At 46.9% G+C, this 114,134-nt stretch overlaps 5 protein-coding genes across 10 annotated transcripts; 2 read left to right on the top strand and 3 right to left on the bottom strand.

The window, feature by feature from the left end:
- Window positions 1–6,815: 6,815 nt before the first annotated feature.
- On the top strand, window positions 6,816–33,485 carry RHBDL1 (rhomboid like 1). Of its 2 annotated transcripts, none has more exons than XM_081966108.1 (8): window positions 6,816–6,991; window positions 18,990–19,148; window positions 20,435–20,659; window positions 22,881–23,029; window positions 29,700–29,812; window positions 31,886–31,986; window positions 32,413–32,473; window positions 33,122–33,485. In XM_081966108.1, the coding sequence occupies exons 1-8, from the start codon at window positions 6,953–6,955 to the stop codon at window positions 33,391–33,393; spliced, it is 1,119 nt and encodes a 372-aa protein (XP_081822234.1). In that variant the 5' UTR covers window positions 6,816–6,952; the 3' UTR covers window positions 33,394–33,485. The 2 variants fall into 2 exon arrangements, with proteins under 2 accessions (XP_081822234.1, XP_081822233.1); XM_081966107.1 differs by having other exon boundaries at window positions 18,990–19,157.
- A 17,023-nt stretch (window positions 33,486–50,508) lies between these two features.
- LOC309398859 (uncharacterized protein) lies at window positions 50,509–59,529 on the bottom strand. 3 transcript variants are annotated; one of them, XM_081966113.1, is made up of 6 exons: window positions 59,421–59,524; window positions 56,021–56,167; window positions 55,448–55,541; window positions 54,361–54,520; window positions 53,373–53,525; window positions 50,509–52,017 (listed from the first exon to the last, which is right to left on the bottom strand). In XM_081966113.1, exons 2-6 carry the CDS (start codon window positions 56,146–56,148, stop codon window positions 51,848–51,850), a joined length of 705 nt encoding a protein of 234 aa, XP_081822239.1. In that variant the 5' UTR covers window positions 56,149–56,167; window positions 59,421–59,524; the 3' UTR covers window positions 50,509–51,847. The 3 variants fall into 3 exon arrangements, with proteins under 3 accessions (XP_081822239.1, XP_081822240.1, XP_081822241.1); XM_081966114.1 differs by lacking the exon at window positions 59,421–59,524 and adding an exon at window positions 59,336–59,381; XM_081966115.1 differs by lacking the exon at window positions 50,509–52,017 and adding an exon at window positions 52,979–53,034 and having other exon boundaries at window positions 59,421–59,529.
- A 282-nt stretch (window positions 59,530–59,811) lies between these two features.
- On the top strand, window positions 59,812–76,076 carry STUB1 (STIP1 homology and U-box containing protein 1). The gene is made up of 7 exons (XM_081966112.1): window positions 59,812–60,045; window positions 65,468–65,666; window positions 69,981–70,146; window positions 70,230–70,320; window positions 71,748–71,804; window positions 72,374–72,490; window positions 75,198–76,076. Exons 1-7 carry the CDS (start codon window positions 59,827–59,829, stop codon window positions 75,321–75,323), a joined length of 975 nt encoding a protein of 324 aa, XP_081822238.1. The 5' UTR covers window positions 59,812–59,826; the 3' UTR covers window positions 75,324–76,076.
- A 3,342-nt stretch (window positions 76,077–79,418) lies between these two features.
- JMJD8 (jumonji domain containing 8) lies at window positions 79,419–99,960 on the bottom strand. 3 transcript variants are annotated; one of them, XM_081966042.1, is made up of 11 exons: window positions 99,886–99,960; window positions 97,173–97,244; window positions 95,806–96,017; window positions 95,040–95,132; window positions 93,215–93,263; window positions 90,470–90,566; window positions 88,855–88,923; window positions 86,813–86,932; window positions 85,701–85,768; window positions 83,501–83,635; window positions 79,419–81,584 (listed from the first exon to the last, which is right to left on the bottom strand). In XM_081966042.1, exons 3-11 carry the CDS (start codon window positions 95,898–95,900, stop codon window positions 81,504–81,506), a joined length of 807 nt encoding a protein of 268 aa, XP_081822168.1. In that variant the 5' UTR covers window positions 95,901–96,017; window positions 97,173–97,244; window positions 99,886–99,960; the 3' UTR covers window positions 79,419–81,503. The 3 variants fall into 3 exon arrangements, with proteins under 3 accessions (XP_081822168.1, XP_081822170.1, XP_081822169.1); XM_081966044.1 differs by lacking the exon at window positions 83,501–83,635; XM_081966043.1 differs by lacking the exon at window positions 86,813–86,932.
- Window positions 99,961–101,634: 1,674 nt separating this feature from the next.
- On the bottom strand, window positions 101,635–108,196 carry KLHL10 (kelch like family member 10). The gene is made up of 4 exons (XM_081966160.1): window positions 107,708–108,196; window positions 105,386–106,003; window positions 104,387–104,536; window positions 101,635–102,032 (listed from the first exon to the last, which is right to left on the bottom strand). The coding sequence occupies exons 1-4, from the start codon at window positions 108,125–108,127 to the stop codon at window positions 101,658–101,660; spliced, it is 1,563 nt and encodes a 520-aa protein (XP_081822286.1). The 5' UTR covers window positions 108,128–108,196; the 3' UTR covers window positions 101,635–101,657.
- Window positions 108,197–114,134: the final 5,938 nt, after the last annotated feature.

Here is a 114,134-nt window from a genome sequence, read left to right as displayed (position 1 = left end):
GGCCGTTTATCGTCCACCTGTGTCTTTATTCCTGAGTTGGCCCCTGTTCCTTAGTTGTTCCCTTCGTCTGGCAACTCTGCAAATGCGCATAATAGGAACAGCTGTGCTCCTGCCCTACTGATCTCGGACTCCGAAGGCAGCTGATAACTGTCGGACTGCCCTGGCCCCCTCTCTGCCTCCGATGCAGAGTCTTCATCGGAGCCTTCCACAGACTCCAGGACTGGCCCGTGCTCCTCCCCAACCTCCTCACTGTCCGACAGCTGCCAGCTCTGCTGGCTGCCTGCAGGCCACAACAAATGGATTCATATATATATGACGGTTGCCGCGTCCTAAGCCACAATGGCTACTTTTGCAGACTACGCTTCACTAGCTTGACAAGTTTTGTAAAGAATCAAAGCAAAAGCTCTCTCTGCCATCCTTAATCCCATTGAAATGCAATTCAAAGGACCTGAATGAAAGCACCGGCTGTGTTCTCGCTCCCTCTCCTTCGTTCTCCCCTCGTGTTGCATGGTGGGATTCAGGAGTGACTCTCGGAGAGGTTTTGAAGGCCTCGTCCAAGGCTTTGGAGCCTGGTGCGTCTTCCATCCCCTCCGGAGAAGATGGGGCTTATTTGCGGAAGAAGCAGAGAATGTTTCCGTATCGGCACAAGGACATCATTTCAAGTTGGAAAAAATAAGGAAAGACCCAGGTTCTTTGCTGCCCACTGCAGCTTTCTTCTCCCACCCATGCAGGGATTCCTCACTGGAATAGAATAGAATAGAATAGAATAGAATAGAATAGAATAGAATAGAATAGAATAGAATAGAATAGAATAGAATAGAAGAATAGAATAGAATAGGAATAGGATTAGAGCAGAACAGAATAGAATATAGAGAATAGAGCAGGATAGGTTGGGATAGGATAGGATAGGATAGGATAGAAGAATATGAATAGGATAGAAAATTAGAATAGAATGGTGTAGAATAGAACAGAACAACAAAACAGACTAGAATATAGAGAATAGAATAGAGCAGGATAGGACAGGATAGGCTAGAATAGAATAATTTTTAGCAAAATCTTTCAGGTGCTGAACCAGTAGTAATGCCAGCAGGAACCCACCCCTGGAGAGGAGCAACCTAGAACTAAGGAGGCATTTCCTGAAAGTTAGAACAATTAACCAGTGGAACAACTTGCCTCCAGAATATAGGTGATATTCAGCAGGTTCTGACCAGTTCTGGAGAACCGGTAGCGGAAATTTTGAATAGTTCGGAGAACCGGCAAATGCCGCCTCTGACTGGCCCCGCCCCCAATCTATTCAATGCCTCCAGAGTCCCAGCTGATCAGGAGATTTTGAATATTCTTTCCCTGCCACGCCCACCAAGCCACACCCACAGAACCGGTAGTAAAAAAAAAGTTGCATCCCACCACTGCTCCAGAAGTTGTAAATTCTCCAACACTGGAAGTTTTTAAGAAGAGATTGGACAACCATTTGTCTGAAGTGGTGCAGGGCTTCCTCCCTAGGCAAGGGGTTGGACTAGAAGACCTCCAAGGTCCCTTCCAACTCTGTTATTTTATCCTACCCTCTCCTGGGCTAAATGGAGTCAGGATAATAATACGACCTAGAAGAGAAAGAACTGGGGGGGGGACACAAAATGGAAACGCCTGCAAATAATAGTAGAAGGACTGCGGCAAAAGAAAACAAAGATAGTCTCAATAGTAATAGGCGCCCTGGGAGCGATCCTAAAACAACTGGAGCAGCCCTTGAGCACCATCTGAATTGGCAACATTCCCATCCATCACTTGCAAAAGGCAGCTTTGCTTGGAACAGTTTACATTTGACACTGAAGCATTTAACACCCTCAAGCAACATCTGTCTAGCTTAGGTCCTTGGGAAGAACTCGATAAGTGGAGTAGAATGCCAGATCCAGTCTAAACATCTGGCTGACTATGCAACCAACAACAACAATAATAGAATTGGAACGACGATAACATTCCAACCCCTGGGTTACATCTCAATGGACTTGTGGTCAGCTGTGTGATAAGAAGCAAACCACCACTAATGAGCATAATTTAAAATCGAGCAAGTGATTGCATCTTTTGTAATACCTGTTGTAAAGAAAACAGCATCTCCGGGTGTTTATATCGTTTTTAATATTGTTAGCTGCCCAGAGTCAATGTACTTGAGTACGAATGGCCAGATAAATAGGATGTATAGAAGATGAAGCCAGTTAGATGAGCCAAGCTGTCACGTTAAGCCGTTAACATGGGTTCTTTCTCAGGTTGTCATAGATTATATCCGATCCCATAAATTATGCTTGCTAAAGTAGCCTTAAAATGGAATGTGCTGTGTGATGCCAGAGTTTGTATCATGTCTTCATCCTTTGGTCCCCATTATAATGGCTGCTTTTCTCATAGCTCAAGATCAAGGATATCCAGAAACTGGTGGTATCAAGCTTCATGACCAGATAGGATCCTTCATTGGGGCCTCAACAGTCCATCCCACTAAGTCCTATGAAAGTGTTGTGCAATGCTGTTCTGATCTAGGCTTTCCAAGAGCATGAAGCCGACTCCTCGTCCTGATAAAACCCCTTTTATTTAAGGTAAAGGGAATTCCTCTCCAGCAAAGTCCCGGCAAACAGTCTTTCATGAGACTTCACAGCTACAGACCTTGATCAGGCTTGGAGACCTGCCAGGCCGATATCTTCCAAACGCCACGCTGTAGCAACAATTACTTGGTAAGAAATCAGGCACAGATCTTCAATCTAATGAATTAAACTAATTGTCTCCTGCAAACTCCACTCCTCTTTAGCTCCTCTTTGTTCCCTGTGGGAGAAGCCATTCACCATCCACCTGTGGCTTTATTCCTGAGTCAGCCCTTGTTCCTTAGCTGTTCCCTTCATCTGGCAACTCTTCGCATGCGCACACTGGGAACAGGCTCCAGCTGTTCTTCTGCCCCACTGATCTCCAACTCCGAAGGCAGATGATAACTGTCAGACGTCCCTGGCCCCATCTCTGCCTCGGTCGCAAAGTCCTCATCAGAGCCTTCCCCAGACTCCAGGACTGGCCCATCTTCCTCCCCAACCTCCTTATTGTCTGAATCTGCCATCAGCTCGGCTGGCCGCTGATGGGCCACAACATCCAGGGATCCAGAAACTTTGGGGAGCCTTTTTCCACCAACATCTGTAAAGTGACAGGCAAGACCAGAGGGAGCAGTACTCTTAAAGAAATCTAACCAAATTAACCTTTCGGACCAGATTATGACAGCTTTGCAGCAGCTCCAGCTCAAGAAATGAGGTTGCGTCCCTTGAACTTGAATGCCTACAGAAGAGGTGTGGTCTCTCTCCAAGGTCCTGAATCTGCCCTCAGTCGGTTCTTATCTGAGCCCTTGTTGGTCTGGATAATGGCAGAGTCATGGAACATGGTAATTATAACTATACTAGGTGATAACCCTGCATTGCCCAGGTGTTTATTTATAGGTGGAGCACTCACAGCTTCTGAAGGCAAGCATTTCCACTGGTTAATTATTCTGTTAGGAAGTTTCTCCTTAGTTCTAGGAAGACGACTCTCACTTAGAAATTTATTATGCATACGCTTGCAAACTCCAGGCCCTTTTATTGCCTCCTCCGTGTGTTTGCGTTCTTCCAGAAGGAAAATGACAACAGGATTTCTCTTCTCCGCCAACACCCCACTTCCCAAATTGCTAAATTTCCTGGAGCATGTAAATATGCACGGAGTATGAATGTGAATATTCAGAGTCAGCTTTTCCAGCCTTTGGAATCAGCTGCCACCGTCTCTCCTATCTTCATTTCACAGACGAGTGTTAACCAGCGAGGACCCATCCATCGCCCTCTGCTAAAAATGAGCTGCTCCACAGCCCAGTAAACTCCTGCCAAGTCTGCCTTTCACAGATATAATAAGCAGGTTAGACAGCGGTGATCCCAGAACCGCCGAAGGGACCAAATCAAGCCAAGTTTGAATTTGCTAAAAGAAGTATCCCACGAGAGAGTTAGCACCATGCACTAAACTGGGGATTCGAACCTTTGGGGGCACTGCAGTGATACAGAGTGTCTGTGAAGGCTTGAAGAAATGTTATTATCTAACTGTTGTGGCCTGCCAGTTGCCGGTGGAGCTGGCAGCAGACTCGGACGATGAGGTGGGGAAGGAACTTGGGCCGTGCTGGAGTCTGGGGAAGGCTCTGATGGATATACTCTGCGTCGGACACAGAGATAGAGCCAGGGCCATCTGACATTTCCCACCCACCGGAAAGGTTGATATGAGTGAGGAGGAAGAACAGCAGGGGCCTGTTCCAGATGCACGTGTGTGCAGAGCTGTTAGGAGAGGAGAGCAATGGAGGACAAGGAGTCGGCTCGGGAAGCAAAGCACACATGGATGCTGAATGGCCCTTCCCTGGGGAATAAATAGAAGGAAAGGGGAATGGTGGTCGTAGGAGACAACAGTTCGTATTTCTGAAGATCTTGTTCATTGTGTTTCGTGCCTCAGAGACCGCTTGTCAGAACTTACTTTGCAGCCTTTCAGCTGGGAGTTCACGTCCTTGCAATTATCGCAAGGAATTGACAAGATCTGTTGCTGCAGTTAACCCTTTGAAGGACTATTGCCTGGACTTTTTGGTAGGTGAATGCAATTAATTCACAAGAGGTAAATAAAGAGGGGCTTTTCGTGAAAAGGAGTTTGTTTCTTGCTTCTGCCAAGGCTGGGTTAGAACACTAAACCTTGACTGATGTCTTGGTTGCCTGTGGCCATGGTCCGTAGCCACAAAAGATATTGAAAGGGGGTCCGTGGTGAAGAACAGGTTGAGAATCACGGCAGTAAAACCATCATCAGGCAAAAGCCAACACCGCATTGTGTTTCATGCAGAACGCAAGCTAGCCATGGTGGTTAGCAAGCCATTGTGGTTGGATGAGTGGCATCAACTTCTTTTAATGGTGGTTTATTTGGCACCCCTTGGTTAAATCCACTGCAAGCCACATTCAAGCATATCAGGTAGGATGGGGGAAGTGAGAAACCATCAAGGGACTAGCAATTGCCAAAGAGTTTTCTGAGCTTCTGGAGCAGTGTTTTTCAAGGTTGGCCATTTGAAAAAGGGGTGGACTTCAACTTCCAGAATTCCCCAGCCAGCATGCATCCTTCACCTTTGACTCCTGCCACCAGGAGCATGCTGGCTGGGGAATTCTGGGAGTCGAAGTCCACCTATCTTCAAGCAGCCAAGACTCTGTTCTGGGAGGATGTTGCTGGAGATTGGCCGTTAAAGGTCTCCTTTGGAAGATCTGACTGGCAATGGAAGCAGAAGGCATCTCAACAGATAAATGGCTTGGATTCCAACCTTGAAAAGACCTTCCAAATTCAAAAGGGAGTCTTCCCCCCCCCCTTCCTCCCAGATCTCAGGAGGCTTGATCCAAGGAAGTGAATAATATACCTCTTGCATGGAGACAAGACTTGGCAGTTCGGCGGTTCGAATCCCTAGCGCCGCGTAACGGAGGGAGCTCCCATTACTTGTCCCAGCTTCTGCCAACCTAGCAGTTCAAAAGCATGTAAAAATGCAAGAAGAAATAAGAACCACCTTTGGTAGGAAGATCACAGCGCTCCGTGCGCTTTCGGTGTTGAGTCATGCCGGCCACATGACCACGGAGACGTCTTTGGATAGCGCTGGCTCTTTGGCTTTGAAACGGAGATGAGCACCGCCCCCTAGAGTTGGGAACGACTAGCACTTATATGCGAGGGGAACCTTTAATCCCCTTGGGTGTATATACCAAGCAGAAGCATCGTACTCCCCAGTTGTGCCAGGAGATCCTGAGCACTACTAGGCAGATCCCTGCCTGGGGAGTTTAGCAGAAAAGCTCTTTGGGTTTTGCAGGGGGTCTCAGGTGAGGGAGGAAGACCATTCCTCCAATCAGACTGGGTGGACAACCTGAACCTCTCTAGTCAGAAAGTCCAGTTGAAGGAATAGAAGGTAAAGAATCTGGCTGACTGCATCTTGGCTGGGAGGAAAAGCAGACCTGGTTTATATTTGGATGAGAGACCACGAAGAAATCCCACCCCAGGGGAAAACTTGAACAGCCTCCTTATGGACTGGCAGGCCATTTCACACTCCTAGTACATCGAATTCTGCCCCAATTCCCAGCAGCCTCTTCATATTTCAAACCCTGCCACGCTGACAGGGCTCCACTGGGCTGAGACTGAATCAGTTGATGGGCCCCTTCCTCTTCTTCCTCTTCCTCCTCCCCCCTCCTCCGCCTCCTCCTTCCTCCTCTGCTCCCCCCTCCTCTGCTCTTCCCTCCACTCCTCCCTCTCCTCCTCCACCCCTCCTCTGCTCCTCCTTCCTTCTCCCCTCTCCTCCTCCCTCCTCTGCTCCTCCCTCCTCTGCTCCTCCATCCTCCCAACTGCTCTGCTCCTCCTCTCCTCCCCTCTCCTCCTCCTCCCGCGTCCTCTGCTCCTCCCTCCTCCCCCCCCTCCTCCCAGGAACAGCGGATGCAACAAGCTCTGAAGGCTTTATAAAAGAGACGGACAAGCGATTTGTCTGAAATGGTGCAGGGTCTCCTGCTTGAGCAGGCGGGTCGGACTAGAAGACCTCCCAGGTCCCTTCCACCTCTTGTTATTTTATCATTCACTTGAAGTCCCCTCTCCCGCCCCGTCCGGCCGGCTCGGGGGAGGAGCCCAGGGCTCCCCCCCCCTTTCCCTGCGCAACGCCCTCCTCGGCCCCGCCCGCCGGCTGTCGTAGCCTCTCCTCCCCTCCCCTCCCCTCCCTTTCCCTCTCTCCGTCCCCTCCCGCTCGGCTGCCACTCACGTTGGAGCCCCGGCCGCCGCTGCTGCTGCTGCTAGCTCTGGCTCTGGATCACCTGCCCGGCGGCAGCGGCGGCGGCGGGGAAGAGGAAGGTGCTTCCTCCTGGGCTCTCCGCCGGTGGTGCCTTCCTCTTCCTCCTCTTCCTCGGCCGCCAGCGCCGCCAGCCGCGGGTATATGGAGAGGAGCTCGTTGCGGCAGCTCGTCCAGGAGCAGGTGAGCCCGCGCAACGGGGACCGGGGTTGCGTAGCCATCGGGGATCGGGGTGGGCTGGGGGCTGAGTCCAGGCGCGACCCCCCCCCTCAGGTGCGGCTCTCCATCCGATGCTAAAATGCGTGCCAAGCTTCCTCCGGAGGGGAGGAGGGGGCTCCGGCTCTCCTGCCCGGCTGCGCGCATCCCTTCTTGGATACGCTCAGTCCGGAGCAGGGTAGTCGGAAGACCCTCCCCATCCCCAAATCCGGGTGTAGGGTTGGTCGCGGCACGCGTCGCGCAGCGCAAGTCGGGCGACTGGATCGGGCGCAGGGCGTTTGCTCTGCATTCATCAGATAGAGGTGTTGTGGGGGGGGGCATGCATAGGCTTATCCTTGTTCCGGTGGTAGGGTTTTTTTGGGGGGGGGTTTCCCTCTGAACCTGGGCAACTGGTGCCAAGGGAGAGGCGCGCCGGCTGCTGCAACAGGATCGGGCTTGGAGGAGCAACGTGCAGCACGACAGTACCTTGCCCATCGCTGGCAGCCCTGGCATGCTCAGCCTGCATCCAAAATAACAGACGCATGAGTTTGAGGGAGGGGGGAAACCCGGGCTTGGGGGGGGGTTGATGCCACCGGCTTCTAAGAATGGACTTAGGGGTCCCCAGTAATGCATTCACTGAGTGTCCCCCAGCGTCCCTTGCACAATCAGACCGCCAGGTTGGGCTGCCTTCACTCGGAGCGGTTGAGAGATTCCTCTGGATTTGGCACCGACCAGGAAGGAGAATTTGCCCCATCCTGGGATTGCCAGCCTGGGGGGGAGAGGGGGGAGAGAGTTTTGGTTGAACCCTGGCACCCTTTTCCCTCTTGAAACTGGCACCTAACGGAAGATATCTGGATGAAAGCCGATTTTTCAGAATTTCAGGGGTCTGCGAGGAAGAAAATTATCATGGTCTCAGGTCCAATTTTATTTCTTCCGGGCTCCTTTGAGGCAATCTTGGACCACCCTGTTCTTAACTGGGCATAATCATGTCAGCCTGCTTTGCAGGGCTGTGGTGCAGATACTGCGGCCTAGAGGTGGAGCTCTCGCCTCACAATCGGGAGGTTGTGAGTTCGATCCTAGGTAGAGGCGGATGTAGGGTCTCCCACCTGGGCAGAGGGTTGGACTAGATGACCTGCAAGGTCCCTTCCAACGATGTTAAATCTGTTAAAATTGATGTAGCCCCCCCACCCACCCCCATCTCACGAATGTGACTGGGCAGCACAGAATACAGGTAGTTCTCGGCTTACAACAGTTTCATTTAGTGACGGTTCAAAGTTACAACAGTACTGAAAAAAGTTATAACCGTTTTTCACACTTATGACCATCGCGGCATCCCCGTGGCCATGTGATCAAAATTCAGGTGCTTGGCAACTGACTCACCTTTATGACGATTGCGGTGGTCATATAATTCCCCTTTTGCTACCTTCTGGCCAGCAGAGTCGAGGGGGGCGGGGAACCAAACTCATTTAACGACCGTGTTGCTAACTTAACCGCTGCCGCGATTCGCTCAACGACTGTGGCAAGAAAGGTTGTAAAAGGGGGCAAAAACTCACTTAACGAATATTTCACTTAGCGGCATAAATGTTGGGCTCAGTTGCGGTCGTAACTCGAGGACTACCTGTACTACAAAACGAGCAAAACCACATCTTCAATAGCTGTTAAAAACGATGAAATTGTAAACAAAATCACGAGAGAGTGTTTGGAAGGCTCACCTATTGTGAAAGCATCTTGTAGGCTCCTCTTTTTTGAAGTCTGCTGGAAAAACCAAATTTTGAGAGTTTTCCAAAAGGTCCATAGGATTCCTGCCGAACTGTAAGAAATCCTTGAAGCTCTTTCTTAGTTGTTGTTGTTGTTGTTAGTTGCAAAGTCTTGTCCGACCCATCGCGACCCCATGGGCAACCTTCCTCCAAGCCTTCCTGTCCTCTACCATCCTCTGGAGTCCATTTAAGCTCACACCGACTGCTTCAGTGACTCCATCCAGCCACCTCATTCTCTGTCGTCCCCTTCTTCTTTTGCCCTCAGTCTTTCACAGCATGAGGCTCTTCTCCAGGGAGTCCTTCCTTCTCATTAGGTGGCCAAAGTCTTTGAGTTTCCTCTTCAGGATCTGGCCTTCTAAAGAGCAGTCAGGGTGGATCTCCTCTAGGACTCACCGGTTGGATGGTCTTGCAGTCCAAGGGACTCAATGCAGGAGTCTTCTCCAGCACCAGAGTTCAAAGGCCTCCATTCTTTGGCGCTCAGCCTTTCTTGTGGTCCAACTTTCACATCCAGTTGCTTAGTTAGCAACCGAGGTTTTGGGCTGAGGCTCAAATGGAGGTACAGCTTTGAGTGTGGCAGCTGAATCCCTACCACACATTTACTCCAGTGTTTCTCAACCATGGCAACTTTTAAGATGTGGCTTGGAGTTGGTCCTGCCGTCTTAAAAAACCCAAAGGTGCTTTTTCACAAGGCTTCGTTTTATTCTTGAAGACGTCACACTTCTCATCCAAGAAGCTTCTTCAGTTCTTCTTCAGAAGGACGTTTGAGACAACTCTTTCCTAACTTGAAATTCTCCATAGACCAGGGTTGGCAAACTCAAGGCCCCCGGGTTGGAGCTGGCCTCTGGACCTGGCCTGGAAATGCCAAAGGACCATCGAGCGGTGCTTCTGCCAGCCAAACGGGCTGCATGTGCCCCCCCCCCCGGCCCTTTTGACCGGCAGAGTGCTGCTGGAGGCCTGGAAGGTCGAAAATGGGTGTGCCCCCTTCCCCATGCCCCATACTGCAGGAGGCATCCATCCTGTCTCCTCCTCCCACTCCCCTCTGCCCATGGAGGAGAACTACAATGCTGATTTGGCCCTCAATTAAATCCAGTTTGACACCCCTGCCATAGACACACATTTTAAAAGTTGCCATGGTTGAGAAACACTGCATTAATCTAACCAACATTGGAGAGGCATTGGTTGTAGGTCAGCCTGTTCCTTTATCGTGGTATATTGTATGAATCCGGATGTCTTGGATAATTTCTAACTTTGTGTGTGTGTGTGTGTGTGTGTTGCATTTGTGCTGATAAATAAATAAAGGGAGACTAGTATAGATCTATTTCAAGCTATTTAGCTCTCATCAGCTAGCCATACCCTTACTGGGAATCAAAGGGTAAGGATATGGCTAGCTGATGAGAGCTAAATAGCTTGAAATAGATCTATACTAGTCTCCCTTTATTTATTTATCAGCACAAATGCAACACAAATGTAACAAAGACAACATTAAAAAATGGCTTTCTGCCTGGATGGCTCCTAGGGTGAGCCGAAAGACAGAAAAGGGAAGCAGTATGCTCCCTCCATATTTGGGTATATTTGGGCATACCAGGGGTTGTGACACAATATATGTTTGTGTGTGTGTGTGTGTGTGTGTGTTTTAATTTTAAATACAAATAATACATAGTACATATAAACACCAAAAAAAGGGAAAAAATACAAATATTACAGTACACCCCCCAGACCATATATATATAACAACTAAAAGGTATACAATATGTTCCAATTGTGTCCTTGTCCCCTCCAAAACAACCTGTATTCTTGAGTAGCTTTATTCCCTTTGTCTTCCACCAACACCGTTTTTATAAAATCCCCCCATATTTCCTTACCCTTGTTTGCTTTAATCATCCCTCTGTGAAAATTTAATTCCTGTTGTTAATGTATCATCTCTTGCCATACTCTAATTTCTAACTTTAAACTGGGTGATGGTAGCGCTTGTATTCTGTTAAGCGGGGACCAGAGGTTGGTGTGAACCCAGCCATGAGGGTCTGACTCTGATCGCTAGAGAGCATTCTTGATGCCTTCAGCGCATATCTGTGAAAAGTGGGCAGGTTCAACAGGCCTCAGTCCAAAACTTGGAAGAAGTTTGAGAGGTGACATCTCAATTCTTCCCTGGTTTTTGCTGCAGTCCTGTTTATACTCAGCGGCGGACTTCTCCTCTGGATAGTTGATAAAGTGAGCAAACCTGTTTGCCTTTACTCAGAAATTAATCCCTCCAGGCTTCGTTGAGTTTCCTCTCTTGTAAGCGTACTCAACTTCACAGATTGGACGTGTAGCTTTTAGGAAGTCCATAAGGCAGTGAGGGCAAACCTTTTAGATGCCGAGCGCCCAAACTGCGTGTGCGGGCATGCCCAAACTGAAAGGTGCACACATGCACAAGCCTGTCCATGTGCTGACTTGCGTGCATGCGCAGCAGAGAGCTGAAGAGACAACTGGCCAGCGGGAGGTGGGGCATCTAACACCTTCAGTGTGGCACGAGGTAAGATCTTTTTTCTTTTGTGAGCTTCTGTTTCGTCCTGTTTCGTCCTGGTGCCATAGGCTGACCATTGCCGCCGTGGGGCGTGTCAGTCTTTACATTCCCTTCTGTGAAATGGGGAGAGGAGTAACATTTGTCTTGAGTCAAGACAGCCTCCTGGAGTTCAAAATTCAGCTGGCCGGGTTGATTTGTGTATTGTGGAAATACACATTTGCTCATAAGCTAGCTCAGCTGGTCAGAACCGTAACCTACCAGGTGAGCCCATCATGCAGCTTGGCTCTCTTGCTAGAGACACCTGCCACGAATGGGATTCTTTGGTGGGGCTGCCTGCTGCGTGCTACTTTTTTGACGAGAAGCTTCGATTGGCGCTGAAGGGGGGGGGAAACTGAAGGGGGCGGGCATTTTTCTCCTTATATATAATGCAACTGGATCTTGGCCGTTTTATTGCGCGCGTGAGAACAGAAGTGTGTGCACTGTGTCAGGTTTTTGCACATGTAAAAAGCAGAGGGTGCAACAAACGCCTGCTTCGTGTTGTTGCTAGGGGAGCAACCGATACTATACTTTCCGATGCTTATGTGTAGACGTAAACGTAAGAAATGAGTTGGTAAGGTGGGTTGGCTCCCTGGCTGGGAAGACCTGAGAGATCAGTATAGATCCCGCGCTCTCAAAAAGAATAGCTGCTGTGGCCCACCACAGTGGAGCTGGCAGCAGATTCGGAGAGTGAGGAGGTTGGGGAGGAACCTGGGCCAGTCCTGGAGTCTGGAGAAGGCTCTGATGAGGGCTCTGCGTCGGAGGCAGAGAGGGGGCCAGGGCTGTATGCCAGTTGTGGGGAAAATAAGACTAGGAAGAAATCTTAGGTATGTTCACCACTTTGAATTATTTATTTAAACTATAAAAGCTGGATCAAAATGGAATAAATAAATTTCACCCCAGCTGAGATTTGCAGCTGGGCTGGTGAGAAGAGTTCAAGAAATGCATCGGACCATAAATGCATCCGTAATGCTTTGGCGCATGTGAGACCACAGATCACCCTTCCCAAAAGAGTTTCTCCCCCCCCCCTCCTGCTGCAGTGGCTAAGATGCTGAGCTTGTCGATCAGAAAGGTCGGCAGTTTGGTGGTTCGAATCCCTAGCGCCGCGTAACGGAGTGAGTTCCCATTACTTGTCTCAGCTTCTGCCAACCTAACAGTTCAAAAGCACATAAAAAATGCAAGTAGAAAAATAGGAACCACCTTCGTTGGGAAGGTAACAGCGTTCCATGCGCCTTTGGCGTTGAGTCATGCCGGCCACATGACTACGGAGACGTCTTCGGACAATGTTGGCTTTTGGGCTTTGAAACAGAGATGAGCACTGCCCCCTAGAATTGGGAATGACTAGTACATGTGTGTGAGGGGAACCTTTACCTTTTACCTCTGTGTTCATTGGACTGTTTGAGAGAGGTAGGACTAGGTTGGACAGAACAGGTATCCTCTTGGTTTCCAACTCTGGCTTCATCTATCGCTCATTTTGGTCTTGCATTCTCTACAGCTTTTAAATGATTTTTTTCCACCAAGCAGAATAACATAGTTAGAAGGGACCTTGGAGGTCTTCTAGTCCATCCCTCTGCTCAAGAAAGAGTGCTTATACCATTTCAGAAAAATGGCTATCCCATCTCTTCTTTAAAACCTCCAGGGATGGAGCACCCACAACTACTGAATCCAGTTTTGGTCACCACACTATAAAAAAGATGTTGAGACTCTAGAAAGAGTGCAGAGAAGAGCAACTGGGAGGATTAGGGGACTGTAGGCTAAAACATATGATGACTGGTTGCAGGAACTGGGCATGGCAAGTCTAGTGAAGAGAAGGACCAGGGAGACAGGAGAGAAGGACCAGGGAGACAGGAGAGCAGTCTTCAAATATTTGAGGGTCTGCCACAGAGAGGAGGGGGTCAAGCTATTTTCCAAAGCACCCAAAGGGCAGACAAGGAATAATGGATGGAAACTGATCAAGGAGAGATTCAACCTGGAAATAAGGAGGAATTTTCTGACAGTGAGAACAATCAACCCATGGAACAGAAGTTGCCTCCAGAAGCTGTGAATGTTCCAACACTGGAGACTTTCAAGAAGAGACTGGGTGGCCATTTGTCAGAAATGGTGTGTAGAGTCTTCTGCTTGGATGGGGTGATTGGAGTAGATGACCTCCAAGGTCTCTTCCAACTCTGTTAACATGTGTTAGTAGATGAAGAGAAGCCAGGCTTCTGAAGCCAAGCCATACCTATGATGAATTAGAATAGAATAGAATAGAATAGAATAGAATAGAATAGAATAGAATAGAATAGAATAGAATAGAATAGAATAGAATAGAATAGAATAGAATAGAATAGAATAACATAGTTGGAAGGGAGGTCTTCTAGTCCAACCCCCTGCCTAGGCAGGAAACCCTACACCACTTCAGAAAAATGGTTATCCAAGCTCTTCTTAAAAACCTCCAGTGTTGGAGCATTCACAATTTCTGGAGGCAAGTTGTTCAACTAATTAATTGTTCTAACTGTCAGGAAGTTTCTCCTCAGTTCTAAGTTGCTTCTCTCCTTGATTACTTTCCACCCATTGCTTCTTGTTTTGCCCTCAGGTGCTTTGGAGAATAACTTGACTCTCTCTTCTTTGGGGCAGCCCCTGAGATATTGGAAGACTGCTATCATGTCTCCCCTAGTCCTTCTTTTCATCAAACTAGACATACCCAGTTCCAGCAACCGTTCTTCAATTGTTCTCACTGTCAGGAAATTTCTCCTTCATTCTGAGTTGCTTCTCTCCCAAGCGATGCAGCCCAGAATAGAAAACCCAGTTCTCCCATTATTTCCCGTGTCAGGTGCCGAGCATCTGTGCTGGTAAACGGGTTGCCTTTTCCTCTCCTTCCCCTGCCTGGTCCTTGATGTGTGTTTGAGGCTGTGCCAGTGTTGGGCAAGAATTCACCAAAGAATCTACTCCTGTAAATGCGCGACCTAAATAATCCACGGGAAAAGCTTTGCTTTCTCTCCCACCGCCGTGCGAAGGGAGAGATAAAGAGCAGCTGTGCGGAGACGTGAAGCTTTAATTGTAATCCTTCTGGTATTTACAAAGGGAGGGTGGCGCCAAAACACCCAAGTTTGGGGGTTTTCACTTCTTTCCTAAATTGGGATCTATGAAGTCTGGAGCCACCCAATGTGGCACGTTTTATACTGCGATACAGGGGTGGTCCACAACAAGCGGCCACAACTGAGCTCAGAATATAGGCTCACTTGCTAAGCAAGACCCTTGTTGAGATTTGCCCCATTTTGCAACCTTTCTTTCTGGCCACAGGTGTTCAGAGAATCCCTGCCGTGGTTAAATTAGTAACTTCGGTTGTTATGTGAATCTGACCCTCCCCTTTTCTTCGTCAGAAGGTCGCAAAAGGGGATCACGTGATCCTCGGGACATCGCAACCCGTCATAAATAGGAGGCAGTTGTCAACTGTCTGAATTTTAACCACATGATCCTGGGGGAATGCTGCAACGGTCGTCAGGGTGAAAAACGGTCACAAGTCCCTTTTTTTCAGTGATGTCGTAACTTGGAACGGCCACTAAATGAAATGTTGTAAGTCGAGGATTTCCAGGATGTCTCCTCTGTTCCCGCTAGCCCAGCTTCACAGCTTCAACTTTACACAGCTTCAGCCTTAAACTGTCTACTGTGGACCTCACCCAGGGGTGAAAATCCAGCAGGCTCTGACAGGTTCTGGAGAACCAGTAGCAGAGATTTTGAGTAGTTCGGAGAACCTGTAGTGGAAATTTTGTGTAGTTCAGAGAACCGGTAGTAGAAATTTTGAGTAGTTCGGAGAACTGGTAGCAGAGATTTTGAGTAGTTCGGAGAACTGGCAAATACCATCTCTGGCTGTCCCCAGAGTGGGGTGAGAATGGAGACTTTGCAGTATCATTCCTCTGCCATGCCCACCAAGCCACGCACAGCAAGCCACACCACGCCCATTAAGCCACGCCCACAGACCCAGTAGTAAAAAAAAATTAAATTTCACCACTCACCTCACCCCATTCCTAATGGGGTCCATAAAGGGGGCGTGCATAAGCGCACCAGCGTGCCTACCATCCCTCATTTCTTTCGTTCATGCCCATGTTTATATTTATACCTGCTATCTTGTACCTGTTTTACAAACTAATAAGTATAAACACAATAAAATATAACCTATGGCAATTTTAGAACCTGTGGACTTCAATTCCCAGAATGCTGCTGGTTCAGGAATTCTGGGAGTTGAAGTCCCCAGGATGCAAAGCTGCCATAGTTCCCAATTCCTGCTCTAGCCTACTAATTCCCTTAAGACCATGTTCCTCAATCTTGGCCCCTGGAAGGTGGGTGAACTTCCAACTCTCACAATTCTCCAGTCCACTCAGAATCCACAAGGATTGAAGGTGTGTGTGTGTGGATAAACTTCATGCATACTTAATTCCAGCCCTTCAACCTTGGTAAGTTGGAAATACCTGGACTTCAACTCCCAGAGTCCATGATGGCCAGGGGATTCTGGGAGTTGAAGTCTAGACACCGTAACGTTGCTTGGGTTGAGAAACTAGTTGGAAAATGTGTGTTTTGTTCAGCCGTACCTTATTTTATTGCCTTTCTCTTTATTATGTTTAGTTATTTTTACGAGACCCTCCACCGGCGAAATGATTACGACTCGTTGAAGGCTCCAGCGAGGCTTAGCGCTTTTTAACAATAAAGTATTTTTCACTTAAGACAGGCCCGCTTTTTTTAAACGCACAATGCTATTGCACGCTTTAATAGACTACAGTATAGCATGCCCGTCATTTTTATACACACAGCAAAATCAAAACATTTGTCTATCTCACTTTATTGCAATATTTGCTTTACTGCATTGGTCCCTAACCGAACCAGTAAGATCTTTGACACAGGCCTGTAATTCTTGTCCTTGTTCCAATTGTAGGATTAATGCTAGACAGGATGAGCTGTTCGCTTGGTCCAGCTCTTACGTCCTTAAATACTAGGATAATACAACTGAAGAAGGAATGCTGCCAATAAGATAATAAGAACACATGTGGAAGGGGGTGGGTTTTTTTAATTTAAAAAAATTGAAGGTTTACAATGCTGTCTTTACTCAGGGTCAGCTTGGCATAAAAAACAATGTTGAGACTCTAGAAAGAGTACAGAGAAGAGCACCAAAGATGGTTAGGGATCTGCAGGCTAAAACATACGATGAACAGTTGCAGGAATTGGGTATGTCTAATCTAGTGAAAAGGGACGTGGTAGCTCAGTGGCTAAGAAACTGAGCTTGTCAATCGGCAGTTTGGTGGTTCGAATCCCTAGCACTGGGTAACGGAGTAGCTCCCGTTACTTGTCCCAGCTTCTGCCAACCTAGCAGTTCGAAAGCATGTAAAAATGAAAGTAGAAAAATAGGAACCACCTTTGGTGGGAAGGTAAGAGCGTTCCGTGCGCCTTTTGCGTTGAGTCATGCCAGCCATATGACCACGGAGACATCTTCGGACAGCGCTGGCTCTTCGGCTTAGAGGTTAATACATCTACCCTAATGTACAAGTAGCCCAGGTTCAAATCCTAGAAAGGGTATGGCTAGCTGACGAGAGCTAAATAGCTTGAAATAGATCTATACTAAGTCTCCTTTTATTTCTTTGTCGGTAAATATAAATTCATTATAAAACCAGCAGCCTGCACAGCTTGGCATAACCTGGATCGCTTTACAGGCCCCGCCACCAAACCTGGACATCTTCCCAAGGTTTCCAACTTGCAGAAAGCGTGCTCAAACATTGCACCTCCCCCCAGCTCTCCGATCTGCAGATTCAACCCCTAGAAGAGAAAAATTATCCTGTGCATGAAGGGATGGCTGTGGCTGTTGTAGGCCCATCGCTGAAGTCTTCCAACGCCCAAGTAACTATCTGTGCGTCAAGATTTGCTCTGGAGTGAGTGAGCTCCGGGAGCTGGTGGGCGAGACGAAGCGATAAGTTCGCCTGCAGCTGGGGATGACTTTTGTTGGGCGTGTTTCTCTTTCTCACCAGCCTTCCAAAGCCTCCTTTGCTCTCCCTGTTCTAAACATTGTGACATTTTCTTCCCCGGAGATAAGGGGTAGGAGCAAGGGAAGGTTCCTGCCACTTCTAACCTCTTCTATAGAAGAGGTTCCACAAATCTACAGTGCCGTTTAGAACCGGTTCTAGATCCCTCCCCCCGCCCGTCCGCACATCATCAAGATGAAGAGCGAGAGGAGGAATTCTGGGAGTTGAAGTCCACAAGTCTTAAAGCTGTCAAGTTTGAACACCCCTGGGGGTTTTTTCTAAAGGGTTAGGGGTGCAAGGGTCTTGTAACTTGACAGCTTTAAGACTTGCACGCTTCAATGCCTGAGTTCCTGAGCCAACATTTTGGTTGTTAAGCAAGAGCATTGTTAAGTAATTTTCACCATGTTTTACAAGTTGGCCACGCCCACCCAGTCACATGGCCGGCAAGCCACTCCGACACAGTCACATGGCCGGCAACCCATTCCCACATGGTCACATGACCAGCAAGCCACTCCCACAAAGCAGACAACAATTACAGAAGAGGTTCTAAAAAATTTTGAAACCCACCACTGGTGTGTGTGTGTGTGTGTGTATGTATGTATGTGTGTGTGTGTGTAAACATACTATTTCTGCCACATCTAGAAATCTTTGGCTCTTGGGTGCCCTCAGCTAAGTGTTGGTGATCCTTTTAGGGCATTGAACCTTGACAATGCACAAACACAGAGCATGTTTATCAAGGCAAAAGTGCTACTCTTCATCAAACATTCATCAAAGCGCCTCGCTTTCCTATTTCACTGCATGGCCCGGCTGTTCTCTAAAATAAAAATAAAAACGGATTTCCTCAACCTTCACCGTTGCTTGCTACCTCTGTTTAGCCGAGAGAGATTGGGGGGGGGGCGCTACTGGATGGCCCCATAGATGTGGGGAAACTCAGAGACTATTCAGCAAAAACTGAGATTCCGGTAGGAAACAGATGTTGAGGAAAACATCTGTTTTGGGTTCCTACAGGGAAAAAAGAAAGCATGATTGAGAACAAGTATAATATAAGGTCTTCTGGCTTGGGCAGGGGTTGGACAAGAAGACCTCCAAAGTCCCTTTCAGCCCTGTGATTCTATTCTACTCTACTCTACTCTACTCTACTCTACTCTACTCTACTCTACTCTACTCTACTCTACTCTACTCTACTCTACTCTACTCTATTCTACTCTATTCCTGATTCTCTATTCTGTTCTATTCTATTCCTGATTCTACTCTATTCTACTCTACCTGATTCTCTATTCTATTCCATTCCTGATTCTACTCTACTCTGGAGGGGTGTGACTGGGAGGAATCTCCAGTTGGGATGGTGCCTGATTGGACCATGTGATGGACATGAGGGTGCTAGGCAGGGGCTTGGACTTTCATTTGGGTGGGGAAAACCTGGAAGCTTTCAGATTTGGGGTTTCCCAGATGTGCCAATAGGACATCTCTAATAACATCTCTAACAGCGCGGTGGCTATGTGGCTAAGACACTGAGCTTGTCGATCAGAAAAGTTAGCAGTTTGGCGGCTCGAATCCCTTGCGCTGTGTAATGGAGTGAGCTCCTGTTGCTTGTCCCAGCTTCTGACAACCTAGCAGTTCGAAAGCACGTAAAAAAATGCAAGTAGAAAAATAGGGACCCCTTGGTGGCCCCATTGCTGATTCTACCCCCACTCTTTTGACAGCTTGATCCCAAAAACACTGGTTTTGTTGGAGTGGAGACCTTCTCCAGCCTGGTCCACAGCCATGAACTCCCTCTGGATCCTGCAAAACTGGAGATGTTGGTGGCCTTGGCACAGAGCAATGACGAGGGTCAGATCTGCTATCAGGAGCTGGTAGATCTGGTCAGTGGCGTGAGTACCCGCAGCTGTGGGTGGCTGGGCCAGAGTCTCTTGAGCATGGATGGCCTGCGTTTTCTGACCCAGCCTTAGCAGAAACAAGAAACAGACTCCTTGTCCCCAAACCCCCTCTTGTGAATTAATTGCATTCACACACCGAAAAGTCCAAGCAATAGTCCTTCAAAGGGTTGACTGTAGTAACCGCCCTTCTTATCAGTTCCTTGCAATAATTGCAAGGCTGTGAGCTCCCAGCCGAAAGGCTGCAATTTAAGTTCTGGCATGTAGTCTCTGTGGCACAAAACACAATGAGCAAAGTCTTCAGAAATCCGAACTGTTATCTCCTACAACCACCACTCCCCTTTCCTTCTATTTATTCCCCAGCCAGGGAGAGGCCACTCAGCGTCCACGTGTGCTTTGCTTCCCCAGTCGACTCCTTATCCTCCATTGTTCTCTTCTCCTAACTGCTCTGTGCATACATACATCTGGAACAGGCCCCAGCTGTTCTTCCTCCTGACTCATAGCAGCCTCCAAGGGCAGCTGCCTCCCCAGTGGCTGAGAAATATCAGACGGTCCTGGCTCTATCTCTGTGTCCGATGCTGAGCATCTACTAGAGCCTTCCCCAGGCCCCAGAACTGGCCCAAGTTCTTCTCCAACCTCCTCAGCATCCGAGTCTGCCCCCAGCTCTGCTGGCAGCTGGCAAGCCATAACACTACATTTTCCACTTCTGTAGACCAACATTTCTCAACCTCAGCAGCTGCACGACATGTCGACCAATTCTCAGTGTTCCACACTTATCTTAAAGCTGCTATGGTTGAAAAATGCTATTTAGGTGGTTTGCTTTCTTACAGACGTTTCATTACCTAACTACGGATCATCACTGCCAGAACCACTGCTAAACCCTTTTCTAGCGCTGATGATGTTACCTAGTTGGGTAATGAAATGCCTGAAATATCAATCAAGGTTGGCTAGGAGCTGCTACTTGTGGAGACAATTCTGGAGATGTAGTATCCACTTTTCTACAGTTGGTCAAGAACAGATATTTCAGGACCTGGGAGAGCTCCCAGGGAGGCAGGGCTTGGCTTTTCTTGCAATGCAATGATTCCAAACAGATGACATGCTTAAGCCCACCTTCCAGCTCAGCCTGATGTTCCCCTGTACATATCCTGCCATGGAGATATTTTTGGCTCAAAGGCAGGGTTGGGAATTGTTGGGGAGGGTCTCTAGGAAGCAGTTCATGATGAAAGACGTGGTGGTGATTTTCCTGCTGTTGGGGTCACTGTTTCTCCTTGCAGATCAGCAGCAAACGTTCCAGCAGCTTCAAGCGGGCCATCGCCAATGGACAGAGGGCCCTGCCTCAGGATGGCCTCCTGGATGAGACCGGGCTGGGCTTCTACAAACGCTTTGTGCGCTACGTGGCGTACGAGATCCTCCCGTGTGAGATGCACCGACGGTGGTACTTCTACCAGCACCGTGCCTGTCCTCCACCTGTCTTCATGGCTGTGGTCACACTCACCCAGGTGTGCACAGGAGCTATTTGCCAAGGGTTGGAGTGCACAGCACACTCAGGGGGGTGGGGGGGAAGGGAAAGGAGTTCCTTAAAACCAGACGTGTCCGTTTTCCAGCTCTTGGACTTGTGAATCTTGATTTCTAGGTCAGAAGCATCAGCACAATCTGATGCTTTGGTCAAGGTGGTAAAAGTGTGTGTGTGTGTGTGTGTGTGTGTGTGTGTGTGTGTGTGTGTGTTAGAATTTTTAAATATAGTCTTCAACATATGATCACAATTGCAACCAGTATTTGCATTGCTAAGCAAGGCAGGAGAGGAGCAGAACAGAAGGGAAACTTATCAAATTTGCAGATGATACTAAGCTGGCAGGAAAGCTAACACCCTACAAGATAGGTTCAAGATCCAGATGGATCTTGACCAACTTGAGCATTGGGCACCTATCTAAGATAATGAAATTCAATGTAGAGAAAAGTAAAGTCCTACACCTAGGTAAGAAAAACCAAACATACAGATATAATCCAGGTGAAACCAGGCTTAATAGTAGTGACTGTAAGAGGGATCTTGGAGTCTTAGTGGACAATTAGCTAAATATGAGCCAGCCATGTGCAGCAGCCTCCAGAAAAGACAATGCAATCCTAAGTTACATTAACAGAGGGATACAATCAAGATCAAGGGAGGCACTAATACCACTCTATAAAGCCTTAGTAAGACCACACCTAGAGTACTGCATCCACTTTTGGTCACCGCACTATAAAAAAGATGTTGAGACTCTAGAAAGAGTGCAGAGAGGAGCAACAAAGATGATTAGGGGACTGGAGGCTAAAACATACGATGAACGGTTGCGGGAACTGGGTATGTCTAGTCTAGCGAAGAGAAGGACCAGGGGAGACAGGATAGCAGTCTTCCAATATTTGTGGGGCTGCCACAGAGAGGAAAGGGGTCAAACTATTTCCTAAAGCAACTGAAGACAAGGAATAATGAATGGAAACTGAACAAGGAGAGATTCAACCTAGAAATAAGGAGGAATTTCCTGACAGTGAGAACAATCAACCCATAGAACAGAAATTGCCTTCAGAAGTTGTGAGAGCTTCATCCCTGGAAGCTTTCAAGAAGAGAGTGAACTGCCCTTTGTCAGAAATGCTGTAGGGTCTCCTGCTTGTGTGTGTGGGGGTGTGTGTGGACTAAATGACATATAAAGTCCCTTCCAACTCTGTTAATCTCTAATAACAACGTTCCATGCACCTCAACATGCCAGCCACATGAGCACAGCTGCATCTTCAGACAACACTGGCTCCCTTGGCTAAGAAACAGAGATGAACCTCATCTTCTAGAGTCGGATATACAACAGGACAGGAGAAACAGGGGGAAACCATTGTTAAATGATTCTGCAGCCGATTCTGCCACCTTTTTGCCCCCGTTGTTAAGCCAATCACTGCAATTGTTAAGTGAATCCCATGGTCATTAGGCGAGACAGACTTCCCCAACTGATTTTTGCTTGCTGGTCTCCTGTAGAATTGCCTCTGGGCCAAAATCCAGAGATTCTGCAGCAAACAAAGGTCTTAGACTTTCAGCACTACTAACTGTTCTGAGCGAGGCTTCCCAAGAGCATGAAGCAAACTCCTGGTCCCGACAAAAAACCCTTTGATTAATCTACTGTGAATTCTGCTCATTCACATCCAGCAACATCTTTCAAGGGAGGATTTACAGTCACCGACCTTATCTGGCTTGGAGAGCTGCCAGGCCGATATCTGCAGAACTTGGCAAGGAGTCTCGGAGAGTCACGAACCAATGAAGCGAACTGATTGTCTCCTGCAAGCTCCACTCCTCTTTTGTTCCTCTTTTATTTCCTCTGGGAGGGGCCATTCACTGTCCACCTGTGGCCTTACTCCCAAGTCGACCCCTGTTCTTTAGTTGTCCCCTTCCTCTGGCAACTCTGCGCATGCGCACACTGGGAATAGGCTCCAGCTGTTCATCTGCCTCACTGATGTCTGACTCTGAAGGTAGCTGATAACTGGCATACGGCTCTGGCCCCCTCTCTGCCTCGGACACAGAGTCCTCCTCAGAGCCTTCCCCAGACTCCAGGACTGGCCCAGGTTCCTCCCCAACCTCCTCACTGTCCGAATCTGCTGCCAGCTCCACTGACCACAACACTAACAGGACCTTTGGTCCAAGGTGCTTGAAGGACATCAACTTATAGAAGACCATCCTAGTATATTTTTTCTCCTTTCTACTAGATTATCGTTTTCCTTTGCTATGGAGCACGGCTGAACAAGTGGGTGTTACAGACCTACCATCCAGAGTACATGAAAAGCCCTTTGGTCTACCATCCTGGACATCGCGCCCGGGCCTGGAGGTTTCTCACATACATGTTCATGCATGTAGGGTAAGTGTCTACAATGTCTTCTCCGGCTCCTTTCCCGTTTATTAGTAAAGCAGGATCGGAGGAAGCTGGTTTGCCGGCCACACCTGGTGGATCGTGCCTGGCCTCTCGGTGCCTCGACACACATCGGCCTCGTGTTTCGCCTTGTGTTACAGCTTGTGTGACTTCCTCCCGTTTCTGGGTGGAATTGGGAATCGCAAAACATCTGCAGTCTAAAAAGTGACCTGCTTTACTTTTGAAGCTCCACAGGTCTGCAAATTCAGGTCACTGGTGATGTTATCTAGTTTGGGTCTGCAAGAAAACAAGCAAGCATCAGAGAGCATCAAGGACCCCATAGTCATTGTCCATCTCTTCCTCCTCCTCCTCTCGCTCTTCCACTCCACAAAGCCCACTCCCTTCTAGCATTGATGTCACTATCTAGTTAGGTAATGAAACGTCTACAAGAAAACAAGCACCAAGGACCCCACATTCCTCCTCCTCCTTTCTCCACAAACCCCATTCCCTTCTAGCACTGATGATGCCCACTAGTTGGGTAGTAAAACATCTGTAGGAAAACCACCAAGTTCAGAGAGCATCGACACCCTACAGTCCCTTTCCTCCCCTCCCCCTCCTCCCTTCTCCTCCACAAAGCCCACTCCCTCCTAGAGCACTGATGATGTTACCTAGTTAGGTAATGAAACATCTACAAGAAAACAAGCAAGCTCAGAAAGCACCAAGGACCCCACATTCCCCCCCTCCGCCTTTCTCTTCCACTACACAAAGCCCACTCCCTTCTAGAGCACTGAACATGTTACCTAGTTAGGTAATGAAACATCTACAAGAAAACAAGCAAACTCAGAGAGCACCAAGGACCCCACATTCCCCCCCTCCTCCTTTCTCTTCCACTATACAAAGCCCACTCCCTCCTAGAGCACTGATGATGTTACCCAGCTTGGGTAACGCAACGTCTTCAAGAAAACCACCAAGCTCAGAGAGCACCAAGGGTCCCTCACTTAACCCTGAGTTACAAATACCCTCCTTTATTAGTCCAGATCTTGGCACTCCTCAGCAGGAGTGCAAAGCAAGTGTCTTTGGGACAGGGGTGTGCAAGCACACGGATGTGGCTCCGTGTCCTGGAAATTGAGCTTTTGCTGGTGGTTATAGAGGCTCGCGTCTAGTAACAGGAGGATGTGACTCTTCTCCAAGACTTGGTGGGACAAATCCAGCACGAATGGTGAAGTTTTAGCTGGCCGTTAGGATAGGATTGGCAGGAGTGTGTTATTTTTTTCACAACTCTATTTTCGCTTGCCTGGAGTAGGGAATTAGAGGCAATCTTTTTATATGTCATAATGTTGGAGAAGCGGATGTAGATTTTTATGACTTGCTGACGAGTGACATCTGGCCCATGTTGCAGCCAGCTGTTAAGTTTGTTTCTTTGCTATCTGTGATACTATGCAATGTTTTTATCTCTCTCTCTCTCTCTCTCTCCACTGTACAAAGCTCTTTATGTACATTTTTCCTCCCATCCCGAAATAAAACAGATCTGTTGCTGGAGTGGTTGAAAGCAGCTCACTGGAATGGAATTGAATCCTCAGATTTTATTGCGTTTCGTAGGGGGGGAAAAACAATGAGAAATTTCTGAGCATGCTAGACCGAAACCCAGAACTGTGGGAAAGCTGGAAAGCAAATCCTGGATATTTACTAAATATTTGCAGAAAACACGACTTCAGCAACAGAGTGGTCAGTGCCTGTAATGCTCTACCTGACTCTGTTGTTACATCCCCAAACCCCCATAATTTTAACCATAGCCTGTCTACTGTTGACTTCACCCCATTCCTAAGAAGTCCATAAAGCGCATAAGTGCAGTGTGCAGCAGCTGCCAAAAAAGCCAACACAGTTCTAGGCTGCATCAACAGAGGGATAGAATCAAGATCATGTGAAGGGTTAATACCACTTTATAAGGCCTTGGTAAGGCCATACTTGGAATACTGCATCCAGTTTTGGTCACCACGATGTAAAAAAGATGTGGAGACTCTAGAAAGAGTACAGAGAAGAGCAACAAAGATGATTAGGGGACTGGAGACTAAAACATATGAAGAACGGTTGCAGGAACTGGGAATGTCTAGCTTAAGAGAAAGAAGGACTGGGGCAGACATGATAGCATTGTTCCAATATCTCAGGGGTTGCCACAAAGAAGAGGGAGTCAAACTATTCTCCAAGGCACCTGAGGGTAGAACAAGAAGCAATGGGTGGAAACTAATCAAGGAGAGAAGCAACTTAGAACTGAGGAAAAAACTCTTGACAGTTGGAACAATTAATCAGTGGAACAACTTGCCTCCAGAAGTTGTGAATGCCCCAACACTGGAAGTCTTTAAGAAGATGTTGGATAGCCATCTGTCTGAAACGGTATAGGGTTTCCTGCCTAGGCAGGGGGTTGGACTAGAAGACCTCCAAGGTCCCTTCCAACTCTACTATTGTATTGTATTGTATTGCATAAGCGCACCAGCCTGTCTTCTGTCCCTGTCCTAACAGCCGCATTTATTTGTACTCATTTACTGTGTTCATGTCCATGTTTATACTTATACCTGATATTTTTTACATGTTTGACAAACTAAAATAACTAACTTACTAACTAACTAACTAACTAACTAACTAACTAACTAAATAAATAAATAAATAAATAAATAAATAAATAAATAAATATATAAATAAATAGTGGAGGAGATTCTATTTAGAATCCAGGGAGTCCTCGATTTACAGCCATAACTGAGCCCAACATTTCCGTTGCGAAGCAAAAGGTTTGCTAAGTGAATTTGTTCCGTTTTACGACTCTTCGTGATGCGGTTGTTAAGTCAATCACTGCAGTTTTTAATCACCTGGTTGTGAAATGAATGTGGGCTTTTCCCCCGTCGGCTTTGCTTATAAGAAGGTGGCAAAAGGGTATCACGTCACCACGCAACCGTCATAAATGCGAGTCGAGTTGCCAAGCGTCTGGATTTCGATCCCGTGACCCCGGGGATGCTGCGACGGTCGTACGTGTGAAAATCGGTCATAAGTCACTTTTTTCGCCGCAGCTGTAACTTCGAACAGCCACTAAGTGAACTGTCGTAAGTCGAGAACCATCGTTCTTTCCCTTACAAACATTCATTTAGTAACTGTTTGGAATTATGGCGGAGCTGAAAAATGTGACTTACACTGGTGCTCACATTTACGACCGTTGCAGCATCAACCCTCAGCCCCTGCTATGTAGTTATGACGGTGGCAGTATTCTGGGGTCCTGTGATCACCGTTTGCGACCTTTCCCAGATGGCTTTGGACAAGCGAAGTTAATGGGGGAAGCCAGATTCATTTAATGACCTCATGATCCAGCTGAACAACTGCAGCGATTCGCTTAGCAATTGCCCCTCGTAAAATGGAGAACTTTTCTAGAGAAAAATAGCTTTGCAATTCTGGGAACAATGTCTATGGAGATTCTCAGCCACCCATAAAGGTGCTTTTTCAGGAGGCAAGTGGACTTTCTTGTTGTTTCTTTTTCTTTGAAGACGTTTCGCTTCTCATCCGAGAAGCTTCTTCAGCTCTGACTGAATGGTGGGGAATGGAAGGAAAAGGTCAGGAGGCTAAAACATATGAAGAATGTGTTGTGGCCCACTGGCGGCCAGCGGAGCTGGCAGGAGATTCAGACAGTGAGGAGGTTGGGGAGGAACATGGGCCAGTCCTGGGGGCTGAGGAAAGCTCAGACGAGGGCTCTGCGACGGAGGCAGAGAGGGAGCTAGACAGCAGTGAGGCAGAGGAACAGCTGGAGCCTGTTCCCAGTGTGCGCATGCGCAGAGCTGCCAGAAGACAAGAACGACTAAGAAAGCAGGGTCGATTTAGGAGTAAAGTCACACCTTGGAGGTGATTGGCCCCTCCCAGTGGAAACAAAAGAGGAGCGAATGGGGAGGGGGCTTTTGCAGGAAACAATGCGTTCATTCGGTTGTTTCAAGAGTGGAAAGTTCTGTTTGTGACTATAAGAGACTCTGTGCCAAGTTTTGCCTTGCTCTGTGTTTGGAAACTAGTTATCTGGCAGCTCTCCAAGTGAGATAAGGTTCGTGTTGATGAATATTCCTCTGAAAGACTGTTTGCTAAAGCTTTGCTGACTGTGAATGAAAGGAATTTACAGTTGTGTAAATAAAAGGGGTTTTACCGGGACCAAGACTCTGCTTCATGCTTTTTGAGGAAGTCTGGATCAGAACAGAACGGTTGCAGGAACTGGGCCTGGCTAGTCTAGTGAAGAGAAGGACCAGGGGAGACATGATAGCAGACTTCCGATATTTGAGGGGCTGCCGCAGAGAGGAGGGGGTCAAGCTATTTCCAAGAAACCTGAAGGCCAGACAAGGAATAATGGACGGAAACTGATCCAGGTGAGATTCAACCTGGAAATGAGGAAGAACTTTCTGACAGTGAGAATAATCAACCCATGGGACAGAAGTTGCCTTCGGAAGTTGCGGGAACTTCATCACTGGAGGCTTTCAAGAAGAGACTGGACTGCCATCGGTCAGAAATAGTGTAAGGTCCCCTGCTTAGGTAGGGGGTTGGACTAGATGATCTACAAGGTCCCTTCCAACTCTGTCAATCTGTATCTGTATCCAGTCAGAGCTGAAGAAGCTTCTGGGATGAGAAGCAAAACGTCTTCAAAGAAAACCAAAGTCCAGTTGCCTTTTGGGGAAAAAGCATCTTTGGGACAATTCTGGGAGACGACCTTCCTTAACTTGATAGGCTGAGAATCGCACACTTCTATCTTCCTTTTAATAATAATAATAACAATAAATCCCGATTCGTTTTAAGCGTCTTTCTTTCCTTCTTTCTTTTTCTAAAGGCAGCTAGGAGGGAATGTTGAAAAGAACAGATGTAAAGTTTACAAATTAGGTGGGAGCCAGACCAGAAATATCGTGGGATGTTTGGCAGACAAGAAATCTTAGCTGCCAGGCAAATGGCCAAACGCGATTATTTCATATAATTAGGAAACAGAATGGTGCCTTTCAACCCCCTTATTTTTCCGTAACTATTTTTGCCCAGTATATGTAGTGTATCTCGCCTCACAATCAGGAGGCTGTGAGTTCGATCCTAGGTAGAGGCAGATTCTCTCTCTGGGCACACTGGGAATAGATCTGCTGAGGAAAAACTATGCATTGGTGACAGGAAAGGCATCCGGCCAATAAACACTCCGCTCGATTCAGTTGCCCAGAATCCACCCTACAAGGGATTATGGGGTAATTAAAAGAGGATGATGATGATGATGATATTCAAAGGCAGATTTGGGCAGGTTCTTTGGCAGTGATGAGGATTAGGAACTTGGGTGACACTCTTTTTAACATGAACAGACTTTTAATGTTAAAAGAGGTGGCCAATTTGGAATCAGCTTTTCATTTCTATGGAAGGAGGATGGGGGGGGGGGGCTCTGGAGAGGCAGGCACCAAACTGCGATCAAATAATGGTCAGATTTTCTTTTCCTGAAAGCTAGCAAACAGTTTAGACCAGGGGGGGGTGCAATTATTTAATGGGGATGGGCAGTTGGCATTTAAAGTAGAATTCCATATTTCAAGGGACCAGATGGAAGGTTTCCTGGCAATCAAATCAGAACGATATGGTATGATCCAAAGAGGTTAATAATTTGAGTTTCCCCCTGTGTTTAAATTTAAGGTGTCGGTGAGTTCCGTGGGGGTGGGCGTGGGTTGGCTCAGCTGCTGTGGCCCACCAGCGGAGCTGGCAGCTGTCGGACAGTGAGGAGGTTGGGGAGGAGCATGGGCCAGTCCTGGAGTCTGGGGAAGGCTCGGATGAGGGCTCTGTGTCAGAGGCACTGATAGGGCCATAGCCATATGCCAGTTATCAGCTGCCTTCAGAGTCGGACATCAGTGAGGCAGAGGAACAGCTGGAGCCTGTTCCCAGTGTGCGCATGCGCAGAGCTGCCAGAAGAAAAGAACAACTCAGAAATCAGGGTCGACTTGGGAGTAAAGTCACAGGTGGAAGGTGATTAGTTCCCCCTATAGGAAATAAAAGAGGAGCGAAAGGGGAGGGGGCTTTTGCAGGAAACAATTCGTTCCTTCGTTCATTAGATTCGTTTCAGGAGTGTGAAGATCTGTCCGTGAATCTCAGAGACTCTGTGCCCAGTCTTTCCTTGCACAGCACCTCATTTGGGAAAATATTTACATGGCCGCTTTCCAAGCTAGATAAGGTCTGTGGTCATAAATATTCCTTTGAAAGACTGTTTGCCAGGCCTTGGCTGAAGGTGAATGAGAGGAATTCACGTTCACTTAATAAAAGGGATTTTGTCAGGACCAGGACTCTGCCTCGTGCTTTGTGGGGAAGCCTAGGTCAGAACATCAGCGGTTAAAGACTCTGAGCTTGTCAGCTGGGAAAGCTGGCAGCCTGGGTTCGAGACCCGAGCGCTGCACGATGGGGTGAGTTCCTGTTCCCACCCCAGCTCCTGCCCCCCCTAGCCGTTAGAAAGCATGCAAACGCGAGTAGATTAATAGGTACCACTCTAGGCAGCTGCCTTGACAAAGTTCAAAGTGTGTAGGAAAACCGAAGCTTTATGGATTTGAGAATTTCAGATGCATCTCAAGGTTCTAGTCCTCGTGACAGGTAGCCCTTTTTCTCTTAAAGCCCAGGCCAAGTAGACCTTATGGAGGATTGAACCCGTTTCCTTCCCTTCCAGATTAGAACAGCTGGGGTTCAACGCGCTCCTGCAGCTGATGATCGGGGTACCGCTAGAGATGGTCCATGGCGTTCTTCGCATCAGCTTCCTCTACCTCGCAGGAGTCCTGGCAGGTGAGTCGGGAACCTGAAGTATTTTGGCAGGACGCCGGTCTCTTGGTCTTCCAGCTCAGCTACCGAATTGGATTCATCTGTTCTAAGAGGAGGTCAGCCACAAAGGCTCAGCCTTTTGGGGTTCAATCATACATGCCAGGGGAAAAACAGGGGTGCTTTTTTAAAAAAAAAACATGTAGCAGTCAGGAATCCTTTAAAAAAAAAAACCTTAAAAAACCCTGCTAAAATAACTTTCCTGAACCTGATATCTAAAAAAGTTACAGCACCCATAAGCCACCAATACTTAGATCACTGAGAACTGGAATGTCCCCGATCTCTGGTTCCCCCCCACTGCACATAAGTCTTTAAGAAGATGTTGGATAGCCATCTGTCTGAAACGGTATAGGGTTTCCTGCCTAGGCAAGGGGTTGGACTAGAAGACCTCCAAGGTCCCTTCCAACTCTACTATTGTATTGTATTGTATATGTGCTAGTCGTTCCCGACTCTAGGGGGCGGGTGCTCATCTCCGTTTCAAAGCCCAAGAGCCAGCGCTGTCTGACGATGTCTCCGTGGTCATGTGGCCGGCATGACTCAACACCAAAGGCGCACGGAACGCTGTTCCCTTCCCACCAAAGGTGGTTCCTATTTTTCTACTTGCATTTTTTACGTGCTTTCGAACTGCTAGGTTGGCAGAAGCTGGGACAGATAATGTGAGCTCAGTCCGTTACGTGGTGCTAGGGATTTGAACCGCTGAACTGCCTACCTTTCTGATCGACAAGCTCAGTGTCTTAGCCACTGAGCCACCGATCTCGGGAGAACCGAAATGGAGAAAAATTGTGCATTATGGTGCTTTTTTCAACACGGTTCTTCCCCAAATCTTTGTTTTTCCAAGAATTCCAGGGAGCCTGGATGGGGGGAAAAACTGATTTTATTGCTGTTAATTCAAGAAAAAAAGGGAGAAAGAAATGTGATTTTTCATCAGGTGATCGGCAAGCAGAAGCCTTTCAAGTAGGAAAGGGAAGGTTTGTAGCTCAGCAACAGAGGGTTATTTTTATGCAGGGAGCTTTAGTTTAATCCGTGGCAGCAACAAGGCCATTCCCTCTGCTTCTAAGAAATGGAGGGCTTCGTAAGGTAGACAAGGAAGTGTGCAGAACACCTGCAGATGGCGAGTAGAACAACAACAGAGTTGGAAGGAACCTTGGAAGATGAGCCAACCTTGAGCCGGTGAATTTGAACTGCCAAAGTGCAGCTGAAGTAGCCTGCAGTGCTGCCCTCTAGCTACTGTGCCACCTCGGATCGAACTGCTGGCAGTCGGCAGAGTTAGCCTGCAATACTGCATTCGAAGGAAGGAAGGAAGGAAGGAAGGAAGGAAGGAAGGAAGGAAGGAAGGAAGGAAGGAAGGAAGGAAGGAAGGAAGGAAGGAAGGAAGGAAGGAAAAGTGCAATAGTAACAGCCCTTAGACTTCCATACCATTTACACCCCTCTCTAAGCGGTTTACAGAGTCAGCCTCTTGCCCCCCAACAATCTGGGTCCTCATTTTACCCACCTCGGAAGGAGGGAAGGCTGAGTCAACTTTGAGCCTGGGGAGATTCAAACTGCTAAATTGCAAGCAGCCAGCAGGCAGTAGAAGGATCCTACAGTATTGCACTTTAAGCACTGTGCACCATGGAAGAAAAGAAGGAAGGAAGGAAGGAAGGAAGGAAGGAAGGAAGGAAGGAAGGAAGGAAGGAAGGAAGGAAGGAAGGAAGGAAGGAAGGAAGGAAGGAAGGAAGGAAGGAAGGAAGGAAGGAAGGAAGGAAGGAAAACTGCAATAGTAACAGCCCTTAGACTTCCATACCATTTACACCCCTCTCTAAGCGGTTTACAGAGTCAGCCTCTTGCCCCCCAACAATCTGGGTCCTCATTTTACCCACCTCAGAAGGATGGAAGGCTGAGTCAACCTTGAGCCTGGTGACATTCGAACTGTCAAAGTGCAGATAGCAGCCAGCTGTAGTAGTGAGCTACTGTGCCACCTCGGCTCTTAAGTGTGGCTTAAGCGGAAGGTACTTTTGTTCCTCTTTTTCTCTCCTCTCCCCACCCTCCATTTCCTTGTAGGTTCACTGACCGTCTCCATCACCGACATGAGGGCCCCCCTGGTTGGAGGTTCAGGGGGCGTCTACGCCCTTTGCTCGGCTCACCTGGCCAACGTCGTCATGGTGAGAATGGGGCAGAAAACACAGCTTTTCTTTGGAAAGTCAGACGGTGGCTGAATTTGCATCGTCTCTATTTCCTCGCCGATATTTTGAGGGCAAATCAGAAGAGGGGAGATTTAAAAAAAAACATTGCAGAGAAAAGGACTGTCCCGTGGCCAGAACTGAAGCGGAGAATCTGAGGTGTCTTCCAAACCGACTTGGTTATTTTGGCACCAGGGTAGCAGCCAAGTTAAATCGGGAAAAGTATATACAACCCCACAGCTGTGACCGTTGAGAGTGTGGCAGAGTTATTTTCACAATCCATCAGGCCCGAGTTGGGGACTTGGGTGTGGGGCGCCTGAAATAGGCCAGTTTGCAGCTGCAGAGGGGAGAGGGTGGAAGAGGAAACAGAGTCACGGAGGCATCCTTTTCTTCTCTCTCCCTCTACAGAATTGGGCTGGGATGCGTTGCCCTTATAAACTCCTCCGTATGGTGCTGGCATTGGTGTGCAGTAAGTGTGTGTGTTTTCCCCCTTCGTTTTTTTTTCCTCTTGCGCTTCCTCTATCTTGTTGTGGCCCGCCAGCGGCCAGTGGAGCTGGCAGCAGATTCGGACAGCGAGGAGCGCATGAAGCACACACAAAGCACGCATGAACTGGTACCAATGCAGGTAGGAGCCCACCCTGGAGGGGCCATTCACCGTCCACCTGTGTCTTTACTCCCAAGTCGGCCCTTGTTCCTTAGCTGTTCCCTTCTCCTGGCAGCTCTGCGCATGCGCACACTGGGAACAGGCTCCAGCTGTTCTTCTGCCCCACTGATGTCTGACTCTGAAGGCAGCTGATAACTGTCGGAGGGCCCTGGGCCCATCTCTGCCTCCGATGCAGAGCCCTCATCAGAGCCTTCCCCAGACTCCAGGACTGGCCCATGTTCCTCCCCAACCTCCTCACTGTCCGAATCTGCTGCCAACTCCGCTGGCAAGCCACAACACCTTCCTTCCTTGCTTCCTTGGCTCACTAACATGGAAGGTGACCGAGGCAGAGGTTTTGTGGCAGGAGATGTCCTGAGGACTAGAAACTTGACCTTCCACCCATGTTCTCTCTCTCTCCCTCCTTCCCTCCCTTCCTCCCTCTCTCTCCCTCTCTCTCTCTCCACTTCCTTGCAGTGAGTTCCGAAGTGGGCCGTGCCGTCTGGCTGCGTTTCTCCCCGCCGTTGCCCTCCGCTGGCCCCCAGCCCAGTTTCATGGCCCACTTGGCCGGGGCCATTGTGGGCATCAGCATGGGCCTGACCATCCTTCGCAGCTATGAGGAAAACCTGCAGGATCAGTGCGGGTGGTGGGTGGTCCTCCTGTCCTACGCCACATTCCTGGTTTTTGCCGTCTTCTGGAACATCTTCGCCTACGACCTCCTGGGCACGAAGATCCCGCTGCCCCCGTAGCCCTCGGGCCCAGCCCAGGTTCTCTTGGCATCTGGCTGACCCTGGGAAGGCCCAGACTTTTGCAGGGTTTCAATAATCGGGTGGGGGAAAGGGGGGGGCTGGGCTGACACCCTCAAGAAGGGCGACCCGGAGCGTGGAATCCCTCGCCTGGCCCGGCAGAGCGCTGATCCCATCGGATGCTGGAAAAGCAAAGCCAGGCTAGAGGCTGGCGGAGGCCGGAAGGCGGGGAGGTGGGTCGGTGAGCGCAAGGGGGGAGCCGGGGGGGGCCTAGACGTGCCTGCAGAAGAGGTGCTTGTCTCCCCAAGAAGAAACAAACAAAAAATAACCTTTCGGAGTGTGCAGTGGGTGACTCTTTTCCAAGCATGAGGATCTAGAGGGTTTTTGAGGGGGAGGAGGGAGGTTACTGCCCCCACATCTTGGCCATTCAAGGGAAGGAGCCTTTCCCAGCCAAGCCCGGGCTGTGTCCAGCCATGGTGACCCACTTCTGGAGCAAGGCTGTAGGAGATGCCCTCAGCCCTATTCCCTGGGTTGTTGTTGGACTGAGTGGTTTCCTTTGCCTTCTCCTCTCCTTCCCACTCGCCTTGTCTCTTCTCCTCCTCCTTCCCGTCATCGTCCTCCTCCTCCTCTTCCCCTTCTTCTACAGTCATCCTTGTTTCCCTTCTCCCCTCCTTCTCCTTTCCCTGCTCCTTGTCTCCGTTCTCCTTCTCCTGTCATTTCCTTCCTTCCCTTCCCTTCATCTCTTCTTCCTTTCCTTCCCCTCCCCTCCCTTCCCTTCATCTCTTCTTCCTTTCCTCCCCTTCCTCCCTTTCCTTTCCTTCCCCTCCCCTCCCCTCCCTTCATCTCTTCTTCCTTTCCTTCCCTTCCCCCTCCCTTCCCTTCCCTTCATCTCTTCTTCCTTTCCCTCCATTCCCTTCTCTTCAACTCTTCTTCCTTTCCTTCCCTTTCATCTCCTCTTCCTTTCCTTTTCTTTCCTTCCCCTCCCTTTATCTCTTCTTCCTTTCCTTCCCTTCCCCCTCCCTTCCCTTCCCTTCATCTCTTCTTCCTTTCCTTCCCCTCCCTTCATATCTTCTTCCTTTCCTCCCCTTCATCCCTTTCCTTTCCTTCCCCTCCCCTCCCTTCCCTTCATCTCTTCTTCCTTTTCTTTCCTTCCCCTCCCTTCCCTTCTATTCATCTCTTCTTCCTTTCCTTCCCTTTCCTTCCTCTCTTTCCCTCCCTTCCCTTCATCTCTTCTTCCTTTCCTTTCCTTCCCCTCCCCTTCATCTCTTCTTCCTTCCCTTCTATTCATCTCTTCTTCCTTTCCTTTCCTTCCCTTTCCTTCCCCTCTTTCCCTCCCTTCCCTTCATCTCTTCTTCCTTCCCTTCCCTTCATCTCTTCTTCCTTTACTTCCTCTCCCCTCTCTTCCCTTCCTGATAAAAGTCTCCGCTTGGGCTCCCCAGATCTCTAGGGAGAGCTGAGGGGACGCCCTGCCTGCCACCCTAACCCAGAAGTCACGGCTCAACACAATATTGCATCCAATATTTCCAAGCTTGTTCTGTCGCCCGATTTAGCCTGAGAACCCTTCCGGCGTTAGCTCATGATCTCTGCGGTTCTAGTTCTGAAGAGGGTCCTCCGATGGACGCCTCAAAGGCCTCTGGTTCCGGTCCTTGCCCCAACCTCCCCGTGCCCTTGTCCCCCCCCTCCTGCTGACCTCACCTCTGAGGCCATCAGCAAACCCCCACTCCCCATCCGATCCTGACAGATCTAGTGCAATGGCTCCTGCGCAGGCTAAGAGTTCCGCTTGCGTTGCCTGCTTTTTCTACAATCAGGGTTTAGTCAAATCAGGAATAGCCAATTTCTAGATATTTTTTTTTGTCCTGGGGAGGGGTATCGTGTGTATAGATGGGGTGGGCGATATTCCCCGAGGAGTTGGAAAGGAGCGTGTCTAAAAGTCTTACTTATTTATTATTATTTTCCCCAGGTGAATTCTGCCCTTCTTGACAATCTGGCTTTAAAAAATGAAAGCACAAAAGCACTTTTTGGGCGAGGGAAACACCAGAGCGAAGGAGTTTAGCTTGGCCCTAAGGACAAGCCGCCTTCAAGCTCTCCCAATCATGTCAATCCCCTCCTCACCTTTGGAGCAAATCAGGGTTAAGGCCAGAGGTGGATTCCTACCAGTTTGGACCGGTTCAGACGAGTAGGTAGTCACTCGGCCTGCCACGCCCCTGAACCGGTTCTATCGGCATCGGCGCCATCATGATTTTCAGTTCTGCGTTTGCACAGAACAATATTCATTGCAAAAAATTTATTTTTTCCCCTTTTCTAATATCTTGCACATGCGCAGAACAATCTTCATTGCAAAAATTTTAATTTTTCCCCCTTTTCTAATGTCTTGCACATGCGCAGAACAATCTTCATTGCAAAATTTTAATTTTTCCCCTTTTCTAACGTTGTGTGCATGCGCAGACATTTTTTAAAGTTTTTTTATTTATTTTTGTTACATAATCAAAATTCTTTTGTGAACAGAGTGTTGTCCGAATTCCCCCTTTAACCTTCCCACCTAACCCTAACCCTAACCAAAAGACATAATTCATTTTAAATTATATTTCCAATTTTAGCCGTATTACTTTTCTTCTCCCATTTTCCAATGTCTAGTTTTTAACACATACAAACAATAGAATTCTTCTTTCCCTTTAAAAATAAACAGTGTATCATTTCTTTTTTGCATCTATTTTCCCCGAACAATATGAATCTTCAAGTTTCAATCTTCAAGTTTCAAATGTCAAGTTTTATATAATCAACATAACATAATTATTGAACAGCTTTAAGGTTCTTAATATAATTCCCACACGTTCGAATTAAAACGTATTTTTACGTTGTTAAGAAGCTCTCTTTCTTCTGGGTCATATCATTCTACTGTTCTCCTCTTTCTAAATTTTCTTCTCTCTTTTCCTTCTTTTTTTATGTGTCTTATGTATTTTCTTCTGTATTTTCCCTCTCACTTTTCGATTGATTTTTTTGAGTATCTCTCCCCCAAGTTTCTCTTTCCCATCTGCCTTTATTTCTCTCTTTGTTTTGGGCTAATTTCTTTTTCGGGTGTCATTTCCATTTTTTCCTTTTGCACAGATATTTTTTTTTGCACGCCGAACCACACAGAATGCCGGCAGGAATCCACCCCTGGCTAAGGCCACTCTCTCTCTCTCTCTCTCCCAGTGGCCTCAGTTCTCCTTGACATGCAGGGTGGATCCTTCAGATCTCTAGGGAAGGCTTGTAGCAAATGCTGCGGTCAGAGGTTCAAATCCTGCAGAGATATCCGCAGCCACATCTAACTTTCTCCCTGGATGGAAAATGCCGTTTTCAGCTGCAATGGTTTGTCCGGGGAGGCGCAGCGCCTGAAAACGGCTCAAAACCATCTCCAAGCAAGCAAGTTAAACTCGGTGGCCCAGCTAAGATTCGAAACGATCCGTCAGCTTTTAAGTCACATGCTGGTTTCAAAACCCAATTTGGGTCCTTCTCAGTGGTGAAATTCAAATCGTTTACTACCAGTTCTGAGGGCGTGGCTTGGTGGGTGTGGTGTGGCTTGGTGGGCGTGGCAGGGGAAGGATACTGCAAAATCCCCGTTCCCACCTCACTCTGGGGCGAGCCGGAGGTTGCTAGTTCTCTGAACTACTCAAAATTTCCACTACCGGTTCTCCGAAATACTCAAAATTTTTGCTACCGGTTCTCCAAACTGCTCAAAATTTTTGCTACCGGTTCTCCAAACTGCTCAAAATTTTTGCTACCGGTTCTCCAAACTACTCAAAATTTTTGCTACCAGTTCTCCGAATTGCTCAAAATTTTTGCTACCTGTTCTCCGAACTACTCAAAATTTTTGCTACCGGTTCTCCAAACTGCTCAAAATTTCCGCTACCGGTTCTCCGAACTACTCAAAATTTTTGCTACCAGTTCTCCAAACTGCTCAAATTTTTTGCTACCGGTTCTCTGAACTACTCAAAATTTTTGCTACCGGTTCTCCGAACTGCTCAAAATTTTTGCTACCGGTTCTCTGAACTACTCAAAATTTTTGCTACCGGTTCTCCGAACTGCTCAAAATTTTTGCTACCGGTTCTCCGAACTGCTCAAAATTTTTGCTACCGGTTCTCTGAACTACTCAAAATTTTTGCTACCGGTTCTCCGAACTGCTCAAAATTTTTGCTACCGGTTCTCCGAACTGCTCAAAATTTCCGCTACCGGTTCTCCGAACTGCTCAAAATTTTTGCTACCAGTTCTCCAAACTACTCAAAATTTTTGCTACCAGTTCTCCGAATTGCTCAAAATTTTTGCTACCAGTTCTCCAAACTACTCAAAATTTTTGCTACCGGTTCTCCGAACTGCTCAAAATTTCCGCTACCGGTTCTCCGAACTGTTCAAAATTTTTGCTACCAGTTCTCCAAACTACTCAAAATTTCCGCTACCGGTTCTCCGAACTGCTCAAAATTTTTGCTACCAGTTCTCCAAACTACTCAAAATTTTTGCTACCGGTTCTCCGAACTGCTCAAAATTTCCGCTACCGGTTCTCCAAACTACTCAAAATTTTTGCTACCTGTTCTCCGAACTGCTCAAAATTTTTGCTACCGGTTCTCCGAACTGCTCAAAATTTCCGCTACCGGTTCTCCGAACTGCTCAAAATTTCCGCTACCGGTTCTCCGAACTGCTCAAAATTTTTGCTACCGGTTCTCCGAACTGCTCAAAATTTTTGCTACCGGTTCTCCAAACTGCTCAAAATTTCCGCTACCGGTTCTCTGAACTACTCAAAATTTTTGCTACCGGTTCTCCGAACTGCTCAAAATTTTTGCTACCGGTTCTCTGAACTACTCAAAATTTTTGCTACCGGTTCTCTGAACTGCTCAAAATTTTCGCTACCGGTTCTCTGAACTGCTCAAAATTTTCGCTACCGGTTCTCTGAACTGCTCAAAATTTTCGCTACCGGTTCTCCAAATTACTCTAAATTTTTGCTGCCGGTTCTCCAAAACCTGTCAGAACCTGCTGAATTTCACCACTGGTCCTTCTACCCCGGAGTCCATAGGGGCAATGTGAAACCGGGAGTAAGAGGCCAGTGCCTAGCAGATGTTTCCCTGCGTCATCCACCCTCTTTTGCTCTTTCTTTCTCACAGCTGGCTCTTGCAAACAACAACAACAACAACCCCCCCCCCTATCAGTTTGATGGGAGAAGTAGACAAGGGTGAGAGCAGTTGGTGGAAGAAATGGAGGGGAAGGGAAGGGCCTTGGGATGGGATGGGATGGGGTGGGGTGGGAAGGGAGAAGTTGTTAAAAAAAAAGCAATGCACTAATCCAGATTTAAAAAAAAATGTGACTGGGGGCGGAGAGGAAGATGTATGTACGAATAAATATTTTGCACACCATCTGCCTGTTTGTTTTCTTGTCACTCCTAAATTTTCAGTGCTGGCTAAACGGATGGGTTACTCACAGTTAAAAGGCAGCAGATGGCTTTGAGGCAGATTTCATCTTCCCCCCCAAAAAAGTGATGGGGAAAAATATATAAATGGTTCCGCTTCTGAGGAATCCAGAGCCAACGGGGGTTGGTTTTTCAATACCACTGAAAACTTAATTTTGGCTTTTCTGCATTTGCGGAATACCCTAGATCAGTGTCTGTCAAAATCGCTCAGACGTCTCCCAGAATCCCCCAGCCAACTTGAAGATGGGTGGAGTTCAACTCCCAGAATTCACCAATCAGCTTTAAGATGGGTGGAGTTCAACTCCCAGAATTCCCCAACCAGCTTTAAGATGGGTGGAGTTCAACTCCCAGAATTCACCAATCCGCTTTAAGAGGGGTGGAGTTTAACTCCCAGAATTCACCAATCAGCTTTAAGATGGGTGGAGTTCAACTCCCAGAATTCACCAATCCACTTTAAGAGGGGTGGAGTTTAACTCCCAGAATTCACCAATTAGCTTTAAGATGGGTGGAGTTCAACTCCCAGAATCCCCCAGCCAACTTGAAGATGGGTGGAGTTCAACTCCCAGAATTCACCAATCAGCTTTAAGATGCGTGGAGTTCAACTCCCAGAATTCACCAATCAGCTTGAAGGTGGGTGGAGTTCAACTCCCAGTATTCCCAAGCCGACTTGAATGTGGTTGGACTTCAACTTCGAAAATGCTGGGGAATTCTGGGAGTTGGTCCACACAACTTCAAGTTGTCAGGGTTGAGAAACATCCTGTCAATCCTAACTTCGACAAGCTGCCATCAATCACCATGGTGCAGCCAGTAGGGGATTGAGGTGCCTAGTTAAACCTTTGTGCAAACCCACTTTCAAACTGGGATTGAAAAGTAGGAAAGGGACTGATGGTATTTGAAGACGATGGGTGTTGGAATACCCCAACAGGAGCCTGTGTGCAGCAAATTACAAAGGCAACAATCAACAGACAAGTTCACACACCCTGCCTGCCTGCCTGCCTGCCTCTCAATATGTGCAGTCCCAAATTATAGAAGTTGCCTTCCGAAGTTGTGGGGGCTTCATCACTGGAGGCTTTCAAGAAGAGACTGGACTGCCATCTGTCAAACATAGTATAGGGTCTCCTGCTTGGGCGGGGGGTTGGACTAGATGACCTACAAGGTCCCTTCCAACTCTGTTAATCTGTAAATCTGCATCTGATAAACAAGCAAAACCATTGCTTTGTGCCAGTGTGGTTGTGTTTGATTGTGTGGGAGGACAGCCAGGCATGTTTGTGCATATTCACACACCCTCCCTGCCTGCCTCTCAATATGCGCAGTCCCAAATTATAGCTTATTCTTGTGTTATTGTAGGTGGTTTGTAGTAAGATAAGGGGGCAGACAATGCGCTTGTTTCGAGAGATTCTTAGTGACTGGTAGAAATTGCACAGGGTCGGACTTCACTCAACGCCCACAAAATATCTTTATCAGTTTAGAGGCCAAACGTGTTTGAATCCAGCAGTTTGTGGCGCATTAACAGTGATGAGACCTTTGCCAGAGGAAAAAACAGCTCATCTTCAGCTATCCTATTAAGAAGGCTGAAGCCAAATGATAATTATTTCATCCTATGTACAGAACTATTATAGGGACGTGGTGGCTCAGGGACAAAGACACTGAGCTTGTCTATCAGAAAGGTCGGCAGTTCGGCGGTTCGAATCCCAAGCACTGCATAACGGAGTGAGCTCCTGTTACTTGTCCCAGCTTCTGCCAACCTAGCAGTTCGAAAGCACGTAAAAAATGCAAGTAGAAAAAATAGGGACCACCTTTGGTGGGAAGGTAACAGCGTGCTGTGTGCCTTTGGCATTTAGTCATGCCGGCCACATGACCACAGAGACGTCTTCAGACAGTGCTGGCTCTTTGGCATTAAAACGGAGATAAGCACGCCCCCTAGAGTCGGGAATGACTAGCACATATGTGTGGGGAACCTTTACCTTTACAGAACTATGGAAATATGCTATCAAAACTACATATAATATGATGTTTTTAATCACTCGGGGAAGCCAAAAGAGAAAAGAAAAAAAGAAAGGAAAAGAGAAAAGAAAAGAGAGGAGACGAAAGGAAAGGAAGAGAAAAGAAGAGGAAAGGAAGAGAAGAGGAAAGGAGAAGGGACGAGGAAGAGAGGAGAAGAGAACAGGAAAGGAAGAGAAGAAAGGAAGAGAGGAACGGAAAAGGGAAGAGAGAAGAGAAAATACAAAGAAGGGAGGGAGGGAAAGGGAGAGAGAGAGGAAGGAAGGAAAAAATATTCTGTTTGAGCAGTGGGCTGGACTAGAAGACCTCAAAAATCCCTTCTAACTCTGTTACACAGTTACTATTACCGAAAGCTAGTTTCTCAAAATATCTCAGCCCATATTTCAACCATCTTCCCACCAAAACCAACATTTCCGCAGATGCTCCGAGAACTCGAAAACCTGATCTTTCATACATCATTTTTTTCCCTTTCTGTCTTTTGCTGGCTTCCCACTGCTTCCTCCTCACTCAAACACGGCCAATATGAGCATTGTTTATTTTCAGCTGCTATTCCTCCTTCCCTCCCCTCTCCTTTAGAAAATTAGTCAATGATTCTGTTTTGAAGGGCTTAAAATATAGCTGAATGGTTTGCAAGTCCTTTTTTTTTTCCCTTCCCCTTCAAATTGCAGCCGGGCAGAAATACAACCGAACATATTTTTAACTTCTGAAGCTGTTTTTTTTTTATGATATTAAAAAATAAGAAGCGACAGAAGGTGGCGAATAGGCAGATAATGATAAGCCTCTCTTCCTGAGCACACTTAGTTCTTCTCCGAACTTTTCTCGGCCACCATCATCCAAGAGAGGATTTCAGCCGTGTGCAGCAGCTGCCAAAAAAGCCAACACAGTTCTAGGCTGCATCAACAGAGGGAGAGAATCAAGATCACATGAAGTGTTAATACCACTTTATAAGGCCTTGGTAAGGCCACACTTGGAATCCTGCATTCAGTTCTGGTCACCACGATGTAGAAAAGATGTGGAGACTCTAGAAAGAGTGCAGAGAAGAGCAACAAAGAGGATTAGGGGACTGGAGGGTAAAACATATGAAGAACAGTTGCAGGAACTGGGAATGTCTAGTTTGATGAAAAGAAGGACTAGGGGAGACATGATAGCAGTCTTCCAATATCTCAGGGGTTGCCACAATGAAGAAGGAGTCAAGCTATTCTCCAAAGCACCTGAGGGTAGAACAAGAAGCAATGGGTGGAAACTAATCAAGGAGAGAAGCAACTTAAATTGAGGAGAAACTTCCTGACAGTTAGAACAATTAAATTAATTGTCTGAAACGGTATAGGGTTTCCTGCCTATGCAGGGGGTTGGACTAGAAGACCTCCAAGGTCCCTTCCAACTCTACTATTGTATTGTATTGTATTGTATTGTATTGTATTGTATTGTATTGTATTGTATTGTATTGTATTGTATTGTATTGTATTGTATTGTATTGTATGTTCTGAAGGGGTTGCAATCTTGCAGAAATAGCAGTTGATATGTTTGGAAGCTGGAGAGCACTTCATGTTATTTGATGTATTCTATTTTCTGCTTCCCCCCCCCTTTTTTTTTTTTTACAAACATGTCAATACATGAACAGCGTGGCACCTGGGTAGTCCTTGATTTAAGAGCCGTGGTGGCACAGTGGTTAGAGCGCAGTACTGCAGGCTACTTCTGCTGCCTGCCGGATGCCTGCAATTTGGCAGTTCGAATCTCACCAGGCTCAAGGTTGACTCGGTCTTCCCTCCATCCGAGGTGGGTCAAATGAGGACCCAGATTGTTGGGGGCAAGAGGCTGACTCCGTAAACCGCTTAGAGAGGGATGTAAAAGCACTGTGAAGTGGTATATAAGTCTAAGTGCTATTACTGTGGTCCTTCCTTCCTTCCTTCCTTCCTTCCTTCCTTCCTTCCTTCCTTCCTTCCTTCCTTCCTTCCTTCCTTCCTTCCTTCCTTCCTTCCTTCCTTCCTTCCTTGACAGTGGTTAGAATGCAGTATGGAAGGTTGACTCTGCCAGTAGTTTAAATCTCACCAGGTTCAAGGTTGACTCAGCCTTCCATCCTTCCCAGGTGGGTAAAATGAGGACCCAGATTGTTGGGGGCAAGAGGCTGACTCTGTAATCCTCTCAAAGAGGGCTGGAAAGCATTGTAAAGCGGTATATAAGTGCGATTGCTATTTACAACCACAGCTGTGTCCAAAATTTCCATGGCTGAGCAAGGCATGGAACCAACTGTTGAGTTGGTATGGCCAAGTGAAAGAAAAGGATGTGGTTGACATGACAGCGGTATTCCAGTATGTTAGGGGCTGCCACAAAGAAGAGGTGGTCAATTTGTTTTCCAAAGCAGCAGAAGGCAAGACAAGAAATAATAGATGGGAACTAATCAAGGAGAGAGAAAAAACTGGAATTAAGGAGAAACTTCCGAACAGTGAGGACAATTAACCAGCGGAACAGCTTGCCACCTGAAGTTGTGGGTGCTCCATCACTGGAGGTTTTTAAGAAGAGACTGGACAGCCACTTTGTCTCAAATGGGCCTCCAGGAAGGGCATGTGGCCATTAAAACACTCTGCTAGCTCCATTCACTTGCCCAGACTCCACCCCACAAGGAATTATGGGGCTGTTAAGTGAAGATCTCATGGTTTGCACTGAAGATGTTACCCCTAGTAACATCTGCAAGGAAACGAGCAAGCTCAGAGAGCAAGGACCCTACTGTCAGGGTTCCAAATGGCATCCAAAAGTAAACCAGAGTCCAAGGCAAGTATTGCTCAAAGTTCCAATTTATTAAGAGAGCCACGTTGGCACATCTGGGAAAACCTGAATTGGAAAGCTTCCCAGTTTCCCCACCCAGTTGAAAGTTCAAGATCTTGCCCCCTCACCCACAAGTCCATCATATGGTCCAATCTCCCACTGCCATGTTGGCAGCTTCCACCCATCCAATTCCGGTCAGGTGCAGAGATGCAAAGACAAAGGATGACCTTGGCTTTCTAGAAAGAATTTTGTTATGGCTACATCGCATCTAACTCCATACAATCCCCCCTCCCATTTCCCCACAATAGAAATGGCATAGTACAATAATAGAAATTGTGGCAGGCCTGAGATCCAAAAGAGAATATGGCTGCAGACCTCACACCTACATTTGCACGAAAAACCTCTTCAAAAGTTACCTTTAGACCTTGATTGACAGACGTGCCCTCTCAATGCTCATTAGGAACCTTCCCAGCCCCCAGGATTATTAAGCAGCCATCTCCTTCATGCACACCTGCCACATCTGTAGGCAGAGCACATCTCTGTAATGGGCCATAAATGAATTGGTGAAATCTCTCCCAGCAGCGTTAATGCTGGGGGAATTGCAAACTGCAGCCTCCTTGGGGGGAAAAAGACAGAGGCAGGGGGATCGAAACCTATCAATATCCAATCCATGTCTACCTGCTTAACAAGGAGTAGATGAAGATGGACGGGAGCTAACTTCCCCTTCGTGTCAGCATATGTCCTGCAAAGTAGCAAGCCAACGGATCGATGCAAACGCTCGACAATGGGTCTGCTTTCTCCTCCCTCCACTCCCTTCCCCATTAATCTCCCCAACCCAGAATCAGAGGGGGCATTCAGCAGGTTCTGACCAGTTCTGGAGAATCGGTAGCGGAAATTTTGAGTAGTTCGGCGAACCGGTAAATACCACCAATGGCTGGCCCCGCCGCCCTCTATTCTCTGCCTCCCGAGTCCCAACTGATCGGGAGGAAATGGGGATTTTGCAGTATCCTTCCCCTGCCACGCCCACCAAGCCACGGCCACAGAACTGGTAGTAATTTTTTTTGAATCCCACCATTGCCCAGAATGTCTTTTGTTTTAATGGGTGGGTCTTTTAAAATTCAAGTTTTAAAAATGTGGGCGTGGGGGAGGGGACGTTTAGCACAACAGCCAAGGTGTAAAGGATTTGCCTCAGCTACCTCAACTACCTAAAAAGATTTTGAGACTCTAGAAAGAGTGCAGAGAAGAGCAACCAAGATGATTAGGGGACAGGAGGCTAAAAGACATGAAGAACGGTTGCAGGAACTGGGCGTGATTTAATTTTGGATGCTATTTGGAACCCTGACACTGGGCATGTCTCGTTTGATGAAAAGAAGGACTAGGGGAGACAGGATAGCAGTCTTCCAATATCTAAGGTGTTGCCAAATAGAAGAGGGAGTCAAACTATTCTCCAAAGCACCTGAGGGCAGGACAAGAAGCAATAGGTGGAAACTAATCAAGGAGAGAAGCAACTTAGAACTAAGGAGAAATTTCCTGACAGTTAGAACAATTAATCAGTGGAACAGCTTGCCTCCAGAAGTTGTGAATGCCCCAACGCTGGAGGTTTTTAAGAAGATGTTGGATAACCATTTGTCTGAAGTGGGATAGGATTTCCTGCCTAAACAGGGTGTTGGACTAGAAGACCTCAAAGGTCCCTCCCAACTCTGTTATTCTACTATTCTATTCTATTCTATTCTATTCTATTCTATTCTATTCTATTCTATTCTATTCTATTCTATTCTATTCCATTCCATTCCATTCCATTCCATTCCATTCTATTCTATTCTATTCTATTCTATTCTACTCTACTCTCATTCCATTATTCTATTCTATTCTTATTCTATATTACGATAATGCAGAGGGTTATGGTCATACTGTAAATATGGTTACAAATTCTAAATTACCTCCATCCAGAAGACGATGTTTGTTTACTACCTATTTGTGGGTGCCTAAATAATTTACTGAAATATAAACATCCTACTTTTGTTAAGCTCTTCATGCTACTGTAAATAACATTAAGATTTTATTTTCCCTGAGGGACCCCTAGGTAAAAATTTAACGGAATGCCTGCAGTTTTGGGAACATAGGGAGTTGACTTAGAAAAGCTGTGGGAGGAAGTTGGGAAAACAGGGCAAAACATTCACGATACCCAAGAATAAATGTGCCATAATTGCAGTAAGCCTAAAAAGTAGGTCAACTCCTGTTTTCCAAGGAAACAAAATCACGGTATGGATGCATTTCACCCTGTGCCAAAGTATGCTCCTTCTGCATCTTTTTATAAAATTTGCTTTTTTATCAAATTTGCTATTCATAAGATACGGTAAGGTAAAAGTTCCCCTCGCACATATGTGCTAGTCGTTCCCGACTCTAGGGGGCGGTACTCATCTCCATTTCAAAGCCAAAGAGCCAGCGTCTCCGTGGTCATGTGGCCGGCGTGACTCAACGCCGAAGGCGCACGGAATGCTGTTACCTTCCCACCAAAGGTGGTTCCTATTTTTCTACTTGCAGTTTTTACGTGCTTTCGAACTGCTAGGTTGGCAGAAGCTGGGACAAGTCACGGGAGCTCAATCCATTAAGCGGTGCTAGGGATTTGAACCGCTGAACTGCCAAACCTTTCTGATTGACAAGCTCAGCGTCTTAGCCAAGGTATTGCAGTGACAATGTGGGAATGACCTGGGAAACAGAAGGAAGAACTAAAACAGTTGGATAAGAGGCAGCTGAGCCCACAGAAAACATGTCAAATATCTCAGAAGGGACCCTCCCTAGCTTCTTAGGCTGTAAAGGTGAGTGGGGAAAGAGCAACCCTTAGACTTGCAAGAATCTGTCTATAGCAGTAGCATTTAGACTTACATACCACTTCACAATGATTACAGCCTTCTCTAAGCAGTTTACAGAGTCAACAAATTCCCCACCATTGAACTGGGTCCTCATTTTACCGACCTTGGAAGGATGGAAAGATGAGTTAACCTTGAGCCGGTCAGGATTGAACTTCAGGCTACGGGCAGAGTTTGCCTGCAATACTGCATTCTAACCACTGCACACCAGGGAAGAAAGATGGAAGGAAGGAGAAAAGGAAGAGCAATAGCACTGAGACTTACATACTGCTTCACAGTGCTTTACAGACTTCTCTAAGCAGGTTACAGAGTCAGCCTCTTGACCCCAACCATCTGGGTCCTCATTTTACGGACCTTGGAAGGATCGAAGGCTGAGTCAACCTTGAGTCAATCAGGATCGAACTCCTGGCGGTCGGCAGAATTAGCCTGCGTATTTGCATTCTAATCACTGCGAAGGAAGGAAGGAAGGAAGGAAGGAAGGAAGGAAGGAAGGAAGGAAGGAGAAAAGGAAGAGCAATAGCACTTAGACTTATATACAGCTTCATAATGCTTTACAGCCCTCTTTAAGTGGTTTACAGAGTCAGCCTCTTGCCCCCCCCCCCCCCCCAACAATCTGAGTCCTCATTTTACCAAAACCTCAGAAGGATGGAAGGCTGAGTGAACTTTGAGCTGATCAGGATCAAACTCCAGGCTGTGGGCAGAGTTTGCCTGCAATACTGGTTGAAATTTTGGGCTTGGACAATCCGGAATTGCACCACCTGCAGTCCGATCTAAGGACAGTACGCAAAATTGTCTGCTACAATGTCCTACCTGTCAATTTATTACTTCAGCTTCAACCTCAATAATACACAGGCAAACTCAAAGTAAACTGCTCCAAACTCAATTGCAGAAAATACGACTTCAGCAACAGAGGGATCAACGCCTGGAATGCTCTACCTGACTCCGTTGTTACATCCTCTTAACTCTCACAGCTTCAACCTTAAATTGTCTACCGTGGATCTCACCCCATTCCTTAGGGGTCCTTAAAGGGGGCGTGCATAAGAGCACCAGCATCCCTTCCGTCCCTGTCCTACTGTCCCCATTTATATTTATTTACTTCCTTTGTTCGTGTCCATGTTTATATTTTTACCTGCTGTCTTGTACATGTTTGACAAACTAATTAAAAAAAAGATTATGGGGCTGCAAACTCATTAGGAAGTACCCATTCTAGAAGAATGATAGGGAAAATCTAGAAGGAAAGATATAATACATATAAAGGGGGGGGAAGGAACTCAAGAGTAGTGGATAGAAGGACAAACAGAAAACTGATGAAAAATGGAACATCAAAGAGAGCAAGAGAAGGGAAAATGGTTAGGAACGGAGGAAGGGAAAGAAGAAATGTATTAGAAGGAAATGAAATAAGTTAATACTGCTAACGATGTATAGTCAAATAAAATAACATTGTTAATTGTGGATAACCAGTTATGTAAAATGCTCGTTACATTAAAATTGAATTTGATGATATAGGCTACCTATAGAAATTAGAATAACGAATGGAAAATGATAAATGATAAATTTGGTATGTTTTCGGAAAGGGCAAAAAATAATACTCTGTGTTCAGAAAAATTTAAATTTAAGATGGAACTATGGGAAGAAAATAATAGGGCTGAAATTGGAATGGTAAGGTGTTGTAAAACAAATTATGTATAAGAGAGAATGTAAAAGTGGGGGGGGGGAAACACGGACAACCCTTTGTTCGTAAAAAGAATTTAAAATTTGTAATAAAAATAAAAAAAAATATTGAGGGGGGGGGAAGGAATGGAGATTCGGCCGTGGGCCTCGTTTTCCAGGGGTCTCCAGCCAAACGGCTGCACCGCTCTCTCGATTTCCTATGGAATGTTCTGGATTCCAGTTAGCCAGGCATTTACACTCTTCTCTGTTAAGTAAGCAAGCTCCCCGTTAGGAGAGCGAGCGTGCAGAGAAGCATGATGAGAGTGGTATGGAAGAACACGCACAAACCAACATACAGAGACACCGAACAGTATAAATGATAGTAGTGGTAAATATAGAGGTATTCAGAGTTCAGGGCTCCGTCCCACTCTGGAAGGTTTAAGTTCCTTTAAAGAGAATAATAACCCTGGAGAACAAAAGAAATCAGAGAAGAGAGATTGGAGCCCAGAGCAGAAATGTAATCAGAGAAAGCGTCTCAGACAGGTCCTTCTGTAAGTGGAGATAGGGAGGGCGAGGCACCTACAGAGTACTAGATTCTGTTTCTGTAGTCCTATCAACCAAGGGAGGGTTGACTATTCACCACTTTGGTCTACCTGAAAGAACCAACACTTCCTTATTGGATGCTCCATGTTTAATTGTGTTGGAAGAATGTCCATCTGGGTTCAGTTCCAAGGTGTGTGTGTGGGGGGGGGGGGGCAGACTGGAAATATGGTGCCTTTTAGAAAGATGGTTTAATGGTGGACAGGATCACATGGTTTGAGATCCTGGGGGGAAAAACGGGGGAAGAGATGTTGAGAGTGCCTGGGTTTTATGCCCTCTCTGGGTTTTTGAATTTGAGCTTGTATTCTGATTGGTTCTCAGACTCCCATGGGGTCAGGCAGGGGCAACTCTGTAGGCTGTCCTGAGTCCCAGGTTTGGTTGAGCCTTGCTGGGTGATGATGTAATGAAGGGGCTTTAGGCAATTCCTACTATGGCTCTGCCTGAAGGCGGTAGATCTTTTGTTATGTAGAATAGACTGGCTCAGGCCTTAATGGCCCATTGACAAAGGTGGGAGGGATAAGTTTCTGTCTCCCTTTTAGGGGGAAATATTCTGCCTTTTTAATATTTCCTATATTACTTCATTTTTCTAGGAGAGGGGTGGGTGCTAACTTCCTACAGTTGTCTATCAGAATGGACAGGCCACCTTACTTTAAGCTCTCACATCAATATGGATGCCATTGTCTCTTTGTAGAAGACTTTACACAACTCCCACTGCCCCAAGAAAGGAGGAATTTCTGCTTTTAGTGTACATCTTGTGTTTTTACTTGTAGTGGCCACTAGAAGGTAGCACACAATCAGTTTCGTTCTGTATTAAGTGTTTCTCAACCTCAGCAACTTGAAGATGTGTGGACTTCAACTCCCAGAATGCCTCAGCTAGCATGAGGAAACTTTTAGTTGCACAAAATTAGTTGTAGGCATATTGTTATTATTAAAGTAGTATGGTATGGTATGGTATGGTATGGTATGGTATGATATTAGTATTAGTATAGTATAATATAGCATAGTATAAGTATTAAAATAGTATAGTATTAGTATAGTATTAGAATTAGTATAGTATTAGTATTGAAATAGTATAGTATTAGTAATGGAATAGTATAGTATTGGAATAGTATTAGTATAGTATTAGAATAGTATTAGCATTAGCATACTATTAGAATAGTATAAGAATAGTATTAGTATTGGAATAGTATAGTATTAGAATAGCATTAACATAGTATAGTAAGTATTAGAATAGTATTAGTAGTATAGTATAATATGGTACAATGCAATGCTATATTATATTATAATATATGATATGATATGATATATGATATGATGATCTATCAGATATCATCAACTGGAGCTTTCAAGAAGAGACTGGATTGCCACTCGTCAGAAATGGGTTTCCTGCTTGGGTGGGGGAGTTGGACTAGATGACCTACAAGGTCCCTTCCAACTCTGCTAATCTGTAAATAGACTAGAATAGGAATAGGAATACCCAAATCGCACGTTTCCTTCACCAGAGCTTAGGTGGAACAGCTCTTCCCCAACAGGTATACAGGGATTGTGCCCCATTCCGCTCCCACATCAACATTTCCGTCAGGACAAAGCTAGGACCTTTGTGGCTCTTTGTCTAAGGTTGCTGACCCCCTGTACTAAAGAAAGACTGGGTTTTGTTTTAAGTGATTATGGCAGGTTCTTAATGTTGATTATACTGGCTGAGAAGCTGGTATTTCTCCCCCCCCCCCCCTATTTTTATCTCGTTCTTTTTCTTCTTTCCTGCATCTTTTGAGGTAGCTTTTTATTTTGTAATGGTATAAGTTTTACTTGCATCTTTTAATCGCTTTTATTGAAAAATAAGAAAACAACTCCTCAATTCTATGGAAACAATTTCCACATGGACAGTAGAAATCAGCCCGTCAGTTCCGTTAAATCTTTTATCTCCTAACATCGACCAAAGGAACTCTAGACCTCCAGTTGCCCTCCCAAATACCCCACCAAGTAAGGGAGGGTGGGATTCATTACTACAGAGGTTGAGGGGGTGAGGCAGGGGAAGGGAAGGCTGCTTGTAACAAAACAATCCATTTCAATATTATTAAAACGGGAGCATCTGGACAGATCCCTGTCGATGCTTTGAAAGACGACCAAACAGGGTTTCTAACCATCTTGTGTCACACAAGCTACATTCTGTTTGTGAGAAAACTGTGCTGGGCGGGTTGCTGTGGGCTGGTGTGGCAGGTCCCAAAGTGAGGCAAAGTCCCTTGGGTGTGTTTGCTCAGCTCTGCCATTCACGTGCCGAGGAGCAGGTGTTCACCTCACAATCGCAGGAGCTGAGAAGCGTTCTGTTGTGGCCCACCAGCTACCAACGGAGCTGGCGGCAGGTTCAGAGAGTAAGGAGGTTGGGGAGGAAGATGGACCAGTCCTGGAGTCTGGGGAAGGCTCTGATGAGGGCTCTGCGTCGGAGGCAGAGAGGGGGCCAGAGCCATATGCCAGTTATCAGCTGCCTTCAGAGTCAGACATCAGTGAGGCAGAAGAACAGCTGGAGCCTGTTCCCAGTGTGTGCATGCGCAGAGCTGCCAGGAGAAGGGAACAGTTAAGGAACAAGGGCCAACTCAGGAGTAAAGGCACAGGTGGACGGTGAATGGCCCCTCCCAGAGGAAATAAAAGAGGAGCTAAAGGGGAGGGGAGTTTGCAGGAGACAATTAGTTCAATTCATGAGGGTGGAGATCTGTTCCTGACTTCTTGCCAAGTAATTGCTGCTACAGCGTGGAGTTTGGAAGATATTGGCCTGGCAGCTCTCCAAGCCTGATAAAGGCCTGTAGTTGTGCAATCTCTTGAAAGACTTGAGAAGGAATAGAAGTTTCCTCCCACCTTCGATTGAGGTGCGGATCGCCAGCTCTTTCGAGAAGCATATCTCTTGATAAGAAATAAGAATCAGAAGTCTTTGGAATGTGTGAGAGCAGGCGCAGTAAATCACTTGCTGATAAGACCTGTGAAATGCGCAGTAAATCTTCAGCGCAGCTAGCAAACAGTTAACGCAGTGACAAGACTGTTGGCGGGGACTCTGCTGGAGAGGAATTCCCTTTAACCAAAATAAAAGAGGTTTTATCAGGACGAGGAGTCGGCTTCATGATCTTGGGAGGCCTAGGGCAGAACACGTTCAGCTGGTTCTCTGCTTCTTCCTGGCTCTGTTTCCTTGCTCACCACCATCTCCCTGGTCTTCCTCTCGGCTCACAATCGGTAAAGAGGGCAGACGCAGCTTTTCAGCCAAAGCCCAGGTCCAGAGGCATTTTTCCACCAGGTGAGCTGTCCAGGTTTCCGTGGTGTTACCTAACAAAACACAGAATAACAGAGTCAAAAGAGACCTTGGAGAACTTCTAGTCTTTCCAGGATCAGTTTAATTTTGCGGTAAGGTAAAGGTAAAAGTTCCCCTCGCACATCTGTGCTACTCGTTCCTGACTCTAGGGGGCGGTGCTCGTGTCTGTTTCAAAGCCGAAGAGCCAGCGCTGTCTGAAGACGTCTCTGTGATCATGTGGCCAACATGTCTAAATGCCAAATGTGCACAGAACATTGTTACCTACCCACCAAAAGTGGTTCCTATTTTTCTACTTGCATTTTTACGTGCTTTCAAACGGCTAAGTTGGCAGAAGCTGGGACAAGTAACAAGAGCTCACTCCATTATGCGGAGCTAGGGATTCGAACTGCCAAACTGCTAACCGTTCTGATCGACAAGCTCAGCATCTTAGCCACTGAGCCACCGGTAATTTTGCAGTAATGAAAGTCAAATATTTTCCAACTGCCTCTATTTCTGCATCGGAAAGTTTGTAAAATGGCCAAAAATATCAATCAACAAACGTCTCACTTAACAACAGAAATTTTGGACTCAATTGAGGTCGTACATCCAGGATGACCTGTACAATCTAAGCAATAAACTCCACGGATAAATATATTTTCTCTGCTTCCCGTTTCTTTCGATAGGTTCTCTTTATATTTCAGCCTTTGTAGACATTAGAGGAGGGAAATGAGAGTTTCTCAAATCAAGTGTAGTCTGTCATTGAATTTTCAAGAATTGTCAGGGTTCCAAATAGCATCCAAAATTAAATCAAAGTCCGAGGCAAAGTATTGCTCAAAGTTCCAATTTATTAAGAGAGCCACGTTGGCACATCTGGGAAAACCCGAATCTGAAAGCTTCCCGGTTTTCCCCACCCAGTTGAAAGTTCCAGATCTTGCCCCCCACACCCACAAGTCCATCACATAGTCCAATCTCCCACTGCCATGCTGGCAACTTCCACCCATCCAGTTCCGGTCAGGTGCAGAGGTTCAAAGACAAAGGATGACCTTGGCTTTCTAGAAAGAATATTGTTATGGCTACATAGCATCTAACTCCATACAATCCCCCCTCCCATTTTCCCACAATAGAAAATGCATAGTAGAATAATAGAAAGTGTGGCAGGACAAAGATCCAAAAGAAAAGATGGCTGCAGGCCTGACAGCCAATTTGTCCTGAATGTATTTATTTATTTTAAGAACATTTATACGCCCCCCACCCCCCAACTCGCTCTTGGTGACTTCATGAACGGTATAAGGACTTGGGTTGGGCGTTGGATTAGAAGACCTCCGAGGCCCCTTTCCAGACTTACGATTCTATGATTCTGGAGTGGAGGACAGCGAAAACGTGGTCTTACCTTGGTTCAGTTTCTTTACGAGGCTCTGAATCCTGTCCATATAAAGCAGATAATGTTTCAGGGTGTACTGGAGGGGTCCCAGGCCTGGGAGGGTCTCCATCACTTCATCGGCCATGAAGGCAGCACTTTCAGGTGCTCCGGCAGCGAGAATGGCTAAAACAGAAGCGAAAACACGGGACTATGGAAGAAATCGAATGTTTGAATATTCCCTACGGAACGTTGATTTAACTATGGAAATATGAGCAACACAATAAGTGGAAAACACGTCTTTGAATATTTTAGCGATATGAATAGGCGGGGGGGGGGAGTTAAAATAGGGATAGAAAATAGCGGGGGGGGGGAAATAATAATTATATATTAATATGCTAAGATATGCAAAAGGACAGAAAGATGGTTCAGAAAGGAAGCGTGATAACAAAAGACATATGAAACAATGGAAATGAAATGTAATATTTAGGAATAATAAGACTATGTTTATGTGTAGTGAAATGTATGTTGCCCAGTTACCGTGCCATTCACGCATTGAGATGTATAAAGAATATAAAAAATAAAAATGTGATTGAATTTTTTTTAAAAATAATATTTGAATCTTCTAGTAATACCATTACTAAATTTGCAGATGATACAACAGTTGTGGGATTCATCTCTGTGGGGGAGAGGGGAGGGGAGATGAGTCTGCCTATCGAGATGAGGTAGAAGAGTTGCTTTCGTGGTGTGGAGATAATAACTTGGTCCTTAACAGCAATAAGACCAAGGAGCTTATAGTGGACTATAGAAGGAATAGGTCAGACATCCAATCCTTGCTTATCCATGGAGACCATTGCAAAAATAGATGCTCAGAGGTTTTGGAAGGCCTGTAGAGTGCTCCTGGGGGCTGGGGAGGGCAAAAATGAGGGGAAATGGACCTGTTTTTCACAAAATGGGGGTGTTTTTGCCTCCCCCCCCATGGTTCGCGTTTTTGCCCTCCCCGGCCCCCATTTTTGAATACCTGAAGCTGTGGCTGGCCCGATGCCCTTCAGTTCATTCAACTCCTTTACGGCCACTTCTATGTCTGGGAGTTGATGGAAAGCTTTTCTGGTATGTTCCTTCACCATCTCGCTCGGATTAGCAGCCACCAGTTGCTGCAAACGAGGCCGAAATTTTCCTCTCTGCAAGGGACGAAAGCAGAAATGATCCGCTTTTGAGTGCGAGCGGCAAGTGTTTAGCGTGATTTTCATTCTGCCAAATTGTACAATTTCGCCACTGTTTCATCTTTCCTCAATGCTAGGATTAAACCTTCTATCTCTTCTCCAGACTTCATGTTTCTAGTCTCCATCCTGGCTATTCTCTTTGCTCCTCTTGGAACTCAAATAATTTTTGATTTAAAAAAACATTTTTTAAAAAAAATTGCCTGGTACAATGTTCTACCTGTCAACGACTACTTCAGCTTCAACCTCAATAATACATGGGCAAACAACAGATACAAACTCCAGGTAATCCGTTCCAAACTCGATTGCAGAAAATACGACTTCAGCAACAGTGTGGTCAACATCTGGAATGCTCTACCTGACTCTGTTGTTACATCCTCAAACCCCCCACAGTGTCAACCTCAAACTGCCTAGAGTGGACCTCTATTCAACTCTCTCCTATTCTATTCTATTCTATTCTATTCTATTCTATTCTATTCAACTCTAACACCTATTCTATTCTATTCTGTTCTACTTTATTCAGCTCCTATTCTATTCTATTCAACTCTAACTCCTATTCTATTCTGTTCTATTCTATTCTATTTCGTTCTATTCTATTCTATTCAACTCTAACTCCTATTCTATTCTATTCAAAGAGTTGAATAGAATAGAATAGGAATTAGAGTTGAATAGAATAGAATAGGAATTAGAGTTGAATAGAATAGAAGTTAGAGTTGAATAGAATAGGAGTAAAGAGTTGAATAACTCCTGTTCTATTCAACTCTAACTCCTATTCTATTCTATTCTGTTCTATTCTATTCTATTCCATTCTATTCAACTCTAACTCCTATTCTATTCTATTCCATTCTATTCCATTCTATGTTTAGCTCTTCAGAGAGAAATACCTACGGTAAGCTTCCATTCCATGAGTTTCGACAATTCCTCTTTCGACAAGTATTTTTCCTTGCGCCCTGCAAGAATTTCAGGCAACTCTTCTTGATACCTTGAAAAGAAACAAGAAAAATGAGACAGTAAAAACATAAAGAGCCATCCTCATTGGCTTATAACCAACCAGGGCTTATAACCTTCGTTAAACTGTCCAAATTAAGGTAAAGGTTCCCCTCGTACATATGTGCTAGTCGTTCCCGACTCTAGGGGGCGATGCTCATATCCGTTTCAAAGCTAAAGAGCCAGTGCTGTCCAAAGACGTCTCTATGGTCATTTGGCCAACAACACCGAAGGCGCACAGAACGCTGTTACCTTCCCACGAAAGGTGGTTCCTATTTTTCTACTTGCATTTTTTATGTGCTTTCGAACTGCTAGGTTGGCAGAAGCTGGGACAAGTCACGGGAGCTCACTCTTTACACGACGCTAGGGATTCGAACCGCCGAACTGCTGACCTTTCTGATCGACAAGCTCAGCGTCTTAACCACTGAGCCACTGCGTCTTTTAAACTGCCCAAATTGCACATCAGTAATTTACCACCGATCCAAGGCAATTAGTTTCTTCTTCTTGCTTCCCACAGCTTCAATCACATCCTGGTAAATCTTCAAAACGGCTTCCCAGGAGGCTGGATCTTCGCACACATAAAGACCCCCTTTCCCTGACATGCTTTAAGGCTCCCTGGAACTGAGAAAAAAATTCAAAATATTAGGTAGCCAAGGGCAGAGAGGTCCTTTTTTATATTTGGTTGTTTAAAACAGTCTTTCTCAAGTTTGGCAAACTTTAAGACGGGTGGACTTCAACTCTCAGAATTCCACCCGTCTTAAAGTTTGCCAAACTTGAGAAAGACTGACTTAGGGTATTATTATATAAACTCTGTCCCAAAATAAAAAGCCAAGTCAATCATATCCAGGATATTCTAAGCAAAGCCCTTGTTTATACACCTTGGTTCATGTTTATGATTTCAGCCCTAAATCTTTCAAGAAATAATCCGGATTTAGCTCAATATGGGATCCCTTCCATCGTGGGTTGCCACTTGTCAATCAAGACTAAACCTATAATTGCTTAATGTAATTGTGGTCAGATATATACCCAAATGTGTTATGATGCACACACACACCAACATGCAAGCTTTGCCAACTTTGTGGGTTATTTATTTTGATTTTTTTGAGTCAATGTTGGTTCTTTTTGACCGTACAATTTCCTGCAGTTTCCTTGGCAATGTTTCTTGGAAGTAGTTGCCCTTGCCCGCTTCCTAGGGCCAAGAGAGAGTGACTGGCCCAAAGTCTGAGGCTTGTATGCCCAAGGCAGGACTAGAACTCACAGCCTCCCAGTTTTTAGCCTGATGCCTCAGCCATTACATCAAGCTAGCCCTCATTAAGAATAATAACGACAACTGTCGGTACTAGTATTATGAGAATAACTAATATTATTGTATTTTTATTAGAAGATATGTTAAGAAGGAAATACAGAGCTTTATAGTGTTTTAAATATTCCATGTTTTATAGCTTATGGAAGAACTTATGCACAGAAATATTTGTACCCAGGCGACACACTGCTTATGGAAAGATGTTATTTATTTATTTATTTATCTATTTATTTATTTTGTCAAGTATGAATTAGATAACAGATACAAGTGTAGACATGATTATGAATACATGAAAGGAATACAAATACAGGGGACTGGTGCGCTTATGCATGCTCCTTACAGACCTTTTAGGAATGGGGTGAGGTCAACAGTACACAGTTTAAGGTTAAAGTTTTGGGGGTTTGGGGAAGAAACCACAGAGTCAGGTAGAGCATTCCAGGCGTTGACCACTCTGTTGCTGAAGTTGTATTTTCTGCAATCTAGTTTGGAGCGGTTTACCATGAGTTTGTAACTATTGTGTGCTCGTGTATTGTTGCGGTTGAAGCTGAAGTAGTCATTGACAGGTAGGAGATTGTAGCCGATAATTTTATGTACTACGCTTAGGTCAAACTGAAGGCGGCATAGTTCTAAATTGTCTAAGCCCAACATTTCAAGCTTGGTACTATAAAGTATTCTGTTGAGAGCAGAGGAGCGGAGGACTCTTCTCGTGAAATATCTCTGGACTTTCTCGGTTGTATTGCTGCCCGATATGCAGTGCGGGTTCCAGACAGATGAGCTGTATTCGAGAATTGGTCTAGCAAAGGTTTTGTATGCTCTGGTTAGCAGTACAATTATTCCAGGAGGAGGAGAATGGTTATATTTTTTTAAATTGAAAATAAATAAAAAACTTTTTAAAAATAAGAATAATAAAGTCCCTGCAGTTTTCTTGGCAAGGTTTTTGGGGAAGTGGTTTCCCATTATCTCTTTCCTAGGACTGAGAGAGAGAAGGACTGACCCAAGGTCACCTGGCTGGCTTTGTGCCCAAGGCAGCACTAGAACTCCCCATCTCCCAGTGTCTAGCTTGATAGAGACCAAAGTTACTTTTAATTTTGGTTTAACTTGCAGCAGCATCAATTGACTCCAATGTACCTTAGCAGAACCTCCCCCTTGGGTGAAGCGATCAAAACGTAGCAGAATAACAGAGTTGGAAGGGACCTTTGAGGTCTTCTAGTCCAGCCCAGGAAGGAGACCCTATACTATTTCGGAGTCTCTTTTTAAAAGCCTCCAGTGATGGGGGATTAGGATCCAACCCGCACTTTAACCAACCAGTTTGGAAACAGCCCCCCAGCCGCCCCCAATCCAAGTCAAGGCCCATCAACCAGTGTTAGACTCACCAAGCCAGGGGTCGCTCCCTCGACCAGCTTCAAGGAAGATCCCCTTCATCTTTTTTAAGTCGATCCGTTTCTCCGCCCGGGGAACAACCGAGCCAACCCGCTCCTGCCCGGCGGCGCCCCCCCACTCCCCGCGCCCGACCGTTAAGCCAACCGACGGTGCGCAACCACTGGGCGCAAAGCTGGGGGGACGACGAGCCTCGGGGGTCGCCCTCCTGCCTGCTTGCACAGCGCTCGCTCGGCCGCCCCCTCCGATCCCCCGGCTGGACTCAGCCACTTCCCCGCGACTGGAAAGCGTGGTCGTCCGCCCGCCTGCTTGGCCGGCGCTCGCTCGGAGACCCCCTACCCACGCACTCACCCTCCTGGGCGCAACCACTCACCGTCCGCCAGAAAGCGAGACCGCCCACCCGCCGGCTTGCTTAGCGACCCCCTCCCCACGTATCCACCCCTCCTCCCACTCCGATGTCACCGGCGTCCTGGAAGCCAGCGCTCGCTCAACGACCCCTTACCCAACCATCCAACTAGGACCCCCTCCGGTCCCCCGCCTGGGCGCAGCCGCTCCTCGGCAGCCGGGAAGCGAGATCGCCCAACTGCCGGCTCGCTCAGCGACCCCTTCCCCACTCACCCATCCACTCACCCATCCCTCTCACTGCGACCCCCCCCCCCGGACTGAACTCATCTACTCACCGTCGGTCGGAAAATCAGGTCTCTCCCCCACCCCCGCCTGCTTACCCAGCGCCGACTCAACGACCCCCTTCCCCACCCACGCCTCCCCACTGCCCCTCCCGAGTAGGCTCAAGAGACCCACCGTCGGGCGGAAAGCGAGATCGCCCTCCTGCCGGCTCGCTCACCGACCCCTTCCCCACCCACCCACCCATCCCTCTCCGATCCCCATCCGGATTGGGCTCATCTACTCACGGTCTCCCCGCCTCCCGTTTAGCGACCTCCTTCCCCACCCACCCATCCCTGTACGACCCCCCCCCCCTCTGAGCTGGGCTCATCTACTCACCGTCGTTCGCAAAGCCAGGTCTCCCCCCCCGCTACCCGCTTTGCGACCCCCTCCTCCACCCCCACCCCTTTACGACCCCTCCCTTTGGGCTGGCCTCATCTACTCACCGTCGTCCGCAAAGCCAGGTCTCTCCCCGTCGCCGCCCGCTTTGCGACCCCCCCCCCCCACTCTGGGCTGGCCTCATCTACTCACCGTTGTCCGCAAAGCCAGTTCTCTCCCCGTCGCCGCCCGCTTAGCGACGCTTCTCCCCAGCCAGCCAGCCGGTTCCCCCTCCTGCCGGTCGTGGCGGCCGGGCGCTGCAGCCTCCGCAGCTGCCGCCGATCCCTCCCCTTCCTCCTTGCCACGGCAGCGCTCCGCCCGTTCCTCCCGGCTCCTCCTCCGGCTGGCTGCTGCGGGGCTGCCGCCGCTCCTGCCTCCTCTGCCTCTGCCAGGGCTGCTGCTGCTCTCTCGGGGAGGCGGGCGGGCGGGCGAGCGGGGCCCGGGCCGGGCTGTGGCGGTGCGTCGGGGCCGGGGCGAGCGGTGCCCGCCGGGCTCCTCCGGGAGCGGCGGCAGCGGCGGCTGCTTCTGCCTGGGCGGCCTCGGCGGCGGTGCGGGAGGCATGAAGGGGAAGGAGGAGAAGGAGAAGGAGAAGAAGGAGGGCGGCGGAGGCGGAGGAGGAGGCGCAGGGCTGCCCGGCAGAGGGGAGGCGGGCGGCGGAGGCGGCGGAGGCGGCAGCCCGGAGAAGACCCGCAGCGCCCAGGAGTACAAGGAGCAGGGCAACCGGCTCTTCGTCGGCCGCAAGTACCCCGAGGCCGCCGCCTGCTACGGACGGGCCATCGTGAGTCGGCGGAGGAGGAGGGGCGGGGGGGCGGTTGGGGAAGGGGCGAGGGGGTCTCTGGGCGTGGGCAGAGCGCGGCGGAGCATGGGGATGAAACTCCGCGTGGGGAAGGAAGGAGAGAGTGCCTCTGAGCATGGGAAGAGTGCCGCAGGTAGATCGGCCCCGGGTGGGGTTATTGCAAGGGAAGCGGCAGACAGGCCGGGTTTTGTTAGGGTAGGAAAGGAGCGGGGGGGGGGGCAGTTGCAGAGGGGAAGGGGGCCTCTGAGCATAGGCAGAGGGCGCTGGAGAGGGAGAGTTTGGCCTGTGATACTGGGAGGGAAGCAAAGGCATCCTACTCACCCACCCAGCCAGAAAAAAAGACTCCTTCTGTGCGGGTGCCAGGCTTTGTGTGTTTGTTTGTAGGGAGGAGAGAGTGCCTCTGAGCATGGGAAGAGTGCTGTACGTCGGTGGGCCCTGATTGGGGTTGCGGGAGGGAGGAGGAGGAAGAAGAAGCTGCAGACAGGACGGGTTTGGTTAGGGTAGGAAGGAAGGATGGGGGGGTTGGGTTGAGTAGGGGAAGAGGGCCTCTGAGCATAGGCAGAGGGCGCCGGAGAGGGAGAGTTTGGCCTGTGATACCTGGAGGGAAGCAAAGGGCACCCAACCCACCCACCCACCCAGCCAGAAAAAAAGACGCCTTCTGTGCGGGTGCCAGGCTTGTGTGTTTGTGTGTAGGGAGGAGAGAGTGCCTCTGAGCACGGGCAGAGTGGGGTAGCTAGGTCGGCCACGGGTGGGGTTGCGGGAGGCAGGAGGAGAAAGAAGAAGAAGCTGCAGACAGTGGGGAAGAGCGAGGGGGTCTCGGCTTGGCGGAGGGGTGTGTGCGGAAGCTCCGGAAGGGGCACCCCTCGGGAAGGAAGGAGTACTTCTGAGCATGGGCAGAGTGGGGTAGATAGCTTGCTCACCCCGGGCGGTGTTGCAGGGAAGGAAGAGGAAGAAACCGCAGACAGGCCGTGTTTTTCTAGGGATGAAGGGGGTCAGTTACAGAGGGGAAGGGGGCCTCTGAGCATGGGCAGAGGGCGCTGTTGATGGAGAGTTTGGGCTGTGATTTGGGAAGCAAAGAGTAAAGGGCATCCCCCCACCCCACCTAGAAAAAGACAGGCTTCCGAGCAGGGCCAAAGGGCATCGGGTGCCAAGCTTTGTGTGTTTGTGGGTTTGTGTGTGGGTTTGTGTGTGGGAAGGAGAAGAGGACAGAATGCCACTCCTCCTCCTCCTTTTGGAGGTCTGCAACATGCCTGCATTGCCGCTTTCCGTACAGGGAGCCCTTAGAGCAGGGTTTCTCAACCTTGGCAACTTGAAGTCAACTGACTCGTAGTTATGACAGCTGCCCGTGTCACCTTCTGACAAGCCAAGTCAATGGGGAAGCCGGGTTCACTTACTAACTTAATCGACTGCAGCGGTTCGCTTAACGACTTTGGCAAGAGAGCTCATAAAGCGGGGCAAAACCCACTCAACAAATGCCTTGTTGGGAATGGAAATGTTGGCCTCGGTCGTGGTCGTAAGTCGAGGACTACCTGTGCGGGCAGAACGGCCACGCGTAATGAGGTTAGCTTTCCACTCCCAAGGCTAGGAAGAGTGGTCCTCTGAGCACGTGCAGAGTGCAGGCCAACTTTGGCCCCAAGGGGGAGAAATGAGGTGGCAACTGGGAGAGGATGCTGTGAATTAGTCACCTGACGGGCTCCTGGCAACTAAGGCACCTGAGCATGCACAGAGAGCTGGGCAGATGTGGATTGGGGAAGGCAAGGGAAGGCCTCACCTCGGGAAGACATATCTTGAACCTCCCTTTTTTGGGGGGACGAGGACAAATGGGCTGGGAGTGGTTGACGCTGATCAAGGTGAGTGAGGGGTTTGGGGTGGGCAGGGGGCTTGAGAAGGGGACTGCAGCGGTGTTTTTCAACCGTGGGAACTTTAAGAGGAGTGGACTTCAACTCCCAGAGTTCCCCAGACAGCTTTGCCGGTTGCTCTGCTGCCTGAGGAACTCTGGGAGTTGAAGTCCACCCCTCTTCAAGTTCCCACGGTTGAGAAAAACACTGTGTTAGAGTGACAGAAAGTGTGTGTGAATAGGCTCCAGACCTCTGGGAGCAGGAATAATTGGGGTCTGAGCTGAGCAAAGAGCCGGAAGGAAGGAACTAGCTCCGATCCACTGTTTATATCCTATTCCCCCTTTTTTCCCCCCCAAAAAATTGTGGACCCAGAGAGGTGTGCAACGCACAATTTTATGTCCGAACGTGGATGACATACAGAGCCAGGCTTGTGACAAAACTAATCCCTGATGCTCACCTAAAACAGTAAACAGTAACAGAGTTGGAAGGGACCTTGGAGGTCATCTAGTCCAACCCTCTGCTCACGCAGAAGCGACCTGTACTAGGGATTCGAACCGCCGAACTGCCCACCTTTCTGATCGACAAGCTCTGTGACTGAGCGACCTAGTAAGGAGACGTGGTGACTTCATATGTGTGAACGGATAGCCGGGGATTAAAGGTTTCCCCAAATGGGTTACCGTAGTCAGTGTAAGGTAATACAGGGAGTCCTTGATTTACGACCACAGTTTTTCACAGCTTAGCAAGGGGGGGGGGGTTGTTAAGTGAGCCGGGGCCTCATTTTGCAACCTTTTTTCTCACGGTCGTGAAGCCAATCCAGCTTCCCCGTTGGCTTTGCTTGTCACAGGCCGGCTGGGAAGCTTGCAAATGTAATGAAACAATGTCAATGCAATCAGCCAGCAAACAAACAAACAAAACAACGCAGGCCTAATAAATATTAAATGGTGATTATGGGACTCTGGGATGCTGCAACCATCATGAAAAACTCCTGCCACAAGGACCCAAATTTTGATCGTGTGACCGTTGGGATCTTGCGTCGGGTTGTAAGTGCGAGGATCGATCCTAAGGGTCTCTTTGTTCGGTAAGTTTTGAACAGTTGCTAAACAAATGGCAATTCAAGGATAATCTATACACAGAGTAGATTAAGTGTCTTGGGTGAATTCAACACATTGTTGGTGGCCACAAGATCAGGGGACTGTAGGCTAAAACATACGATGAATGGTTGCAGGAACTGGGCATGGCTAGTCTAGGGAAGGACCAGGGGAGACATGATAGCATCTTCCAATATTTGAGGGGCTGCCACAGAGAGGAGGGGGATCAAGCTATTCTCCAAAGCACCTGAAGGCCAGATGAGAAATAATGGATGGAAACTGATCCAGGAGAGATTCAACCTGGAAATAAGGAGGAATATTCTGACAGTGAGAACAATCAATCCATGGAACAGAAGTTGCCTTCAGAAGTTCTGGGAGCTTCATCAGTTAAGACTTTCAAGAAGAGATTAGGCTGCCATTTGTCAGAAATGGTGTAGGGTCTCCTGCTTGAGCGGCAGGGTTGGACTGGATGACCTTTAAGGTCTCTTCCAACCCTGTTAATCTGTTGTTGTTTTTTTAAATTCCTCAGCCAGCCATTCATTCCACTGGCTGAGGAATTCTGGGAGTTGAAGTTTGGAGACCTCTTGGTAGTTTAGCCTGTTATGCGAGAGCCTGCCGGCCTGTGACCTGTACAACAGCCCTGTGAGGTGGGTACATGGGAAGGGGGAAGTGACTCAGTCGAAGTCGAATTGAAAACGGGGATCCAAACACCCCTCCAGGCTCCTGGTTGAGGAGGCTTGCGTGGTATCAGCCCTGTGACAAATAAGAAAGATGAGGTATCCGGGCAGTGGATGGGATGTGAGTCATTTTCTATAGGGCAAATTATGCACCTTCCAAAAGTCATGCATGCAGGGTCCTCCAGGCAGAAAGTTGCGTAGGCAAAGTTGGCTACATCCTGCAAAGAGGAGGCACCCTGCCCGCCTCCCGGCACATCTGGGGTGGATGGAAAACTTTGCAGCTGGAGCATCTTCCAGGAAATTCATAGGACCGGGCGAAGTTTAGATCTGGAAGCGGCCCCAGAGCCTCCAGATTTAAGACCACGCTACCTTATTTCTCATTTTAATTCGACTCCAAGCTTCCCCAACACAAGGCGACGCCAGACTACTTCGCAACTTAAAGGAAAGGACATGCCAGGTGGTCCTCGCTTAGTGACCGTTTGAAGTTAACGGCGGCACTGGGGGAAAAAAGTGACTTACGGCCGTTCTTCCCGCTTACGACCGTCGCAGCATTCCCCGCCGTCAAAATTCAAAACCCTTGGCCACCGACTCGTATTTACGACGCGTTGCAGCGTCCCGGGGTCACGCAATCCGCTCTTGAGACTAGCAAAGTCCATGGGGAAGCCCGATTTGCTTAACAACCGGGTGACTTGCTTAACCACCGCAGTGATTCCCTCAACCACGGTGGCAAGGAAGGTGAGGCGGGACTCACTCATCAGCAGATGTCTCGCTTAAGAGGCCAAACAGAAATTTGGGCCTGCGCTGTCGTCGTAAGTCGAGGACCACTTGAGCGTGAAACGAAACGTCCGAGAGACAACGCCCGACCACATCGCAACCTCTTCAGGGGTTGTCAAACTCTCGTGGGGATGTGTGCCTTTTATTTCATCTGTTCCCCAAGGGCAACTATGCTCTACAACTTACCTAATGTGGTGTTACGTCTTGCTTTTAAACACTGGAGGGCTGCCCAGAGTCCTTTTGCAGTTAGGCAGGCGGGCTAGAAAGTTAAGACATGGAGAGACTTTAGCAACAGCGTGGAAAAAGCTGGCCTGTTAACAGTTAAGAGTTAATTGTGAAAGATGGTGTGTGTGTGTGTGTGTGTGTGTGTTCGATAAACTCTTTGGAGCACTCTGCCTACTGCTTAAGGAACATTTTCACATACGGAGAACTGTTGCAGGAACTGGGCCTGGCTAGTCTAGTGAAGAGAAGGACTAGGGGAGACATGATAGCAGTGTTCCAATATCTCAGGGTTTGCCACAAAGAAGAGGGAGTCAAACTATTCTCCAAGGCACCTGAGGGTAGAACAAGAAGCAATGGGTGGAAACTAATCAAGGAGAGAAGCAACTTAGAACTGAGGAGAAATTTCCTGAGAGTTAGAACAATTAATCAGTGGAACAGAAGTTGCCTCCAGAAGTTGTGAATGCCCCAACACTGGAAGTCTTTAAGAAGATGTTGGATAACCATTTGTCTGAAGTGATGTAGGGTTTCCTGCCTCAGCAGGGGGTTGGACTAGAAGACCTCCAAGGTCCCTTCCCAACTCTGTTGTTCTATTCTTTTTTTGTGTCTTTTATTTTCAACCAGGCATATTTTGGAAAAATCTCAGTTTTGATCGGAGTGAGCTCCTTTCCCCTGGCTGCAGCTGCGTGACTTTTAATTGCATTTAGCCGAAAGAATAATCCTGCTTCAATTCTTTGTTTCAGCGATTCTTTCTTTGTTGTTGTTGTCGAGATGCATAATAAGCATTAACGCTTCCTCCCCCTTGCAGAACCGCAATCCTCTGGTCGCCGTCTACTATACCAACCGCGCCTTATGTTACCTAAAAATGCAACAACATGACAAAGCTTTGGCCGACTGCAAGCATGCCCTGGAGTTGGATGGCCAATCAGTCAAGGCCCATTTCTTCCTGGGACAATGTCAGCTGGAGATGGAGAATTATGACGAGGCCATTGCTAACCTTCAAAGAGGTGAGCGGGGCAGAGCTCTGGGTATCCTGGGTCTCAACGTTGGCAGCTTTAAGAGGTGTGGACTTCAACTCCCAGAATGCCCCAGCCAGCCGTGGCTGGCTGGGGCATTCTGGGAGTTGAAGTCCACACCTCTTAAAGCCGCCAACGTTGAGAAATTGTCAACTGTATATTCATAAACTCAGCTGGAAATGTTATAATCCTGGCCTCTGAACTGTAATAGCAATAGCAAGGGCCCTTAGATTTATATATCACTTGAAAGTGCTTTACAGCCCTCTAAACGGTTTACAGAGTCAGCCTCTTGCCCCCCAACAATCTGGGTCCTCATTTTACCCACCTCGGAAGGAGGGAAGGCTGAGTCCACCTTGAGCCTGGTGAGATTCGAACTGCCAAATTGCAAACAGCCAGCAGGCTGTAGAAGGATCCTACAGTATTGCACTTTAAGCACTGTGCACCATGGAAGGAAAGAAGGAAGGAAGGAAGGAAGGTAGGAAGGAAGGTAGGAAGGAAGGAAGGAAGGAAGGAAGGAAGGAAGGAAGGAAGGAAGGAAAACTGCAATAGTAACAGCCCTTAGACTTCCATACCATTTACTGCCCTCTCTAAAGGGTTTATGGAGTCAGCCTATTGTCCCCCAACAATCTGGGTCCTCATTTTACCCACCTCGAAAGGATGGAAGGCTGAGTCAATCTTGAGCCGGTCATGATTGAACTGCTGGCAGTTGGCAGAAATATTGCATTCTAACCACTGCACTACCAGGAAGGAGAATGAGAAGGGGAATTAAGAGAGGAAGGAAGGACTTCATTTATGCATTCATTCATTATCTCTTATTATTAAAAGATGAAAGGAATTGAAAAAGTGTGGAATCAAAACACAGGACTCAAAGCACGTAATCAAGGCTCACTATATTTATTGTTAGCAGTGTGCACTGGAGGGGGTGTCCCGTCCCCCCCACCGTCCCCCAAGAAATAATGGTAGACACAACCCTAAAAGACAAAAGGATGCACTCATCTTTATACATTTCTGAAAGGACCAGAAAGTGGTGCCTGAATACATATTTGTAAGTCGTAATAGATTACTTCCTGGCCTTCTATTAGCCACAGAGAACAATGGCCTTAGCTAAAAGAAATATTTACATCTCTGGATTCAGAGGTTGGTGTGAGAATGTGCTGATAAAACTTGCCAGAGGTTGCTGTGAGCTACAAGGTCGCATTCCTGGTCTCTGAGTTTGTGAAACAATCCCATTCCTTTGGAAGCTGATTTTTCCCTCCAAAAGTAACATAAAGATGAAAGAAACGTTCCTTCGATGCAGCCGGAGATAGTAAAACAGCAATAACACCGTGATATAACAGCCAATTAAAACATTGCAGTCAATTAAAGAGAGTCCCGTCCCCTTTAATCACAGTATATGTTATATTTATGTTTTATATTCTTTCAACCCTTTAATTACGTTCAGTAAAATCAAGAGACGCAAGTCTACCAAAATTAAGATCCGAAACAGCTTTCCTAAATACGCCTTGGTAAAGCCACACTTGGAAAACGGCATCCAGTTTTGGTTGCCAGGATGTAAAAAAGATGTGGAGACTCTAGAAAGAGTGCAGAGAAGAGCAACAAAGATGATTAGGGGACTGGAGGTTAAAACATAGGAAGAACAGTTGCAGGAACTGGGTATGTCTAGTCTGATGAAAAGAAGGACTAGGGGAGACATGATAGCAGTCTTCCAATATCTCAGGGGCTGCCCCAAAGAAGAGGGAGTCAAGCTATTCTCCAAAGCACCTGAAGGCAGGACAAGAATCAATGGGTGGAAACTAATCAAGGGGAGAAGCAACCTAGAACTTAAGGAGAAATTTCCTGACAGTGAGAACAATTCATGAGTGGAACAGCTTGCCTCCAGAAGTTGTGAATGCTCCAACATGGGAAGTTTTTAAGAAGATGTTGGAGAACCATTTGTCTGAAGTGGTGTAGGATTTCCTACCTAAGCAGGGGGTTAGACTAGAAGACCTCCAAGGTCCCTTCCAACTCTGTTATTCTATTCAGTAATGATGAAAAAGTATCTTTTTTGGGGGTGAGGGTAGAAAAATCAGAAAAAGTGAGTTGAAACTGAAGTTAGAGAAGGCTGCCTGGGGTATTCTGGGATTTGAAGCCCACCCATGTTAAAATGGGTAAGGTTGGGGAACACTGCCCTACGGTCTCTGAGTCTAGTTTTGGATTCAGAATTTTTTTTTTTACTTATTTGGGTATGCCAATTACTCCTGCAGGATCCAGATTCTGGGAACTTACTTTGATTAGAGTGGTGTGTTAGGGCCAACATGGATAACAGATTCTGGCTAATTTGGAAATATGCTTTGAAACGAGTCAGCAACCCACGGACGAAAAGAATGGGTGAGGGATTAGCTCGTATTGTCCTCGTATTGTCCCTCCGGGACGGTCCGCATTTCTCTGTTTTGTGCAGCTGCTCAAAAGTGCCATTCTCATTAAAAATATTAAGTGGAAACTTGGCCAGGTGCGAAAATAGAATAACTTTATCGTCGCTTTGAATGTACACCGATCGGCATACATTAAAATGAAATTTCGTTGCATACAGCTCTCACCACCTCCAATATACACTATATAAACATGACAAAATAAATAAATACAAAAATATGCCTATACCCACACATATTGTCAGGGTTCCAAGTAAGACCCCCCAATGAAAGAAGACTCCGAGGCTTGAAGTTCTTCAAAGTTCCATTTTATTAGAGATGTCCTATTGGCACATCTGGGAAAACCCAAATCTGAAAGCTTCCAGGTTTTTCCCACCCAAAAGAAAGTCCAAGCTCCTGCCCAGCACCCACATGTCCGTCATATGGCCCAATCATGCACCGTCCCAAGTGGAGATGCCTCCCAGTCACACCAGCGCAGCTTTACGGCAAGATGTCCTTTACTTGGAGAAAAGAATGTTGTTATGACTATATATATTTCCCATACTCCATATAACCTCCCCTCCCATTTTCCCACAGCATTAAATGGGGTAGGCCTTAAGGCCCAATGCAAAAGATGGCTTCCAGGCCTGACACATATATGACATGGAGAAAGAACATAGTGTAGTTGACATACAGAGATACAGAGAGAGAGAGACACAGAGAGAGAGACACACAGAGAGAGAGAGAGACAGAGAGAGAGAGAGAGGGAGAGAGAGAGGGAGAGAGAGATACAGAGAGAGAGAGACACAGAGAGAGAGAGAGAGAGAGAGAGAGAGGGAGAGAGAGATACAGAGAGAGAGACACACACAGAGAGAGAGATACAGAGAGAGAGACACACACACAGAGAGAGACAGAGAGAGACACAGAGAGAGAGAGACAGAGAGAGAGAGAGACAGAGACAGAGAGAGAGAGACACACACAGAGAGAGACACAGAAGAGAGAGAGAGATACAGAGAGAGAGACACACAGAGAGAGAGATACAGAGAGACACACAGAGAGAGAGAAAGAGAGAGAGAGAGAGAGAGAGACACAGAGAGAGAGAGATACAGAGAGAGAGACACACACACACAGAGACAGAGAGAGAGATACAGAGAGAGAGAGAAAGAGGGAAAGAGTGATTTGGACAATACTTAGAAACATTTTCTTCTAAATTGTAATTTAGAACAAATGTTAAACTTTTCATCCACATATTCTTCCATTATATCCAAAGTTCTTTGCCCACTAAATCATACAACGCTTTGCATATTCACTTTCCAAATTCAAATTTCAGTCATGTTTGATGGACTCTACATTCTCAACTTTGCTTTTCATTTAAAAAAACAAAAATCCAAGCTCTCCTGAATTCCCCTCTCTCGAACCCGGATTCTTGGTTGCTTGCTTCGGAAAACCCTTTTCCGAAGACGGTTCAGAGAACCTCGGAGAAGAGTAGGCGGAGAGAAAGAGACACAGAGGTTGGACTAGAAGACCTCTGGGGCCCCTTCCCAGCTCTATAATTCTATAGATTCTGCGAGAAGGGTGAAATTTGGAGCTTTGGATTTTGTACACCTGTCTAGCTCACATGGCTGCTGCTTATGGGGTTACATCTTTCCGACTCTGCTGCCCCAAGATGGGTTGGGTAGTCATAAGCTGGCTGGGCCACATGGCAGCTGTAGTTCCCCACTTGGACATGACAGACTGGGGAGAAGAAACTAAACTGAAAAGGAGCGACATTTGTCAAGCTGGAGTTGCAAACTTGAGCCGAACGTGAGAAGAGCAGGCTGAGTGGGCAGTGATGATTAGATTTAGATTTCGGAGAACTTGTTTTTCCCGCTCCGGTTCTTGACGTTGCATGCAGTTCATTCTTTTTTGCATTTTTCAGCCCACAATTTAGCCAAAGAGCAGCGGCTGAACTTTGGGGACGACATTCCGAGCGCCCTGCGCATCGCCAAGAAAAAACGTTGGAATAACATTGAGGAGAAGCGGATCAACCAGGAGAACGAGTTGCATGCTTATCTCACCAAGCTCATCATGGCGGAGAAGGAGAGGTAGGTGGGGGGGACACTGAAACTGTCACAAACACATCTGCTCCCATCACACCCTCCCCACACTGTGCTTCTCTCTCTTCCAGGGAACTTGACGAATGCCAACGGGCACAGGAGCAGGAGAACATGGATGAAAACCGAAGCCGGGCACAGTTGGCCAACATCAAAGCCAAACACGTGAGGATCCCTCCGTTGGCCTTTGTCCTTCCCCTCCGTGGCATTGAATGAGGGTCAGAAGCAAACCAAGCTGTGGGGCCTCTTCTCTGGTCCCCCGGTGGGGTGGACAGACCCTGTTCCCTGTCCTTGAGTGGGCGTCATTTGTGTTGCATTGGCCCAAGGGGGACAGGTGTCAACGTTTGCAAGTTGGCTGCGTCTTCTTCCAACAGAGCTAGATGCAATTCGCCAAAGCAGATGCCTTTAAAAAAAACAAAACATGTCCATTCAAAATGTGTCTTGTTTTCCCACCACCACAAACCAGCATTGCTTTCCTACTAGTTGGCTTAAGATGGTCTATAGCAGTGATGGCGAATCTTTTTCGCCTCGGTGACACCCCCATAATTTAATGCTCTCCCCACATCGTGCCCCCATTCCAAAGCCATGCACATTCTTCCTGACCTCGCTCTCCAAAGATATCTGATCTTTTAAAACCCATTCAACCGTGCTTGTTATATAGCCAAAAGATTCTGCTTTTCAAGGTGGGAATCCATTTGGGTCCCAAAGGTGCCTTTTCAGGAGGCAAGTGGACTTTCTTGTTGTTGTTGTTGTTTCTTTTGAAGATGTTTTGCTTCTCTTCCAAAAGGCTGCTTCTTCAGGATATATGTCAGAGCTGAAGAAGCTTCTTGGAGGAGAAGCGAAACGTCTTCAGAAAAAAAAATAACCCAAGAAAGTCCAGTTGCCTCCTGAAAAAAGGCCCCTTTGGGACAAGCGTGACCTGGAAAACAGAGAATTTACAGACTTTTGAGCTACGCAGTTTCGAATAAACACACTTGGAATGCGTGGGAATTGGAATGGATTTCCAGAGGGGGAAAAATTGCAGACTACAGGAACCATTTGCACCACTCAGGTGTCCCTGAGGACACAGACAAACCTCCAAGTGGCCTCAATGACTCTCTCAAAGGATGCAAATGACCAGCTGTCTGCAAGGAATATAAATCCTCACATTCCCCATTGTCCAGTCAGAGCTGAAGAAGCTTCTTGGATGAGAAGTGAAACATATTTAAAGAAAAAAACAGAACGTCCAGTTGCCTCTTGAGAAAAGCACCTTTGGGATAACCATGACCTGGAGGACTCTCTACAGGCACACATTTGGGTGCTTGCAAGCAGGGGTTGGGGTCACTCCCTACAATGGATATTTGGCCCCCAGCCCAGAGGGTAACATGGGTTAGTCTAGAGCAGTGTTTCTCAAGCTTGGCAAATTGAAGATGTCCGGACTTCAACTCCCAGAATTCTGGGAGTTAAAAGTCCAGACATCTTCAAGTTGCCAAGCTTGAGATCTAGAGTCTTCCAGGAATCAGTTCACTCCTCTTCGAAAGCCACCCAAGACTACTCTCTCTTTTTTTAAAAAAATGTTCATGACAACAAAAAGGATCCAATTTCTCTTTCAGGAAAAATATCTAGCAGACATGGACGAGCTCTTCTCCCAGGTGGATGAGAAGAGGAAGGTGAGTTTTATTTACGTCTTGAATTTATTTGAATTTACTTTGCCACCCATCTTGGATGGATGGATGGATCGATCGATATGTATCTAAATGGCTGTGTGTGTGTATGTTCCAGCAATAACTCTGGAAAGCCCTCGAGAAATTTCAACCAAACTTGGTACACAGGTGACTTACTCTGTGGAAACAAATACTGTAAGACACCCCTAAAACCCCTCGGGGTGTGTGTTCTGTTAAGATACAGCCTGTTGTGCCTTCGAATGTACAGTTGGCTTCTACTGTACAGTGCAGTGGAGTTGCCATGGTAACAGCTTCACAGTACTCCACAAGGGGGCTCCCTCTGGTATGGGGGAAAATCCAACATTAGAAATTATATTTGGTCTGGGATTATTTTTGAGGACAATTATATGGATTAGGATAAATAAATGCCGGGCAACAACGGGTTATCAGCTAGTATCCAGTATTATTATATATTATCTTGAGCCATCCTTAGAAAATGAAAAGGATGAACCTGCAATTTAGAAGCTTGATTCTGAGTTAGAAATACTGAGTAATATTCTCTCCTTCTGGGCCAGAAACGGGACATCCCTGATTACCTGTGTGGGAAGATCAGTTTCGAACTGATGCGGGAGCCTTGCATTACGCCGAGTGGCATCACCTACGACCGGAAGGACATCGAAGAGCACCTGCAGGTAAAGGAGGCGGGTTGGCTGCCCTAGAAGGGGAACAGGAATCCCAAGTCATGGAATCATGTCAGGATGAGCCACAAGGTCGTGAGAATCCCAAATCTGGAGCTGGCCACGGGGCCAAATCCTGATTCAGAATAAATACGGATCTCTGACCACAGGATCTTGTTTCTGTGGCCTCCTTAGCTTTATTTAAGGGTGAAGAAGCCAGATAGGCAGCTGATAAATTTTTATTAAAAAAATAATAAATCAATAAAATAAAATCTCTCTATATAAAAGCCAAATACCACTCACTCATCACAAAATCTCCAGAACTATAAAAGCCTACAAAGTTGAAATTGGGCACGTATGTTCCTCTTGGCTTCTAGGCGCTCGCTTAGAAAGGAAATGACCATCAGATCATCAGTATTTTTTACACAGTATTATATTAACATGTGTCGATGCTAAGGAGTTAGACTCATCCAGCCTGTTGGCTGGGAGTTTAGACATTCTACTCCCCCTTCCCACCTGAAAGGAACTCTGTTCCAACTGCCACTTGCCTTATATAGGCGTGGCCAGCGTGTGTAACTCATCCAGCCTGTTGGCTGGGAGTTTAGACATTCTACTCCCCCTTCCCACCTGAAAGGAACTCTGTTCCAACTGCCACTTGCCTTATATGGGCGTGGCCAGCGCATAGCTGGCCCAATCACATGGTTTCATTGTGTAGCACGGGTATCCAGCTAGTAACAAATAAAATAAGTAATTTTTTAAAAAAAAACAATAAAACAAAATAAAATAAAACCATAAATAAAATAATGAGGTCCTTAAGGATAAACAGCTTTTTTTGATGGTCGAGGGAAGAGGCTGGAGGCTGCAGGGGGTGGACTGAGAGTGATGCAAATGATTTGAGGCTTTCTGTGCCCCAAATATTTTTTCCATTTCTCAATGGAAAATTGAAATTCCACCCATTGATGGATCTTACCTGGGCTTAGAACAGGGATTCTCAATCGTAGCCATTTTAAGATGTGTGGACTTCCAACTCTCGGAATTCCCCAACCAGCATGATGTGTTGTCTTTAATCGTCTTTAAACTTCCAATGGAATATTGGCTGGGTCTCCGCCTGGCCTGGCTGTGGTTATTTTTTCCCTCCCATGTTTTATTTATGTTATTTATATAACATTCAATTTCCATCGCACAACGTGTGATCTGGGTACAGTTATTTTTAAACAATCATAATCCACTGTTGTAGTATTCATCACAATAATGTTGGCAATCTAATAATGTAAAAACAATAATAGTATCTTCCTTAACAACTCTCCAGATTAATATTTCCTCTTTTTATATCTCCTCCTTTCTGACTCCTGTTTCCGTTGTCTAGCCCCGTGATGGCTAACCTTTTTCTAAAGGTGTACCAAACGTGTGTGTACACCAGGGGTGGGTTCCTGCCAGTTCTTAACCTCTCCTATAGAAGAGGTTCCACAAATCTACAGTGCCATTTAGAACCGGTTCCAGCTCCCTCCCCCCGCCCGTCCGCACATCATCAAGATGAAGAGTGAAAGGAGGAATTCTGGGAGTTGAAGTCCACAAGTCTTAAAGCTATCAAGTTTGAACACCCCTGGGATTTTTTTTCCCTAAAGGGTTAGGGGTGCAAGTGTCTTGTAACTTGACAGCTTTAAGACTTGCACACTTCAATGCCAGAGTTCCTGAGCCAACATGACTGGAGGAGGAATTCTGGGAGTTGAAGTCCACAAGTCTTAAAGCTGTCAAGTTTGAACACCCCTGGGTTTTTTTTTTCCTAAAGGGTTAGGATTGCAAGGGTCTTGTCACTTGACAGCTTTAAGACTTGCGTCCTTCAAATGCCAGGGTTTCTGAGCCAACATTTTGGTTGCTAAGCAAGAGCGTTGTTAAGTGAGTTTCACCACATTTTACAAGTTGGCCATGCCCACCCAGGCACATGACTGTCAAGCCACTCCCACCCGGTCACATGGCCGGCAAGCCACTCCCACAAAGCAGGCCACACCTGCAGAAGACGTTCTAAAAAAATTTGAAACCCACCACTGGTGCGTGCCCACACACCTGCGCATGCACGAGCAATCCCTGCACAGCGGTGGGGGTGGAATTTTCACCCTTCCCAGGCTCCGGAAACTTTCCTTCCCCCTTTCCTAGGCTTCAGGAAAGCTTCAGGACCTTGGATAGGGCGAAAAGCAGGCCCAACGGGCCAACCAGAATTTCGGAAACAAATTCCCGATTGACCCATTGTGTCTGTTTTTCACCCTCTCTAGGTTCCAGGGGCTTTCCTGAAGCCTGGGAGGGTGAAAAGGGCCTCCCCCAGCCCTCCGGAAGGCCGAAAATCAGCTGGCCAGCCCCCGCATGGGCGCCGGAGGGCTGCCATGCTGCAAATATGGCGCTGTGTGCCACCTGTGACACGCGTGCCATAGGTTTGCCATCACGGGTCTAGCCGTTGATAAGATACATCCCATATAAAAAAATATTCATTCTTCTTTATCCTTAATAGCGAGTGTTAATCTATCCATTTCTGCGCATTCTGATGTTTTCTTAATTACATTCTCGCCGGACGGAATCTCATCGTTTTCCCATTGCTGCGCAAGTACAATTCTGGTTGCTATTATGCTGAGGTTATTGAGGTTACCTCTGGCCTGAAAATGACCTTTTCCTCTGGCTCCTGCATCCCTTCCTTCCCCTCACGATCGCCTTTTTTCTCCCCCCGCCCCAGCGGGTTGGTCACTTCGACCCCGTGACTCGAAGCCCGCTGACCCAGGACCAGCTGATCCCCAACTTGGCCATGAAAGAGGTGATCGACGCCTTCATATCCGAAAACGGCTGGGTGGAAGATTACTGACCTCCGAAGGACGGGGAATGCTCCTGGGGACACCTCCAAGATGCGACAGCAACCAAGAAGGACCCCCTCCTCTCCAGACCACGCCAGACTGCCCGCTGGGCCACCCCCATGCCTTAGCATCTTCCCCCTTTCCCATTCTCCACCCTCCTGGCTCAGCCGAGTTGAGGTCAGCCTCCCTTCGGCAGGCAGGAGGGCGGGGTAGCTCCGTGGCTCCTGTGGTCTTCATCCAGGCAACAAGGAGACCTCAGCTTTTGATCTGGACAAAAGTGGAGTAGCTTCATGGTTCTCTTCTGAGCAGGATCTCTTCCCGGGCAACAAGGAGACCTCGGCCTTTGATCCAAGCAGGATGGAAAATGTTCCCAGCACAGAAGCTCAAGGAAGCTCAGTTCCTTTTCCCGGGCTTGGTAAGGGCCACTTTATCTCAAGCCCGTTTGACTTTGATAGCACACCGTAATACCCCTTCCCGCTTCCACCCAGATCCCTTCGCCCCTTGCTCGGCACGCCTTCCTTCCACGCCGCCGTCAGCTGGCCCGCTCCGTAGAGCAAAGACTGGATCCAGCCCACCCAGCCATCTTCCAGGAGACTCCCTACCCTCTCCCAGCCGTCGCTTCTTCTTCTCCTGGTCTCTTAATCTGTACAAAGTTTTCCTTCTCCACCTCCGTTCTGCTGTCTGTTCAGAAGAGCTGAAGTTCTGCGTTTGCTTCTCTGTAAATAAACGGCCACCGATTTGGGGGCAAATCAAGGAGGGGCGAAGAGAGAGGGTGATTATTTCTCGTTTTTTCCGAAAGTGGACTGGAATTGGGAGTTTCTTGGGTGAAAACGGTCTGCCCACGTTTGTGGATAATGGTACGGACGAACGGGGAGAAAGAGAGGGAGAGAGGGGGCCCCGTTCTGAGTTGTTTGTTTTACCTATTATAGTTACTCAAAGGTTTTATGTTTTCGGGTTGGTTTTGAATTAAACTCCCCCTTCTCCACTTTTGCAGCTTTATTTGGACCCACCGATGGGGAGTTTTCCCTCTCAGGGAAGACAAATAGGAAAATCAGCTTACCCATATTTTTGGGAGTATAAGACGCACCTTTTTCCCCCCTAAAAAAAGGTGAAAATTTGGGTATGTCTTACACAGCAAATGTAGCCCTGCCCATCCGCCAGCCCCCACCTTCTGCCTCCCAGCAATTTGCCTCCTTGCAGCAAGCAGTGAACAGCCTGTTTCAGCTTCAGCACAGCCTGGTTAGCACAAGCAGCTGATTGTTGGTTGGATCGGCCTCCCAACCATCAGCTGTTTCAGGCTGCAGGGATTGCCATTGCCTATTGCCGCCTCCAAGCATCCTATTTCCAGCCTCCGCATCCCATTTTTGGCTTCCGTGTGCCCCATTTTCAGCCTCCACATCCCTGCCGCCCAGAATGGGTGGAAAACGGGGCGCGCAGAGGCTGGAAATGGGATGCAGAGGACAAAAATGGGATGCACAGAGGCGGCAATAGGCAATGGCAATCCCTGCAGCCTAAAACAGCTGATTGTAGGGAGGCCTGATAATCAGCTGCTCGAGTGGGAAGGGCCAGGAAGCCTAACAAGGCAAAGAAGAATATTCCTTCCTTCCCTCCCTCCCTCCTTCCTTCCTTCCTTCCCTTCCTCCCTCCCTCCCTCCTTCTTTCCCTCCCCTCCTTCCTTCCTTTCAACCTCCCTCCCTCCTTCCTTCCCTCCTTCCTTTCCACCTTCCTTCCTTCCATCGTGCACAATGGTTAGAATGCAGTATTGCCAGCTAACTCTGCCAGCAGTTCGAATCTCACCAGGCTCCAGGTTGACTCGGCCTTCCCTCCTCCCGAGGTGGGTAAAATGAGGACCCAGATTGTTGGGGTCAAGAGGCTGACTCTGTAAACCGCTTAGAGAGGGCTGGAAAAAGCAGTGTGAAGCAGTATATAAGTCTTAAGGGCTACTGCTATTGTTATAGTTGATTGGATGTTGCAATAGGAGCCCTGGTAGCGCAGTGGTTAGAATATGGTATTGCAGGCTGACTCTGCCCACTGCTAGCAGTTCGATCCTGACGAGCTCAAGGTCGACTCCGCCTCCCATCCTTCCCAGGTGGGTAAAATGAGAACCCAGATTGTTGGGGGGCAAGAGGCTGACTCTGTAAACCTCTCAGAGAGGGCTGGAAAGCATTGTAAAGCGGTATATAAGACTATATAAGTGCTATTGCTATTTACAACCAAAATTTCCATGGCTGAGCAAGTCAAAAATTCTTTAGCACCTCTTATCGCTTCCATTTAACACATCCGGCAGAACGTTGAAGGGCGAAAGGCTCGCCTGCAACGTGACAGCAGTACCTTATCTGGGACACTCTGTTCCATTTTTTCCCTCCGCACTGGGGCCACGCAGGCATTAAAAGCAAATTAACTTTTTGCAGAGGTGGGCCTTTTCCCTCCAGCACCCTTCATATCCTGCTCTTTCATTTTGGGGCAGCATTGTTCAGCTCTCCAATTAAGATTCTTGGAGCAGATGAAGGAGAGAGAGAGAGAGAGAAAGAATCTGAAAATTACTGCCTAGCGAGGAAACGACGAGGCTAAAATATTTTTAATCCAATATTCAAATTGCAAGCTAAGTGAGCAAGGAGGGAAGATGCCCGGATGCCTGTTTGAAAACGATGACAAGTTTCTACTGGCATCTGGACATCCTCCAGTCTTCTTTGCAGATCTTGTCTTCCTTTAGCTGGTTAATCTATCTCTGAGCATGTCCAAAACGCCATTTCCTCACCAGTTAAGGAATTTCAGCCTAGCTAAAGAGAATATAATATAGAAAACAGAATAACAGAAACGGTATAGGGTTTCCTGCCTAGGCAGGGGGTTGGACTAGAAGACCTCCAAGGTCCCTTCAAACTCTACTATTGTATTATTATAATATAGAAAACAGAATAACAGAGCTGGAAGGGACCTTGGAGGTCTTCTAATCCACCCCCCTCCCCGCCCCCTGCTGAAGACCCAGAAGGCCCTATAACCGTGATGGCGAACCTATGACATGCGTGTCACAGGTGGCACGCGTACCCCTCTCCGCCGTTGCCCCCAGCCAGCTCTGGCGTGCCTCTCGCCGGCCAGCTGATTTTCAGGTGGCTGCCGTGCATGCGTGGGGGCCAGGGTCCATGCGTTAGACATGCATGCACACACGGTGTGGGAGGAGCACAGGGGGAGATTGCAGCATGCCACATCCCACGTCCCATTTGTGGTCCCACGAAGCTTCACGGAGGCTGCTAGGCCCAAAATGGGCTGCGGGAGGGGTACGCCTTCCCCGGTGTCCCATTTTTGGTCCCAGGAAGTGCCCAAAACAGGCTCCATTTGCACAAGCGACAGGCATGTACATCCACCATGCATGCAAATGGAGCGCAGGCGCTCACCCATTTATGCCAGTGGGGGTGTACCAGCGGTGGGTTGCACATTTCGTTACCTTCTGCTTACCTAATTTGCTCGCCCATGTGCTTTCTGTGCATGTGCCCGACCCCAAAAACGTTGCCTAAATAGGATGGTGAGTTCTAGTCCTGCCTTAGACACACAAAGTAACTGGGTGACTTAGTACCAATCACCAGGAGATGGTGAGTTCTAGTCCTGCCTTAGACACACAAAGTATCTGGGTGACTTAGTACCAATCACCAGGAGATGGTGAGTTCTAGTCCTGCCTTAGACACACAAAGTAACTGGGTGACTTAGTACCAATCACCAGGAGTTGGTGAATTCTAGTCCTGCCTTAGACACACAAAGTATCTGGGTGACTTAGTACCAATCACCAGGAGATGGTGAGTTCTAGTCCTGCCTTAGACACGCAAAGTATCTGGGTGACTTAGTACCAATCACCAGGAGATGGTGAGTTCTAGTCCTGCCTTAGACATACAAAGTAACTGGGTGACTTGGCGCCAATCACCAGGAGACAGTGAGTTTTAGGCATGAAAGCCAGTTGGAGGATCTTGGGCCAGTCAGTCACTCTCAGCCCAACTTTCTCCCACGGTTTTTGTTTGTGGAGAAAATAGGAGGAAGAAGGTATTTTAGGTATGCTTGCCACCTTGAGTTATTTACAAAAAGAAATACAGGTGAGATATAAATAAATCAACAAAATCTCCAGAGGAAAAGCGAGAACGAAATTAACTCTTGACTGAAATACACGTTACATTTTTTTAAAAAATAAAACATTTATGCTAAGATCTGCTCCGGTATTGCACATCAGCCAGGGATATAAATCCAATAGAAACAAGATTAAAATCTGCTAGTTGCGTTTCTGTACATCCAGTTGGCAGTGAAACCGTTTTGAAAGAGAAAAAGAGAGGAAGGTAGACCTGCCAGAAAAACGGGGGGAGGAGGGTGAACAAACAGGTTGCTTCCAGGTGAAACCAAGGTCTTTTTCGTCCTCAGGTAGATTGCTGACCAAACCCGCATACAAGTCACGAGATTTCCTGCCTGCCTTACAAGGCTGTAATTTTGAGCAGCCGGGAATTATTTTTAGTCACCTGGTGGTGTAAATATCCTCTGGGGAGTTGCAAGAGCTGGGTGAGACATGAGAGAAGCAGTAACGGCTACACCTTTGCAGCCTTTATCAGGAAACACCTCTGCGTACGCACACAGAGAGAGATAGCGAGAGAGAAAGAGAGACAGCGAGAGAGATACAGAGAGACAGCCAGAGAGAGAGAGACAGCCAGAGAGAAACAGAGACAGCCAGAGAGAGACAGCCAGAGAGAGATACAGAGAGACAGGCAGCGAGAGAGACAGATAGAGACAGCGAGCAAGAGAGACAGCGAGAGAGATACAGAGACAGACAGTGAGAGAGAGACAGAGAGAGTCAGAGACAGAGAAAGACAGAGACAGAGAGAGACAGGCAGAGAGAGAGAGACAGCGAGATAAGAGAGACAGCAAGAGAAAGAGAGACAGCAAGGGAGACATAGAGACAGAGACAGGCAGCGAGAGAGACAGACAACGAGAGACAGAGAGAGAAACAGACATACAGACAGAGACAGAGAGTGGGAGAGAGACAGAGACAAAAGACAGTGAGAGAGACAGAAACACAGGGAGCAAGAGAGACAGAGAAGACAAGACAGCGAGAGAGACAGAAACAGCAGCGAGAGACACAGCGAGAGACAGAGACGAGAGACAGAGAGTGAGAAACAGACAGACAGAGACAGACAGTGGGAGAGAGAGAGACAGAGTTCAAACATCATACAGATAGTCCTTGACTTAACAACCATTTGTTTAGTGACCAAAGTTAGAACGACACTGGAAAAAGCGAGTTATGGCCATTTTTCACATTTACAATCATTGCAGGATCCCTGGGGTTGTGTGGTCAAAATCCAGCCATTTGACAACTGATTCATATTTATAACGGTTGCAGAGTCCCGGCGAGTGGGGGCTGGGGGGTCACACGATCCCCTTTTGCGACTTTCTGACAGGGAAAGCCGATGGGAAAAAACCAAATTCACTTCACAACCGCGTGACTCACTTCACAACTAAAGGGATTCCCTTCGCAGCCGTGGGCATCCTAGGTCTTAAAAATGGGCCGAACTTCACGAATGCCTCATGTGAATTTTGGGCTTGATTGTGGTCATTCAAAGTCGAGGACTAGCTGTAATTGAGGGAAGGAAGACCCCCCACTTCACCTTTTTCCACCGGGTGGCAAATGCGTGGGCAGGTCGAAGGACGCTGGGTAGCAAAACACATCTTAGAAAGCATCAAATCTTGTGCCCTGCAACATTTCTTTTAAAAAATTGGGGGAGGAGGAGGAGGAGGAGGAGTTGGTCCTAAGATGCTGGCTGAAAAGGTTTGGGAGGAGGTCCCTGAGAAAGATGGTCTAGGTATGGTCAGTTGGGACCACATCACCCCGGCTGGTCTAAATGGCCACAGAGGTGGTGTCAACTAGGGTCAACCATTGCTGATGGCCACCACCTTCATGAGGTCGTCTGGCTGTTGAATTTCATCAACTCCCTTGCTGGAGAAAGCCAACAGAGATATTTCCGGGTGATGGGAGTTATAGTCTCCAGCCCCCCAAAGCCTTGTGCCGAAATGAACGATTCTGCTGTTCATCCGACGGGAGAGATTGGGAGAATCTTCAATCGATAGACCAGCACAGAGGTTTGAAATGGCCAAGGAATCCAATTTCTTTGCACGAGGAATGGTGGGAAGAGTTCCTTCGCATAGGAGGGGCTCCCTTGGAGCTGCTAACCCAGGAATGTGGAGATGAAGACACTGGTGTCCAGGTTGAGGGTCGCGTGCCACCAGCGGTCGGGAAAATACAGAATCTGGAAGGGAAGAGAGAATGACTTCAGAGGCAATGGCTTTGTAGAAGATCTTTCCCTCCTTCCTTCCTTCCTTCCTTCCTTCCTTCCTTCCTTCCTTCCTTCCTTCCTTCCTCTTTCCCTCCCTGTAGAAATAATCCCTTTCTCATCATCTACCCTGATTTCTCTCATCACAGGATGGTTATCATGTGGCTGGAACAATTAATTCCTTCCTGCCTTCCATCCCGCTTCCTTCCCTCTCCCTCCTCCCTCTTGCCTTCTTTCCCTCTCTCCCCCTTCCTTCCCCTTTCCTTCTTTCCTTCCCCCTTCCTCCTTCTTTTCCTCCCTCCCCCTTTCCTTCCTTTCCTCCTTCCCTCCCTCCCCCTTGACTTCCTCCCTCCCTTCCTTTTTCCCCTCCCTTCCTTCTCCCTCCTCCCTCCCTCCTTCTTTCCCTCCCCTTCTTTCCTTCCCCCTTCCTTCCTTCTCCTTCCTCCCTCCTTCCCTCCCTGCCTTCTTTCCTTCTCTCCCCCTCTCCTTCCTTCCTCCCTTCCTCCTTCCTCCCTTCTTTTCCTCCCTTCCTCCCCTTCCTTCTCCCTCCTTCTTTACCTCCCCCTTCCTTCCTTCCCTCCCTGCCCCTTCCTTCCCCTTTCCTTCCTCCCTTCCCCCTTCCTTCCTTCTTTTCCATACAATTTTGGATGTAAGTTGTGACAATCGTAAGGACACATGACCTGACATAAGAAACTTTTCCTGCGGCGATTGTAAAATAAACCCCTTGTTTGCTACAGGGGAATTTTGGCTGGAAACCGGAAATAAATGCTGGTTTTTAACCAAAATGTCCTAAACTGCAGTCACATGAGCGTTTGGTGAATGGCCAGAAATGCGAGCTGGTTTCCAGGTGCCCAGAATGTGGTCACTTTGAATCCTTTTTGTAAGTTCCACTTTCAGAGTCCATCCCTAACTTCAAAGGGTCCCTAAGCAACCAGACGTAATTCGAGGACTACTTTACAAAAGCCCCAAAGACTTGCTGAATCGCAATTTTCACTGTACAAAAAAGGGAAAGCTTTTCCTGCACAATGGAAGAATCCTCTTCGATGCACAGAATTGGAGCGGCATGCTGAGGTTGGGAACCTTTGTTTGTGCCTAAAGCAGTTGGGTTGTGAATGCAGGCAACTGTGCCGTGTTTCCTAAACCACCGCTGGACCAAGAGACCTTGGCATGGTTCGTGCATTCTTCCTGGAAGTCCCATCTGTACATGGGGCAAAGGGAAGTGTGCGTATACACACAGCCCTACAGCAACCTCCTGTTGTGGCCCGCCACCGGCCAGCGGAGCTAGCAGCAGAGGACCAGAGGAGGTTGGGGAGGAGCATGGGCCAGTCCTGGGGGCTGAGGAAGGTTCGAACGAGGGCTCTGCGTCGGAGGCAGAGATGAGCCCAAGGCAGTTCTCAGTTGCCTTCAGAGCTAGACAGCAGTGAGGCAGAGGAACAGCTGGAGCCTGTTCCCAGTTTGCGCATGCGCAGAGCTGCTAGAAATAAAGAACAGCTCAGAAATCAGGGCCGACTTGGGAGTGAAGCCACAGGTGGACAATGAATGGCCCCTCCCAGAGGAAATAAAAAAGGAGCGAAAGGGGAGGGGGCTTTTGCAGGAAACAATTCGTTCCTTCGTTCATTAGATTCGTTTCAGGAGTGTGAAGATCTGTCCGTGAATCCCAGAGACTCTGTGCCCAGCCTTTCCTTGCACAGCACCTCATTTGGGAAAATATTAACATGGCAGCTTTCCAAGATAGATAAGGTCTGTGGTCATAAATATTCCTTTGAAAGACTGTTTGCCAGGCCTTGCTGAATGCAAATGGGAGGAATTCACATTCGTCTAATAAAAGGGGTTTTGTCGGGACCAGGACTCTGCCTCGTGCTTTTGGGGGAAGCCTAGTTCAGAACACCTGCCTCTCCTGGATGGATGGTGCACTCCACCGGCTTGTCCCAGGGAGCCAAAGAAGGGTACGTATCCAGGAACCAGGACAAAGTTGTCCTATTGGGGTGGAACGCTGGTGTTTTCTCTGGAGGATACAGGAACCAATGCTGGGAAGAGAGAGATCTCAAGTTGTAAGAAACAAGCTTTATACCACTGCATGATATTTCAGTACTTCTCCTTTGTTTAGTTTAGTTTAGTTTAGTTTAGTTTACTTTAGTTTACTTTAGTTTACTTTAGTTTTTTAGTTTAGTTTAGTTTAGCTTAGCTTAGCTTAGCTTAGTTTAGCTTAACTTAGCTTAGCTTAGCTTAGCTTAGCTTAGTTTAGTTTAGTTTAGCTTAGCTTAGTTTAGCTTAGCTTGGTATATATATATGGATGGCTCCTAGGATGAGCCGATAGACAGAAAAGGGAAGCAGTATGCTCCCTCCCATATGGTATTCCCAAATATGGGAGGGAGCATACTGCTTCCCTTTTCTGTCTATCGGCTCACCCTAGGAGCCATCCAGGCACACACACACACGCACACACACACACACACACACACACACACACACACATATTCGTAGATTCTCACGGGTGTAGGTATGCTGGTCTTATTGTATTCAGGTCTTTTCTCGTGTAAGATTGAGATTGTCTTGGCAACGTTTCGGCGAGGTCTCACTCGCCATCCTCAGGCTGGTGTTTTTAGCTTAAAGCGTGGCCGGAGCTGCCGTCTTTCTATAAATCTTGGTGGTGGGGGTTTGGAGTGCTGGCTTTGTTTCAGTAAGTGGATTGATTGGCTGTGTGGCTGTATCATGATTGGTAGATTGGTGCTAATTGGTGCTGGCTGTGTGTCCGTGGTTGTTTCGTGTTGTAATGGCCTGGATGGTGGATGGAACTCGTTTGTTGACCAGGGCTGGTTTCCAGATGTCTGGCAGGCGGGAGGCATCGTCATGTTTATTCATGTTGCGGGGGTGTTTCTCTATTTCGATGGCTTCCATAATTATTCTCTTGTTGAAGTGTTCAGTTTTGGAGATTAATTTGGTTCCTTCAAAATTCATTTCATGTCTTGTAGCTTTAAGGTGCTGGAAAAGGGAGGAAGTTTTTCCAGCCCTAGTCAACAAACGAGCCCCACCCACCACTCAGCCTGTTACAACACGAAACAACAATGTATACACAGCCAGCACCAATCAGCACCAATCTACCAATCATGATACAACCACACAACCAATCATTCCACTTACTGAAACAAAGCCAGCACTCCATATCCCCCCACCAAGATTTATAGAAAAATGGCAGCTCCGATCACACTTTAAGCTAAAAACACCAGCCTGAAGATGGCGAGTGAGACCTCACTGAAACGTTGCCAAGACAATCTCAATCTTACACGGGAAAAGACCCGAATACAACAAGATCAGCATATATATATAAAGTTTTTTTTTATTTTTTCATTTTCGTAACATATAACCACATGTATACTATTACATAGCCAACATCGTATTGTATTATTAAATGTTTACATCAATTCACCTTACCATCAGCTCCCCAAAACAATTAGTGGCTCTTCTGCTCTCCATACACCATATTTGTACCTTATCCATCACTTTCTTCTCCCTCTCTCCTCCCCCTCCCTACCTCCTTTCTTCCCTCTGTCACCCTTCTCTACTTCCCCTTCCTCTCTCCTTCTCCTCTTTCCTTCTTTCTCTCCTCCTTCCCCCCCCCCCTTGCCCTCTGTCCTGTCCCTCTCTTCTTCCCTTGCCTCTCTCCTCTACTTCCCACTCTTCATCTCATTTACTCGGTGTATTTCAGCTTCTGAGCAAGCTCCATTTTATGTTGATGGTATTTATAATTCCTTTTCAATATACATATTTAACTTTTAACATCTTCCTCTTCCTTTTTTAAAAAGAGAGAACAAAAAAGGATACATATATGCTTTTAAACCCTCTCCCCCCTGCCTAATTTTGGCCGAGATATAGACCTGGCTACAATTCCCAGCTATTCTCATCATTATATTTATATAATTATACATCCTTACACGCCTCCACTCCTCCCATGTCTTCTGTGGCCTGGGATTTCTATGATCCACCGTCGCTGTCTAGGCTGCAGCATCTTCCTCCTGTCTCCCAAAGCCATTCTCATCTCCCCTAACAGGGGGGAACACAGTTTTTTGGGCAACGCCTTGTTGGGGCACTCACCTTCCTCCCAAAGATGACCTCTGAAAAGCCAGGCCCATGCCAATGAAATGGCACTCCAGAACCAGACCCTGAAAGCGGTTGGAAAAGAGAGAAAAAGGAGGAGAAATTAAATCCAGGCAGGGAATTGTGTTGCTCCTTTTACCAATGACCTGCGTCCAGAATTCTCAACTGGGACAGAAGGATGCTTGAGAAAGCAAGGCTCTCGGATGACACGATGGACATTCTGTATGAATGATCTTGGCGGTTCCTGGGCTCATCCCAAAGGTCATTGGCATATGACTTTGACCTTTGGAATTGTTCTGACCGAGGCTTCCCAAGAGCATGAAGCAAACTCCTTGTCCCGACAAAAACCCCTTTTATTCATTGACTGTGAATTCTGTTCATTCACATCCAGCAGTGTCTTTCGAGGGAGGATTTACAGTCACAGGCCTTCTCTGGCTTGGAGAGCTGTGGTGGCGCAGTGGATAGAATGCAGAATTGCAGGCTAACTCTGCCGACTGCCGGAAGTTCGAACCTGACCGGCTCAAGGTTGACTCAGCCTTCTATCCTTCTGAAGTTGGTAAAATGAGGACCTAAATTGTTGGGGGGCAAGAAGCTGAGTCTATAAACCACTTAGAGAGGGCTGTAAAGCACTTTATTTTTTAGATTTCTATCCCATCTTTATTACTTTATAAGTAACTAGCCGATAACCCGGCATTGCCCAGGTATTTATTCATAGGGGTCAAATGTCCAGACCAAACGTAATTTCTAATGTTGGATTTTCCCCCTTACCAGAGGGAGCCCCCTTGTGGAGTACTGTGAAGCTGTTACCATGGCATCTCCACTGCGCTATACAGTAGAAGCCATTTTACGCAGTACAATAGAAGCCATTTGAAGGCACAACAGGCTGTATCTTAACAGAACACATACCCCAAGGGGTGTTAGTGGTGTCTTACCCCCACAGTATTTGTTTCCAGAGATTGTTGGGGGCAAGAGGCTGAGTCTATAAACCACACAGAGTGGGCTGTGAAGCACTTTGAAGTGGTATATAACCTAAGAAGATGAAGCTAAGAAGCCAACGCTGTTGCCCAGGGAAGGTGTTAAAACATCTCCTGAAGATACCAGCTACTGACCCCCAATTCCAAAACTGTATGCTCCTGTGGTGCCTGGAATCCTGAAAGGTGGAGGGTTGTATTTCTTGAAGAGGGACCCCCACTCAGTGAAATTATTGTCTCCAAAGAAGTAGAGGGTTTCTGCAGGAAAGAAGGACAGAAAGAGAACTTAGTAGTTTTCCCCCCAACAGATCCTCCGCTTTTCTTGAGTGCTGGAGGTCGAAACCAGGGACTAAATTGGTCCCTTTGCAACTGCAACCTTCTTGTCTCAAGTATCTTCAAGGGAAAAACAATCTGGGAGAGGAGATCATATGCAAAGGGAGATAGTTTATCCATAAAGAGCAGTGAAAATATCCGCAATCAAAACAAAGATGAGGGAAATCTGAATCCAGAGCAGAAATGTACTTTGAGAAAGTGTCTCAGACATAGTTTATTTTTTAGATTTCTATCCCATCTTTATTACTTTATAAGTAACTAACCGATAACCCGGCGTTGCCCAGGTATTTATTTATAGGGGGGAAATGTCCGGACCAAACGTAATTTCTAATGTTGGAGTTTCCCCCTTACCAGAGGGAGCCCCCTTGTGGAGTACTGTGAAGTACCATGGCAACTCCACTATGCTGTACAGTAGAAGCCATTTTAAGGCACAACAAGCTGTATCTTAACAGAACACAGACACCGAGGGATGTTAGGGGTGTTTTACCCCCACAATATTTTTCTCCAGAGAGTAAGTCATCTGTGTACCCCGTTTGGTTGAAATTACTCGAGGCATTCCAGAGTGATGCTGGAACAGACAGACAGACAGACAGACAGACAGACAGACAGACATATATAGAAAGATTCAAGCCTCTGTCTATTAGTTTAGTTTGGTTTACTTTATTGCCATTGCACCTCGTACAATGAAATTAAATGCCATCTTCAGTGTACATTATAACTATTAAAAATAAAAACACAAACACACATCCTTCACATGCTAATAATTGGAATTGAAAACCTGATATTGCACTATACTGTAGAATTCGATATAGTTACCGCCCTGGGATAGAAGCTGTTTTTTAGCCTATTTGCCCTTGTTTTTATTATCCTGTACCGTCTGCCAGATGGTAATAGTTCAAAAAAAAAGGGAGCCCAGGATGAGGTGGATGTTTAAGGACGTTTTGAACTTTCTTAAGGCAGCGGGAGCTACCAAGCTCTTCCAAGGAGGGGAGGGGGCAACCCATGATCCTCTGGGCAATGACGCTGACCCTCTGGAGTGCTCTCCTATCTGCCACTGTGCAGTTGGCAAACCAGACACAGGGGAAGTAAGTTAGAAATTTTCCCCAACAACATCCCTGTGAGGTGGGTTGGACTAAGAGAGAAAGTCACCCAGCAGGCTTTCATGCCTAAGGCAGGACTAGAACTCATGGTCTCCTAGTTTCCAGGCCAGCACCTTAACCACTATTCAAAATAGACTCTCGTTCTTCTGAAATTAAAGGAAAGGGGAAAAGGGCATTCAGAACTGCAAAATGTGTTACTGCAATCCTATCATTAAAAAGTAGTTTTCATATTCATAACTTCGGGTATTCAGGTCTAGACTACAGGTAGTCCTCAACTTACAACCACAATTGAGCCCGAAAGTTCTGTTGCTAAGTGAGACCTTTGCTCAGTGAATTTTACCCCCATTTTACGACTTCTCTTGCCGTTGTTGTTGAGGGAATCACGGCAGTTCTTAACTTGGTATCATGGTTGTCGTTAAAGTGAATTTGGCTTCCCCGTTGACTTTGCTGGTCAGAAGGTCGCAAAAGGGGATCACGTGATGCCAGGAGGCTGTGACCGTCATAAATATGAGTCAGTGGTCAAAGCCTCTGAATTTTAACCACCTGATCACGGGGAGGCTTCAATGGTCGCAAGTGTAAAAATGCTTGTAAGTCACTTTTTCCCCCAGTGCCGTCGTAACTTTGAACGGTCACTAAATGAACTGTCGTAAGTCGAGGACTATCTGTACTCTACCTGGAAGAGTTGACCCCAACTGATTCTGCTCTGTGGAATCTGATAATGCCAAGGTGTAGTTATGTCCTACTCACCACTTCCTAAGGAAGCCAGATCCTGGGGTTCCAGCAAATGAGCCACATAATCTTGGAAGGGTAGATCAACTGCATCAAAGGAACAGCCGGTAAGAAAATCAATGCTGTGCAATCTTTTAGCCCGGCTTTTTGTACCACACTCAGCAGAATAATGTTGTGGTCTGCCGGTGCCCTGCGGAGTCGGACAGTGAGGAGGTTGGGGAGGAACACGGGCCAGTCCTGGAGTCTGGGGAAGGCTCGGACGAGGGCTCTGCGTCGGAGGCAGAGAGAGGGCCAAGGGCCATCTGGTAGTTATGTGCTGCCTCCAGAGCCTCCGGAGTCTGACATCAGCGAGGCAGAGGAATAGTGGGAGCCTGTTCCCAGTGCACGCATGCGCAGAGCTGCCAAAAGGCAAGAATAATGAAGAAAAAAGGGACAACTTACAATACAATAGTAGAGTTGGAAGGGACCTTGGAGGTCTTCTAGTCCAACCCCCTGCCTAGGCAGGAAACCCTATACTGTTTCACAACTTCTGGAGGCAATTTCTGTTCCACTGATTCATTGTTCTAACTGTCAGGAAGTTTCTCCTCAGTTCTAAGTTGCTTCTCTCCTTGATTAGTTTCCACCCATTACTTCTTGTTCTACCCTCAGGTGCCTTGGAGAATAGTTTGACTCCCTCTTCTTTGTGGCAACCCCTGAGATATTGGAAGACTGCTATCATGTCTCCCCTAGTCCTTCTTTCTCTTAAGCTAAACATACCCAGTTCCTGCAACCGTTCTTCGTATGTTTTAGTCTCCAGTCCCCTAATCCTCTTTCTTGCTCTTCTCTGCACTCTTTCTAGAGTCTCCACATCTTTTCTACATCGTGGCGACCAAAACTGAATGCAGTATTCCAAGTGTGGCCTTACCAAGGCATTATAAAGTGGTATTAACACTTCATGTGATCTTGATTCTATCCCTCTGTTGATGCAGCCTAGAACTGTGTTGGCTTTTTTGGCAGCTGCTGCACACGGCTGGCTCATATTTAAATGGCTATCCACTAGGACTCCAAGATACCTTTCACAGTTACTACTATTGAGCACGGTACCACCTATACTGTACCTGTGCATTTCGTTTTTGTTGCCTAAATGTAGAACCTTACTCTTTTCACCATTGAATTTCATTTTATTAGATAGTGCCCAATGTTCAAGTTTGTCAAGATCCTTCTGTATCTTGGGAGTAAGGTTTGGAGATGATTGGCCCCTCCCATAAGACATAAAGGAAAAGGAAACGGACGTGAGCCTCTGCAGGAAACAATTGTTTTGTTCATTCTGGTCGGTTCAAACTCTGAAGCTCCGTTTGACTCTGTGCTCCTGTTGGCCTTGCAAAACTAATTGGCAATTAGGTCTCTGGCAGCCTTTCAAGGGAGGTAAAGGTGGGCGCTTATCAACATGACCCTGAAAGACTGCGGCAACTCGAGCAGACATCTGTCAGACTCTTCACAGGCTGTTTGTGAATCATTACAGGCTGTGAATGACCATAATTCACAGCCGTCTAAATAAAAGAGGGTTTGGGGGACTAAGATTGTGATTTATGCTTTCTCAGGAAGCCTAACTCACAATTGGGGAAGAAGTGGGGTTTTTTCCCCCAATCCTCACCTTTGTGGTAAGAGTAGGTGTTGGCGGTACTGAGACGAACCAGATGTTCTCCAAACGTGGCCAACAGCTGGTCTTTGGTGCACTGAGCCTGGAATTCCTGTGGGCACAGAAGGGAATCAGGGTGGAGAGACACCTCCAATGGTCTCCTGGAGTGAACTGAAGGGAAGCAGTGTGTTCCCTCCCATCCAGGGAAGTCTTATTTTCAGGGAAACAGGGTACACACACACACACTCTCTCCTTTATATTATACTTTATATGTACATTTTATACATTTTTTTCCTTTAATCAATGTAAGTGCTTTATGAACAGTGTTACTGTCTGAGTCAATTTGCATATACAAGGTAATAATAATAATGATACGAGGAATAATAGTATATTGTTTCCTTATATATAATAACATATCTTTCATCATTTACTTGTACATGATAATAAACCTTTATCTTCTAATTTTTACCTCTATTATCTAATCAACTGATAAAGTAAATCCCGTGTTGAAAAAATATTGTTTCTTCCTTATCTTTTATTTTTAATGTCAATCTATCCATCTCTTCATGGATTTACTTATACATGATAATAAACTTTTAACTTCTAATTTCTTCCTTTCTTATCTAATCAACTGATAAAACAAATCCCACGTTGAAAATATTGTTTCTTCCTTATCCTTTATTTTTAATGTCAATCTATCCATCTCTGCATGGATTTACTTATACATGATAATAAACTTTTAACTTCTAATTTCTTCCTTTCTTATCTAATCAACTGATAAAACAAATCCCACGTTGAAAATATTGTTTCTTCCTTATCCTTTATTTTTAATGTCAATCTATCCATCTCTGCATGGATTTACTTATACATGATAATAAACTTTTAACTTCTAATTTCTTCCTTTCTTATCTAATCAACTGATAAAACAAATCCCACGTTGAAAATATTGTTTCTTCCTTATCCTTTATTTTTAATGTCAATCTATCCATCTCTGCATGGATTTACTTATACATGATAATAAACTTTTAACTTCTAATTTCTTCCTTTCTTATCTAATCAACTGATAAAACAAATCCCACGTTGAAAATATTGTTTCTTCCTTATCCTTTATTTTTAATGTCAATCTATCCATCTCTGCATGGATTTACTTATACATGATAATAAACTTCTAACTTCTAATTTCTTCTTCTGTTATCTAATCAACTGATAAAACAAATCCCACGTTGAAAATATTGTTTCTTCCTTATCCTTTATTTTTAATGTTAATCTATCCATCTCGGCACCATCTAGTATCTTTTTGATTATATTCTCATCTTTGGGGGTATCCTCATCCTTCCGATATTGTGCAAATACAATTCTTGCAGCTGTCAGCACATGTAATATTAAATATGCATTCCCTTTCTTATAGTTTTCTGGTTATTATACCTAACAAAAATGTTTTGCTTCTCATCCAAGAAGCTTCTTCAGCTCTTTTATCTGGGATAGTTTTTAAGGGTTAATGTATTTTAAATTTTTTAAATTTTAATCTAACTTAAACTAAATTTGTACAGTGGACTATTGTTACCTCCTCCAGCCCTATATTTATTCTATATTTATACTATGTATATTTATTGTTCTATTGTTTTAATATGACTGTACACCGCCCCGAGTCTCTTCTGAGACTCGGGGCGGTGTACAGTCATATTAAAACAATATGTTTTAATGTCTGAGAGAGGGGCGGTCTAGAAATTGAATAAAGTTAAGTTAAGTTAAGTCTTGACTGCATGGTGGGGAAATCAGAGTTAATGAAGCTTCCTGGATGAGAAGTGAAATGTTTTCAAAGAAAAACAAAGAAAGTCCAGTTGCCGCTTGAAAAAAAAAAAAGCATCTTTGGGACAACCATGACCTGGAGGACTGAGAATCTCTATAGACCTTTTGATCTTAATTAACCCTGGAATTAGGCATTAAGTGGCTCATCCCATGATGGACTCCATTTTGCATTTTTTTGTGGCCATTGTTACGTGAACGTGGCGGGCGTTAAGCAAGCCCCTTTCTTGCAATGAACATTTTTTTTAAAAAAATTGCAGGAAAGGAAACACTGGCTTCCACCCCAAAAAATTGCAAAAATTGTAAATTGCACTCAGGTAAACTCAGAATGCTGGGTAATGATTCACCTAACAACTGCTTGGCTTCTGGTCCCAATTGTGGTTGCACGTTGTGGATTATCTGTATTTATCGTTTGGAGCGCACGGGTGTCTGGCTATGTGTGGCTAATCAGACAATTAGGTGGATTTAGAAAGTCACTCTTAAGAAAAACCACAAGATTGCCTGGTGTGTAAATATAAGCACTGTTATTTCTACCTGTGCAATAAATTTCTGCCTTTAAATCACACTGAGAAATATCGGGGACCACATTCAGGCTTCCCGAAGTGGCTTCCCAGCCCCAGACTGATCCCTTGGCTTTATTAATTCATGCCCAATACGAAGAGGTCTCAAAAATATAGTGGCATCAGAGATTAGGGTAGCTCTTGGTTTTCACCTGGAACTAAGGAGGAATTTCCTGACAGTGAGAAAAAGTAAACGATTAATCAGTCAAACAGCTTGCAAAAGGTGGGTCCTCCATTGCTGGAGGCTTTTAAGAAGAGGTTGGATAGCCACTTGTCTGGAGTGGTATAGGGTCTCCTGCTCAAGCAGGGGGTTGGACTAGAAGACCTCCAAGGTCCCTTTCAGCCCTTCGATTCTGTGATATTTCATCTGAATTTACAATGCAGGGGCACTCACGGTATTGTCAGTTAATCCCTGAAGTATTACCGGCCGAGAGAAGGCATACCTAGGAGGAGGAGGAGGAGGGAGGGAGGGAGGGGGAGGAAGAGATGGAGGAGTTGGAGAAGGAGGAGAAGGGAGAGAAGGAAGGGAGATGGGAAAGGAGGAGGAGGAGTTGGAGGAGGAGAAGGAGGAGTTGGAGAAGGAGGAGAAGGGAGAGAAGGAAGGGAGATGGAAAAGGAGGAGGAGGAGTTGGAGGAGGAGAAGGAGGAGGAGAAGGAGGAAGGGAGGGGGAGGAGGAGAATGAGGTGGAGAGGAGGAGGAGAGGGAGGAGGAAGGGAGGGATGAGGGAAAGGAAGAGATGCAGGAATTGGAGAAGGAGGAGATGGGGAAGGAGGAAGGGAGGTGGAAGAAGAGGAGGAGGAAGGGAAGGGGAGGAGGAGGAGAATAAAGAGGAGAGGAGGAGGAGAGGGAGGAAGAAGGGAGGGATAAGGAGGAGGAAGGGGGGAGGAGTTGGAGTAGGAGAAGGAGGGGCAGAGGAGGAGGAGGAAGAGGAGTTGGAGGAGAAGGAGGAAGAGAGGGGGAGGAGGAAGAGGAGGAGAATGAGATGGAGAGGAGGAGGAGAGGGAGGGATGAGGGAGAGGAAGAGATGCAGGAATTGGAGGAGGAGGAGATGGGGAAGGAGGAAGGGAGGTGGAAGAGGAGGAGGAGGAGTTGGAGGAGGAGGAGAAGGGGGAGGAGAAGGAGGAGGAGAGGGAGGAAGAAGGGAGGGATAAGGGGGAGGAGTAGGAGTAGGAGAAGGAGGGGCAGAGGAGTTGGAGGAGGAGGAGAGGAGAGGAGGAGGAGAAGGGGAAGGAGGAAGGGAGGAGGAGTTAGAGGAGGAGGAGGACAAGGAGGAGAAAGGGAGGAGGAGGAGGAAGAGAAGTTGGAGGAGAAGGGAGAGGAGGAAGGGGAGGAAAGAAGGAGGAGAGAGACAAGGAAAAAGAGACAATCATTGTAATAGCATTATGCATTACAGTATAAAACAATATGGGCAAAGTGTGTGAATTGTGAAAGCTTTTGGGGAGGGGAGGAAAGCAAAGCCCCAGGAAAAATTGGTGATTCCCCCCCGCCCCTCCCAGGATCTGTTGTGCTCTTTGATATGAAGTGGCGTCCTGTGGCTAATAAGAAGCAGAGCTGCTATTGGTGGCACCGACTTTTCTGCAATATGCTCCAAATAAGCGTGTATTTGCATTGGAAGTCATTTAACCGTACTGCTCAACAGCGCTTGCCTTTGAGGCTCCTGGTCTACCCTGAAGGCCTGATGGAAAAGGCAGGGGAAAACTTCAAATGACTCTTTATGCCTGACTCGCATTTTAACCCTAAACACGTGATGGAGGGCTTTTATAAGGAGCCCAGAAATAGTTTAAATAACTCAAGAGTTAAATAGCTGGTAGGAGATGGTGCATGGGACTCTAGCCAAAGAGGGAGCTGTCTCAGCTTTTGTTTTATTTTTTAATTCCTTCTTGCCAAAAAAAATATGGAATCTACTCCTGCTGCCTCCTTGTGGTGGAAATCGTGTGCCCGCTGGATCGTTTGCCACCACTTAACTGTTGATTTTTTTTTGTCTTTTAATGACCCCATCATCCCTTGCATCGGGGTGGAGTCTGGGCAACTGAATAGAGCCAAGTGTTTACTGGCCGGATGCCCTTCCCTGTCGCCAATGCAGAGTTTTGTTTCGGCAGATATATTCTCATTGTGTCCAGAGAGAGAAAGATCAGCCTCTCCCTAGGATCGAACTCACAGCCTCACACTGAAGCCAGAGCTCCACCTCTAGCTCGCCGCACCGCTCCCATCACTTAACTGTTGAATAAACTGTGCATAGGTGAGGGAGGCGTCCCTTCTCTCCACCGTGCAACTCCCGTCTTCTGACAACGCGGCGTGCCTGCTGGTCCGCCTGCAGGGACAAAAACACAGAAAAGCTGATGTTTCATTAGAGAGATACAAGACACTCGGTCTCTAAAAGGTCGCAGCTCTAGAAAGGGGGCAGAGAAGAGCAACCAGGATGATGAGGGGACTGGAGGCTAAAACATACGATGAACGGTTGCAGGAACTGGGCATGGCTAGTCTAAGAGAAGAGAAGGACCAGGGGAGACAGGAGAGCAGCCTTCCAATATTTGAGAGGCTGCCACAAAGAGGAGGGGGTCAAGCTATTTTCCAAAGCATGCAAAGGAATAATGGATGGAAACTAAACAAGGAGAGATTCAACCTGGAAATAAGGAGGAATTTTCTGACAGTGAGAACAATCAACCCATGGAACAGAAATTGCCTCCAGAAGTTATGGGAGCTTCATCACTTGAGACTTTCAAGAAGAGATTTGTCAGAAATGGTGTAGGGTCTCCTGCTTGAGTGGGGGGTTGAACTAGATGACCTATAAATCCCCTTCCAACTCTGTTAATCTGTAATTAATCTGTCCACCTCTCTTAAAGTTGCCACGTTGAAAACCACTGCTTCAGAAAAATCGATACACGTCATTCATTCGTTTGTTCAATCCATTAATTTTTACATTACTCATCTCCTCTAAAAGGTTACTCTTTCTGGTTTTTTTCCTTGCTGGATGGGCTACTCACCAGCCTCCGTCTGTTTCTAGCAGCGTGAAACTCTCCGGGATCCAGAACAACATGGATAAGGGTAGAAAAAGCAGGATTTGGATCCTGGTCTCCATTGGTTGCAAGATTCTACTGAATCAAATCCTTCCTTTGGGTGATTCTCAGCAAAACAGCCGGGTATCTTGAGAGAGGTAGAACGTTAGAAGGTGGACTGGCATGGAAGACCAAATCTTCTGAAAAGAGGTTAAAAAAAAAAAAGGGAAGGATGTTAAAAGAAGCAGAAGACCAAGGATGAAGACTTGGAAATCTTCTAGTCCGGTGTTTCTCATAAGACGCGTGGACTTCAAGAGCTTCTCGCTGGAGAATTCTCGGAACGGAAGTCCACGCATCTTAAAGTTGCTGAATTAGGAAACCCCATTCGACTGATGATGTTACCTAGTTTGGTCGCAAAACGTCTGCAAAAAACAACAACAACCCAGCTCAGAAAGCAACAAAGACGCCCGGTCTCCATTTTGACCCTACAGTCACGATGAGAGATGAAAGGAAAGATCTCTCTCTCTTAAAAAGAAGACTCAATCTCTGCTGCTTGAGGATCACCTCAAATGGACACCACCTACAATGCCACAGAATTCCTTGTAGGATTAAGTAATGGTAGAAGACTGGTATGGTAGAATGGTAGAAGAATTGTATGGCAGAGGAAAAGATGCTGTTACCTAGTTGGGTAATGAAACATTTTCAAGAAAACAACCAAGGTCAGAGAGCACCAATCCTTCTTCTCCCCCTCTTCATTCCACTTCTTTTTAGCCCTGATGATGTTACCGAGTTTGGTAATGAAACGTCTGCAAGAAAACCACCCAGCTCAGAGAGCACCAAGGGCCCCTTAATCCTTCTTTCCTCCCTCCATTCCACTTCTTTTTAGCCCTGATGATGTTACCTAGTTTGGTAATGAAACGTCTGCAAGAAACATTTCCATTCCACTTCTTTTTAGCCCTGATGATGTTACCTAGTTTGGTAATGAAACGTCTGCAAGAAACATTTGCATTCCACTTCTTTTTAGCCCTGATGATGTTACCTAGTTTGGTAATGAAACGTCTGCAAGAAACATTTCCATTCCACTTCTTTTTAGCCCTGATGATGTTACCGAGTTTGGTAATGAAACGTCTGCAAGAAGCATTTCCACTCCACTTCTTTTTAGCCCTGATGATGTTACCTAGTTTGGCAATGAAACGTCTGCAAGAAACATTTCCATTCCACTTCTTTTTAGCCCTGACGATGTTACCGAGTTTGGTAATGAAATGTCTGCAAGAAGCATTTCCATTCCACTTCTTTTTAGCCCTGATGATGTTACCTAGTTTGGTAATGAAACGTCTGGAAGAAAACACACATACCGCATTGATGCTGTACCGTAGTTGGCTCTGCAACCCAACAAGACCGACGCAGACTTCAACGGATAATAAGAACTGCAGGAAGAAAAAAAAAACAATTGCAAACCAACCAATGAGTTTTCTTCCAGAATTCCCTCCATCTGGTCCCTTATCAGCTCTTGCTAGCTAACTATGGGAGTGGACCCCAAACTTTAGGACAGGCAACCGATCCCTTCGCTCACCTGCTTCGGATTAACGGATGCACCCTATCCTTTGGGTCGGGAATTCACACCCCAAGGAGGGAAAGAGATGGCGCTTTGCAAGAGAGGAGCGCGGTGGCTCTTTGGGGAAACGGAGCGCTCTCTTTCTTCCTCTTTTCTTGCCACCGAAGCAATTCAGGAAACTAAACCGAGCCAAGGAATGAGGATTGGAACCGGTTTCCTCAAGCGAAACCTTCCTGCACAAACCTACGCTTGGAAACGGCTCATTTGGGTTGGGAAAAGGCCAACTTCTCCACAAGGGAGAGTTTGCGAGGATGTGTGTGTGTGTGTTATTTTCTAAGTTGGGGTCCCCTCGGTTACAAGATGCTCAGGATGGGGGTGGTGTCCCTTCTGTGCATTGAGCACCCCCTCCTCTTTCTCTCCCAACACACACACACACACACACACACACACACAAATACACACAGAGGACACCTCAACACCCCAATACAGCTGGGATGCCCCAACTCTGGAGGCTTTTGATGTTTGCCCATCGAAGAGGACCTTGACTTCTTAACAGGTTGTGGGGATGGCCACGATGTGTCCGCGGGTGGCTGGTAAGGACTATATGGGCACGGAATGGTGTGCCACCTGTCGGGCAGACATGTGTGGGCACCGTTGTTGCAGCTCTGGCTTTGCGGAGTGCTCACTTCTCTTCTGCTATAGTTGTCCTTCTGTCCTCAGATGGCATCCATCATTGATGGATCAGACAAGTCTCACCGAAGGTCAATGCCCCAATGGCTACTCCCAACCTGCTTTGGCCAGCCTGTCGAAGATGTTGCCCAGAGTGTGGCCGCTGCGGATGCTACAACTACTAGGAGCCACAGGTGAGGGCGGAGTGACAGGCGGGGACCAGAGGTGGACGAGCTGCCCTAAAAGGACACAACATGCCCCTAACACCAGAGGTGCTACCCCTCCCCATACACCCCATCTGGAGGCTTTTTAAATAGAGGCCAGACAGCCATCTATCAGAACTAGCACAGGTCTCCTGCAAGAAGCAGGGGGTTGGACTAGATGACCTCCAAGGTGCCTTCCAACACTATTACTACCGGTATTTGTCTATGGAGATTCTCAGTCATCCAGGTCACGGTTGCCCCAAAGATGCTTTTTTTTTTTCCTCTCAAGAAAAAAGACTTTCTGGTTTTTCTTTGAAGACGTTTAGCTTCTTATCCATGAAGCAAAGAAATCCTAAATTCCATTAAGAGAGGGATACAATCAAGATCAAGGGAGGTACTAATACCACTCTATAAAGCCTTAGTAAGACCACACCTAGAGTACTGCATCCAGTTTTGGTCACCACACTATAAAAAAGATGTTGAGACTCTAGAAAGAGTGCAGAGAAGAGCAACCAGGATGATGAGGGGACTGGAGGCTAAAAGATATGATGAACTGGGCACGGCTAGTCATGAAGAGAAGGACCAGGGGAGACAGGAGAGCAGTCTTCCAATATTTGAGGGGCTGCCACAGAGAAGAAGGGGTCAAGCTATTCTCCAAAGCACCCGAAGGCCAGAGAAGGAATAATGGATGGAAACTGAACAAAGAGAGATTCAACCTGGAAATAAGGAGGAATTTTCTGATAGTGAGAGCAATCAATCCATGGAACAGAAGTTGCCTTCAGAAGTTGTGGGAGCTTCATCACTGGAGAATTTCAAGAAGAGACTGGATTGTCATCTGTCAGAAATGGTGTAGGGTCCCCTGCTTGGGCTGGGGGTTGGACTAGATGACCTGCAAGGTCCCTTCCGACACTGTTAATTATCTAAGTATCTATCTAAGATGATCAAAGGCCTAGAGACTAAAACATGTGATGAACGGCTGCAGGAACTGGGCATGGCTACTCTAGTGAAAAGAAGGACCAGGGGAGACAGGATAGCAATCTTTCAATATTTGAGGGGCTGCCACAGAGAGGAGGGGGGTCAAGCTATTGTCCAAAGCACCCAAAGGGCAAACAAGGAACAATGGATGGAAACTGTCCAAGGAGAGATTCAACCTGGAAATAAGGAAGAATTTTCTGACAGTGAGAACAATCCACCAAAGGAACAGAAGTTGCCTTCAGAAGTTGTGGGAGCTTCATCCCTGGAGGCTTTCAAGAAGAGACTGGACTGCCCTCTGTCAGAAATGGTGCAGGGTCTCCTGCGGGGATTGGACTAGATGACCTCTAAGGTCCCTCCCAACTCTCTTCATCTGTTAAAGAGCTGTTAAAGCTTCTTCAGCTCTGATTGGATGATGGGGCACTACTACTATCCATACCCCCCCCCCCTCGCCCTCCTTAAGACGAAGGGTGCTGCTCCGCGGCTCGACCGCTGCTTGGTCTCTCGATCTGAAATCCGGATCGGATCCCGGGGATGGAAAGAGAGCCACAGCCCCGCCCGATCCCTCGCTGCTTTCCGCGCCTGGGATGTACGATGCAGCCCTCCCACCATCCAAAGCCCCGATTTCCCCCCCCCTTTTCTTTTTTGGGGGGCATCCTTCTTCTTTACCTCTCCGGTGTAAATGCAAAGCGTTGGATCTCCGAGACATCGAAAAGTCCCTGGGGGAGCCAGCGCCCCCCCTTCTTCTCTGCCCCTTTGCATCCTGGGGGTTGTAGTCCAGGCGTTGCCAATGCGCTCCGTGGGAAACTCAAACTTTTCCAACTTTTTTTCTAAGGGTCTCTAACACTTGGCTGCTTTGCCATTTTTTTAAAATTTCTTTTTTTTTAAAAATGCATTTTGTTTAGCCGCCCAGGGATGATGGATGGACTACAATCCCCAGAAGGCACCGCGTGGAGACGGAGGAGGGGGGAGGGAGAGTCCTCTGTTGCGATTGGGTAGGAGGTGTGGAAACTACGTTACCCACAAGGCGTCGCGGTTGAAACTGATGCCTTGGCTGTTTGGTTGGGGGGTGGGTGTTTGTTCTTCGGTGTCTTGACAATGAAATGTGGGGGCGGGACGGGGACGGATTCTTGCATTCGGACGTTCGCCCCCAAGATCGGGCAATTCTGGCATTGACAGTGTAGTGATGGCATGTTCAGACTCAGCGGAGATTTAGCAATCCCCGCATTCGGACCCGCCCCAGAGATTTCGAATGGAATGGAATGGGAATAGGATAGCATAGCATAGCATAGCATAGGATGATGGAATGAGAATAGAATGGACTGGACTGGAATGGAGTAGAATAGAATAGAATAATGGAATGAGAATAGAATGGAATAGAATAGAATAATGGAATGAGAATAGAATAGAATAATGGAATGAGGAATAGGATAATGGAATGAGAATAGAATAGAATGATGGAATAGAATAGGAATAATGGAATGAGAATAGAATAGAATAATGGAATGAAATAGAATAGAATAGGGATAATGGAATGAGAATAGAATAGAATAATGGAACTAGAGTTGAATAGAACAGAATAATGGAATGAGAATAGAATAGGGTAGGATAGGATAGGATAGAATGGAATAGAATAGAATAATGGAATGAGAGTAGAATAGGATAGGATAGAATAGAATAGAATAACAGAGTTGGAAGGGACTTTGAAGGTCTTCTAGTCCAACCCCCTGTGTTTAGGCAGGAAACCCTACACTACTTCAGACAAATGTCTAACGTCTTAAAAACTTCCAGTGTTGGAGCATTCACAACTTCTGGAGGCAATTGTTCCACTGGTTAATTGTTGTAACTGTCAGGAAATTTCTCCTCAGTTCTAAGTTGCTTCTCTCCTTGATTAGTTTCCACCCATTGCTTCTTGTTCTACCCTCAGGTGCCTGGGAAAATAGTTTGACTCCCTCTTCTTTGTGGCAACCCCTGAGATATTGGAACACTGCTATCATGTCTCCCCTAGTCCTTCTTTCTCTTAAGCTAAGAGAGAGAGAGAGAGTGAGTGTGACTGGCTCAAAGTCACCCAGGCAGCTTTCACAACTAAGCAGCACTAGAACTCACCGTCTCCTGGTGATTGGCTGAAAGTCACCTAGTCGACTTTCATGCCTAAGGCAGAACTAGAACTCACCAACTCCTGGTGATTGGCTGAAAGTCACCTAGCTGGCTTTCCTGGCTAAGATGGGACTAGAACCCACCGTCTCCTGGTTTCTAACCTGGTACCTTAACCACTAAACCAAACTGTCTCTTTAAATGAGCCAACAATGAGAAACACAGCTTTCCCACCACTCATAAGGACTAGCCTCTTGGTTGATTTGGAAGGAAGAAAAGAGGCCATTTTACTTGTGCATCTAGTTCTTGCTTAGAGGGCTTTATTAGTCAAGGAGTGATATCTTTTTTCACACTGGGAGTGTGCTAGTGGAGGACGAATATTTGACCTCGTCTCTCTGGGATGACCCCACGTAGTTGTCCCGCCTGGCAGCGTACTCCCCGACGTTGGGCAGCCCCGGGACCACGCAGCAGCTCAGCGCACTGCGGTAGATGCTCATGTCATGGGCATCATACCACTCGTCTGTCTTCTCGTCGTAGCACTCGACGTTGAACGTGGTCGTGAAGCCGTTGAAGCCGCCCACCACAAAGAGTAGGTCGTCCACCACTTCGATGCCGAAGTTGCTCCGAGGATTGAACATGGTCGGGATCGTGCGCCAAGTGTTGGCGATCGGGTTGTACGCCTCGGCGCTCCGCAGGCGGTTGGCGCCGTCAAAACCGCCTACCTGCAGACGGCAAGAATCAAACCAAGGAACGACGTAAGGGGAGGGGCGGCTTGGCCCCGTGGCAGATGGAGAAAACCCTAAATTTATTTGAATGGAATAGAGCTGGAAGGGACCTCGGAGGTCTTCTAGTCCAGCCCCCTGCTCAAGCAGGAGAACCTATACCATCTCAGACAAGTGATTGTCCAGTCCACTGATGGGTTTCAAATTTTTTTAGAACCTCTTCTGTAGGGGTGGCCTGCTTTGTGGGAGTGGCTTGCCGGCCATGTGACTGGGTGGGAGTGGCTTGCCAGCCATGTGACTGGGTGGGAGTGGCTTGCTGGCCATGTGACTGGGTGGGAGTGGCTTGCCGGCCATGTGACTGGGTGGGAGTGGCTTGCCAGCCATGCAACTGGGTGGGAGTGGCTTGCCGGCCATGTGACTGGGTGGGAGTGGCTTGCTGGCCATGTGACTGGGTGGGCATGGCCAACTTGTAAAATGTGGTGAAACTCACTTAACAACGCTCTTGCTTAGCAACAAAAATGTTGGCTCAAAAACTGCCATTTGAAGCATGCAAGTCTTAAAGCTGTGAAGTTACAAGACCCTTGCACCCCTAACCCTTTAAGAAAAAAAAAAACCAGGGGTGTTCAAACTTGACAGCTTTAAGACTTGTGGACTTCAACTCCCAGAATTCCTCCTCCAGTCAGGTTGGCTCAGGAACTCTGGCATTGAAGTGTGCAAATCTTAAAGCTGTCAAGTTACAAGACCCTTGCACCCCTAACCCTTTAGAAAAAAAAACCCAGGGGTGTTCAAACTTGACAGCTTTAAGACTTGTGGACTTCAACTCCCAGAATTCCTCCTCCAGTCATGTTGGCTCAGGAACTCTGGCATTTGAAGCACGCAAGTCTTAAAGCTGTGAAGTTACAAGACCCTTGCACCCCTAACCCTTTAAGAAAAAAAAACCCAGGGGTGTTCAAACTTGACAGCTTTAAGACTTGTGGACTTCATCTCCCGAATTCCTCTTGCAGTCATGTTGGCTCAGGAACTCTGGCATTGAAGCGTGCAATTCTTAAAGCTGTCAAGTTACAAGACCCTTGCACCCCTAACCCTTTAGAAAAAAACAACCCAGGGGTGTTCAAACTTGACAGCTTTAAGGCTTGTGGACTTCAACTCCCAGAATTCCTCCTCTCGCTCTTCAACTTGATGATGTGCAGACGGGCAGGGGGAGGCAGCTGGAACCGGTTCTAAACAGCACTATAGCTTTGTGGAACCTCTTCTATAGAAGATGTTAGAACTGGCAGGAACCCACCCCTGGTCCAGTCCCTTCTTAAAAACCTCCAGTGATGGAGTGACTATGATTTCTGGAGGCAAGCTGTTATTCAGAATATCTCAAAACAAACAAAGAATGGGTATTTCTAGTTTAATGAAAAGAAGGACCAGGGGAGACATGATAGCAGTCTTCCAATATCTCAGGGGCTGCCACAAAGAAGAGGGAGTCAAGCTATTCTCCAAAGCACCTGAGGGCAGGACAAGAAGCAATGGGTGGAAACTAATCAAGGAGAGAAGCAACCTAGAACTAAGGAGAAATTTCCTGACAGTGAGGACAATCAACCAGTGGAACAGCTTGCCACCAGAAATTGTGAATGCTCCATCAGTGGAGACTTTTAAGAGGAGACTGGATTAGCATTTGTCTGAAGTGGCGTAGGGTTTCCTGTCTAGGCGGGGGGGGGTTGGACTAGATGACCTCCAAGGTCCCTTCCAACTCTCTTACTCTATTCTAAAACAACCCTGACCAACTTGCACGCCTCCAGATGTGGTGGAATGCAGGACCACAATCAAGGACAGGAGTTTCAAACTCAAGGATCCAGCCAGCAGGGTGCTTAGATCTGGCCTGCAAGGCCGCCCTTGAAACAGCAAAGGAGTGGCCTGCGGTGCCTTTGCCAGCGAAAACTGTGCTCGGGAGGGCTGCGCGCGGCCTTCCCAGGCTCCATTTTCAGCCGCAACGGCCTCCTGCCACCCTCTAGCGGCAGAGGGCTGCAGGAGGCTGTCACGGCTGAAAACGGAGCTCGGGAGCCCATTTTCACTGGCAGTGCTCAGGCCACCACAGGCACCCCCAACATGAGTGACATCAAGCTGGCCATGCCCACCCTGGCCACGCCCACCCCATCCCCCCAAGGTCAAACACAACCCGGATGCGGCCCTCGATGGAATCGAGTTTGACACCCCTGATCTTGGAGTTGTTTCCCGACTGTTTTAGAGGGCCAGGGATTGGAGAAAGTCGCCCTCGACGGAGCATGGAACGGTGCAGCTAGCAACCACGACCGAAGGATGCTGCCGGCTCGCCTGCCCTTACCAGCCCGAGAAGACCCCAGCCTTACCGCGTAGACGTGTTCCCCGTAGGCGATCACGCCGATTCCGCTGCGCCTGCTTCGCATGGGCGCAATCAAGCTCCACTGATCCACCTTGGCATCGTAGACCTCCGCTGTGAAGAGACACTCGTTCCCATTGAAACCACCGCAAATGTAAACCTTGTGTTTGCAGAAACAAACAACGGGAAAAGAGGAAGGAGAGGGGGGGGGATTCATTAGATGCCTGCGAGCATTGAGAATGTTGGAATCAGAGGTGGGTTTGGACTATCGGTTTGGACCATTCCCTGCCCTACTCTCCCCATTTATTCGTAGCCATTTCCGGTATTCATAATCTTGTATATGCATCTATCTATTATCTGATACGCGCTTGACAAAACCAAGAAATAAAATGAAATGAAATAAATGACTCTTTATGTGTTCGCCTCTCCAGAGCCTCCGTTATATGCCCCACAACAGGTTTCCTTTCTTGCCTTGATTATGATGGCAAATAGCTCAAGGGGGTGAACCTATCCAACCAACACGCCTTTCTCCGTCTCTTTTCCCCACAAGCAACAACCTTGCGAGGTAGGTTGGGCAGAGAGAGAGACAGAGACAGAGACTGGCCCAAAGTCACCCAGGCGGCTTTCATGACTCAGCAGCACTAGAACTCACCATTTCCTGGCAATTGGCTGAAAGTCACCAAGCTGTGTGGGGGGGCCCAGAGGCAGAGCTCGCACCTCACAAGCAGGAGGCTGTGAGTTCAATATCTGCAGAGGCGTATATTTCACTCTCTGGGCACCGTGAGAAAATGTCTGCTGGAAAAAAAAAAACTCCGCCCCGGTGACAAGAAAAGCATCCGGCCAGTAAATACTCAGCTCTATTTAGTTGCCCAGACTCCACCCCGCAAAGAGATTATGGTGTCATTTAAAGGAGAAGAAGAAGAAGATGATGATGAAAGATCCAAGGCATGAGCGTGCAAAAGGCCCTGGCAATTCTACTCCCTGCCGGAAAATTTTGCACAATAGTTACCTTTCCGTAGAGTGTCGTGGCACTCGCGTCACTCCTCTGCTCGTGCATGGGAGCAATTAAGGTCCATTGGTTGGTCTCGGGCTCGTACCTCTCTGCCGTGTTGAGGCGCACGTAGCCGTCAAAGCCACCCATGGCATAGATGAAGTTATCAAGGACGGTGACGCTAACGTAGCAGCGCCTGGAGTGCATGGGGGCCACCTGGTGCCAGGTTTTTTTGATGGGCTCGAACCGCTTGACGCTGTTGAAATAGTCCACGCTGTCAAACCCGCCAATGATGTAGACGTAGCCCTTCAGGTAGGCCGCACCGTGGTACGCCCGGGGACTCTCCTGCTGGCAAGTCACGTTCACCCAACGATCCGCCCGGGCGTCGTACGTCTCAATCGCATTGGTCGGGCTCCCTCCGCTCCAGCCGCCGATGGCAAAGAGGATGGCGTAAGGGAGCCGGGGTCTCGTCAGGGGATTGGTGAAGTCGGAACTCGAAGGGCCGTTCATGTTCAGGTCGTACATGGCTTTGAGGGCATCGATCACGATGGGCTTGCACTCCTCACTGTCCTTCACGTAATCGTGCATTTTGACGTTGTTCATGAAATACTCGGCGTGCATCAAGGCCAGGCGCACCTTCCAAGACAGAAGGAGGGTTGAGGGGATTGCAGATGTTTCCAAGAAGAGCCTAGGCTGCTGAAGATTCTCCATTGACCAGGGAAAGCTATCTGAAGGTTGAGCCACGGGCAACTGGAACTAACGAAAATACATCCTGCTACCATGACTCAATTTTCAGACAACTGGACGACTGAGAATCTTTTAAGATGACAAGCACTGGTGGCACAGGGGTTAGGGTGCAATACTGCAGGCTAACTCTGCCCACTGCCAGCAGTTCAATCCTGAATGGCTCCAGGTTGACTCAGCCTTCCATCCTTCTGAGGTCAGTAAAATAAGGACCCAGATTGCTGGAGGCAATATAATGGCTCTCTAAACTGCTTGTAAAGCACTGTGAAGCGATATCTAAGTCTAAGTGCCATTGCTATTGTTATTGACTCAGCCTTCCAACCTCTTGAGGTGGGTAAAATGAGGACCCAGATTGCCGGAGGCACTAAACCGTTTGGAGAGGGCTGTAAAGCGCTGTGAAGCGGTAGATAAGTCTAAGTGCTATTGCTGTCTTCATCAACATATTGCAATAGATTTTGGGAAGCAAACCCCTGAGGCTGGTGCGAGGAGATTGGTACGTTTCAACGACTCTCTGCCTTATTAATTTGCTCAGATTAATGAATCTGCTTTCATGAGCAGCGAAAGGTCTCAAGCTAACTAAAACTAGTCCAGTTGCCATCACTCACCTTCAGCCAAGAGGACAAAAAGCGATAGCAGGGCATCTGCAGGGAGACTTAAAAAGGTCAAGAGAGTGCCCACAATTGTATGATCTCATTATTCTTAAGAGCTGAATACAACAAAATTTCATGTGAATGTATGCTAATTAGTGTCCATTTAAAGTGGCAATAAAGATTCTCTATTCTATTCTATTCTATTCCTATTCCCTATTCTTATTTTCTTATTCTATTCTATTCCATTCCATTCCATTCTATTATTTCTCGATTCCTATTCCCTATTCTTATTTTCTTATTCTATTCTATTATTCTATTCTATTCTATTCTATTCTATTCTATTCTATTATTCTATTCTATTGCATTGCATTCCATTCCATTCTATTCTATTCTATTATTTCTCTATTCCTATTCCCTATTCTTATTTTCTTATTCTATTCTATTCTATTCTATTCTATTCTATTCTATTCTATTCTATTCTATCCTATCGTATTCTATCCTATCCTTATTCTATTCTATTTTATTCTATTCTTTCTCTATTCCTATTCCCTATTCTTATTTTCTTATTCTATTCTATTCTTCTTACTCTATTCTATTCTATTTTATTCTATTCTTTCTCTATTCCTATTCCGTATTCCTTATTCTTATTATTTTCTTATTCTATCCTCTCCTCTCCTCTCCTCTCCCTATCCCTATCCCTATTCCTATCCCTATTCTATTTATTCATTATTTATTCTATTTATTCTCTGTTCTGTTCTGTTCTATTCCCTCTCTGCCTGCCTATCTCTGCCCACCAATCAAGTTCCTGCAATCAAGTCTGTGCCCAGGTTGCTGAGCAGCTCCCTATTTCTGCCCAGCTGGGTGACCTTGAAGCAGTGCCTGGAGGCAGTAGCATCTACTTTCGGTTCCCCCCTCCCCAAGCCTGCCACTCCCTTCATTTTCCTCCTCCCCACAATTTTATGGCCGCATAATAGTGAGCGTAAGATGGCAGCTGACCTAAACTCACCTTCGGTAGCAGGACCGCCATGTGCTGTTTCCGGTTGGGGGGTTCGTGGGCGATCCACTTGAGAATGGCTTCGAAGACAGCGTCTTCCTGCTTCACGTTGAGTTCGTCCTTTTCAATGATGTCCTTAAACTCATTGACCGAGAGCTCCAGGAATTCAGTCGACGCTTTTACCATTTCCTCAAAGTTGTGCAGGATGAACATGTAGGCGGCCTGACGTAGCTCCGGGCAGTAGTAATACTCGGTGAATTTGCAGATGCCGATGCAATTCTCCAAACAGAGCTGAGACTTCATAAAGTCGGAGCAGGCTCTGACGATACCCATCACGTTAAACTGGTCGGCAGCCACCAGGAGCCTCTCCACATTGTCCACCGTAATGGGCACTGTCCTTGTGTAAGCGTATTCAATAATGAGCTTCATCATATCTGGGGTAATACCAGGAATATTATATATCTTTTTTTCGGAGTTGTTCCAACTACTGGTAAACAGAGCTCTGCAAGAGAAGCATTAACAGTCAGGGTGTGCTGGGCCTCCAAGGGACAGCGTTGGCTTAATCCTGGAGTCTCCAAACTGGGTCACTTTTAAGACTTGTGAACTTCAACTCCCAGAATTCCTGGCTGGGGGATTCTGGGAATTGAAGTCCAGAAGTCTTAAAGTTGTTAAGTTTGGAGACTCCTGGCTTAATGAAATCCCTCCAGCTTGCTTGCTTATTTGTTTGTTTACTTGTTTAAAATAACTTTTACTGTCACTTTTTTTCCTGTGAACACACTGCACAGATTTTTTAAAAATGAAATTCTGCTCCCGGCTCTCAAAAGAAAAATAAACATAAAGGTAAAAGGTTCTCCTTGCGCATATGTGCTAGTCCTTCCTGACTCTAGGGGGCGGTGCTCATCTCCGTTTCAAAGCTGGGGAGCCAGCGCTATCCGAAGACGTCTCCGTGGTCATGTGGCCGGCATGACTCAATGCTAACAGCGCACGGAATGCTGTTCCTTTCCCACCAAAGCTGGTTCCTATTTTTCTACTTGCATTTTTTACATGCTTTCGAACTGCTAGGTTGGCAGAAGCTGGGACAAGTAAGGGGAGCTCACTCCGTTACGTGGCGCTAGGGATCCGAACCGCCGAACTGCCAACCTTTCTGATCGACAAGCTCAGTGTCTTAGCCACTGAGCAACCGCGTCCCTCTGTTTAAAATAAGATAATCATTATTGTCAGGTTTTTCTGTGAACACAGTACTGAGATTCTGATGCCTGCTCTCAAAAAGAAAAAGAAATGCATAACCGTAAAAATAAATATATAGCCCTAATGAGAAATATAGAAACCATAAACATAAAGATGTAACCATATATTTATTGTATGCATCACACCTTTATTTTATTTTTATGCGTAACACAAGGCAGCAAACATATCCAACAGACTTCCCGTCTCCTATTTTTCTCCACAATCACCACCCTGTGAGGTGAGAGAATGACTGGCCCAAAGAAGCAATGGATGGAAACTAACCAAGGAGAGAAGCGATGGTGGAACTAGAACTCACGGTCTCCTGCTTTCTAAGCTATTCACCTAACCACTAAACTGGCTTTCCAACTGGTTCGCCGCTTTCCGTACCGTCTCTCTTATATGTTTGAGACATTGAAAGCTGTTAGTGGCCTGCTTCAAAAACGAATTCCCCAAATTTGCTTTGGATGTTAGTCTTTCTCTCTCTGTCTCCCTACTATTTAATTAAGGAGCTTGACACACAGAGATTTAACTTTGGATCAATTTGGGTTCCAAAGTCTATTAAAAGCTTCTTTCCTGGTTGTATTAAATCCATAGTAACAGTTTAACTTAGTGCCATGTGTATTTATTTCCTACTGTTTAAATTGTTTTTCTGTCTTATTGTATGTAGTGCCATATGTAGATGTAGAAATCATACATACATACATACACACACACACACACACACACACACACACACACACACACGGTAAAGGTTCCCCTCGTACATATGTGCTAGTCATTCCCGACTCTAGGGGGCGGTGCTCATTTCTGTTTCAAAGCCAAAGAGCCAGCGCTGTCTGAAGATGTCTCCGTGGTCATGTGGCCGGCATGACTAAACACCGAAGGCGCATGGAACGCTGTTACCTTCCCACCAAAGGTGATCCCTATTTTTCTACTTGCATTTTTTACATGCTTTCGAACTGCAAGGTTGGCAGAAGCTGGGACAAGTAACGGGAGCTCACTCTGTTACATGCCGCTTGGGATTCGAACCACAGAACTGCTGACCTTTCTGATCGACAAACTCAGCATCTTAGCCACTGAGCCACCGCGTCCCCCGCATACATACATACATACATACTTTCCTTAATAAATCAACGAAGTAGTAGAATGTTTGTGATTCATTAGTTTAACTGGGTTTTCATCTTGTTTTAGGACTTACCTGGAAAGCAGGACACATTGCATTTATAAGGAAGTATTGGACATTCAAAAGGGTTTGCAAACTTTTAAGCACCACAGATGATTTCTCAGCTGGAAGTAGATGGTCTCCTTCTGCTGAAATGCCTTAATCGCTATACCCCATTTAAGTTATTTTTGGGGTGCCAGTGTATTCTCTTCTAGAAGAGAGGAGCAACCTATTTTCCAAAGCACCCAAAGGCAGGACAAGAAGCAATGGATGGAAACTAATCAAGGAGGGAAGCAACCTGGAACTAAGGAGAAATTTCCTGACAGTTAGAAAAAAATCATCAGTGGAACAACTTGCCTCCAGAGGTTGTGGGTACTGCAACATTGGAGGTTTTTGAGAAGAGATAGGACAACCATTTGTCTGAAATGGTATAGGGTTTTCTGCTTGAGCAGGGGGTTGGACTAGAAGACCTCAAAGGTCCCTTCCAACTCTGTTATTCTGTAGAGGGATGGAAGCAAAGACATTTCTGGCTTGATCTCACAATATCCTAAAATCATTTCAATGGAATCCATTTTATCCCTGAAAAAAAGCAAAACACTTAAGCAAAATTCAAACTCCATCTGCCCTTTTGTATAGCACTTTCCCCAAATGTGATGCTCTCCAAACGTTTTCTAATTGTAATGTATACTCGTATCTGGAGGGTGCCAAATGTGGAGAAAACCGCTCTAAATTCTCCATTCTTGCTTTTCTGTGACCCTATATCATGCATTTTTTTCTTTACAGCAGTATGGAACACCTCCTAAGCCACACACTGTACAAATGTTGGAGGGTTAAAAGCTACCTTTTTCATTTTAGAATGTCACTTAATCTGAGAAGGCAAATAATACCCTTTTTTAAAAAAAGATTTGCTATCTGTGGTTTTTTATTTTATTTAAAAAGATGAGTTATTTCAAAGGAAGCTAAAGACTCTTCATCAGAAAGGTAGCTATGGAGAGCCCCAATCACCCAGGTCACGGTTGTCCCAAAACTGTTTTTTTTCCTTTGAATGTGTTTAAACCCTTCTCTTCCAAGAAGCTTAGAATTCAAGAAGCTTTTTGGATAGCGAAACATTATCAAAGGGGGAAAAACAGGTACAGTATAGGTGGCACCTTGATCAATAGTAGTAATTGTGAGAGGGATCTTGAAGTCCTAGTGGACGACCATTTAAATATGAGCCAGCCGTGTGCAGCAGCTGCCAAAAAAGCCAACACAGTTCTAGGCTGCATCAACAGAGGGATAGAATCAAGATCACGTGAAGGGTTAATACCACTTTATAAGGCCTTGGTAAGGCCACACTTGGAATACTGCATTCAGTTCTGGTCGCCACGATGTAAAAAAGATGTGGAGACTCTAGAAAGAGTGCAGAGAAGAGCAACAAAGATGATTAGGGGACTGGAGACTAAAACATATGAAGAACGGTTGCAGGAACTGGGTATGTTTAGCTTAAGAGAAAGAAGGACTAGGGGAGACATGATAGCATTATTCCAATATCTCAGAGGTTGCCACAAAGAAGAGGGAGTCAAACTATTCTCCAAGGCACCTGAAGGCAGGAAAAGAAGCAATGGGTGGAAACTAATCAAGGAGAGAAGCAACTGAGGAGAAATTTAGTGACAGTGAGAACAATTCATCAGTGGAACAGCTTGCCTCCAGAAGTTGTGAATGCTCCAACACTGGAAGTCTTTAAGAAGATGTTGGATAGCCGTTTGTCTGAAGTGGTGTAGAGTTTCCTGCCTAGGCAGGGGGTTGGACTAGAAGACCTCCAAGGTCCCTTCCAACTCTGCTATTGTATTGTTTTATAATGCTTTGATAAACAAACAAACCAAGAAAGTCCAGTTGCCCTTTAGAAAACACACCTCCACAAAGACCCTTATGATTAGAATTGCTCCTTCTCCTACAACCGGGGGCCAAAAGGTGTATTTATATGCTGCTTGTCTGGCCAGGGGCCACCAAAGGTAGCTACGATCATTACACTGTGCAGATAAGAGAATCCACCATCCAACTGATGGGGGGGGGGGGGATCTTGGCTGGTTGCTTACATCCCTTTCAAGAGATGGGGAGCACTGACCGAAAATAAGAGCTGCAGCTACAGAGTATGTTCTTATGAGCATTGAATTCACACCCGTTGACTTTGATAATGACGTCACACAGCTTCCCTTCCAGCCGAAGTTCGTTGAAGACCGTACAAGCCATCGCACTCATCTTCCGCTCCATGTGGCGATAGGAGTACCCCGCCGAAGCAGAGGTATCATCCATTCTTTCAAAGTGTGTGGGGGGGGGAGGCAGCGGGAAATGCTGCCAGGCCTTCCACTTAACCCTCCTCTTGGGGAAAAAAAAGGGTGTGATTGGCCCAGGGGTTCCAGAACCCCCTCCCATAATGAGACCCTTGACATGACCAAGTTCTAGAACTCCAGCTGCCCTCCGAAGCTAGCGGAGGGCAGCCTTGCCTTCGCAAGAAGGGAGATGGTGGCGTTGGGCATCTTCAGCGCTCCTCAATGTCCGTGGAGATGCTCAAGCATCCAGATCACGGTTGGAGGGGACTGGAGGCTAAAACATCTGAAGAAGGATTGCTGGAATTGGGTATGTCTAGTTTAATGGAAAGAAGGAGTAGGGGAGACGTGATAGCAGCCTTCCAATATCTCAGGGGTTGCCACAAAGAAGAGGGAGTCAAACTATTCTCCAAGGCACCTGAGGGCAGAACAAGAAGCAATGGGTGGAAACTAATCAAGGAGAGAAGCAACTTAGAACTAAGGAGGAACTTCCTGACAGTTAGAACAATTAACCTGTGGAACAACTTGCCTCCAGGAGCTGTGAGTGCCCCAACACTGGAGGTTTTTAAGAAGAGATTGGTCAACCATTTGTCTGAAATGGCACAGGGTTTTCTGCTTGAGACTAGAAGATCTCCAAGGTCCCTTCCAATCCTGTTATTCTGTTCGGTTATTCTGTTAGATTAAGTATCTTGTACAGCTGCCATGCTTGGGGGAGTTTATGTATGTCTTAACCCCAAGAAATTCTAATTGATGGCCACAAGATCAGGTGTCTGGAGGCTAAATCATACGATGAATAGGTAAGGGAACTAGGCATCTTTAGTCTAATGAAGAAAAAGCTCAGTGGAGCCATGATAGCTGTCTACCAGTACTTGGGGAGGAGTGTTACAAAAAAGAGGGGTTCAATTTATTCTCCATACCATTTAAAGACAGGACAAGAAGCAATGGGTGGAAATTAATCAAGGAGAGAAGCAACTTGGAACTAAGGAGAAATTTCCTGACATTGAGAACAATTCACCAGTGGAACAACTTCCCTCCAGGAGTTGTGAGCGCTTCAACACACAAGTTTTCAAAAAGAGTTTGGACAACCAGTTGTTGGGAATAATACAGGGTTTCCCGCCTGAGCAGAAAGTTGGACTAGAAGATCTCCAAGGTCCCTTCCAACTCTGTTATGGTTGCCCCCAAAGGTGCTTTTTCCAAAAGGCAAATAGACGTCCTTGGCTTGTTTTTCCTTGAAAACGTTTCGCTTCTCTTCCAAGAAGTTTTTTTCAGTTCTCAAGTGTTCCTCATTCCCACACCATGCTTCGTTGGACATGGCCCACCTCTCCTTAGAGGACAGCTTGAGGGCACAGTGCATTTTTTCCAGGAGTACTGAAATGGTTTAAAAGAACTGGTGCTGGAAAACCAGTAGGGTTCAGCCTCGACACCCAAATGTTTACAGCAGGAGTGTCCAAACTTGGCAACTTTTAAGACTTGTGGACTTCAACTCCCAGAATTCCCCAGCCAGCTGGCTGGGGAATTCTGGGAGTTGAAGTCCACAAGTCTTAAAGTTGCCAAGTTTGGACACCCAAATGTTTACAGATAGAATGTTTGAAGTTCAGGATTGGTGTGGGGGTCCCTGATGCTCTCTGAGCTTGGTGGTTTTCTCACAGACATTTCAGGACCCAACTAGGTAACATCATCAGTGCTAGAAGGGAGTGGGGTTTACAGAGTAGAGGAGAAAGAGAATGGGAAGAGAAGGAAGACT

Source organism: Natrix helvetica (genome assembly GCF_964273705.1).
Source record: "Natrix helvetica genome assembly, chromosome: 13".
NCBI classification, from domain to species: Eukaryota; Metazoa; Chordata; class Lepidosauria; order Squamata; family Natricidae; genus Natrix; species Natrix helvetica.
Note: the sequence above shows the minus strand (reverse complement) of the source record. Positions and strands in the feature narration are given on the sequence as shown.

Coding starts and splice junctions, on each gene's coding strand:
- LOC309398859 (XM_081966113.1), bottom strand. CDS start 56,148: ATGTCAGGGAAAGGGGGTCTTTATGTGTGCGAAGATCCAGCCTCCTGG. Junction 53,526..54,360: donor CGGGCCAGCCACAGCTTCAG/GTATTCAAAAAT, acceptor CTTCTGTTTTAG/CCATTCTCGCTGCCGGAGCA. Junction 52,018..53,372: donor CGTAAAGAAACTGAACCAAG/GTAAGACCACGT, acceptor GTGTTTTGTTAG/GTAACACCACGGAAACCTGG.
- STUB1 (XM_081966112.1), top strand. CDS start 59,827: ATGAAGGGGAAGGAGGAGAAGGAGAAGGAGAAGAAGGAGGGCGGCGGA. Junction 70,147..70,229: donor ATCATGGCGGAGAAGGAGAG/GTAGGTGGGGGG, acceptor TCTCTCTTCCAG/GGAACTTGACGAATGCCAAC. Junction 71,805..72,373: donor AGGTGGATGAGAAGAGGAAG/GTGAGTTTTATT, acceptor CTTCTGGGCCAG/AAACGGGACATCCCTGATTA.
- KLHL10 (XM_081966160.1), bottom strand. CDS start 108,127: ATGATGAAGCTCATTATTGAATACGCTTACACAAGGACAGTGCCCATT. Junction 106,004..107,707: donor TGGCGGTCCTGCTACCGAAG/GTGAGTTTAGGT, acceptor CTGTCTTGGAAG/GTGCGCCTGGCCTTGATGCA. Junction 104,537..105,385: donor CCACGACACTCTACGGAAAG/GTAACTATTGTG, acceptor TGCAAACACAAG/GTTTACATTTGCGGTGGTTT.
- JMJD8 (XM_081966042.1), bottom strand. CDS start 95,900: ATGGAGACCAGGATCCAAATCCTGCTTTTTCTACCCTTATCCATGTTG. Junction 86,933..88,854: donor TCTGGCTTCCTTAGGAAGTG/GTGAGTAGGACA, acceptor TCTTTCCTGCAG/AAACCCTCTACTTCTTTGGA. Junction 85,769..86,812: donor ATACAGTTTTGGAATTGGGG/GTCAGTAGCTGG, acceptor AACCGCTTTCAG/GGTCTGGTTCTGGAGTGCCA.
- RHBDL1 (XM_081966107.1), top strand. CDS start 6,953: ATGGAGAGGAGCTCGTTGCGGCAGCTCGTCCAGGAGCAG. Junction 19,158..20,434: donor TGGTAGATCTGGTCAGTGGC/GTGAGTACCCGC, acceptor TTCTCCTTGCAG/ATCAGCAGCAAACGTTCCAG. Junction 23,030..29,699: donor TACATGTTCATGCATGTAGG/GTAAGTGTCTAC, acceptor CTTCCCTTCCAG/ATTAGAACAGCTGGGGTTCA.